Raw genomic sequence first — 144,179 nt, 5'->3', positions numbered from 1 at the left:
AAATGTGGCAACTATTGTAAGGGCAAAAACCTCAAAAAATTATTGGGTGATTGATGTGAATTTGCCAAGGATTATGATTTTCAAAAAATATTCTTTGAGCCTCTTTTACCATTCTAGATGTTCAGGATACAGGAGTGATTAAAATAAAGACCTTGTGCATATTCTATCCAGAAGGTACAGCAGATAAAGTTATAAATAAACATACTAACTGATGTTATAATGAAGGTTCTGTAAAGTAAATAATGAAATAGATGGTGTGAGGCAGGGATAACTTCAGCCACAGGGTTCAGCCTCTCTCAGGAGGTAATTTTGTTTTTCTTTAACTGTTTATTTTGAAAACACATCAAGTCTACAGAAATGTTGCAAAAATAGTATAATTAACTCTGTATTTCCTTCACGTTGCTGAACCAGTTGCTAACACATTGCCATATTTGCTATATATATCTCTTTATGTTGTTCTGACCCAATTAAGAATTGCAGGCACCTTAACCCTCCACTTTTAAATACTTCAGTGTGTCTCTACTAAGAACAATGTCATTATAGAGACCACCATAACAACATCCTATTGAGGATACTTAACACAAAAAAATAGAATCTAAAATAGAGTGCATATTTGCAATTTTCCAACTGGCCCAAAACTATCTTTTATTTCTTTGTTTATTTGAATGTTTATTTATTTATTTTGCGAGAGAGAGTGAGAGAGCGAGCACGCAAGCTGGAAAGGGGCAGAGAGAGATAGAATCCCCAGCAGGCTCCACGCTGTCAGCACAGAGCCCCATGCAGGGCTTGATCCCACAAACCATAAGATCATGACCTAAGCTGAAATCAAGAGTCAGATGCTTAACCAACTGAGCCACCCAGGCACCGCCCCCCCCCCAAACTGTCTTTTCTAATATCAGGAAGTGACATTGACTAATAGCTAAATGATGGGCCAGATACAGCCACACAAAAGGGCTTTCCAGGATTAAAGATGGAAGGAACAGAAAATCCGAAGACACTTATATAATATTTGTGTATAAAATTTCTTTTAAAAATGACATGTATAGTCAATACTCTAGGGATTATAATATTAATACATAAAATCTAGTTTTAAATATGCTAATTGCATGGTTACATTTTATGTCAAATTCTATGTAATAAGCCATCTTTGCAAAATTGATAGTCATATTGTTTCTACTTGGCTTTCTTCTATTTTACCCACGCACTCTTCACCTGATCCTCGATATAGTCAATTGAAGTAATCTGCCATGTAGCTCCATGAGTGAGATTTAGGGAAATCATTGCCTGCAGAATTTCAAATATGGATATGAGGCATTTGGAAGCAATTTCTGATAAGAGAGTACTATAAATTGCCACCCCAAGGTACATCTTGCACATTACCCAACCAAATGTTTTTCTTTAAACAAGATTCAGAGGGAGGAGGGATGTATTAGCCACAAAACTTAATGGACTAAGGTGCCATTACTTACTAAATAGAACCGTTTATATGAAAAATGAACATTTAATGTATACATGTAGATAATGTAATCCATTTCATCTTATCCACATACACAGAAGATTCCGATTATAATGGATCTGGTGGTCCCTTTTTGCTCATTTCATTTGCTTGAGTACTGTGTCTGGATTAATAAAAAGAGTCTATTTCCCCAAATGAACATACAGAAAAGCAAACTGGCCCTCTCCCAAGGACAGCGGTATCCCTCCAGGACGTTCAGAGGGACCGAAGGTCACTTGGCTCTCTCACTGGGACCATGGAAAAGTTTGTAACATCTTTCATGTCCAGCAGGGGAGCAGCCTGGAATGTCTGCTTCTTTCTAACCTTTGAAAATCATAAAATAAATCCAAAGCATCATAGACCATCTGGTACTTACAACGCAATATCTACAGATAAGTCTGAGCAAAGGGCAGACATATTACCCCCAGTGGGAGAGAGTTTCGGTTAAATCTCATCTACTTTACTTGTCTGATCACTGCCACAGACATCATAAAAACCTCTTCCTTCTATACAGTCCCCTTGCTTCACTCTTGGATTAATTGCTAGTCTTAATGTCTAGATTTTATATTTTTGAAAAGTGCCAAAATATAAGCAGGAGGGATGGGAACCCTAAACAAGAAAATGTCACACACACATTTCTACGTCTTATTATTGACATTTATTGCGACCATGTAAAAACCTAAACACGGCCTGAAACACCAGGTAAGGCTAGAATGATGAAACAAATTACCTAATAAATATTAACTATATCAGCCACATTAAAAAGGACTGTAGGCCATACATACCCATGCCAAAGGAGGGCCATGATGTATGGTGGAGGAAAGAACAAGATAAAAGAGAGCTGAGAAAGCTGATTGCAGAATTATACTTAAGGATGGCCCCTTTTTTCAAAGGCAGTCAAGCACTGTGTATGCATATATGTGCCACTAGATGTCTACCTGTGTGTATGTGTGCATGTGCGTGTCTGTGTACCTGTACCTGTGTGTACACATGTATGTGCGTGTGTGTGTGTGTGTGTGATGGGAGAGGTGTGCCTTTTCACATTTATATTAATTTTATTTTTATTTATATTGAGCCTGAATATTGTCACTAAAAAATAATTACAAGAATTTAATCAAAAAGTGGTAGAGATAAGTGTCAGTTTAGCAAATACCCAATTTAGCCCGATATTCTTTTTTTTTTTAATATATGAAGTTTATTGTCAAATTGGTTTCCATACAACACCCAGTGCTCATCCCAAAAGGTGCCCTCCTCAATGCCCCTCACCCACCTGCCCCTCCCTCCCACCCCCCAGCCCGATATTCTTTAAACATATCCCATATTAAACAGGCAGTGAAAATTGAATGCAGCCCAAGTTCCCTAAATCTTGAAGAAGGCAAGTTAGGCAATTATTTGTTTAACTTAAATAAAACCAAACAATACAATGGCATCTACTTTCCTTTTAAACATTTGGACAGTTCAGCACAGAGAATCTTGGATGATTTCAACAGTTAACTTTCATGTCACAGACCATTTAAAACTAGGTGATAATCATTGACATACTAGTTTGGAGTTATTCAGAGCTATGTTTTCATCAATTTCCATTTATGGGTGGTAATTTGAGAAAATTTTCAAAATGTCTCATGAAGTAGGTTTTCATAGAACTAATTTTTTTATGTTTATTTATTTTGGAGAGAGAGAGAGAGAGAGAGAGAGAGAGAGAGAACGAGTAGGGGAGGGGGAGAGAGAGAGGGAGAAAGACAATCCCAAGCAGGCCCTGCATTGTCCGTGGAGAGCCTTACGTGGGGCTCGAACTCACGAACCATGAGATCATGACCTGAGCTGAAGCTGGATGCTTAACCCACTGAGTCACCCAGGTACCCCTTCATGGAACTAATTTTAAGGTGAAAGCTGGAGTGTGCTTTATCGTGGGTGGTTAGAGCATAGAGTAAAGTGATATAAAGACATTGACTGGTTTATAACCATAACATTCAGTTTTTGCCTTTTTTCTATGTAACCATGCAAGGCTAAATACGACTTTTTCTGATGCCCTCCTGCTGTTTTATAAAGCTTAGAACGGGGCAAGTGAAGTCCAATTCTCTGCCCCCATAAGTAAGGGCTTGCCCAGGATTGTGACCTCGGGGGTCCTGCTAGCAATGGCGTCTTGCCCGCCCAGCAGCTCCATTAAATAGACTAAAGGGCCAATCTGGGGGCTATTTGTGGGGAAGAAGTAGTTCTGTGGTGTATGCCATAACTATCTCACAGCGGGGAAATACATAGGTGTTTCTTTCTTGTTTTAAGCCAAGCAAAAGGGTGATTTTTTAAAGAACCATTTAAGAGCTAGACTTGTGTCCTCCTTGAGTTTGGGGAGCATAGGAATCAGCCCCCAGTGCTTGATGGTGGAAAGAGGGGAGGGCTGCATGGAAAACTGACTGTACCTTAACTACGTATAGAGCAAGGATGTGCACTGCTCATGGACTGGACGTGGGTGCAGCTGAAGGGAGCTGTCCTGCAATTGTCTCAAAAGAGAGTCACCCAAGAGGGTCCCATAGATCTTGTGACACCCACAGAGAGGTGGACACCGGGAGGTCCAGTAGCCGAGATAGAAGGCATTGTTCTTTTCAAGGGAACATAGTTGGAGATTCCCAGCAGGACCTCTCTTAGGAACCTGAGAATGTTCCCCATGAGAGAAGGAGCCAAAAATGGGTCCTCCACTCTGCTGGGAAGGTCCAAAGTCAGACAACAACTGTTCCACTGAGGTAAAAGCTTTCTGTTCCCTACTGCTTCCTTTTCCCCCGTGCACTGAACCCTATAGCCATTGTACGTAGCAGCTGGTGAGGAGGAAGGGACGGCAACAAGGAAGACAGAAGAAGCCAATGCATAGGTCAGGGGAGAGAGAAACAAGCAATACAATGGCTGAAAGACGGGTGGTTTTTGTGCAGCATGAATGGATCTTTATAACTATCAGAATGTTCTTCTAAATGGAAGATCATGAAAAACTATGTGCCTCGCTCAAGACTGCACCCTGGGTAAAAAAAAAAAAAAAAAAAAAAAAAAAAAAAAAAAAAAAAAAGAGCTTTGCAGAGAGGTAGTTTGAAAGAGCAGGAGAAAGAATAAAATTATTTTCTGTTCACATCCTGCCAAGTTCAACTGGTTCAATCCATAGGTTATATATTACTGCTTTAAATAAGTTCCTGAATGCTGATTTGAAATTCTTTATTCTACCTCATACATTTATAAAAACCACTCTGAGGAAAATCTTCCGTTCCTTAAAGTATTGTGGAATCTCTCAGAAAGATGTCTTCCGTAGTCCTTTGGGGAACAATGGCTTAGTGTCATTGAGAGAGCCTCTCCTACAAGGGAAAGTCATGTTAGGAAAGGGGCTTTGTCAGCAGAGATTCAGGGCGCTATTAAACCCATAATTCCTGTCACCGTGAAGAGGAATTATGTGTGAACATCAAAAGGAAAATGAGCTCTGCCTTGCATGCCGTCATTTGCTATTAAGAGATTGTGGACTTTAATCAGAACCGTGGCACAGATGCATTCAAACCATTCAGAATGAGGAGTCTTGGTTTGGGCCATTCAAGAAAGAGGTGGAAATGGTACTTGCTTTGTTTGAAAGAAGCCCACAAAAGAGCCCCCGATTAGCAAACATTTCTTCTTGCATGTTAGTACAGGTATTCACGGCTTTGCACATTTCCCTGAGAGTAAGTCATGCAGATGCCCATGCCGGAGTTTGCAAACTCACAGCCCAGGGGCCCCTGTGTATTGCCAGCCAGGTGTTTATTTTTTTTAAACCCGTATTGTTGATTTGTTGATTACTAGGAGCTTTATCGGGAAATAATTGACACTCGATACCAGACATATTTAAAGGGGGTAATTTCATAGAACCCTGTGTACATTTATTTACCCCCGTAAAAACATCATCACAGTCAAGATCGCGGACCTAACCATTATCTCTAAATGCTTTCCTGTGTCCCACATATTAACTCCCTCCTGCCCCTCTATCCTACTGCCACCTCTATACAACCTCACTCTGCTTTCTGTTGCTATGGGTTACAATATAGATTGAACATTTACCTTCACCCAAAATGCTTATGTTGAAACCTAAGCGCCCACGTAATGATATTAGCAGGTGGGGCCTTTGGGAGGTCTCCCCTGATTAGATCATCGGGGTGAAGCCCACATGAATGGAATGAGTGTGCCTTCATAAAAGAGATCCCAGAGAGACCTTCCATTGTGTGAAGACAGAGTGAGAGAAAAAAAACTGTCTGTGAACTAGGAAGCAGACCCTCACCAGACACCAGATCTGGTCTTGACCCTTCCAGCCTCCAGAACTCTGAAGAGTAAATTTCTATTCTTTATAAGCTTCCCAGTCTATGGTATTTCTGATATAGCAGCCCGGATGCACTTAAACAGATTAGTTTGCATTTTCTGGATCTTTATAAAAAATTCGTATGGCATATGTCCTTTTGGTAGGTGGATACATAGGTTTTTTAAGAAATTACCAAACTATGTTTATGAAGTGATTGTAATCTTTTAATTTCCAACCATTAGTTTATTAGCATTCTAATTCTTTCACATATTTTCCATCACTTAGTGTTCTCAGTCTTGTAAATAAATTTAAGACATTTTAATGGGTTGTACTGGTATCGCACTGGAGTGTCAATTTGCATTTCCCTAATGATTACTAACAGGGAGTTTCTTTTGATGTGCTAATTTGCCATCTGTACATCTTCCGTCCAAATCTTGTCTGTTTTGGGTGATTCGTTTTCTTACTATTGAGTTTTCAGAGCTCTTTACATATTCTGGACACACGTACCTCACCAGATACGTGCTTTGCAAATATTTTCTTCCAATATTTTTATTCTTGTAACATTGTCTTTGGATGAGCGGAAGTTTTTAGTTTGGATGAAGTCAAATTTACCAGTTTTTTTCTTTTATAGATTTTCTCCTGTGCTTCCTGTTTCTCGGGGATCATTGTCCTTCATAACGTGCATTCAGCGATTTGAAAAACACGATTTTAAGTATTGTGTCTGTTTTGGTCTTTGTTTTTCGAGGGGGACAGTAACTCCAGTCCCTGTTATTCCATTTTGGCAAGAACCAAGAGCCTGATATGTTTCTTTAAATTTATTTAATGGCCAATATATAACAATCTGGAGACTTCAAATAATCACCTATATATGTGGATTCCCTTGAAATTAGCCTGGCCACACCGTGGTTACATTCCTGCACGGAACAATAGGCGGGAGTCCTGTGGCCTTTGGTTTGTATCTTTCACCACTTACTCAATTCAAAAAATATTGATGACTGTGAGGTTACTGAGCTTCCATACGTACCCCAATATAACCATTTCTCTAGGTTATAAATTGGAAGGGCAGCGAGTTTTAGCCATTCAATGAATAGCCATCCCTTCCTATTAAATATAGAAAATGCACATCTGATTGAAACTATTATTTTTTTTATAATTTTTTTTATGTTTATTTATTCTTTTTTTTTTTTTTTTTTTTTTTTTTTTTTCAATGTTTTTATTTATTTTTGGGACAGAGAGAGACAGAGCATGAACGGGGGAGGGGCAGAGAGAGGGAGACACAGCATCGGAAACAGGCTCCAGGCTCTGAGCCATCAGCCCAGAGCCTGACGCGGGGCTCGAACTCACGGACCGCAAGATCGTGACCTGGCTGAAGTCGGCCGCTTAACCGACTGCGCCACCCAGGCGCCCCAAGTTTATTTATTCTTGAGATAGAGACAGAGCATGAACAGGGGAGGGGCAGAGAGAGAGGGAGACATAGAATCCAAAACAGGCTCCAGGCTCTGAGCTGTCAGCACAGAGCCCGACGCGGGGCTCAAACCCACGAACTGTGAGATCGTGACCTGAGCCGAAGTCGGATGCTCCACCAACTGAGCCACCCAGGCACCCCTGAAACCATTATTTTTATTTGCAAGGGAGAAATGGACATTTTTAGTGCCACTCCATCAGGCATTTTAACATACAACATTCAGTTAAATCAATGAATTCAAGTCCTAAAGCAACGCTATGATTAATTCATTCAAATACATATTTATTAGCACTCAGTGCAGATGAGGCACCGACAACTGAGATTGGGGCAGAGTGTTCAGATATCATGCCTATCTCCTAGGACAGCCTGCTGGCCAGCCTTCTTGCAGGCTCCATTCCTCCAGGTTTGGGGGCTGGCTAATTTATTACAAAAAATATAATTACTCTTATCAATGAGAAGTACCTGAGGGTGACCCAGGTTAGGCATAGCACACCTCATTCTAATTTGGAAGTGTTGCAAGTATTATCTGGGTGCTTCAGAGACGGGTTCACACTCTCTCCTGTGGATATGTGGATAGAAATGCCTTCTCCGTTTCTCTCCCTGGGAGGTGGTTTTGTAACTTCTCCCAGGTACGTCGTTCAGTCTGGTTACTGTGCATGACTGAAGAGAACCCAGGCGGCCCCACAAAGATCAGTCCCACCTGGACGTACAGCCTGGCCCCAGAGGGAGAAAGAGGATTCATGTTCCATGAAACAAACTTGAGAGGGCCTCCGCTTCCAAGATGTGGACTCCTTGTCTCTGATGGCCAATGTTCTCTTCCCTGTCCTACCAGCCTGTTTTAGGGTCAGATTTGAAAAGGATTGCAAAGGTAGTGTCTAAAATTAAAAACAGTAGCAAATGCAGGAGACGATCTGTCATCATAATGTCAATAATCAGGATAGATAACCTTACCGAGTGTTTATGGAATACAAAGCATTGCCCTGAGCACTTCACAATTAGGGGTTCAGTTAGCCCTCACAGTACCTTTGTGATGCTAGCTACTATTATTATCTTATTTTACAGGTGAAAAAACTAGACATGAACTATCTAAGGAACTTGTCCAAAGTCACTGGTCAACTGGAGGGTGACAGAAATGGAATTGTGCCCAGGCAGGAGACTCTGGGTCTGTGTTCTTAATACCAATACCCTGCTTCCCTCAATATGAGCTCTGCATTGTCCAAAATGAATATTAGAAAGCAATTTGTTTAATGGGAAAAAATCAAGTTAGGAGTTAAAGGGCTTTAGAATTCCATCTTAACAAAGTTTTTTTTTTTCCTTTTTTTTCCCTTACAGGAATTTTCATAATAAGAGGTTTTCTTGTTGGAAAACAAAATTGCAGAACAAAAGTATCATATCAGATTTTAATTATCTGCTTAAATTTGTCTCCCAGTATACCATGATCACCTTTAGAAAAAAATGTGGGTTTTTTTTTTGTATGTTTGTTTTTCTCTACTCAAAAACCAAAAGAATTAACAAAAGCTTATAATGGGTCCTCAGCAGGTACTTGATGAATAGATTTAAAAATGCATTTTTAAGTTGGTTTGGTGAAAAAGAAACATTTTGATATGGTATTTCCACTGAAGATAGATATAAGATTATAATCAACATCCATAAATTACCTGGAGGGTTTCTTCTGCCTTTGCTATTTAAATGAGATTATAACTAAAGATTTAAAGCAGAAAAAGTTATATTTTTAAAAGTATACAAGTAAGTCTTTGTAAAACCTACTTCTAGCTGATACGGGTATTTAAGTAATCATAGGCTCCACAGGTTAATTTAAAGGACAGAAAGCACTGTAAAAACTCAAAATCATTTTGGCAACAGCAATGGCATAACCAATTCAAATCATGCTTCACTTGAGGTCATAGGTCCCAAACCTAATTGTCAGGTTTCATATCAATCAACCACTGTAATACTAGTGATGTGAAACATGATCATGAAACACTGTAACTGGATATTAGGAGGAAAACATGGAAAGGAAATATACATCATGGGAGACGTCTCCTGGGTAGGTCCAGACATATGCTTCTCCCACAGTTGAGCTTTATAGGTCACGCTCAGGATTGGTAAGTGGCGGAAATTTGCCCAACTTAATTTTTTTTTCCCATCTAGATAAAGTGTGTCAGTTTTCATCCCGGAAGCATGCTGTTCTGTTTTGATTTTTGTAGCACGAAACTGCACCGCTCACTAACCAAGCAAATGCCTCAGAAGCCAAACTTAGTAAAGCTAAGAGAAAACGCGTCTACAATATTTTGGGATCAATATTTCTCGGGATTCTTGGCAGGAAAAGAAATCCCAATTTCTGGGCTCCTTTATATGCAGAGTTGATGCTACTTAGCATGAAATCTGGCCAAAGCTGTAGTGCAACATCTGGCAGCTGTTCAAGAGCCATGTTGTTAAACCAGAGATAAAAATGAGAAAATCTGAGCAAAGGACGCAAACGTGAAAAAATACGTGAAGTCACAATAAACTAGAATTAGGCTCTGCGGGCTTTTTGGAACTGAATGGGTTCTTTGTACAGGCACAGAATTATACAGATCAATTTAACATTAAAAAGATAGGTCTTCGCATTCATTGTTGGCCTTGTATGTGTTGGCCAACAGCCTGTTCCTCATCTCACCAGTCCATTTCCAATACAGGAGCAGCTCATTCTGGGCCTCAAAAATGCTAAGGACTGTGTTTTATGCTAAAGTAATGTGAAGCCATGGGTGGTGGTGCATGGATGTGACTCCATCAGTCTGGGGTCTTTAAAACATCCCCCTGACTGCATGCGTAAAGAGATTAATCTTGTAGAAAGGGCAGTTAGGAGCCCTAAGTAAGAGAATTCATGTACAAGGCCTGCCATATTTTTTTGTTTGTAACCTTGACCCCAAACTCATCACACTTTTAAATATGTAAGCATTTATGTCTTTGCTTCTTTCACTATTCACTCCTTCACAAGACTGTGGTTCCATGAGAACAAGGAATGTGTCTAACTAAGCTGACACTGAAATCTATGTGCCTCGCTCAGAGAAGGAAATGAGTAAATAGCACCTCAATGAATGAATGGATGGATAAGTGGCTCTATGTGAAGTTCTAGAAAATACTCCTGCTGAGAAGCTCAATGCATTCCCCTTGGGTTGTATATTTCTATCCATGTGAACATTTGATTAACGTCTAGATCCTGCACTTGACCAGAGCTCCATAAAGGCAGCCATTGTTTTCACTTCTCACCATCTAGTAGTCTCTGGTGCACAGCCCTTAAACATAAGCAGTTGTAGAGTCAGTTAACGTAGTGAGTCCCACTGTTAGGGCAGAGGACGTGCATAGAATCTTGTAAATGGCTATTCATTTGTTCCTTTCATCATGTGGGTTTCCTCCTCTGGCATGTAAGCTCCCTGAGGGTGGGATACGTGTGTCTTCACCCACCCCCTCCAGTGCCCAGTGGAATGCCTGTATCATAGCAAGTACTCAGTACTTAGCATTGACTGGATGACATAGTTCCCCGACTGGATGTAAGTAATGTGCCCAATTAATTTCATCCTCAGGAAGTTTTGAAAAGAACTCCAGTTCCATTGTCCATTTAATTTTTGTTGTATTTTATTTGTTTTGAAGAAAAAAAAATCTGAAGAATCTGGAGGCCTCAAAAAATGTTACTTCTTTTAAATCCATGCTTTGGAAAAATCTCAAGAGGCTCTCCCTTCCCCTTGGTATTAAGCAAGGCCAATGATATTACCAAGCTGGAGCTAAACTGGCATGAATTATTCAGAGCAGCAGGAAAAGCAGCTGCTCATCCTCTCCGTCCCTAATTGTGAAGGGTGGAGAATTGGAGGGCAGTGGTGACAACACCAGGGGGGAAAGAAAGATAAATTGGTGCCCTAAACCTCATAAGCTCTAACATCTGCAGCACCGCGTTTCATTTGGTGGCGCTGGCCACAGTGCCTGCCGTAGGGAACAAGGGCAGGAAACAGGAGGAAGCCTCTGATGTCCTGCATGGGCAGAGAGAGATAGGACAGGAGAAGGGAAGGGAAAGGGAAGGAGGAGGTACGCAAGGGAGAGAGATGGGAAGGGGGAGAGAAAGACAGATGATTCCAACACTAGAAGGCAGGGGGCAGATTGTGGTTGAGGAAGAATACAGGGCTGAAAAAAAACTATCTTCCCGTCCAGAAAATAACTCAAGGGAAATATAAAGTGTAGAAATGTGCATTAAAAACTAATTGCTGGGGCGCCTGGGTGGCCTAGTCAGTTGAGCGTCTGACTTTGGCTCAGGTCATGATCTCACAGTTCATGGGTTCAAGCCCCACGTCAGACTCTGTGCTGTCAGCTCAGAGCCTCAAGCCTGCTTCAGATTCTGTCTCTGTCGCTTTCTGCCACTCCCCTGCTCTCAATCCCTATCTCTCTCTCTCTCTCTCTCTCTCTCAAAAATAAATGAATAAACTTAAAAAAAGATGATGGATGTATTGATGGGTGGAAAGCTATCTTCAATCTATAAAGTTTTATTTAAAATCACCCTGAAGACTTTCTGACCAAATCAGCTGCTTGCTAATTTGACAATCAAGAGCTTGAGTCAGATGGGAAGTGAGCCCAACTTGCAATCTGATGCCTTTTTGTGAAAGTCAGGCAGACAGTCAGTGTCCACACTGAGGTTAAGAAACTAAGTGAGGCCATCTAGCCTTTCATAAAAGAAAAAGCAGAATAAAAATAGGGACTGCAGAGCATGGGTCTTATGACATTTTTTGAAGGAGATTTAAAAATCACAACTAAGAACACGGCCTTCTCGACAATCACACATACATGCCCACACACATACATGCACACACACATGCATATGTACCCGTAGAGAATTGTTGGATTCTCCCCCTACTTAGAGCAGTGGTTCTCAGTAAGGAATGATTCTCCCACCCCACAAACCAGAGACATTTGACCAAGTCTGAAGATGCTCTGTTGTCACAACTGAGTGAGGGGAGGTGCTATTGACATCTAATGTGTAGAGGTCAGGGATGCTGTTGAATATCCTACAATGCACAGACAGGCCCCTTAGATAAAATTATCTAGCCCACAATGTCAACAGCGGAGAAGTTGAGAGACAAACCAGGTGGAGGAATAATAGAGAAATTCTCTTCCTAAAAATAGCAAAAGCTGTCATTGTGCCAGGCCTTGTAACTAATTATTTATAACCTTTATTATTAATCCTCAAAATATCCCCAAAAGGTCATTGTTAGTGTTTGCTTAAGAGAAAAGGGAAGCTTGGAGAAATTCAGTACATTATCCAGCGTTACTTGACTTTTAAGGAGGAAAGAGGGGGCAGCAGGTCAGCTTGGTTGAACTTGTACAGCTGGTCCCCAGATTACCCTTAAGAAAAGTACTGTCTTCATAAGGAAAATTACTTTGATAGAACAGATGAATATTAAAAGACCACAGGGAAAGTTATGGGAGAGGGGAGTCAGTAGAAAACATAATGAACTTGGGGCCCTGGGTGGCTCAGTTGGTTAAGCCGCCAACTCGATTTCAGCTCCGGTCATGATTTCACGGTCCGTGGGTTCGAGCCCTGCATCAGGCTCTGCGCTTACAGTGCAGACCTGCTTGGGATTTTCTTTGTCCTTCTCTCTCTGCCCCTCCCCTTCTCACACACTCATGTACTCTCTCTCTCAAGAATACATAAATAAATATAAAAAAAATAAAGAATTTGATTTGCACACAGGAAAATAAGTAATACTTTTCTAGTAAAAATGTATTATAATTGGATTCTTCCTACCTCTAGTTTGGCTGAAGAAATGATACAACATTGAAACTACTTTTGTATTTTCAAGCAATGAAACCAAACTTACTTACAAAGGCAATAGACAGGACCCACTTTTGTGACCTTCAACTGGTCACCACCACCCCCCCCCCCCCCCCCCCCCCCCCCCCAGCCATAAGGAAAGGTCTAGTGGCTGAGAGAGATGAATAGGGAGGAGAAACAGAGTTTGGAGAGAGCCAGAGGAGTGCTGTGAACCTTCGCACTCTAAATGGGGAGGCAATGAAATACTTTTGCTCACCCCAGTCTTAGTTGGGGTGGGAGATGCTTCAGGGTTTTTTTGAGCTTAAGGGACAAACAGTACAGATGTCGTGACTGTATCTGAGAAACCTACAGGTTGATGTCTGTGTACAGCTAGCCGCTTGGCCTGATGGATAGGCCAAGGATGATGACCTTCAGTCCCCAAGGTCATTGCAATAAGAGATGCATGAATGTGTTATGGTCAACATGAGCACCATTCCAGAGAAAGAGAAGGACCTTGAGTTGTTTTCTGTCCCAACCAAAAGAGTGACCTGGATGGAAGAAGCATTCTCAGCAGAAATTTTGGATGCCCGAAGGTTGAGGGATCCTTCCTGATATGGCCACATATATAGGTATGATGTACTTATATCCCCATTAGAGGAAGAGGCAGCCCCCGCACCACCCAGAAGCAGAGAAGAGAGGACAACGCTAGGTCTCCTTGATGAGATCTCAGAGAAGACCTCTCCTGCTTCTTCCTGTGCCCCGTGACCCCCGCTGCAGGATAAGAGGTCAGAGGAAAAGAAGTACAAGGCAGAGACACAAAGAAGCAGTGCAAGGACAGTTCTACCAAAATACTTAACAATGAGTTAAACCCCTCAGCCTGTGCTGTTAAAACCCTGTGCCTGCTCAGATAAGGACTAGCTATAAAGCACTGGTGTGGCTGCCCTGGGGGACTGTGGCTGAGCCCCGCCTTCTCTGCAAACAGTCCCAAACTAACTTCAGTTGTGGGAGTAGATGCCTTAACTCTAAAAGAGTTTGCAGGATTGCTATTATTATTGTCATTATTATTACTTTGTATGGAATGCGTTAATTGCTGAACCCAGGCTGTTGATTCATATGGAAGTGTACTGACTAGTCATTTAAAACAAACCATAAGAGACTCTTAAATACAGAGAACAAACTGAGGGTTGCTGGCCAGGTGTTGGGTGGGGAGAAGGGCTAAATGGGTGGGGAGCATTAAGGAAGGTACTTGTTGGGATGAGCACTGGGTGTTGTATGTAAGTGATGAATCACTAAATTCTATTCCTGAAATCATTATTACGCTATATGTTAACCAACTTGGATTTCAATTAAAAAACCATGTCATTATGAATAATTATTAGGTAATTAAACTTGCTAATTATTAGATCAGTGATTCTCAAACTTTATGTGCATGAGAGTAACCTGGTTAAAACAGATTTTTGGGTCTCATCCCCAGAGTTTCTGATTCATTAGATCTGAGGCAGGGCATAATTTGCATTTCCAGCAATTCCCAGGTGATGTTATGATGCCAATCTAGAGCTCACTTACTCAGAACCACTTACTAGGTGATGATTTTACCTATGTTCTCCTGAAGTCCTATGGTTTCAAGAGATGAATAGCTTCTGCACCATTTCATACGTGTTCTTTTTCTTCTTGCCTTAAAAAAAAAATAGACACCAACCACAATTATTTTTTTAAAAAATACTATTCTTATTTTTGGAAGGAAATGCTTTGTCTGGAACAAGAAGGTAAGGGCTTGTGATTAGTTGCTAGATTGAACACCACTTTTTTTTTTCTTCACAGGAAAGGGTGTATTCACTAGAATTTCTGCCAAAAAAGAAGTTATACCTCAATCTCAGTTTGTGAACTCACACAAAAAAACCGTTAAAATTCTCAGTGCTCTACCTGTTAAGACTGAGGAAGGAAAAAGTTCAGTTTCCCTTGGATGGGGGTTTTTCAGCTAATCTTTCTTAGCTCACTATATAAAATTGTCTTAGAATAGAGTTGTAAAATGTTTTTCTTTAAGGGCCAGGCAGTAAACATTTTAGACCTGCAGTCCACGCTGTTGTAACAAAAAAGCAGACTTAGGCAATATGTAAATGAATGAGCATTGCTGTGTTCCAATAAAACTTTATTCACCAACAAGGAATATGACTGGGTTTAGTCTGTTGACTGTAGTTGTGCATCAGTATCTTGGGGTGAGAGACTCCCATCTGATGAACCTGATACCCAATCCAGGTATCCAAACCTAAGTAGTCATGTGAGGAACTTTGAAAAATGCCCATGCCCAGGACTCATGCCCAGAGATTCTTGTTTAATTTGTCTGAGGGAAGGGTCACCTGGGTGGCTCAGTGGGTTATGCTTCCGACTTGAGCTCAGGTCATGATTTCGCCGTCTGTGGGTTTGAGCCCCTTGTCGGGCTCTGTGCTGACAGCTCAGAGCCTGGAACCTGCTTTGGATTTTGTGTCTCCCTCTCTCTCTGCCCCTCCCCTGCTCATGCTCTGTCTCTGTCTCTCTCAACAAATAAATTAACATTAAATAAATTTTTTTAACTTAAAAAAATAACAGTTTGTCTGAGGGGTGAACTGAGTATTTGCCCATAGGCTTCCAAGAACTGGGAACCTAGATTCTGGTTGTTCTCTCAGGATCAGGGGAGAGGTTCAAAAACTCACTCATTGACCAACCAAAGCCTTATCCATGCAGAGGTGCTCTATTTTAATACAAATTGACTTCCTCTTGATTGCTCAAGAGATTCATTCATTTTTGGTCCTGTCTCTCCCTCTGCAACACACTGCATAGAGATGCCCCTGGAAGAAGCAACTCAACAGAAATGACCAACTTTAACCAGAGTCCCTGCTGTCCTGACTGCCAACTTGGGGCTGATTTTTCAAACCTCTGTTCGGGTGCCCCGGGTATCTTAATGGATACAGCAAATCTCCCCTGATGAGAATCGCATAGGCTGTTAGCGCAGGATTTCTCAAAATTTAATGTGAACACAAATCACCAACAGATCATGCTAACATACAGGTCCTGATTCAGCAATTATGACCCCAGCCCACAATTTTGCATTTCAAACAAGCTTCAAAATGCTGCCGGTGCAGCTGGTTTGCAGGCAATGCTTTGAACACTGAGGTCTTAGTGGACAACTCTCTGATTTGTTCTGGAGGATGACTGCTATAACCTTGGCATGCCCTCCCACCACCATGTACCACCAAATATATTTGGAAATGCCACAACCCTGTATTTAAGTCAGAGTATTATGAATATGGTGAGAGTCCACACAGAGTTGATTTTTTGTATTTTTCTTTCTTTCTGGAGTGGGTAATGAACAAAGAAAGGCAAGATAATTTATTTATGTATACAAAGTGTTTCACAATGATTTGTAAACAGTCAACAATGATTAATGAGGTTATATTGGATAAAATGACTTTTTCCATATCTCATTGTGGTATGCTAGCCTGTATGTGTCTCTGCTTTTACTGAACGTCCATAATCAGTAGACATTTTGGCCAATAGTACAAGATGAGGGGGTCTGTCTTTGCGTTCTATGGAGAAGGCTTGAGTCCTTAACAAGGCGATACATGCTTCTGTTTGGAAGTCTACAGCGGTGTTGTAGAAAGAAAATTGACTTTGTAGCTGTATAAGTTTTTTTTTAATACTGTGAAATAAATTACCACAAAATTAGTGGCTTAAAGTAACAATTATTTATCATCTCCCAGTTGTGGTGCCTAAGTAGTTCAGGTGCAGCTTGGCTGGGCTCTCTGATTCAGGATCTCCCCTCACCGCAATCCAGGTGTCAGCCAGGGCTGCACCTCATCAGAGGCTTGACCAAGGAGTGACCCAGTTCAGAGCTTCCTCAGGTGGTTGGCAGAATGCATTGCACTGTGGCTGTAGGGAAAAGGTCTCCATTTTTTTTTTCCTGGCAGTCTGCCAAGGACCACCCTGAAATCTGCAGTTCCTAGAGTCCATTCACAATTTCTTGCCAGGTTGGCTTCTTCACTTTGACTGCTCACTTAACCAAGCCAGCAAGGAGAATCTTTTGCTCCGTTCTCGTGAGGTGGAGTCTTATATGATATATTCTAATCAAAGAAATAACATCCTGTTATTTTTGCCATGTAATTCAATCTAATCCAAGGAATGATAGTTCATGACCTTGCCATAATGTGTTGGTTAGAAACAAGTCACAGTTTCATCTATATTCAACGGGAGAGAATTACACAAAAATGTGGATTCTAGGCAAAAAGGATTTTTGGAGGACATCCTAGCATCTGTCAGTCAACTTGTTGGAAGACTTGGCTTTTGTATGTCTTGAACAAGCCAGAGATTCAACCACTTTGGGGGCATTTTGTACTTATTATAAATGGGCATAAACACAAAACCTAACTGATAGAGCTCTTAGAAACAAGATGAGGTAATATCTAGCATCATTGTAAAGTTTTACATAAAATTCTGGTTTTTTTTTTTCTGTTATATCCCCTACAAGCTTCAGAGCTAAAGAAGCTCTAAAATGTATAGGCTTATGGAAATAATCAAATGAAGCCATTACACCTTCTTATCGGAGCTGATAGATCAATGGCGGTATTTTAAGAATCATTTTCAGCGATAACATTTGGATTAATCCTTATGGGTATCAACCACATATGATAGAGGAACGATGATTAAGTGGTGTGGGCTGTAGGACCTTCTAATATACCCAAGAATCTCCTTCAAACCCACTCTTTCTCAGACAACAGCTATACATTCTGAGGAAATAGAGAAACAACCGATCAAGGACCCTGGAAAGTTAGCAAAAGCAGGCTGGAATGGGAGGGAAGTCAACATATGGGGAAAAGGAGTAGGGCTGAGTGAGTTCCTCATTTTTAAATGGCTTTTATCCCAGGGGCATGCTCAGTCTATGTTATGCAGTGTAGTTCAATCTATAACATAAAGCCTGTAGTTTTACTGGTGAGAATAGTTAGAGAGTAGGGTATGAGGTAATCTTAGCTGTTGAAAAGTGAAATGGTAGAAGTAACAGAAAAAACAAAGCCAGAAAGACGATGCACCAAATTCTGTCTTATCAACTCTGCCCCAATCACTGATGGACTCTATTACCATTCACGCATGGACCAAAGTCCACAGGGCCACTGCAGCTTAGAAGGACTGAACTGATATAAGCCATCTAAAGCAGGAGAGGCAGAATTTTGTAATTTGAGTTTAACCAAACTAACTACCTGTTTAAAAAAAAAACAAAACCAAACAAACAAAAGCAAACAACAACAACAACAAAACTATACTCTTCAGAGGAGCATAACAGAATCTAAAATTTCTATAGCATATTATTCACAATACAAAGCTGTAACTGCAATTATTTATTATTCCACAATACAGGGGAATATAACTTACTCTCAAGAGAAAAGAAAATCAATGAAGATTAATCCTGAGTTGGCCCAGATAATGGAATTAGCAGACAGATATTTTAAATAGCTCTTATAACTAGGCTGAAAACATAAAGAAAAGTATGCTTGAAATAAATGACAAGATTAGAGCTCTTAGCAGATATGGGGAATTATTTCAAAATAAAACAAATAAGAATTCTAAGATTTTAGATATAATATTGGAAATTTAAAAATTTCACTATATGGGATTAGTCACATAAATGATGTAACAAAGAAAAGAGCCAGTGGAACTTTGATCAATAAAAATTATCCAATCTGAAAAAATTAAGAGGGGGAAAAAGTGAAAAAAAATTTAAGAGTCTCAGAAATCTGTAGGGCAATATCAAGAGATCTGATGTATGTGTAATTGGAATCTCAGAAGAAGAGAGACAATGGAGGAAAGGAAAGGAAAGGAGAGGAGAGGAGAGAGGAAGGGGGGAGGGGAGGAGAGGGGAGGGGAAGGAGAAGGGAATGGAAGGAAAGGGAAGGTCAAATATTTTTCAAATTTGGTGAGAAACATTAATTCATAAATGTAAGAACCTCAGCAAACACAAAGCAAGATTAATACAAAAAAAACCCAACAACAACAACCCACATCTGGGCACATTATGGTTAATGTGATGAAAATCAAAGAGAAAAAGAAAGTCTTGAAAGTAGCCAGAGAAAAGTAATATACTGTATACAGAGTAACAATGACTTATCTATCCACTCATTTCTTATCAGAAACAATGGAGACCAGAAAATAGTACAAAACATCTTTAATATTCTCATCATATGGGTTGCATCAGACAACATGATTTACAGTTTTATCTCCACCACTTAATATCTGTGTAGCCTTGAGTAAACTGTTTGATAGTCCATATCTCAACATGTTTCCCTTTTAACTAGTAATATTAAAAGTTTTCTCTCATTGGGTTATTGAGAAGATTGCATGAGTTACTAATACATGTATAGTACTTAACATTTCATACGTTATACAAGCAAGATCAATGTTTGCTATTATTATCAAGTGTTAATATTTATGCTCAATTTAAATACTTCTACTTAACTTTAAATTTTAATAAGTAATGCCATATGTATAAAGGAAAGAAACACATTTTTTAATCCAAAAAAATAAGAGTAATTAATTCAAATTACCAATAGCAGCAGGAGTTTGCTAAAGAAAGAATGATTTCCAAGGGGACAATTATTCAGACATCCTCTGCGGCAGGAGTTAAACAATTTCACAGCAAGGGAGACTCAGTTCTCTTGAGCAGTTCCTGGTTGACTCTAACAAAATTTCTCACTTTCTCACCTCAGGCTTCTGCCTGTACTTATTCCCCAGTGCAGGTAATTAGCAATCAAATTCTTAATTACTCAATTAGTCCAACCCACGAGGCTATCCAAATAAATCAATTAATACACCTCTCACAGAAGAGCTCATATTTACAATGTAACACAATATTGTCCTGGCAAATCAGGACTGAGCCATACCGACTCAGAGTTTGATCATCATGGCCCCAGTCCATTGTGGAATCTACACGGAGCTTGACAGAAGCAGACGTAGGACTCAAAACCTATAGTTCCCTCCTTATTTTTTCTCATATAAAAGGCATTCAGGGAAGTGGGAATCAAATGGATGAGTGGCCTGATCACCTGATCTTGGATACTGATTTTTAAATTTATCCTTAGTTTATAAAATGTTTAAGGTTATCCCTCATTTTATTTGACACATGTGTATCTTGAGCTTTATGTCATCAGCTTCTCAGGTAGACCCTTTGGGGTGTATATAGAAGCCTCTTACTGAGGGTAGGTCTTCAGGGTTCTCACAAAAAGAAAGAAGAGAGGGAAATTGGTAGCTATGTAAGGCAACAGATATGTTAATTAGCTTTATTGTAGTGATCATCTCATATGAAATCATCACTTTGTATACCTTAGACATATACAATTTTTATCATCAATTATTACTCAATAAGGCTGAGTTAAAAATACACCCCTTACTATGTAACTCTTTAAGCCTCAGTTTCTGCAAAGTGCATCCATGCTTGCTAAACTTCAATATGCAAAGGCACATCCCCGGGATCTTGGGAAAAGGCAGTTTCAAACTCCATAGAGGTGACATGGGCCCACACGTCCTGTAGGTCTCACTAACTTGTAGGTGATGCTGGTGCCATTAATTTAGGGGATGGACTCTGAGCACCAAGAGTGTAGAGTAAACATTATTATCGTGCTCACTTCATGGAATCATTGAAGTTGTTGGCTATGAGATCTTGGTATAGCAATGCAGGTAACAAACTTAGCAAGCACTAATCAAATTGCAGAGTTTATTGTAAGGCACATGCCTATAAGGACCAGAGTCTTATGAGGACAGAGGAGATCAAAGATAAAATAGGACGGAGATCTATAGGAGAGATTAATAATAGACAAGCCTCAGGAGAGTCAGGTTCTAGAACTGGATTTACTACTAATAAATTTTGAAAGCTTGATGACAGAATCACTTAACCCCTTTGGACAGCTCTTCCTTATCCATTAAAACAAATCATTGGTGCTCTGCCTTCAAAACTTTTGTCACAGGTGCTAAATCGCCTTTTATTTTTGATTGACTTTAAATCAAACCAGGTTTGAAATGCAGTCTTATACTCAGCAATGCTTTTTAGAAAGCCTAGGTGAGTGCTAGTAGCTGTGGGTAAGTATTTTTCTAACAGATTAACATAAACGTATAACTAGTATAGTAAGAACAACTACTCCAGAGAGTCCCTAAGATATCATCTCATATTCCACCAACCATAGGCATTCTGTGGGAAATAATGGATTATTTTTGTAAGTTTATTAATTTTGAGAGAGAGAGAGAGAGAGTATGAGTGGGTGAGGGCAGAGAGAGAGGGAGAGAGAGCCCCAAATAGGCTCTGTGCTGATAGAGCACGGAGCCCGGCTCGGGGCTTGAACCCACGAACCATGAGATCGTGACCTGAGCTGAAATCAACACTTGGATACTTAACTGACTGACCCACCCAGGAACCCCAATAACGGATTATTTGACTCCCACAATTCTTTGAGGAATCAAGAATTATAGATTTATGCTCCCAGGTGATCTGGCTACCAGGTAAGGAGAGGGACTTTGCACAAGAGGTACCATGTAAGCTGAACCTTGAAGGATAAGTAGGCTTTAAGCTTAGATAATTGGCAACTAGAATATGGGGGATGTGTTCGGAAGAGAGGGAGTTGCTGTGTAAGGAGAGAAAGAAGAGTGTTCAGGATACAGGCAGCACCCAGGATTAGATCAAAGCATGGAACTACCGATACACTAAATAGGCTTCCGTAGAGAAAAAGGGAGCTCTGGCTTTATGATTGGAGAGACAGCTTGAATGGTAATATCAAGGTTAGAGAAAAACACTTACACTGGAGTCCATAATGGGCTGTGTCATTATCAAACCCTTTTAGGATTCTGTTGAAAATCCTGGACGCTCTCCCAGGAAAAATACCTGCACAGAAAGCATGCGCGCACACACACACACACACACACACACACACACACACACCACACGTACATGTATGTACATATACACTTAAAATATTTTGCCCACGATATCAGGAAGTATTTATCTCAAAGGCCAATAAATGAAAAATCTAGAGATTTGGTAGACCAGATGTCTGACGGTAGCAACTTTTGGAAAAGCACAACTTAAAAGATTTGAAATTCTATCCAGGGACGTCATGTCATGTGACTCCATCCAACTTACATAGCTGCTTTATGATGAGTGACAAAAAACACAACTCAAGCTGGCTTCAGCAAAAGAAAACATGAAACTAACATGTAAGAGTAGATTTAATTTCAGATGAAGCTCCAAATACTGTCACAAGAATTAGTCTTTCTCTAGACCCTGTTAGCCTCAAATTCAGGTTATACTCGGGAGCAAGATGCTACATAGAAGCTCCAAACCTGAATTCTCTCTGCTTCAGGCTATCTTGAGACAATAGTTCTGAATATTCTTGAAGGTCTATCCATCCTCTACTGGGTGCACATTATTTCTGTGAAGATGACTCTGCTCAGTCTCAAATGTGTCATGTTCCTCAGTCTTGGCTAGTCTGAGACCAATTCCTCTGGCCACATAGATTGGCTTAGATGTGATTAGGGGACCTATAAGAGTTTTTGAGATAGCATGAGGATTTGCTGAAACTTCTCAGAGAGTCGACACTTTCTCTCTGGATGGGAACAGATGATGTAAAGGCTAGAGCTGCTACAGCCACCATGCAATCTTGAGGAAAGGTTATCTAACTGAGCTTGGAACATGTAGGAGTGTTGGGGCTCCTGGGTGGCTCAGTCAGTTAAGCAACATGTAGGAGTGTAAATGAGAAGAAGGAGACAAAGAAAGAGAGAGGGAATATGCTCGTGACATAATTTTAACCTCTGATCAAGTTGTGCCTGGAGCTTAATAGCTCTGATGATTCTAATTATATAACCTATTTAATCTCCCTTTTGTTTAAAGCAGTTTGGATAAGACTTGTACATAAAAGATGTGTTACTGGCACCCACTGACTGTCACAGATCTGTCAAAAATATTCTCATGTTTACAAGCGTCCCAAAATAAAGTATTTCAAAAGCCCCCCCCCCCCAGCACCAAATTTTGTTGTAACACACGTGGCGAGATGTCTGTTTTTTTTTAAATTTTTTTTTAACATTTATTTATTTTTGAGATAGAGACAGAGCATGAACGGGGGAGGGGCAGAGAGAGAGGGAGACACAGAATCGGAAGCAGGCTCCAGGCTCCAAGCCATCAGCCCAGAGCCCGACGCGGGGCTCGAACTCACGGACTGCAAGATCATGACCTGAGCCGAAGTCGGACGCTCAACCGACCGAGCCACCCAGGCGCCCCAAGATGTCTGTTTAAAGCTTGGAGGTGTCCTAAGGATCGGTCCCCTGTTTTGTAGTTAATACTGTTGTCCTAAAGCCGACCTTACTGAATGTATCAGAAAGTAAATGAGACCTTTAAGATCTGTATCTGTGATTCACTCAGACACTGTAATTGTGGACTCCCAGCTTTAATTTGGGAGCTAAAAATATCTTAGGGCTTTACTTTTTATAGGATGCTCATTTGAGAGCAATCTCTGATGCTCTTTTTTTTTTTTAATTTAAAAAACTATTTGTTGAGGGGTGCTTGGGTGACTCAGTCAGTTAAACGTCAGACTTCAGACTCAGGTCATGATCTTGCAGTTCATGAGTTTGAGCCCCAAATCGGACTCTGTGCTGACAGCTCAGATCCTGGACCCTGCTTCGGATTCTGAGTCTTCTTTCTCTGCTCCTCCCCCACTCACACTCTGTCTCTCTCTCTCTCTCAAAAATAAACACTAAAAACAAAAACAAATATGATTCTCCTTATAAACAACAACAGCAACATTTGTTGAGGGGTGCTTGGGTGGCTCAGTCGGTTAAGCGTCTGACTTCAACCCAGGTCATGATCTCACAGCTCGTGGGTTTGAGCCCCGCGATGGGCTCTGCGCTGACAGCTCGGAGCTTGGATCCTGCTTTGGATTCTGTGTCTCCCTCTCTCTGCCCCTCCCCCCTCATCAAAAATAAATCAACATTAAAAAATGTTTTAAAAAGTATATTTTTTGAGTACACACAAATAAATTCCCCATGCTTCTATATTGGAATAAGCTGAAAAGCATCCAAATTCATGGACACTGAGACCATAAAATATAATACAAATCAAGGAATGATTTAGACAGTGCATTAGCTCAGGAAGAGTTAGACCAGGTGAGTCATCAGGGTCTAAGAATGAATTTGCGGCCTGGAGTCCACAGGAAGTTCCTTAGGTGGTTAGGTTCTCAGTGGGATTTAGCCTGATTTCTTTGCCGGGTGAGCACTTGGCGGGTGGAGACAGCAAGCTGATGGCACCAGGGTAAAAAACTAGCACCTCTCTGGCACCCCGTCTTCCACTCATTCCCTCAGTCCCTACTGCACAATTGTTTCTTTTCCTCTGAGCCCTGGCACTTAGCAATTTTTCCCATCAATTCTAATCTTTTTCTTTCTGGAGAAAATTAGCTTTTTCCTTTTAGAAGAAGGAAACTTGGTTTTTTCCTTATTTATCTTTGCATGCCCCGACTTCTGTGTCTGAGAATGCATGCCTTGTTTCCTTCAGCTGAGTCTGTTTTCTTGGGCCTGATGTGTTTCAAAAATGACCCATCTTCTGTTTGCTTTGGTCTGGCCTGAGATCGCTGTGATGTTGTCACTGAAATGGAAGGGAGGCACATTGAGACATGAAAAGCAGTCTATGCTGCGATCAGGATGCCTGGGAACCAGTCCCCGACTTTTCTGTGAACTGATGATGTGATTTCTTTCCCTCAGTGCTTCAGCCTTCTCTCACATACATGAGAGACTACCCAGATCAAGCGTCCCTGCCCCACAGAAGTGTTGAATGAAAACTGAACACACTTGAGTGCATACCAGGCCCGTAACACCGGAGGAAGGTATAAACTGCCATTGTTCACACACCTAGAGAAAATATAGGGGCTGCCAAAGGAGAAAAAGATTCCGTTCAGCCACTTTCCTTGGGCCATTTTAATAAAACTCAAGGTGGGACCAAGGCTGCACATCCTTGAAATGTTGGGCCGTTCTTTACATACTTTCCAAAATGGACTTTGTATCTAAGTTCGGAGACCTTTTCCTGCTTACTAAATTCCATGCTTAAGTTCCCATGTGAATTTCATACAAACCCCAGAAGGCTCCAGTCAAACCTAATACCAACCAAAGTGGAAATGACGAGGCCGTGGAAGTGTCTGGAGAGGCACGTTCTCTGTCGGCGTGGCTTCTCTGCCTCCTCTTAATCATGCTGCCTTTCAGGGAGAGATGTCAGGAGAGATTGCTTCTCCCATAATGCATGGTGCCTTTTCTTATCAATACCACTCAATATCGCTCTCTCTGGGAAGTTCCCCGATTCACTCTCCTCGCAGAAGTGAGCATCTCCGTTTAATTTGATCCTGGGGACAGAGGTTGTGGATGGAGGCAATTTACGAGGAAAGGAAAAGGTTGAGGGCCACACGTAGATTTATTGGTGTGAAGAATAAAGCCAAGTCCAGATGTGACTCGTTTTTGAGACGCACCATAAATATGCCTGATTTGTTTCATTTATAACAAAGGAAGATGCAAGCCTACACCAGAGTTCTTTTTCTTAAGTGTGTTACTCAACTTCCCTCTCCTCTTTCAGGGGAGACCTAAAGCTAGAGTTTAGGGGTGATTGATGGGAGTTTGAATATTGTGGTTCCTTCAATGCCCCGTTGGTTTTGTAAATTACTGCCTCTGCACAAGCTAATCATTTCTCACCCTGGCCTCCTACAAAGTTTTACGTGTCGGTAACTATTTCTTGCCTTTGCCATTTTTTAAGGCCAATATTTAACATAGAGGGATTGATGACTTTTGTAAATCCATGTAGTGCTATTGCTTAAAATATTGAAAGCAACACATGAAAAAAAAATCCTGCTTCTGTTAGTTACTGCTGCATTGGAGAGGACTATTATCAACCATCCGGGATGTCCGGGGCCTTCTAAAAAGCATCTTTATGTGTGTGTGAAGCGTGTGTGCGTGAAGTGTGTATGTTGGTACACACACACACAGATATAGCTTAGCTCCTTGACAGTCAGGGTAGGGTCTGTGGCCTCCCCTGGAAACTTGTTACAGAGTCTCAGGCCCTCAGGAGTCTCCAAAATGCAGAATCTTCATTTTAACAAGATTTCCCCGTGATTTGTGTTCACATTAGAGTTGAGGAAGCACTGCCTTTGAAGTGTTATGACAATTATGTTGATAATAAAATGAGAGTCTTCAGGGTGAAGAGCCCACCTTTCCCGTAATAAACTGGACTGTGTATGTTCAGCTCTGGATTTGGTCTCTATTGTGATGATATCACAGCAAAATGTGCCCATTGGGACATAGTGCACATTGTCACTCTTTCATTACTCTGTCATTCTTTTTTTTCTTTTAATTTTTTTTTAACATTTATTTATTTTTGAGAGAGAGAGAGAGAGAGAGAGCATGAGCAGGGGAGGGGCAGAGAGAGAGAGGGAGACACAGAATCCGAAGCAGGTTCCAGGCTCTGCTCTGGCAGCACAGAGCCCGTTGCAGGGCTTGAACCCCGAGCTGTGGGATCACGACCTGAGCTGAAGTCGGATGCTTAACCGACTGAGCCACCCAGGGGCCCCCACTCTGTCATTCTTTTTAAGCCGACCGTGGGAACATATCTTACGAAGCATGACGTAGCTATCTCCAATTAGCTGATGAAGAATGACATCTGTGCCAGTGGGGTCTAGACCATTCGTGACAGCCACGTGCTCTGGCCCCACTCCTTAGGTGTCCTCACCAGCAAAGCCCCGGCTTACACACTAGATGTGAGCACTCTCCCCCGATGAGCGAATACTATTTCCCCAACCACCAACCATCACTCATTGTCCTTTTCTTCTGAGTCAAAGGAAACTGCTTAATTCCAACTCATTCAATTTCCGAAAACCGAGGGAAAAAAATAGATAGAAACGTGAAAACAGAACACTTTTTTACCAAGGCATCATTGTTGATTCAGGTGGGTGTGATGTTTTGGAAGTAAGCCCCTCCAAGGAAAATAAAGGCTGCATCCCTCTAAAGTGGGCAACAGTTTGAAACTCTCCATGTTGTATATTTTTTGAAAGAAACAAAAATGGAAGTTACTATATTTAAGTTGACATCAAATTTACCTGAGTCAACATCATTCCATTAAAATATCTTTGAAAAGATAGAAAAAGGGGGGGGCACCTGGGTGGCTGCTGGTTAAGCGTCCGACTTCCACTCAGGTCATGATCTTGCAGTTTGTGAGTTTGAGTCCTGCGTCGGGCTCTGTGTGGACAGCTGGGAGCCTGGAGCCTGCTTCCAATTCTGTGTCTCCCTCTCTCTCTGCCCCTCCCCCACTCATGCTCTGATAAATAAACTTTAAAAAACAAAACAAAACAAAAGGTAGATAAAGAAGAAAACCTGCATTACAACCACAAACGGTCCTTCTCACCAGATGAACCTATTGCCAGGCCCTGAGAGAAAATTCAGCCGCCATGACATGTATGGGGCATGTAACAAGATCAGGGAACGAGGGGACTAGACAGTCTGCCTTGCATTTAAGTTCTAGGATCTGGCCTTCGTTTCATAAAACACAGAAGATGAGGCAATTTTCTGTCCCTGCTCACCTTCTCTGTCTGCTTAGAGTAGCCCCTCACAGGAGACAACAGAGCAGAAGGTGGGGGTGTGGTGGGGCAGAGGAGCCATTGCCCTAAGAGGAGAATAATCCCCCCAAAGGACTGCATTGATAACAAGAATCTCTGTAGTCACAGCTTGCTAGAGACGATAGATGTTTTGGTTTTGTTTTGTTTTTTTTTTCTTTAGTTTCAAAAATCTCATTCATTTAATTAGATTTAAACACTGTGGGTAGAGGAAGACTTTACATTCAACGGGGATCATTTTCCCCATCGCTATTTGTGAAACCTTCCTGGTTTCCTATTTTTCCCTCCCTTCTTCCCATAGAGTAGAGGCCAATAATTTAGCTGATGCATGGGGGGCTGGGTGGTCTCTGATTTGTGATTGACTGGAGCTAACCTAACAAGATCTCGAGTCAGGGGATGCGATACCCCACTTCTCCACCAGAGAGCTAGAGGTGGAAGGCAGACGAGTGGGTGGACTGCATGGGTTGTATGATTGGCTCTCCTACAGTTAGAATCTTCAGCCTAGATATTTTCAGTAATAAAAGTCACGGTTGGCTCTCCCAACTGCTGACTATTTTGTCTCATCCCATGGTTGGTTCAGAGCTTGAACAGGAAACAGTAGTGATGTGTTTGTGCCCCAAGGAGTACAGCAAGACATAGTAATAAACACTGAAAGTGAATAATTGGGTTAAAATAAATATATTAGGTGAAAATGAATATATTAGGTTAAATATATTTGGTTAATGTTACTGGTACATTCATTCAAGCTGTATATCTGCAAAAGAGACTTGACTGAGGAACTCTCATTGAAGGATGTGAAGAAAGACATTTATATAAAATTCGCAAAGAACCAAATATTTATGCATTTTTCTCAGCACGGTTATACATGCAGTTACTTTCCTGTGTGTGCATATTACAAAGTAGTTATTTGTTAAATCTAAACATTTTTTATAATGTTTTTTACTTATTTTTGAGACAGAGACAGAGAGTGAGTGGGGGAGGGGCGGAAAGAAAGGGAGACAAAATCTGAAGCAGGCTCCAGGTTCTGAGCTGTCAACACAGAGCCTGACCCGAGACTCAAACTTACGAACCGCGAGATCATGACCTGAGCCAAAGCCGGACACTTAACCGACTGAGCCACCCAGGCGCCCCAAATCTAAACATTTTAAATACACCACAACATTTGTATATTTTATAGGGACTTTTTTTTTTTTCAGTTTTAAATATACTGGAAGCCTGCAAAAATAAAGTGGTCTGGTCTCTCTTGATCTGTAAAAGAGCTTGATAGGACCCTTTTGACACAGCTAGAGAGCTAGGGCAAAGACCATCCCCAATTCAGAGAGGCCTCAGCTCACTCAGATAGGAGCAAAGAGGAAAACAGAGTGTTGTCTAGAAAAAAAAATCTACAAAAACTATAAATGGGAAAAATGGCCCTGAAATATCATAAAGACTATACCTCTGGAAATTATTTGTGCAGGAACTAGCAGAAATTTGCATGAATGTGTTTATTGTCCTCAATAAAATGCAAAAAGGACATTCTCTGAAACAGAAGCAGGAAGTCAAGCGGTAAAAAAGGCACGGAGCAGTTCATTTATATCAGAAGAGATAGATGAGATTAGGGAACAGTTGAAGGAAATTTAAAGTGGAGAAGCAGAATTATAATCCACATTGCAGGCACTGAGGAAGAGTCCCCTCTGCAGCAAAACACATCTTTGACACAAAGGATAAACGTGAAAAGTTTTCTAGGAACATAGAAAAAGGAGTAGCTAACATGAAATCGATGTAGAGATACGGAATGAAGATTTAAGATGTCTGTGCTCAGGCTTCCGAAGAAAAGACCAGAACAGAATGAACAGGAAGGGTGGGAAAATATAGCATCTACTTATAATGACAACAGCAATCTCTCAGATAGTAGCAAAATATAAAAACGAAAACTGAAAAAATGCACTGTGTTCTCAGGAACACCAGAGAGAAGGGAACTGTGACCAGGTACACTTGGCTGTAATTTTTAAATTACATGGAGGAAGTAAACTAGCACCCAAGGATCCTAGCGAAGAAACTATAAAGTTCCCTAATAAGGGAGGACAAAGCAGGCTGGCTTCTGAATTATCTACAACACTCTGAGTTGAACAACAGAAGGCCAGCTGCACAGTTTAGAAAGGATATGAGGTCAATCCAAAAATTAATGGCCTACCATATTTGCTCATGGATGAAGGTAATTTTCAGGTAATCCAGGGCTCAGAAAGTATTGCATTCCTGGAGAAAAAAAAAATCATGAAATGTGAATATACACCTCATTTATTGAAGGATAAAGCAAAATTAAGAGCTTGAGAACAGGGAAATCTTTAGTATAAAAGTCTTAGAGGCAAACACTTAAACCATGAGAAGAGTATATATATAATAGCAAAAAACAGATAATAATCTGTGCTTTGAAAAAAGTGTGCAATAGAAAAACTAAGCATGCAGTTACCTCTCGGCTAAAAGGGTTGGTCTAAATTCAGGTTATCACAGCACCGTTGTTACTAATGACAGAAATAAAGGTTGAAGAACACGCACACATGTGTATACTTACACATGTCGCACACATGTGTATACTTACACATGTATGTAAAAGTCTAACATGATGCCATTAATAGAATTTCATAAGTCTATTATACATAGTCAACATCAACAACTCAAACCACTCGAATTGCAGAAAAAAGTGATAGAAAGAAAGGCACAAAACTAATGACATGTTAGCCCAAACATATATGTTATAGTAATAAATGAAACGAAAGCTATAAGGAGAGAATTGATTCACTAAAAAAGTCTGCCACAAGGTATTTACAAGACGTAAAGTAAATGATTTCAAGAGGTTCTAAATAAAAGGATAGGCCAAGAAACACCAGTTCACTGTAGAACTAAAGAGAGCTGAGGTTTCAATATTAATGTAGGATGAAGTAACATTCAAGTGGATAAACCACCATGGTCAACAGGATCGTTTGTTTATTGACGAGGGGTAAGATCCTCAACACAAAAAGAACAAACATGAAACTTTAAGAATTGACAGTAACGTTCATTGTTTTGCAAAGACCAAAAAAAAAAAAAAAATGAGACATGGCTCCCAAACTTAAAAATATATGGTTGAGAGGACAGGAAAATATTGAAGCAAATAATTATAATTTCAAATGCTTAACTCATCCATCCATCCATTCATTCAACAAATATTATTTCAGGTACTTTGTACGTGAGGCAATTTCAGCATTGGGAACACAGAGGTGCATGGGCAGGAGCGGTCCCTGACTTATTCGAGACGCCAGTTGACGTTGTACAAAAGGCAAGGATAATACAGAACAATGGCCGGGCATGGGGAGGAAGTGAGGAAGGTTTTGGTGAGGAAAACGTGAAGCAAAATCACTTATTTCACATCGGGTTAGTGGAAACTGCTTTCAAGAGTGTGTCCTGCTATGTTCAAAGAAGCATATTCGAAAGTGGACACCAAATTTAAAACTAAACACACAAGAAGATGGCTATTTACATTATTATTTAAGAATATGGCACAAGAATGGCTCCCTTCCAGATCCTGGGCCCAGAAATTTGTCCAGGCTTCCCTTGGTTCCCAGGGCAGGTTTGCAGAAAGAGTGAAGCTGTTCTGAGACTGGGCGTTCAAGGCTCTGTCGCTTGTGTCTGCATCTGTGGCCTCAGACGACACACAGGAAAGGATGGCTTAACCATTCTCCGTGCTCATCAAATGCGAACCTCCCTTCCTTTGGTGTCTGTGGTCCCTTCCTTTGGTCCTGGTGTCTGTGGTCCCTTCCTTTGGTCCTGGTGTCTGTGGTCCCTTCCTTTGGGCCTGGCTCCCCAGCCCCACTTCCTGAAAACATTGGAGAGAAGAGAACATTCTTTTCTTGCATTAACTAAAATAAGTGATTTCAGAGTAACAAAGCGTGGACTTGGACTTTAAGCACCTGGACCGTCTGAACAGAATTAGACGTGTAGTGACGCATTTTCTGTTGTGACACCTATCTTGCCGCGTGAGGTGACTACAAACAGCGTCTACGCTGAGACAGAGATCAGCTCTGTGCTTCGTTCGCTGTCCTGCTCTTACTCCTGATTTCCTCTACATAGACTCTTGCAGAATATGAACACGGTGCCTTTGTTGCTTTCTCTTTGGGCCTTCCACAGGCATTTAACCATTTTAAGGTCATGAGGGAGCTTGATTACAGTCACTCATATCCAGGTGAGACTTCGGGAGAAATGGTTCACCGTGTTCCCGTGAAACAGGTGCTAAGGAGGAATGTGCTGTGCGTGCCGCCTGATCTGTGACATCACTGGTGGTCAAGAGATCGTAAATTGCACATCACTCTCTTCTTCCAAGCTGTGAAATGGTCTACTTTCCAAGTCTGGGTTTCATTTTATTTTATTTTAGGGAAGGGAATTTTGAAAAGAGTTCTCTTTGTTCCATTACAGTAATTTTCGGAGCTCTCTTCATCTCTTATTAAGTCGTTCCGTGCCTTCTCTCAGAGCACAGTGTGACTGAAGCATTAATTAGCCTTCAGAGATCCTCAGACATGCTTCTCTCAGCAAAGATCTGACATTTGGGGACTGTCAGTCACTGGGAGTTATACTGAATAAAAAATCCATATTAAACATTGCACTGAGGAGTTTATGCACACTGGGGGAGGGAAGTGGGGATTGGGAGGGTGGAAGGAAGTCAGATTAACTTACTTTATATATTAGACAACACGGGGTAAGTGACATTTGGAATTAATGAAGCATATAATCATAATTACATGGCTAGTTCATCATCCTACCTCCCAAATTGTGCCTGAAATCAGCTAATGGCATAACACATGTATGAAATCAGCTAATGGCATGTAACACACGTACGATCTGGTGCCTACCTCGCTTGGAGTAAGTGTTGGATAGCTTACCCATCATTGTCAATAACAAGTTAGCCGTTGGCAGAAAACAAATCAGTCCCTATCAACGAGGTTACAGCAATGTGATGGAGAAAAATGGCACATTGCCTTCTGTTCCTGACTCCTCAGTTTGAGGAAGGTGGGGTGACATGGAGGAAAGTTGATTTCATAGAAGCACAAAGTCCTCCCCATGGTCTTCCTCTGGCAAAAAGTAACATTCATTAATGCAAATGAAGGAGAAAGGAAGCTAGTATTTATTAAACAGCTACCATGGGCAAGCAACCATGCTAACCCCGAGTGTATCAGTAGAAGCAGAGTATTCCACATAAAATAGATGCCCAAGGGGCACTTGAGTGGTTCAGTCCAACTCTTGATTTCAGGTCAAGCCATGATCCCGGAGTCATGGGATCAAGCCCCATGTCAGGCTCCAAGCTGAGCATGGAGACTCCTTGAGATTCTGTCTTTGCCCCTGCCCTGCTTTCGTGCGCGTTTGCTCTCTCTCTCTCCAAAAAAAAAAAAAAAAAAAAGATGCTCAATAAATATTCAAATAAATGAGTAAATGTATGATGTATGAGTTTAACATATATGTATGTATATATATCTATGTGTGTCCATATGAAGTATAGAGTGGCTGTAAAAAGCATTAAATTTTGCCTTCAGTGGACTTACACTCATGACCAGGCATCACATAATTAAATATACAGAAGTATAACAAATATATAAAAATAAATGAATGAATGGAACTATGATGAACTTTGTCACAACTTTTCCATTTCACTGCGGGTGAAATTCTTCTCACCATCCCATAACTCCTGCTTCACTATAGTAATCCCCAAGGAAGAAGACCTTATCATTTCCCTGAAAAAAAGCCACATCAGGGCAGGAGCTCCCCAGATGCAGATCCATATGGAATCGCCATGCATTGCAATATTTGGTCTAGATCCCTTATGATGATAGTGGTGTATTTTCTCTGCCTATGGAAGGGATGTTTGGCAAGAATGCTCATGGTGTACAAACAGCCAAGATGACCTACAGGATACCATCCAGGGCCTCATTCCTCTAACAGCAAACTCAGTAATGCATGGCTGGCCCATTCTCATGTTATCCGTGAGAATGAACAACAGTTCTCCACCCATATGCATTTACACCCTTGATTTATTACATCATTTTGGGTTCTGAATATCTCAGCATTCCACAGACTAGCTCTATAAACACTATGTATATGGTGTGATGTCACAGAGAGAGCATGAACTAATCCTCTCCCCAGCTCTATATCCAATCCTAAGGATCCAGTTCTGGTATTTCCTCTTTCCCATAAAAAAAAAAAAAGAATACTTGTGTATCACTATTCAGAGTTCTAGCAGGAACTAATGGCACACTCCATAGATTCAAAGCACTGATAGGGGATTGTGAAGCCTGCACGAATTAACAACAGTGAGTGAGAAGACAAAAATGGTGGCGGGGAGAGGGTTTCTAGAACCTAGCATGCATGGACATAATGGAAGAGGCACCAATGGGTAGGATTTGTACCCAGAGAAGAGTGAAATTCCCACCCAAACTGACTAGACAGAGAGGGAGCAGAGGGGAATAAATACCCTAGCTTCTTTGTTCTTTGAACATTTTATTTATTTATTTATCTATTGATTGATTGATTGATTGATTGATAATGTTTATTTATTTTTGAGAGAGACAGAGCATGAGCAGGGGAGGAGCAGAGAGAGACACACACAAGCAGAATCCGAAGCAGGCCCCAGACAGAACCGGAGCTGTCAGCACAGAGCCCGACGCGGGGCTCTGACTTACCAACCATGAGATTATGACCTGAGCCAAAGTCGGACGCTTAACCAACTGAGCCACCCAGGCAGCCCTGAGATTTTTTTTTTATGTTTATTTATTTTGAGAGAGAGAGAAAGAGAGAGAGAGAGAAAGGAGCAGACAGAGAGGGAGAGGATCCCAAGCAGGCTCCGTGCTATGAGCACAGATCTCGTGAACCCTGAGATCCTGACCTGAGCAGAAATCAAGAATCGGACACTTAACCACCTGAGCCACCCCCGTGCCCCAGTTCTCTGAGCCTTTGCTGGGACTCCCCAGTCGGTTGATCACTGCTGGATCCAATGGCACAGAGGCTTGGGCAGAGCGTGGGCAGAGAAGAAAGTAAGCCTGGGAGAAGAGGCCAACAAAACATGAGTGGCACAGTTTTGTCTTCTCCCACCCTGGTTTGCCTCCAGTTCCTTCCCTCCCTCCTCTCATTTTTACAAACTTCTAGAAAGCATGCTACCTTCACTTGCTTGCCTCCAACTGCACGTTAACCCAGTGAATCCAGCATCTGTTTCCACCACTGCTCTGAAGCTCCCGTCAGCACAGTCACAGCCCCCTTCTTGCTGCTGTACCCAGTTACAAGTGTGCAGTTCTCAAGTTAAAAATCTGCCTCCACCTTGTGCACTCTTCTCTTCCTCCTTCGTGGCTTTTTGTACTCATCATAAAAACCATATTAATAACAAAACAAGCCAAACTACAAACACCACCCAAGACCAAAACAGTGGCTCACCATACCATCCTGTATTCTATTTCAGATTTGTATTTGTTCATCTTCTACTTCTTACTGGATTTCCACCTGTTTCTCACTCCTACCAACCCTCTTCCCCTTCCCTTCCCACCTCATCCAACTAAGGCCAACATTAGCAGCCTGGTGTGTGTTTCTCTGGATCTTTCTCCATGACCCATAAAGGCTTTTGCAAAAATATACAATACACTCATCTAGGGTGATTTTAATGTGATGGGTCTTTTTATGCAAAAAATCATCACAAATATAACATGATATGGGGTTCTCTGCAACTGGGTTTTCTCCATTCCCAGTATAGAGAGTGAATTCTTCTTAGTTGATATATATGGTTAGAACTTGTGTTGTATTACATAATTGCATGATATTTTACTTTATGGCTGTCCAGATGATCCTCAGGGTTAATAATGCTGATCTGGCTGCTAGATAGGTGCCCCCCACCCCACTCCTTTAGTTCAATATGAGCTCTTCGTTAGTCAAAAGCAAAGAACCTTTAAAAGATCTACCAAATACCTTCTCTCCTGTGGTTTCTGACGTCTCTCTCCTCCAGTTTTCTTCCTTCCCCCACTTAATGCTAAATCTTCTTTCTCAGTTCCTCTCCTTTCTTTGCATTTATGTACCAATCAACTTTTTCTGCGATAACACCTCATCATGAACAACCCTAGAATTTTAGGGGCTTATGGTCACAGCATTTATCAGAAAAGACTGGTTTTACTTCTCTAATGCATCTCTGGTAGGTAGCTTTGCCTGGAGTCAAGTTTTATTTATATTTTTGTGTGTTACTTTGTGTCATGCAAATTCTTCTTCATGTTTTAATTTGCCTGGAGCTTTTCTTAAAGTCCTTCTATGCAAACAATAACAAAAACTATCTGTACATATGAAGATATGTTGTTGTTGTTCCTGGAAACCAGTGTAAGGTTCTGTGATGAGGAACAAACAGGGAGCAAACTTTATCTTTCTTCAAACCATCATAAGGAGCTCAGAGATGGATGAGCCCCCTCTCTCGTGGTCCTAGAGGGCCCAGTAGACTTTTCCATCTCCACAGTCAATTTTAAGTCTTCAATAAATAGAAGCACTGTGTTTTGTTAACATTGAATTTTATCGTATGAAAACTGACCTATATTATATCTCACTTGAGCCTGCAAAAGAACTAAAACATATGAATTAGAGTGTATTGAGACAATACATAGACACAGGATTCAATTTATGTACTTTTGGTGAGATATATTTAAATCTGCACCATGATGATGAATATGGTGGGCGATGCTCGTTCATGGAAAAGTCAGGTTGCCCAAGTTTTAGGGGCAAAAAGAAGAGTTAGTAGGATTCCAGCTGTGGAGTAGGGGATTCCTATGGTAGAAAATAGCAGGAGCTAGAGTGGTAGAAAAAATACAAGAAAATGGAAGGAAAACCAAGTCCTGGTACCAAGGAGAGTATATAAAATCCCAAGTCAATTGGGAGCCAGAAGAGGGGGTTAAGGCAGAAGTTAGAAAGGCAAGAATTGAGAACTCTGGGTAGAGGAAAGGCAGGTTGATTAGCAAAGGTCAAACCTTCCAGAAATGCCCTCATATGCCAGGGTGTCTCAGAGAACGATAAAGGTCCTGGCCATTTTCATCTTTTGAATATTGCAGTATTTTAAGCATTGTAATAAATTCCCAATCAGAAGTATAAAAATTATGATGTAGTTTGATATTCACTTTTAAGTGACAAGTTTCCAAGTGATGGATTCCACGTTGGAGGATTATTTTTCCTTCCATCTACTGCAGTCAAATTTCTTCCTTCCAACACCCAGTTCCTTAAGTTGTCCTTACAAAATAATAAACGCACCTGTTGAAATAGAAAGTCAGAGCTAAGTCACAGGCATGGCCCTTTCCCAGTCATTACACGTAGAGGTGGCCCAGGACAGTGTCACAAGGAAAAGCCCCCTGAAGGTGTAATCAACCCTATCTTAACAAAAGCTTTCCAATGCAATGTAAGTGTGCCATTCACAAGACAGAAAATTTCTGATTAAGAAAAAAACCAAAACAAAACAGTAATTTCTGGAGCACTGGGTTTGCCCAGTTTGGGGAATCAAGTTTAAAGCTTAATGCTGTATGTTCTTGCAGTTTTGTCCGAGTTACTCTAACTGAGTACATAATCTCATTTTTATGCCCATGTTTGGGCCTCTAAGGTATGTGAAGCCTGGCCCAAGGCTGTATCTCGTCACCTCTGTCCATCCCAGGAAAGATCTTGTAAATCCAAGCTGGTAACCCATCTTTATTAGCATGATGAGTTCGGCTGACCTCAAGGGTTAGGATCACCACTATGAATTTATAGAGCCCTGAAAAAAAACCCAACAGATTTAATATTTCCGGTGCATTTCTGGTTCTATTGCCTTAGAGACATGTTTTATTTATGCTTTTGTTTGTTGGCCTCTTTCACTCTTTTGCATGCAAATTCTTCTTTATGTTTTTAATTTGCCTGAACTTGTTTTCAACGACCACAGCAAGTCTTAAAAGGGAGACTTTGACAAGTGCCTCTTCAAGTTGATGGTTAGAGACAGATAATCTGAATAACTTGTGTTAAGTGTATTAATTATCCGATGAGGCAGCCTAATCCATTTCTCCAGGAGGTGGCCGATGTTATCCCTTGTTTTCTGTTTGAAAGTCACAGCCAGAATCATTTTCAGGAGCTGCAAAGCACAGAACATTAGAGACACACCAATGTTAGCAGAGTGAATGGTAACATATGATTTGCAGAATTTCTCTCTTGAAATTTTATTTAATATTTTGTATGTATTGTTTTGTAAGGACAGCTTAAGTAACTGGGCATTGGAGGGAAGACATTGGATTGCAGTAGACAGGAGGAAAAATAATCCTCCAACATGGAATCCGTCTCTTGGAAACCCCACAATATATAATTTTTAGCATTTTTAAATTACTTTGAACGTATATGTACTTAAAGTGCTGTGTTTAAATTAGTTCCGATAATAACATACATTTCAACAGAGCTTTTGAAGGACACTTTTAAATTCCTACAATAGCTACATGTAATTCAAATCCAGTGGTTCAAGAATGTGTTCCTAATCAACACAAATGATATGAATCCTCACCACGCACACAACCTACCTGTGCCGTTCGGGGTACTTAACCCTTTTATCATGTACTATTCTTATTTATTTGCATCTTGTCTACCAGAATTTAATCTCCATAAGGACATGTATTAAAAAGGACGCTTAAAGCTGTAAGTGACAGAAACCATTTTCTGCTGACTTAATTAAACAAGGACTATATTGACTCATGTAACTGGAAACCCAGGGATATACTATCTGAAAGAACTTGGGGAAATTACTGCATGGGCTTCCCTATTCTCTGATGTAAACTGGGGATAATAACATAGGAATGTTTAAGAGAAAGAGATAAGAAAATGAATGTAAATTACATAGTCCAGATCTTTATATAAAAAAGAAAAAAGATTAGGCATACACTGCCCACTAAAATATTATCCCATCAGCATTAAAATTGTCATGTAAATCTAATTTTTTGAAGTTAATGCGTTGCTATGAAAACCTAATTGATCATTCACAGGATAAAATAATATAATTTAATATTCATTGATTTGGGTTCAAGTCTATAATATAATTTTTAATTCCACATCTGTGTTTTTCACAAAATGAAATTGAAAAGCATTATTCACGATAATTCCATACTTGATCTATTTTTTTATAAAAATATGTAATCCTTTAATGTTAGGAATGGGTTGATAACTCTGTCACTTGGTGTTAAGTTTTTAAAGGAGGGAGAAAAAGAACAATTTCCTCTCTATTTACCTCTGACTCCAGAGAATTTAAAGGTAATATTGTGGTAGCACTATCATTTGTAAATATAATATCAAAAAAGAATAAATATTAAATCACTTCCTTCCCTTTTCTTCTCCTTTATGTCTCTCTATATTTCCCCAGAAGTGTCAACTCTGATATGTTTTGCTATTACACCACCCCCAGGAAGGTAAAAGGGATTGGCATGCTGACCTAAGGAAACTACCTATTGACAATATTTTTGTTGTTATTTCAAGAGATAGAACAAGCCTATAAACAAGTCTAATTCTTCATAGTTGACTTCACAATATATTTCTTCATGCACAGCATTTGTTTTTATACCTTCATAAAAATGAGATTGCAGAATGCCATTCCGCTTATGAGCTGGTGAAAAAAATTAGTCCTAGCCCAGTACTTTGGCATGTTCCTCCATCAAAACTAATTCTGGCAGTTATTAAATAAAGAAAGACTGTTGCAGAAATAGTCTGGACAACCCCAAACTTATCTCTTTGTAGGCTTTGGAAGAACCAAGGATGGAAGGGGGGAAAAAGCCCCAGGGTATTCTGGAAAAAGCTAAAATGTATGCTTCCTGGAAGAAGTAACACCTGCCAAGTGAGATATTCAAACAGGAGGCAATGAGCCAGGGCACTATCATGGCCCTTTTCCTGTCATTAACATAGAGGTGGCCCAGGTCTGTGTCACCAGAAAAAGTTCCCTGAAGGTGTGATCAATGCTATCTTAAGTAATCTTCCCAAACTTTGTCTAGCTTTGTCTATTTCCATACTTTTTTTTTTTCAACGTTTTATTTTGTTTTGGGGACAGAGAGAGACAGAGCATGAACGGGGGAGGGGCAGAGAGAGAGGGAGACACAGAATCGGAAACAGGCTCCAGGCTCCGAGCCATCAGCCCAGAGCCTGACGCAGGGCTCGAACTCACGGACCGCGAGATCGTGACCTGGCTGAAGTCGGACACTTAACCGACTGCGCCACCCAGGTGCCCCTATTTCCATACTTTTAAACATTCCTAAACATGCCTCTAACAATGGAGGCATGTGGAAATTAGCCCCAAATCACGACATACCCTTTAAGCTTTATGTTTTATATTAACAAGTCACTTATATGTACATGTTAAATATATACATTTTTATTTGTCAACTGTACTTCATTAAAGCTGGAAGAATGTAATTTACATATTGGCTTTTGCACAAAAGAAAAAATGTGCTTTTCTTAGTGTAAAAGACAATGTGAAAATATTTACTTGAGTCTATTCCCATTTAACCACTTTTCCACCAAACTTTTAAGTAAAAATTCATGCTGTGGCTAGATTTGTGTGAGTCTCATTTTGATATATAGTTCACAGCACTATTCCATGAGCACCGAGAGAACAGGACCTATGATTCATTTCTTCCTTGCTGGATCCCCTGGGCTGAGGCAGTACCTGACACAGAGTAAATACTTGATCGGTGTTTGTTGAGTGAATGAAAGAATTAAGTCATTGATATGCCATGTTTATCCCTTGGCTTCGCATTTTCTCAGCTCATAACCCCCGAAGGATATGCACTTGCACTTGAAAAGCCCTGCTCAATAGGACGCAAACTGAAGCCAAGATTCAGAATTCACAGACACAAATTAATAGAACAATTTTCTTTTCACTTCTGTGATTTTATGAGCTGAATTATGGGTGCGGCTCATTTCATGGATCAGATGACCGAGTCTTCTAGGTCTGTGGACTCAGTACTCAGCAATTATCCAGTTAATATGATTAATGGAGACAGTAAAAATGAGCATCCGCCTGGTCACGGGGGTCTCGTGTTTCTGAGACTAGGAAGCCACATCAAAAATCTGTGGAAGAAATGTTCTTCTGAAGGAATTAAACTCGGGAGGATACCTTGTTCCTCTCCATTGCCTCCATATGTCTTCTGCCCTCATGTTCCGCCTCCTGCTCTGGGGGTCGATCAATATTTTTGCAGATCTTCATTTTTGGTCATATGGCAGATAATGCTGTCAGTCTGAATTACCTCTAATTTCTTGGCATTAGAAAGACGAGGCTAATGTTACTGGTAAAACCTGATGACAAAGTACTGACTAAACAGGCAGCATGATGACCCGTGATCAGAGCAGAAAGAAAAGAATCGCTGATTTAAAATATCTTTTTGCTTCAGAAATGCTCACTTTTACATGAAAGTTGCCTTAAAGAAATTCCACACCAAAATCAAATCAAATACATACAATACAATGCAATACGATGTATAATATAAAATACAAAATAAAATAAACTAACAGCTAAGGGAGTTTTTGCTTCCTTTCTCTGAGCACATCTTAGGTGCTAAGTGATTGATAACATTAACCTTTTTACCCCTCACACCAACCTGGGGAGGGGAGTCATTTGGTCTCTGTACTGAAGAGGGGACGGAAGGGTTGGAACAGTTAAGCCTCTTGCTCAACATAACAGGTAAACCTGTGCCAGGTAAAGCCTTCGCAGAACCAAGGTCTCAGTGTAGACCTGCCTGGCTCTAAAGCTTGAGTATATTAATCGTATACTCATTGTGGCTCTGTGTAGCAAGTCAAATAAGACGAGATGGTCGAGACCTAGAGCCATCACCTGCACGGGAGACTCTGGCATAAAGAGAAGATGAACATTCTGGTAAATGTGGTCAGGTGGAAATGGCCAATTTGAATCATGTGGGAACCAGATCCAATCATCTGAATAGAACAAAGTGAAGAACTATCTAGACATCTTGGCCGAGTCTTAATATCTCCAAATGCCACAGCTAGTCTCTCACTGTACTAGAAAAACTTGTTATTGAAATAATATGGCATGAAAGTTTCAGCTGCAAGCCCCCATTCTAAATACACACCAACATGACTGGTTTGTCAACTTGGGTGAAATTTCACTAGTAGGTTAAGACTCCTTTTCATTTTTTCAATGTTTATGTATTTATTTTTAGAAAGAGAAAGAGTGAATGGGGGAGGAGCAGAGAGAGAGGGAGACAAAGAATCCCAAGCAGGCTCTGTGCTGTCAGCACAGAGCTCCATGCAGGGCTCGAACTCATGAGCTCTGAGCTTATGACCTGAGCCGAAATCAAGAGTCAAGACATTTAACCAACTGACCCACCCAGGCACCCCTAGACTCCTTTTCAATTTAAATCTCTCTTCATAATGCAAAAATTTCCCATGAACGGTAAGGCATAATTCTTAAAATACTGTGTTCCCATTTTAAACCAAGCCTTTTGGGAGTGATGTCTATGTGCCAAGAATCCTCATTATTTATACAACCTCAAGTAAATTTTTATCATTTCTATTTGCATAAAGGTAAAGAGATTTCCTCAAGGACACACAGATAAGATGTGATAGAACTTGGATGTGAACCCAGGTCCTCAGCTTTTTCCATTATAAATCGTCATGCCATATAAGGGAATTTAGAAGCAAATACTCCCAATACAGCCTTAGAAAATGGGACACTGAATAGTAAACTGTGATAAGATTTATCAGTAAAAGATGGACACCCGACAAGGGTATGTGTTACGGCAAAGTCACAGGGGCAACATGAAGATCTTAAGGGCTAACATCAAATGAGAAGCCAACTCTAGTTGTATCTCAGATTTGCACCCCCCAAATCCAACTATAAGGTTTGGTGACAGTGAGGTGACAATTGCACTACAGTTGACCCTTGAACAACACAGGTTTGAATTGTGCAGTCCACTTATATGTGGATTTTTTTTTTATAAATACAGTACTCTAAATGTATTTTCTCTTCCTTATGATTTGTTTAATATCATTTTCCTTTCTGTAGCTTGCTTTATTGTAGGAGTACAGTTTAGAATACATATAACATGTTAATCCACTGCTTATGTTATCGGTAAGGCTTTCGGTCAACAATAGGCTATTGATAGTTAAGTTTTGGGGGAATCAAAGGTTTTATGTGGACTTCTGATTGGCGGGTGGGGCTCCGTGTCCCTGACCCCTGTGTTGTTCAAAGGCCAACTGTATATTGAACAAAATGTGTTATCGGCAAAGATATCTTCCATTTTGAGCAATTCAATTTCAAAAAGTTAGTGTTCCATTCAAGAGGGGAATGCATGGAAGACGTTGTCTAAGAAGAGTGAGAGAAGAGAGGATTACATAAAATAATTATGTAAAAAATAATATTATGTGCCAGTGTGGTTCAAAGAGCTGTGTGCTTGCGAGGTGGGTGAGGGGAAAGTGTGGTATGATCCACAGTGCAGTGACAGCTACGTACGTGCGGGGGTTGAGAGCTGTGCAGGGGCTGGAAGGACCGTGGCCACCTGAGATACAGACATTGGGACAAATGAGAAGGACTCACAGGAGATAGAGTGAGAATGGCCAGGTACTTCAGGACAAGTTCCAAGATTTCGTTCACTCATCAAAGCACTGGTGTGAAGGTGTCGACAGAGGTCATGAATACATTGAGACTGGCCAGCTGGTCAGACCTTCAGAAGGAGAACTAATCACAGTTCGGGACAATTTTAACAAAAACAATAGAAGAGGAAGTACCTTTCAAGTTATACACTGGAACTCCATTTCAACGACTCTTTCCTTTGAATGTGGAGATGCTCTGACTTCAAGTAAACAATCTGTATTCTTGTTCGTGCAACCTTCCGAAGCCTTCTACAGAGTGTTGAACAATGATGTTTTCCCCAAACATGATTAAGAGGCAATTTCCCTATGCGGTGGATGCCCGCTGAACTTTGTCACCTCCCCTTCTGTTCCCCGCTCCCTTCTCCTGACTTTTTACAAGCACAGACTTGAACATCTTCCGTTCTCTTCACCTCTCCAAAGGCCCTGTTTTGTTTCTCAGCAGCTACTGTTTCTGAGGATATGAAGTTCCCTTTCAAAGCTGAACTTCAGGCTGCACTTTGACCACTATTACTGCCACTCTGCGCTCCTGGTCAGCATTCGAGGCAGCCTAACCAGAGGCCTACTTCCTCAGCCTATACTTTGGGAGGAAAAAGTCGAGTGTAGCAGGAAGGACTTGCCTTGGATCATATGTCACTGCTCACATGAAGCCAGAAGGTACCTTTTCCTTTCATGGACTCCACGTCAACACTTGTCTTCTACTCTTTCCTTCCTTTGCTCTTATAAGGTCAAACCGCAGAGAGAAGCCAAAACATAAATAGTGACAAAAAGAAAGGTTATGATGGTTGGTCTTTATTTTATTCTTTTCCTCCTCTTGGTGATTTTCCCCCCTTTCTTTTGGAAAATTCCTCCTCTAAAATTTGCCCCAAAATTGAACTTGATGGATGGTAGCGTTACTGATTTATTATTCCCTGGCAAAAGAACATTTTTCCTTTCAGATGTGTGTCTTTAGAAGTCCTATTTTAATGTCCATAGGCACCCCACAGATAGATTGAGAAAGAGAATATCTCCAAATGCCCAGTTAGACAATTTTGTGTGATCAAAGGAGTTCAAAGGCAAATCAGGGTCCCCAGGAAAGGAAGAGGGGAAGTGATAAAGACCAAAGCTTGTTCTACTCAACCAAGTGGAGGGCAGAGGCTTTGAGGATAAGGGACAGGGAGGAAGAAACCAAGAAATGAAAAGATCAGCTCATGACTGTGCTAGAAAAACTAACATCTGGAAAGGAGGCGGCAATTTAGAGATTTCTGAATAAGACTGATGAAAACAATTATCCAGATCTCTCCCATCCCTCCACTGAAATGCATAAAGGCACATTAAAATGTGGGGAAGCCACTTTTAGAGCTGGAGACTTTAGAAGGAGACCCCCAGCAGGTAAGGAATTTTGAGTTTTCCCAGTAAAATTATAGAAAGAACTAGAAAGGAGAAGGAAGACACAGCGGGCAAACTCCACCTACATTACTCCACCAACTCTAAGAAATATCTTTAGGATGAAAGCATAGAGGACTATGGCACAAGCCTGTTAATATCGCCTAATTTGGAGAAAGAAGGGCCGGAGCCCAAATGAGGGCGTGTTCTGTGAATTCCCTTGAAATTCCAACTGCAGAAAGTAGACAGGGTGTCTACATCCGGGTTACACCCAGTGCCACAGCTGTAGCAGGGGAAAAGAATGCAATTGATGCATCTTGGGGCTCCAGTTCCTCACCTCTCTCTGTTTTCACCCCCTTTGCCATGTAACATTGCAGCTTCCCTCCCACGCCCACGCCTTCACGGACAGAATAAATCACTCTGCTTCCCGACATGTGGAGCAGAGCCAACTCTCCTCAACTAGACTGCAGCGTCAGTCAGCCAATGCATAGGTTCAAAAGCTAAATAAATACTTTTTGTTGTATGCTATTGATATTTCGTAGTAGTTTGTCACACGGCAATAGGAGACCAATGCAATACACAGGGGTTTCTCTGTAAGCCAGCGAGAATCAGAACCAGAGACCTCAGTGGCCTAAACTTGTGACAGTGCAAAATATGTGACTGAAGAATGTGAGAACAAGTACTCTCAGCAAGCAAATGCATCACAACCAGAGAATTCCGTCCCAGGGAAGATGAAGGGGGTTCAGAATGGATTTCCTTCCCTTTGCTCTGGATGGATGGAAGGCTGATTCACTAATTAATGCATATTAATGTCAACAGTATTTATGTGTTTATTTTCTCTGGACTAATTTCACTGACATTACTCCCACAAATATGTTTTAATACACCTACCAGGCATCAACAGTGGTGAGTGCTTTGGAGAAAACACTGAGTAGCAAACAGAAATGGTCCTGGCCTTCAAAAAGGTTCATGCCCATCAACTCAAAAAGCATGCATTGTGTGTTGGGAGTGTTTTGCCAGTCACCATCAGTAGAGGACAATGGAGTAAGTTTCATACAATTAGGATAGCAAGTAACATCGCACAAGAATTGTCTAGAGAAACAATATATTTTGCATTTGTGAAGGCAGTAAGGAATTTTCAGTACAGCAAAAATCAGAAGGTCATACCACTCGTGTTTTCTTCCCTACCAAAAAAATCCCAAGTTGCTTGAATATCTACTGTAGCCAAACAAGAATAAGGAATGCATGGAAAAATTTAAGATTAGCATTAAGGCCATTCAAGCCTAGAAGATTATCTAAATAATTGGATTGCTAAATATATAAAAATAAACACTGAAATTTTAATTTATTTCCAAAAATATAAAAATAAGAAATAGGAAAACAAGTATAGGATCTGACCCGTTATACGAAATTTTGCTGACCTTTACTGTACATTAATGAATTGGAAGCTCTTAGATGAATGGATGCTATTCTCAGAAAATACAAATTTCTGAAATTTATCCAAGGGAAAAACAAAAGGAAAACAATGGGTGGTAATGCAGTTGCATAAATGAATCCGTCTCTGGAGGGCTTTGTGACTAATTTACTCAAATCCCCAATGCTGTACAATCTGCTCTAGAGCAAAGCAAAAGAACAAAGATATTTCTAATTAATTTTATGAAGCATAAGTTTGAAGTTGAAACTTAACAAAGGTATATATGAGAAGACGCAAGAGATCAATCTCACGTGTTGATATTGACAAAAATATTAGTCAATTCAGCTCCGTCACTATATAAGAAACATACCATCAAGGAAGGTGGATTTCGAGAATTTACAAAGCCTCTATTTTATGTTACTTAAACTAATTGATTGAGTGAGTGAGTGAGTGATTGGTTGAAATGCCTAAAAAGATACATTAAGATGTGGGGAAACCATTTTTATAGCTGGAGACTTCAAAGATGCCATCAATGGGTGAGAAATTATGAAGAATTTCTGTCAGTAAAATTATGGAGAGAACCAGAATTCAAGAAGTAATGCTCACTAACTAGGAAAGACTAGAGCTACTGCTTTTACCACTTCAGCACGTTGTTAGGAAGAAAGTGGGATGGGGGGAGGGATGAAGGGAAAAATCATATAATTAAATCTACCGATAAAGAAAAGGCATTTGGTAAAATTTAACATCATTATCGTTTTTAAATAGGCACGCTTTCTTAACAAGACAAACAATATCAGACTCAATGTGGGCATTATCACTAAAGTTAGAAACAAACCAAGGAATCACTATTATACAAAACAGTTCTGGAAGTTCCAGCCAAGTATCCAATTGGTTACAAAACGGTTCTGGATACTTCAGCCAAGTATCCAAGGCAGTAAGACAGGATACAAAGTGAGACTTCCTGATACATTGTACAGGTATTGCTATTAGTAATGAACTGTTTTCATCTCTGATCCAGGAGTCTCATATCTTCTGGTAGCTAACTGTCTTCCAAAGTGACTGCATCATCTTGCATTCCCACCAGCAATGAATGAGAGGTCCTATTTTTCCACATCCTCATCAGCATTCAGCATTATCCATGTGCTGGATTTGGCCATTCAAATAGTTGTGTTATGGTGTCTCATTGTTTTCATTTGCATATCTCTGGTTGACATATGTTAAGGAGCATCCTGTCATATGCTTATTGACTGTCTCTATATCTTCTTTGGTGATGTGTCTCTCAAAGTCTTTGGCCCATTTTTTAACCAAGTTGCTTTTCTTATTGTCGAGATTTTGTTCTTTCATCATATATGTCTTTTGCAAACATTTTCTGCCAGTCTCTGCCTTGACTTTTTATTTTCTTCACAGTGTCTTTCTCAGGGCAGAAGTTTTTCATTGCAATGAAATCCAGCTTATAATTTCTTTCTTGGATCATGACTTTTGTGTTGTATCGAAAAAGTCATTACCAAACCCCAAATCGTCTATATTTTCTTCTACATTATCTTCTAAGAATTTTATAATTTTGTGTTTTACATTTAGGTCTGTTAGTCACTTTGAGTTAATTTTTGTGATGGGTGTAACGTCTGTGTCTAGATTATTATTTTTTTTTGCATGTGGATGTCTCATTGTTTCCAATCTTACTATTTTTAAATAAAATTTAACAGAAAAATAATACATGGAAAAAAAGTAACATATCCATGTAAATATCATCTAGATTTTATATATGTAAACATGTTACTCTAAGGGCATTCTCTCTCTCTCTCTCTCTCTCTCTCTCTGTCTCTCTCAAGCATTATATATGCACTAATAGATCCATTTCTTCCTAATTTCCTCTTCACCTTCTCTCACTAAAAGCAAGATTGTCTTCCCTTTTGTGCTTACCATTCCCATGCATTTTTTTTTACTTTTACTACATATGTATATATCCACAAACAATATTCAATTTTGCATTGTGTGTTTGCAAAATTTACATAATAGTAACCCTGTAAAGTATCTTTTTTGCAATTTGCCTTCTGTTGCACAACATTATGCTTTTGAGAGTTGATGCATGTAGATCTGGTTCATTCATTTTATCTACAGAAAAGTATTCTATGAACAGACTACAACCTATTTCTCTACTTTCCAATCAAGGGACAGTTAGGTTGTTTCCACAAATACTAGTGTCATTTTCCAAATGGAGAAAATTAGACTCAGATACAGCATAGACATGAAAAGGTAGTAAGAAAATTTCTGCTTTACACTTTGCAGGCAAAGAATGATATGGTCATTTGGATTGATGACAGTGGTTAACTACGTCTTTGAGATTTTTTCACAACAAACTAAATTTACCTCCTAGTTATTATCTCCCTTGGAAGTTAATAGAAGGTCAATTACACTATAACAGTGTCATTGATGAAGGTTGGCAGTATTTAACATTTTTCCCTTTGTTTTTTCGTATGCGAAATTGAGTTGTTTCCTTTGTGAGATTCAAAAATCCCACTGAAGCTAGTTTCTTTCCATTCTCCCCTGTGTCCTTGCACATATAGGAAAAGGAAGACAATTTTTTCCAAACCCAACCTTGAGGGATTTATTAAGTAATGATAGGCAATTGTTGGAGTGTTCTGAGTATTTCACTTACCATGAATATTATCAGTTAATATACAGCAATGGTTCTCAATTGGGGGGGACAATTTCCCCCCATCCCGACCCTCAAGAACATTTGGCAACGTCTGGATGCATTTTTGTCTGTCATTACTGGGGTGGGGAGGATGCTACTGGAATCCAGTGAGTAAAAACCAAGGATGCTACTATATATCGTGCAGTGTGTAAGACAGTTTCCCTAACAGAGAATCATCCTCCCTCAAATGTCAATAATGCTGAGATTGAGAAATTCTGATTTAAAGATTCAGAAACTAAAATTATATGCTTCAGCTGCTGTCTTTATTCCAGAACTGCCGGATTAAGTCCTGACTTGGCACCGAATTTCATGGAGGAAATATATTGTTATAAGGCAAATGGAATGTTCTTTCTGTTACCTTCCTACCCCTGCCTAGTTATTCTTCGCAGACCACTTTAAATCCCCTGTTACCTCCTTGTTACATAACTTCAGCTTCCTTTGAAAGCTCCTTCAGCTCGAAGTCTACGTATCCTTTGGAGATGAAGCCTCCTCAGCTTTTTTCAGATGCACAAGTCAGCACACTTCACCGTTTTGAATTTATTTTTTCCCCTGAGGCTGTTCTCTCCAGCCACTGAACTAACCTCCAGGCAGCAGCTACACCTGGCTGATTTCATAGGAAGTGAACAGGAAAGACTTTGTGCTTTGCAGTGAGGATGCAGGGTGTCCTTTCCAGACCAGTTGACCAGTCTGTTCAAGTCTGACTTACTTGATTAACTCCAACCTTCCGGGAAGGTGGCACTAGAACTAATAGCATTAACTGTAAACCCAAAAACATGTCCAGAGACACCTGGTGATAAGAATTAAAAGCAAAGCATCATGAAAAGGCAAGAAGATTCTTGACCTGTGCTGGATTCTCCTACTAACTAGCTGTGTGACCTTGGACAAGTCACTGCCAATGTAAGATGGATCACAAAGGAGACAATAGGAAGTACCCAAAGGCACTCAAAAAGGGGGGGGGACGAAGAAGCTCACCTTTGATATACTTCACAACCTGGTGTCCTAAAAAAAAGCTGTTTTCGGGGCGCCTGGGTGGCTCAGTCGGTTAAGCGTCCGACTTCGGCTCAGATCATGATCTCACTGTCCATGAGTTCGAGCCCTGCATCAGGCTCTGTGCTGATAGCTCAGAGCCTTGAGCCTGCTTTGGATTCTGTGTCTCCCTCTCTCTCTGACCCTCCCCCGTTCATGCTCTGTCTCTCTCTGTCTCAAAAATAAATAAACATTAAAAAAAAGCTGTTTTGATTTCAGTCTTCATATAAGTTTTACTTTAATTTTTAAATGGCACGATATTTTCAGTGTTTAGGATTTCTAAAGGTCTTAATCTAGCCTTGGCTGTGAAAGATTCCAGATTTCTAGACTCCACAGTTCCGTCTTCAACCATCTCAGCATGCATATAATTCTCAAGACTGGAGAATTTTGACCCATCCCTTCCTTAAAGAAACAATAGTACTAATTTTCAGTATCCGTTAGGTACCAAGGACTGAGCTAGATCCTAGAATTTACAGAAATTACTAATACAACAAAGCACACACCTATCATCCAAAAATATTATCATACATCTCTTGAACCCCATTCTGGGTCAGACGATACATGTATCAGTCAACCGAGAAGAATTTTTGCCTTCGAAGATGTCACAGTCTAGCAGTAGGGACAGATGGGTGAATATCCAGGAATAACACAATCTTAGAAAGAGGCATAGGGTATTGTAGAACTACAGAGCAGGAACAAATATAACCCCTTCAGTAAAAGAGCCTTCTGGAGGAGACGGCATCTGATTTCTGGAAAAAATAAACTATATCAAAGTTTAATGGAATTCCATACTTGCTTGTTTGCTTTGATCCTTTCACTGAATATTTATGGGGTGCCTGCTGTGTCATAGGCACTATGAAAAGTTTCAGGGATTCAGAGGACAGATAGACATAGTCTCTACCTTCACAAAACTTATCACATGCAAGGTCCTATTGGTTTTTACAATTCAAGGCTCTCTCTTAGATTTTTATGCATTTTCTATTCTGCATGTAGAAAGAGTCCACATAAGTCTTTTCAGTGGCAATTGCCAGAATGGGAAGCCACACCTCCTGGTTTACCATTGAGCAATTTTCTACCACATCATGTTGAATTCCAGACTGGCTTGGATGCTCCAAAAGAGTTCTGTTTTGAGGACTCCAACCATTCCTTGAGGATGGCTGGCATTCTGGCTTTCACCAAGTCTATCCTGCTGCCCTTTTAGGTGACCATAAACTCCCAGAAAAGTGTTTCTTTCGGGTTCTACAAGGGTGTATTCTCCTGTGAGCTACTCGTACAATGCGTGTGCTTTCTCAGTCACTGAGGGGATTTGTCAGGTGACATGGTTCTAATGACCTTTGGTCTTTAGTCTTCAGTAATTTAGAAATTATCAGACCATTCACTGCAGCAATTGTTTTCAACATTATATTTTCCTTAGTGATATTCTCTGATATTCTCCTTTGGTTTCATATCACTTTTTTTGTTTTCAGTTGGGTACTTTAGATCATTTGTTCGTAGGCCCCTCAACACCCTCAACAACTGACAGTTGCTATTATTAAAATCGCTTCTCCTTTAATGCATGTGTCTATGTAAATGTTAGGAAGAAGTAACTAATTCCAAATAGAGTATCGGGGCAAAAATCAAAGACTTCTCAACCATAAGTACTTATTCATGACTTACCATGTGAAGTGCCAGGCACAGCATTGGGTGCTGAGATTACAGACGTGCTGGGGACACAGGGTGAAGAAGCCAAGGTTCTCACGCTCATAAGCTCACATTCTTTCTGGGAGCAAAGACTCTAACCAGGCAAACCACTGGATACATTAGATTATTTCAATGAAAAAATTGCCAAGTACAACTAATTAGTAGTATAATATGACAGATAGTGACTGAGGGACACATAGCACTGCCTTAGAGAAGGAGGGTAGGTCTCTGAAGAGATCATCTTAAGACAGAACCTGAACGGTGGTAATGCCCTCCTCTTGGAGAAGATTATTCCAGACAGAAGGAATGGCCACAGCCAGAGCACTGAGGTGGCAGCAAGTCCCCAAACATTAGGGAAACAGAAAGAATAAGTCTGAAAGCAAGGATAGATTGAATGCAGAGATGGTTAGGAGTTGAGTTTTGAGGGGCAAGCAGGGGCATGGGTCTGACCCTATTAGATCAGGGCACAGGTTTTAGGGGCTGTTTCTTTTCTTTCCTTCCTTCTTTTGACTTTGTCTTCTTTTTCAGGCTAGATAATCCTTTTTTTTTTTTAACAACTCTTTTCCAAATGACCTATTTTCTATCCCTTTAACCATTTTTATTATTCTCCTTTATTCATCATTTGGAGGACAAAATAGAGTACTTTAGAGCCTGACAATTGTGAAATATATTGAAAGAATCTGTCCCCAGCCCGTACGCGTCAGAATTCCATTACAATAGCCTAAAATTAATTAGCTTTTTTTTCCCAGCCTTGTCGAGGTATAACAGTCATACAGCACTATATAGTTTTAGGGTATACAGTCCAATCATTCAACTTACCTATATGGATCTTCTTCAATTTAATGATAGGGTTACATCCCAATAAACCCATCATAAGCTGAAAATATCATAAGTTAAAAATGCATTTAATACATCTAACTTACCAAACGTCATAGCTTAGTTTAGTCTACCTTCAATGTGCTCAGAACAATCCATTAGCCTACGGTTGGACAAAATCATCCAACACAAACCTATTTTAAAACCAAGTGTTGACTATCTGATGTAATTTATTGAATACTACACGGAAAGATGGAATGGCTGTATGGGGACAGAAAGGTGGTGAGTGTACCGGCTGTTTACCATGGTGATCCTGTGGCTGACTGGGAGCTGCCATTGGCCAGCGTCATGGGAGAGGACTAGACTCCACATCACTAGCCAGGAGATCCAAACTCAAAACTTGAAGTCTAATTTCTACTGAATGCATATGGCTTTCACATCATTATAAAGTCAAAAAATTAAGTTGAACCATCGCCTCTAACTTGAGACCATCTGTGTTGTGAAATGATCACTACAGTAATTTAGCTAACATCCATTATCCCATATAAAACAAGAAGGAGGAGGAGGAGGAGGAAGAAGAAGAAAATGGAAATAATCTTTTTCTTTGAGAACTCTTTGGTTCTACTCTAACAACTTTCCAGCTTGCAACGTCAGTGTTAACTACAGTCTCATCATCTTTGTGCAGTACATCCCTGGTACTTTTTTACCTTGCAACTAAGTCTGTACTTTTTGGCCACCATCATCTACCTCCTCCTCCCCACTCGCCTGCCTCTGGTGACCATAAATCTGATCTCTTATTTTTTCCTATGACTTTTGTTTTTCCTTTTGAGCAGGGGAATGATGTGATCTGACTTCGATTTATTTTTGTGTTTTGTTTGTTTATGATCCTGATTGCTGGGTGCTGAAGAAACAACGGACCGTTGAAAGGCAGGGCTGGAAACATATAGGCCACTAGTCATCACTGGGGATGACAGGGTTGCCTCAACAAAGGAGTTGGAAATAAAAATGCAGAGAAGCGGGCAGATACAGGCCATATTTTGGAAGAAGAGATGATAGTGCTGAAGAGAAGAGACCTAAGGAAAGGAGCAGAATCAGGGATGAGTCTAAGGTTTCTTACTTGACTAAGTCATCATTAACTGACAAGTGGATGCTAAAAAGAAAACAGGTTTGGTCTGATCTTGAACATGCTAAGCTTGGTGCCTCATAAGTATCTTCATGCGTGTGCCATCAAAGGCAGTTAAACATAAAAGTCTGGGCTCTGGAGAGGACTCAGGACTTGAGACAGAATTTTTTTTTAATTTTTTAACATTTATTTATTTTTGAGAAACAGTGAAAGACTAAGCATGAGCAGGGGAGGGGCAGAGAGAGAGGGAGACACAGAAACTGAAGCAGGCTTCAGGCTCTGAGCTGTGAACACAGAGCCCGATGCAGGGCTCGAACCCACGAACCACAGGATCGTGTCCTGAGCCGAAGTCGGACACTGAACCGACTGAACCACCCAGGCGCCCTTGAATAGAATTTCTAAACCAAGAAAAAATTAGGAAATGCATTTAAAAATGTAAATTTGGGGTGCCCGGGTGGCTCAGGTCATGATCTCACGGCTCATGAGTTCAAGCCCTGCGTCTAGCTCTGTGCTGACCGCTCAGAGCCCGGAGCCTGCTTCGGATTCTGTGTCTCCCTCTCTCTCTGCCCCTCCCCTACTCGCACTCTTGTCTCTCTCTCTCTCTCAAAAATACACATTAAAAAACTAAAAAAACATAAAAATGTAAACTCACGAGGCCCTTCCCAATAGCAACAACTGCCAGGCAGTGGGGCTGTCTGTTGTCAAGAGAGAAAAAAAAATCCTTTCCACCTGAGTCCGTTCCGTGCCACAAAAGCCAAAACTGGGGTCTGTTCTGTGCCGAGAGATTCTGACAATACAGAATTCCAACAATGCCTGCGCTTTCAGCAAGACTGCATGTGTTTAACATTTGTTGTGAATGGAGCCCTAAAATTTTACCACCTTCCATAAACATTTATTGTTTTCCTGGGTTTCCGACTCCAAGCCGAAAGTACGAGTGCTCTATCATCTGTTCCTTGAAGTATGTCAATGCCAAAGACATAGACCTTATTAAGCATGTGAGCCAAGGTATGTAGGTCCCGAGAGAAAAGAGGAAGGAAAGAAAAAAAAAGAGAAAGAGGAAGGAGCCATTGTTCCCTCCGACTATTTTTATCCCTCAGCTAGTGGAGTTTTCACCGTCCTTATCACATTTTTCTATTCAGCTTCAACAAGCTTTGCAGACCACGTAGTTAATACAAATTCTAGCAACATATTTTGCTTCCCCTTTTATCGTACAACTCAAACCTTATTTCTTGTTCATTGTACTGCCGTCGGGATTTAGATTTTTATAACCATTTTCTCAAATGTTGGGCACTTTATAAATTTATGACTTTCATTGCGAATCAATAAATTTTATTCACCTATTATTCAGCAGGGGACATACCTTGCTGAATAAACTAGGCTATTACCGTTAACTTTTCAATCCAGGGAAAAGTTTAAATTAAAAAATTCCTAGTATATGTCAGGAATGAAGGGAAAGAGAATGGGGAGGTGGGATTCAGGAATAAAGCAGAAAGAGTCATGCGTACAACAAGATTTCGCTTCTTCAGTAATGTATCAAATTGTGTGAATCAGCCGGGCTCTCTATTTCTTTCAAAAGTTATTGGAATGGTTTGGTTATTAGAATGGTGTTTTTCTTTTTCTTTTTTTGAAAAAAAATTTTTTTAACGTTTATTTATTTTTGAGACAGAGAGAGACAGAGCATGAACAGGGGAGGGGCAGAGAGAGAGGGAGACACAGAATCAGAAGCAGGCTCCAGGCTCCTAGCTGTCCGCACAGAGCCCGACGCGGGGCTCGAACTCACGGACCGTGAGATCGTGACCTGAGCTGAAGTCGGACGCTTAACCGACTGAGCGACCCAGGCGCCCCGGAATGGTGTTTTTCAACCGGGATGATTTTTCCTTCCTTGCCAGGAGATTCTTGGCAATGTCTGGAGACACTTTTGATTGTCACAACTGAGGAGGAGGAAGTTTTACTGGCATCTAGAAGGACGAGGCCAGGGGTGAGGCCAAACCTCCTGCAAGGCACAGGACAGCCCCCACCGCAGAGAATGATCCAGCCCAAATGTCAGTAGCACCAAGGTGGAGAAACCCGGGTTCAAAACGTGGGACTTAATGATTTTGCCCCTGTTCCCCTTAGGTTGTATCCCTAAAAAGAGTCTAAACTTTTTTGTATATTTACGCTTTTTTTTCTCAAATTTTAAATAAATTATTAAAGATGTTTCGATATAGTTGCAAAATGGTTAATAATATTATCTAACTCTTGGGGAGCACGAATAACCTAGTAAGACTGATTCATCAAAATGCCAATGAATGGTCAAAGTTGACTTCACTAGACATAGCTTATAAACTGATTAGGGGACTCAACTTTAACCCTTCAAAATAGTCTTACGTGAGGCACATGAGGATGAATTTGTTGATGCAGTATGTATTTAACCTTGGTTTCTTCATAAACAAATGACTGGCTGATTGACCAGCAAAGAGTTTTGTTAGATTAGCAAATGGGATTGCAAATCGTTAATTTATTTATTGCTTTCACATCGCAGATCTCTCCCATTTTTATTTAATTTGGCCAACCCCTTGCACATCACTTTAGGGCAATCGCCTACTACTTGTGCTTTAAATTATACATCACATTTTGTGTTTCATTTATTTTATCAATGCCTAGCTCTGATGCTAAGTTTAGAAAGTGAATGAATAGTTTGCCTGGAACAGATATTCGAGGATGAGGCTCTTCAAACTCTCTTAAATAACAGGAAGAATGTAAGTGACTGGAGGTATCAATGGACTAGATCAGTGTCACCGACATACGGGCTAAGCAGTCCTGAGGTCTGCAGAGTATTTGCAAGAGGTCTTTGATACATGTACATCATACACAACCATTTAAGAGTAATGACAAATGGATTATCACTAACACCTATTGAGCAACAGTTATGTCCTAAGATTTTTAAAGGCATCAAACGATTTAACCTGCAAAGCATCCCTAGTAGGCTGACACTCTTCTCCTCCCATCGTGAAGACGAGGAGCATGGGCATCACTCAGCGAGGTGAATACCTTACACTTGGTCGCATAGCTGGTATGAAGCAGACCTATATCTTACTCAGCCTGAGTCCTTCACCAATCTGCTGCACATAGATGCTTTTGCGATTATTAAATGTACAAATTTGAAAAGCATCGCTAACCATAGACTACTCTTTCTGTCACTATGACCTCTCTCAACGTATTGAAAAATAAGACTCTATGCAAAGTTTTAACTTTATAAAGACTGAGGCCCATGATAATAAATCTTCTCTGCTCACATTTATTTGTGCTTATCAATTATTAATGCGGCATGTGGTGTTATAAATGGTTGATGAGATCCTCAACTCATACAAGCACATTCAGTAACTTAATCATTGATCATCAAACAGCACACAGACTATTCTACCTTTGTCTTTAGCTTCAAGTTTCTACTTCAATTAATGCTGTTTCCAGACACATTACTGTACCTATTGAAAAATAAGTAATTGTTTTTTGCAGGGCTGTGTGATTCAATTGAACTAGGTTATGTGTCTTCCTTGCAGACTAATTAGGTTCTCAACTCCTCTTCTGTGTGAGGAGAATATTAGGGCTCCAAATAGAAAAAAAATCACCCACACGGTTAGTTGAGAAGTCTGGGGAAGGAACAAGATGCACTGGTAGTTCTGGGAGGTGGAGCGTGGTGATAGAAAGGAATGTAATGGACATATTTTCCACTGTTGGAATTTCCCATAATACTTGTGCCATGTGGTCACTCAGCATATGTTTAAAAAGAACCAGTGTAATTCACTTCATTTCCTACCTAGCCTTCTATCTATCCTGAGACTGCATTTAGCTTTTAATTATTCTCACATTGAGCAGAAACCTGACTCTTGAGACTGTTTACTCTTTGACTAAAAGCTGGGTGGAAGCCACTTGATTAGACTGGAATTAAATAATTTATTAAGTTCTTCCCTAGCCTTTGAGCTGACCCTGCTGGCCCCAAAGAACACAAAGACAGGTGTCCACTTCTAAGGCCTGCCCAATGGCAGAGGCTTGAGCAAAGACAGTTGTCTCTGGTTCAAGCCACTAAGTTTTGGGGATGGTTTGTTATACAGCAAGAGTTAACTAAAACAATTAAACTAACTTTTTAAAAATCAACCATTTAGGGGCATCCCAGCTGGCTCAGTCAGTGGAGCGTGTGACTCTTGATCTCGGGGTCGTGAGTTCAAGCCCCACGTTGAGTGTAGAGATCCCTTAAAATCACCCATTTATTCATCCATTTAGCAGTTATTTATCGTGTCCCTAGTAAGTGTCAGGGCTGTTCTAGTTGCCGGGTATTTAGCTGCGAGGAAGACAAATCTTCCCCATGGAGATTATTATATTATAGCGGGCATAGATAAAAAATATACAGAGAGACAGAGACAGCATAAAACATAAATATCAACCATTAATGCTGGAAAGAAAAATAAAAAGCAGAGGGGTAGGCAGTTATTGCCAGAGGTGAGGGAGGGGTACTATTTTTGCATAGGCTTGTTTGGGGCAGAGACTTTGGTGAAATCAAGGAGCAATTCAAGTTGATATCTGGGGCAAGAGTGTTTCAGGCAGAAGGGAAGCAAGTGTGCACATCCTGAGGCAGGCACGGGTCTGGGATATCCCAGGGAAGACAAGGAGGCTGGGGTGACTAAAGTGCAGTGGGCACAAGGGAGAAATAGTAAGGGACTGGGTCAGAATGAATGTTGGAGGCCAAGTTACAAAAGTCTTGAAGAGTGCATTGTCTTGCACATGAGATGGGAAGCCATGGAGGTTTTGAACAGAGTAGTGACTTGGTAGGACTTACAGTTAGAAAGATTACTAATGAGGACCAAGGGTAGAGTCAGGACTTATGTTTAGAAGGATGCCTAATGGTCCTACATTTAGAAAGACCAAAGGTAGAGTCAGGAAGACGTTTTAGGAAGTCACTGCCAAGAGTAGATAGGAGAGTGTCTATAGACAGTTCCCAATCTAGGGAACTAAGGGAACTGGTTTGACCTAGGATCGTTGTCCTTTACCATGGTGTAAAAGCCCTAGGCATTAAGTAGAAACCATATCTTGAATTTTGAATATGTGGTCTGATCCTCTCGCGGGATCCTGGGGAGTGGCAGCTCCCAGTCAGACACGTGATCATGAGGGTCAACAACTGGTACAAGGATCACCATCTTGCACCCATTCTGTCTCTCACTTTCAGTGCAGTACTTGATAAATTACATGAGACAGTCAACACCTGATTATAAAATCGGCTTATAGTCAAAGATTTTGTCCAACTGTAGGCTGATGTAAGTGTTCCAAACGTGTCTGAGGGAGGCAAGGCCAAGCTATGATGTTCAGTAGGTTAGGTGGATTGAATGTATTTTCAATTTACTGTAGTTTCAACGTACGGGTTTATGGGAATATAACCCCATCAAGTCGAGGAAGATCTGTATATATATACATATATCTTTTTGTCTCTCCCCACTCAATAAATAAGGTTAAGTTTCAAACATAGACTTCCCAACTTTATGTCTATTATATTTTAGTAGATAAATAGATAATATTGCTTTCTCGATTTATAATTCATGCTTATTGCATTATCAGTATTCAAAAAACTGCACAACAATTATAACGAAACAACTCACAATCCTGTTACTCTGAGATATCATAGTTGGCATTTTGATGTGTTCTTATGCTATAGTTTTACTTCCTTTACAGGGGGGGGGAGAGAAAGAGAGAGCATGAATCCCAAGCAGCCTCCATGCCCAGTGTAGAGCCTGACTCGGGGCTCAATCTCATGACTCTGAGATTATGACCTGAGCCAAAATCAAGAGTTGGATGCCCAACCAACTGAGCCACCCAGGCACCCCAAAAAGCAACATTTTAACTTAACACTGTTCCATGATAAATTTTCCATGAGTTTAGAATTATTCTGATTAATCTGATTATGAGTGGCTGCCTGGGCTCAAGATACTACTATTCATTTAATCCTGTATTTTTAGACATTTGACATTTTTAAAAATACTTACTACCGTAAATAATCTAAGATGAACACTTACATGTAAAAAGTTTGCTAATATAGGCAATTTTATCTTTGAAGATAAATTCCTAGAAATGAAGATTCTAGATCAAATTACAGTGAGTTTTATTTTAGAAACACATTAATAGATAATTCTCTGTAATCCTGACTATAGTATTTAATTCCTACCGTCAAGAGTCTGAAGGTGTCTCATTCCCTGTAATCATATCAACACTGAGTATTGTATTCCTCTCTGTATTTCCTCTCTGTATTCTCTGGAAAAGGGGAACATAACATTACCTAAAATAGCAAAACTCAAACAAGCAGAACACTAAATGTTTGACTTTAGGAAGTTGATGATATTAATTGTGAAAGACTCAAGCCGACATTATGTTATCCTGGCACAACTGAAATAGATATTCCCTTAAGAATGATTCTGTTTTACAGCCACGTCTATTAAGACTTCAACAAGTATTTCTCAGAATGCAAGGTAAATACAGCGCTGGTGACCCTGACGTGGTGTGAGGTGGTACACAGATACAGTATTATTTAAAATTAAATCAAATAATGAGAAACTTGGTCGCTTTTAATTTTCCTTTCAATTTCTGTAATGCTAATTTTAACTCTTTTTCTAATGCCAAATAATCTCCCTTTTGATTAAAAAGAGAAGGCTTATTATTAGTAATTATTTAATTGTGAATAGTAACAACATAGTTAAAACTTACATGGTGCGCTATGTGCCAGCCATTGTTCCCAGAGCTTGACGCTTATTAAGAGATTTAATCTTCACAAATCTGTCAGATAACCTGTACCAATGCCATGCTATTATTTCATTCCACTGTAAATTTTTGTGCGGTCCCATTATACATATAGCAAATAATACTTCTGTTTCGTTTTTAATCAATGTATTTAGGTGTAAAATATCAGTTGATTACAAGAACATCAACTTAATAATAGCACCTGATTGTACAAGGTCATGAAAGCGATAGGCATCCGATGGAAGTTTGGTGGCCATTGGTACTCGAGTGACAATTCCCCAAATTTACTATGCGTTCACCTAAAAAACTTGTTAACATGCAGATTCTGATGCAGCTGGTCTGTCAGGAGCGGACACTCTGCATTTTTAACTAGCACTCGGGCGATGCCCTGCTGCTAGTCTGTGGACTCAACTTCGGAAGTCGGATTCTGTGGACCCAGCATCGACGAGCCTGTCGGCTGCTTACCCAAATGCACTCAACAGGTGAAGATAATCAGGGGAGACTAGCGTTGATCCCCAGCTACTTGCACACCGATGTAACATCACTGCACAGGATGCTAACTCATTTGATAAGGCAAAATAGTCATCGATGATGTATGAGAAGAAACTTCTGGGAGTCGCCATATTTTTCCACTGGTGTCGAATCAGGAAAATTTCTAAATCACTTTCAAAAACACAAATCCTCCAGACAATAAGATTTACATCAGCTCCAAGCGATTATTTCCCTTTTATTGAAGGAGAGAGATTTCCTCCACTCAGACTCTGTGACATAAAATTTGAGCCAATGCAGTGAAATCTGATTCGCTTCCCTTTTAAAGGATTAGGTAAGTACAGCCCTTTCTTAATTGCTTTTTAATCAAATCTTTTCATTCCTAACTCACTTTACGGGAACCTTACTGGATCAAATGCCTTCAGATTGTAATAAAAACTCTTATTTCTCCGTTAGACAATCAGACCAGTCACTTCATCAGCACTGAACTTGTCAGCTAAAACAAGGTGGCAGAGCCTGACATTACACTGTTCGCTACAGTAAAAGTCAAGCAGCTATTCATGTTCTGTAGCTGCCACGTCTCCTTTATAAAATATTCATTCACGCTATGTCATTCTTTATTCGGCTGCCAAAAATGAAACAGTTGAGGAACCTTCGGGTCATCAAAATGCAATCGTTGCCCATCCGGGCATATGTCAACGCATCTACAATTAATGTGGAGTGCAGACAGAACAAGGGCCCTTGTGCTTTTGTCAACAGTTTTAAAAAATGATTCGGAAAAAGTGGCCCGGCGGTAACTTCCTACCGGGCTTTAATCCACCCCTGGTTGTGAGAATGGCATCATATACATTGGAAAGAACCCTTTTTTGTTTTAAGTGCGGTAAGATAATAATGCCCGTGCTGGTATGAGCACGGGCATACAAATATCTCTCCCAGACCTTAACTTTCAAATCCATACTGTTTTCCACAGCAATCGCATGGTGCGTCATTCCAACCAGTGATGCACACGTGATCCAGTTTTCCCCACATCCTCACCGACATTTGTTATTTTCTAGAGTTTTGTGTTGTGTTGTTACAGCAGCCATACTGATGATGTGAGGTGGTGTCTCAATGTAGGGAAAGGAATATCTTCAAAAAGAAACAGAACCTGGGGTACCTGGGTGGCTCAACCCGGTTAAGCGTCTGACTTCGGCTCAGGTCATGATCTCACGGTTTGTGAGTTCGAGTCCTGCATCCGGCTCCTCACTGACGTTGTGGAGCCTGCTTAGGATTTTCTCTCCCACCCTCTCTCTCTGCCCCTCCCCTACTCACATGCTTGCTTGCTCTCTCTCTCTCTCTCTCTCTCTCAAAAATAAATAAACTTAAAAAAACAAAGAAACAGAACCTAATGGAGACATCAAGGAGGGGACGGATTCTGGCCAAAGCCAATGCTGGCTGCACATTATGAAAAGATGACACAGTCCTGCCCTTGGAGCTCTCATAATCCATTATGAGGGATTTTACAAACAACAACAACAACAACAAACTGAAGCTCTATCTGGCCAGGAGCTTGTTGGTTAATCACAGCCCCTCACTTTGTCCCAGGCTTCACTCCCACAGATAGTGAACAATTCCCAGAGAGGGATCTGAGCTTCATCCCAACCCATTTCTAAAGCAATGAAAATACCTCAAATCACTCTAGTATGAGGGAAGACAATCATGGTTTTCCTACAGTATGTCATTGTTACTGGTTTTCAGAGTTTGGGATGTTATTTTATTGCCTTGACAAAAGAAAATTATCCCTAATTCCTCCCCTAAGCTCCACTGAGTGTAAATATATCTCTCCCTTGACCCCAAGTGGAAACGTGAATGAAAGGAATAATGACTTAAAGCTGTATCAGTTATCACCAAAATAATGCTACACACACACACACACACACACACACTCACAATGAAACTCATCATCTTAGAACAAAAATCATCCCTTCTCATAGGTAAGACTTAAGTCACCTGGGGCATGGTTAGTCTAGGCTGGACTTGGCTAGGCAGCTCAGCTGTGAACCGCTACCACTGGAGGGGACCAGGGTATACCCGGGTCTGGGTGACTCTTCTCCACATTCTTTCATTCTTCTTGGACCAGTGGTCCAGCCAGACATGCACCTCTTGTGGCTTGAGCAGAGGTATAAGAGGAAAAGCAGAAATGCCTTGCTGACATTCCCCAAGAGACACTGGCCCAAGAAAGTAGCACTCAAAGTCAAAATATGAGGATTGGACAGTGGCAAAGGGGTAGGTGCATGAAGGAGAGAAGAATGGGGGCCATTCCTCTGGTCAACCTTCTCAGCTACCATTTCCTGTGCATTCTCTCTGTGCATCCACTTTCTAAAGAAACTAGAAAGAAAGCTCCATCCTCCATGATTCTAGGCCAAGGAGCATTAAGTTGGGACATCTCCTCGTCCTTTTGTGGGTACTCTCCCCTCTGCCATTTAGCGCCTCCTTTTTCTGGCCCTATTGTCACGAAACCTGAAGTTGCTCTCAGAGTGGAAATAATTATTGACTCCCACAGAATATAGAAAATAGTCAACTGTGTGTAGAGTGGTAAAGACACTCCTTCTTTCCCTAAGACCTTTTCCTGGGAAGCAGATATTGTGAGCTCGCTTAGGTCCAAGCCTCTCTCTCGGTAGCTCTGAGCATCACCAGTAACAGCATCCAGTCGCCAGCGACCGCAGAGGGATCTTCTAAATGGCAAACTCGTCCGCTAAGATGTATGGAAGAGTCCACCCACGTACGACTCATTTTCCGCACCAAATGTGCGTCCTTAGAACAATACAAATAAATTCTCTCAATTGCCCCCGGGCTTGGGACATATGTAGAGAATGTGCTGGTTTTGCAGAAGAATTTAAATTAATAGGTGTGACCTTCCAGCGACTCCTCCCGCATTCCCATAAATTTGCTCTGTTTGCTAACAATGCTCCAGCGAGAAACCCTCTGAAAGTTTCTAGTGTGAAACCCCACACATTTGGCATGATTTTATAATTCGAGGAGTCTATTAAAAATAAAATAAAGCAGGGACTGTAACTTCCTAGGGTGCCTTCATGTTTTGGTGGTATTTGGAAATTATTCATAAAATCCATTTGGGAGTTAAAATCCCCCTTTCTTCCAAAAGCAAATTCTTTGGTGGTGTTATTAAACACCAAGTAATGCCCTGACAAATTGCTGATGAATACTTCCTGCAGACCCAGCTGTGTGAACAGCATTGCTGGTGGGGAAACGAGAATGTTTTCTGATGCCTTATGGAGCCCAAGCTGCAAAACTAATATTTCTGTGTTCATTTCTTTCTATTTTCTTCTGTTGTGCATGATATCGGAAGCATAGCAGTTGGAATTTGACAAGAAGGGAATATTTAAAACACAGACAAAATGGCTCTCTTCTCTCTAGCATGTCAGTTCGTTTGTGAGAGTCTGCCAGCCACTGGCATCAGCCCCCCTCTTTGGGTTCACAGCTTTGTTCACCCCTCCTAAAATAAAGCTAATATACTCAGTACACAGCATATTAAATTCTGCAAATGGCACCGAGGTGAACTATAATATCCAATGAAACTTCCCTCCTAGAATGCAAGCTACCTGCCCTCAGGGACCCTGTCCATTTTCTTCATTGTTACATCCAGTACTTTTGCACATTGTAGGTACTCAAAAAAATTCATCGAATGAATAAATAAATGGTGGCTCTGTCATCGCTTCTCTTCTGAAAGTATCTCAGCCTGTCTAGAAACCTCCTTAGCCAAACGATGAATCACTGACTATGGAGAAAATGTTTAACTCTTGCTGACATTCAAGGCTTTCCACACTCCAGCTGACCATTTTTATAGCTTCCACAAGCTAGACGTTACTCTGAGGAAACAGTACATTGTAGCATTTGAAGGCTAGTGTTGGCAACCTAGCAGGACCCATTTCAAATCACAGCTCTATTGACATTGGTTGTGCTCGTTTGAGAAAGTTCTCCAGCATCTCCTGTTCTCAGTTTCTGCATCTGTTAGAGAAAAGAATGGCAAACACTTCATCTGGTCCATGTGAGGCTTAAATGTGTTAACATATGTGCAACTAATAGGTTGAACAGCTGGGAAGGTGGTCAGAATCCAAATTCACTTGTTCGTTCGTTTTTTCCTGTTGTCCTTTTAAAATGTACTCATGGAGAGTAATCTCCCCTTGCCCCTTATAAAAGAGGAAAAGTCAGTTCCTGTCTTCAGGACAATCAAGGTTTGTTCAGGAAAAGAGAGAAAAGGCCGGTGATAGAAGTACAGTGCAGACCCAACTACTCTGTCTGCCAAACGCAGGGAATCCATTCCAGAGTTCTCTCAGGGGCGGGGGCCCCCATCATCATTCTCTTCACAGCACAGAGCTGCCTCTCTAGTCGCCTTAATTTCTAAGTGGGAGACAGGGTTCAAGAGCTATGGAGCACGTTCCAGACCCTTTCCTTTCAAAACTGCCATCTGCAGCTCATCCCCATCGTGGGGTCTGATAGCCACTGTGTGGGCAACTCAGGTAAAACTTAAGATGAGCCCCATTATCCTACCTTGTTACAGCCCCACAGCCCTTTCCATAATCACTCTCATGTAAGTGCTTCAAAAGACTGTCATTGCTGTCAGTGTCCTCAGTAACTCCGTAGGGAGACCCAGAAGCGCCCTTCCCACATCTTTTCAGCTCAACATGTGATTTGATTACGGCCCTGGGACAAACATGACAAAGGAGGGTAGAGGACATCCAACCTAAGACCTAGCAGGGTGGGCTGAGAGGAGGGTTGAAAAATAGGGAATTCTTGTTGGAGTAACATTTGAGTTGAAGCTATAAGGTTCAACAGCATGCAGATAGTTAAAACAGAGAGAAAAAAGGGTTCCAGGAGAAGAGGCTACATTGGCAATTAATCTCATATTAACTTACAGTATCTCAGACTATCATTGACATTTTTATTCTCCTGTTTTCTTTCACATGAGAATAGTTATATTTTCTTTGTTACATCCATTATAAGCATCTACCCACAATAAATGCTCTTCAGAGACACATTCTTTATGTTTCTAGAAAAGATAATGTTATTGGCCCCAAATAGTAAGGATTTCTATAAGCAGATCCCTAAATTGTTTGATTCATATAATTAGCGAGCTGTGATTAAAAGCAGAATCATCGACTCTTTTGTTCTGGCATCCTTCTGGGTCAGGTCAGGGTCTGTTTAGCTCTCCCTTATTTATCCCCGGAATCCAGCCCCATGTTTGTTCCTCAGGGAAATACTACGTGACAAAGTGAATGAACAGGAAGGAATTTGGCCCCTGGATGAATACACTTGCTGGTCAGGAAATCCTGAAGGTCACCAATCCCTGTGTGTCTTCCTCTTGAGCACTTAGCAAAACCAGAGCATAGAACAAAATTGTATTTCCCAGCCCCGTTACAGTGAAGCTGTCGTTACACGGCTGAGTCACGGCCAAGAGAATGTGGGGAAAATGGCGGGCAACACTGCCAGGACGGAACCATGCACGCCTTCCATGCTCAACCTTCTCTGCTTCCTGCGAAGGTCCATAGAGGCCTCCTATTGAAGATGGTTGTGGATGGAAGGAACCTGAATCTCTAAATAACTACATGGAGCAGGTGTCCGCCTATCCCTGCCTGTCATCCCAGAAATCATTGGAGAAAACCAGAGAATATACTTATACTCAGGAAGATGAGGCACAAGGATGAATTTTAATTGTATTTTTAAAGACGCATTTCTATTTTTATGCACAATAACAAGTACCTTCCATTTATGGCAACTTTATTTATAGAAGTGATATAAAATTTCTTTATGAAGTATATATATTCACCTAACAAGAGTTGGCTTAAAAATATTAAGTAAATAACATGTGGATGAGCGTATGACAAAATAAAATGTAAGGATAGAATTCCAGGCAATATTGCCTTAGAAAAGTGTAATTTTGAACATCACTGGTTTTATCACTGTGATTTTTTTTTGACATCACCATTCTGTGAGTGGGCAGGGAATGGCTCTTCCATGGGGAAAATATACCTTCTGGGGTACAGTGAGGACAACAGAAACTATACAAAGGTGTTCCAAAGAGGGAATTTAATGTAAGGAATTAGTTTAAAGGGTGTTGGAAAATTGGAAATCTAAAGGAGGACAGTGATGTTGCACCGAGATAGTAAACACACCTACAAGATGCTGTAGGGGAACAGAGAAAGTATTTGGAATGATAAGAATATAGAAGAAGAAGAAGCCTTGACAAATAGCCCCCATGGGGTTCTTACTCAATCCCGAAGAGTGGGGCTGGGTGAATTTAGTGCCAGATAAGCTTGGCAGAGGAATGATCATTACCTGAATGGGCCTGGTATCCCCAAGGAGCCATACAGGACTACGTTTGGGTCCCTGTGCCCATTGATTTTCTCATAGAACACAAAGGAAGTGAGGGGTCTTTGGGCACTCCTCTTAACCTCAGGATCAAACTGCAACTCATTTTAGGGAAAAGACATCATCATACAATTTTTCCATTGTAAAACCTTCCTTTTCACTATGGAAGGTCTATTTCTGCCTTAGCATTTTTCCCCCTAGCTGACAGTCAGATGGGTCAACAGGTACCTGACACGTGACCTAAGGCAGAAAGATACCTGTAACAACAGAGCCAACCTCCTGGCTGGAACAAAACTGGCCATGGTTAGAGACAGACTTTTGATGCCTCATGGACAATGCATGGTGTGAGAAAGCTCTCTGGTGATATTTCAGTGCCTGATTTCCTCTCTTTTGTTGTTTTGTATTGAATAGGATAGGCAAAGCAAACGTATAACAGTAAAGTTAACTATATAAACCTACATAGCAAAAATATATGTTTAGAAATCCAATTACTTTTTTTATAAGATGATTTTGCAACAATATACTGGCAAAAATTTAAGGTCCAAAGTGGTATTTTCAACCTACGAGGCTGGGCCAGGATCAGGTTTGGGAAATAGCTGTCACTGAAATTTTATTTAAGAAACTGTAGAATGTAGGTCTTCAGAACTTGAGCTCCAAAGATGGGTTGGGTGCGCTTGAATCATAACCCTGCAGCCCATTCAGTGGGAAAAGCTACTTAACTTCACCATGCCTTGCTTTTCTCTTCTGTAAATGAGGTTAATAATAGGAGGACTTTTGGGGCATCTGGGTGGTTCAGTCGGTTAAGCGTCCAACTTCAGCTCAGGTCATGATCTCCCAGTTCATGGGTTCAAGCCCCACGTCGGGCTCTGTGCTGACAGCCTGGAGCCTGGAGCCTACTTTAGACTCTGTGTCTCCTTCTCTCTCTGCCCCTCCTTTGCTCGCACTCTGTCTCTCTCTCTCTGTCTCTCCCTCTGAAGAATAAATATTTTTAAAACTTTTAAAAAAATAATATGAAGACTTTTATGAAGATTGTGTTGTGTTCTTTTGTTCTCCCTCACGCACACATTCTGAATCAAAAATAAGATCTTGATAATAATAAACTAATAATCACAACCCACATAAACTGCGTTTAACATGCCATTCCCTATGCTAAGTGCTTTTTACACAGTTTCAGGACAAGTCTATGAGGTAGAAATCATTAGCCCAGGGTCTGATTTTTCTACAGCAGAGGAAGCTATGATTCCTTTACAGCAAAAGTCAGAATCCATTCAAGGTACCAAAATACAAGCAATGGATCTGAGATTGGAAGACTGGTTTCTCGGATTCCAAAGCCTTTGTTTTTAAGTCACTGCGCTCCATTGCCTAAATCTTCAATTATAGAAAAAAAAGTTAAAGTAAATTATAGTATATCCATAAAAAGGAACATTGTACAGTCACAAAAAGTATTGTAGAAGTATGATATTTGCATTAAAAGAGAGATGAGCTATCATCTTTGAAAAAGAAACAGGTCGCAACATAGATGTATACTTTGATCACGTTTCTCTTAAAAAAGTACAAATGTGTGTGTATGTGGAGGGAAAAATGAAGGTGTTTACAGACAAGTGAATAATGATTATCTCTGAATTGAGGTATTCATTATCTTTTGGAGAGCCATGTTTATTTTTATAAAAGTGAACATATATTGTGCTGGAAACCCATTTATACTTTTTTTTCTTTAAATCACTTACTTTTGTAGATTGCTATGGTGGAAATGCATGTAGCCATTTAGAAGAATACCTTGAATAAATATTTCATTAAAGTGGAAAATATGCACGATACAATGGACATACTATAAGCATGCTCTTCACTATGAACTCAGTTTTATTCTTAAAAATTAATATAGGGGCAGCTGGGTGGCCGACTCTTGATTTTGGCTCAGGTCATAATCTCATGGTTTGTGGGTTGAGTTGGACTCTGTGCTGACAGCACGGGATCCTCTCTCTCCCTCTCTCTGCCCCGCCCCCGCCCCCAACCAATGTGTATACGCGCTTTCCCTCTGTCTTTCTCTCAAAAGAAATAAACATTTTTAATAATATAAATATAATTTTAAATATTACTAAATGCAAAATAATGTGTGTTGGAAATCTGTGGATACAGAGCTCCAACTGATTTTTTCTTATGCTTTTTTTTTTATCATTTTCTAACTTTCTAGAATTAGAAAAAATGTGGTCAGATATCCATTCCATTTTATAACCTTCTGCCTAGTAGCACACCCAGACGAGGAATATGTTGCCTCCAAAATCCAGATAGACCCACTAGGCATGGTGCCTCTTACTGGTCTTTGGAACAACCAGATGAAGCTTGGAAGGGATATCTTACCATGCCCCGCATCACTGGACCCTTAGAAATTTCACAGAGGTAGAAGGCCCCTGAATATTAGTCCGATTTATTCCTCATCCTCGGACACACAAACGACTCACCAAAAACTCTAGAGTCGTTGCTATTTCTTGCTCACTGGGTCCAATCACCTTGATGCCATTAATGTAATAATAGACCAATGTGATTTTGCGTGGAAGGGACAGGCGGTCAAGATTCCCACTCAAAATTTCAGACGGTTGATATACCTCTGAGGTGGGACAGTGAGGGTACATTGCTGGCCTTGGCAGCTGCAGACAAACTGCTTCTAGTGGTCTCTCTGGACAGGTCTGGAGAAAAACGTGTTTGCCAGATCAATAGCTGCACACCGGGTACTAGAGGATGTGTTAATTTGCTCAAGCAATGAAATCACATCTGGCACAGCAGCTGTAATTCACCACCTGGTTAAGCTTGCAATAACCCATTGTCATCCTCCAAGAATCACCTGTCTTCTACACAACCCAAGTAGGAGACTTGAATGGGGAGGTAGTAGGAATCGGCAGTCTTGCGTCTTTCAAGACCTCCATTATGGCGCTAATCCTGCAATACCTTCAGGGATGCAGTGTTACTTTTGATTTATGATTTCCCTGGGTAGAGGCAGTTCCAGTGGCTTCCACATGGCCTTTCTCACCATAATGTCCCTCACTGCGTGGGCAGGGAACCAACGTGGGAATCTGCCAGCTGCCAAGTATGTCTATTCCAGTTATGTATTCTAGAGCTGGGGAAATAATCACAGGGCAACTTAGTGGACCCGCTGGGCCCACTGTGAGATGAACCTGGGCTAAACTTCCATTGATCGCCTGACCGCCCTAAGCTCCAACTCTGACTGGAGGGCCACAGTGACACTTGGGGTCTTCTGGAATCAGTGTCAGTTTGAAGTCAGTGTCCAGGAGTCCCCAGAATGTCTGATTATTTCCCTTTCCCCCGTGCACACTTACCCTGGTGAAAGGCACACGTCCCTTCAGGGAAGGCTGAGAGAAAGGTTAACAATATCTATACTTGACTGGGCTAAGGGATGTCCAGATGGCTAGTAAAACATCCTTCTGGTCTGTGAAGGTGTTCTGGAAGCGATTAGCATTTGAATTAGATTGAGTAAAGAGGACCACCCTCACCAGGGCAGGTGGGTGTCACCCAATCCATTAGGAGCGTAAATAGAATGAAGAGGCAGAGAGAAAGGGCAAATTTACTCTCTTGGCTTGAACTGAGACATCTATCTTTTCCTGCCCCTGGACATCAGCTCTCCTGGTTCTTGGGCTTTCAGACCCAGTCAGGATTTATACCATTGTTCTCTGGTTCTCAGGCCTTTGGACTTGGGATCAATTATTCCACCAGCTTTCCTCCTTGTCCAGCTTGCAGAGGACAGATCGTGGGACTCCCCTGCCTCCATAACTGAATGAACCAATTCCTGTGATAAATGTCCTCAAGTGTGTATACAAGTGTATCCTATCTGTTCTGTTTCTCTGGACAATCCTGACCAATACACAGAGCCTGGGACAGCTAAGAAAAAGGCACCAGCAGATTGGGTATCTGGTGAGAACCCATTCCCTGGCTTGTAGATTGTAGTCTTTTCATTGTCTCCTCACCTGGCAGAGAGCAGAGAGTAAAAGCAAGGACTCTAAGAACACAAATTATATAGAACCGTTTTCTTATAAGAATACCTGTCAGTGGCCCCACCTCCAAACACCATAGCACCAGGGATTAGAGTTTCTGAGAGGGTGCAAACATACAATGCATAGCAGAGCTCAAGTAAGGGGAGTTAGGCTCTAGGCAGAATTCTGATGAAATAAAGCAACGTGAGAGGTTGTATATCTGTATCTGTGCAATTAGTACACCCCCAATGTAATTTATTTTTTTAACTTCTTAAAAATATTTATGTATTTATTTTGAGAAAGAGAGAGAGCATGCACAAATAAGGGAGGGACAGAGAGAGAGGCAGAGAGAATCCCAAGCAGGCTCTGCACAAGTGTAGAGCCAAGTGTAGAGCCCAATGCAGGTCTCAAACTCATGAACCGTGCAATCATGACCTAAGCCAAAATCAAGAGTCAGATGCTTAACTGATTGAGCCACCCAGGAACTCCACCCCCAATCAAAGGCACTTTAGATGGCAAATCTGCTTTGCGAAATCAGTGGACACAGGTTGAATATATAAATCTACTTTGAAATATACCAGTTAACAACGACATATTCATATCTGAGTAGCCATTTTATTCGGACTTGCATTCCTTAATCTATATATATTTTTTGAGTGGGTGCTAAAATTTTAGGCAAACTCTGACAAGCATTAACTACAGGGTTTCTCCAGTTAGAAAGCTGAAGAGTTGTCTGTCAAAGAAATGCACTCCGTCCTCCCTATAAAGGAGAACAATTTAACAAGTGGTAGTTGAATTTTTTTTTCTTGCATGTGAAAACTATTTAACTTAGCTTGCCACACCTTGATTTCAACCCAAATTGCGTGTTATTTTTACATCGTTTCGAAACCCCACAAGTGCCATGTCTCCAAATGAGTTGGAACGTAATCAATTACTCATCAATGACTAAGAAGAAAACTTTTCTTATTCTTCCTTCCTCCACACAGAGGCTGATGTTCACTTTAGTAGAGCACAATCTTGGAGCTTGGTGTTTAAGCTTCCTAAATGCATCTGCAGATAAATGTGACGTTTCCTTTAATTGAATAATGGAAACAGGAAAGGTTAGTTTATGTCAGAATAAGATAAATTTCATCATTATTTTTATATTTCTCTAGAACATGTAGGGCCAATTTACAGCAGCCAAAGTGACCAGCAGTATGCCAGTACTTAAGTGAAAGAAAATGCTTGGATTGAGACGCATTTGCTCATCTTATAGTCCTAACTGGTCTTGATTGTAGATGAGAATCCTTCCACTTGTAAAGGTCTTTGCTATTCTCAAGTCCTTTCTTATAATCATTTGGTCCCCGCATCACTTTCAACATCGGAGAAATGGACTTTTATGTCCGTGTGTGTGTGTGTGTGTGTGTGTGTTTAATTAAGGCAGTATTAAGCAGTGATTAAATTGCAATATGAGAATTTATAATTGACCAATCAATTAATAAATCTGTTCTTTCCAATGAAATGTCTTTCACTGATGCTGTTTTACTATATCCTTCTGTCTAGCAGCCTTCTGGAATAGGAAGCAGACTGATTTAAGTTCAAATCATGGCTCTGTCACTTTCCTAAACTTGGATGAGTTAACAGACTTATCTGGGCCATCATCCCTTTTCTTCATTTGCAAAATGGACATAAAAAAGAATATTCACCTCACTGGGTTGTTAGGAGGAGTAGAGAGTATGCATAGAAACCGGCACATGTAAGTACTCAATAAATGCTCAACGTGGTTATTGCTGATGGTGTATAATTATTGTTACCAATATCTATAACTGATTGGCAGTTTCTGATATTTAATAAGTGATCAATGGATGCTTCCCTTAGCTTCCTCCTCCTTACCTAGCATTCTCTTGAGACCCAACCAAGGATAGATTCGAACATTCTCTTTTACACTGAATTCAGGTCAATAACACAAAGTGAAGCCTTTACAGGGTCGTGTGTGTGAAACCCACACATCTGGCTGTCAGACCATAGTTCTAATTGCTTACTATAATGCGTTTAGAAAATCATTGTTAACAAACAAATAATTGCAAAACAAACTTTGCATTTGGCAAAAAAGAGGAATCAGTCTTGTTTTCCGGATGGCCGAGCTCTCCCCTGTATACAGAACAAAGCTCAGAATGGACACCAAGCTATAAACAACAGCAAGAGAAAATGCAGAAGCCTAGATGTGAAGCACGCAAATTCAGCACCTCTGGGAAATTAGAAACATAGCCTCCTTTTAATTTAATCTCTCTTTGACTCCAAAGATCAGCTTCATCTGCTTTGTTCTTAAGAAAAATGTTCGTTATAGTCAGAATTAAGTTTCCTGATACTCGTGTGAATGTGACCCTTGTCCCGGCTGTTACCAGCAACTGGAATTTTGGTCATAAATACTTGCATACAAATGTTAAACAATGCCCTGGGGGAAAGAAGAGGCAAGGGAAGTTGACTCCAGCTGCCTAAGTAAGTCATATCCATGACCAGCTTGGGATCATGTCATTGACCTTTGAAAATCCCCATTGCCTGCAGTATCAGGCACCTCCAATTAAGCCCGGTTTTGTGTAGCTATAGTTGAATGTCAAGTGGATAAACAGACCCAAAGCGGGAATTGATACTAGATACGTCCATACTAAGGTGACAATATCACAATTATTTTGGTATTCCTCTCTATTAATACTCTGTATGTAAACAGAAATTCATGAAACATTTAAATTCTAGCCTGGCATCCACTCTTTAAAATAAGCCAGGAAAGGTGTTCATTGCATTTATTTGCTTGGAGATGGAAATAGTAGTTCAGGGAGACTGAAGTTTGTGAGTCTGTATGACTTGACCTGCCAGGCAAAAGCAAATATGGAGTTAGTTCAGTAGGGTCGTTCACAGAGAAGGTTTGAAAGCTGGACTCCCCCTGTGTGGTCTGGAGAATGTCACTTGCCATTCTAGGCCTCAGTTTCCGTTGTCCAAAAGTGGTTATAGTGAGATCTGCCAAGGATTAAATGGATTAATTTGTGTAGGCATTGTTTACAGTGCTTAGGTCGAAGTAATGGTAATTGCAAAACAATTGCAATAAATGATACCAAAAGTATCTTTTATTATTTTCATTTTCACTCTGGAATGTGTTATACAATGTATCCTTTTCTTTTTCTGTCCTCAGCAACAGATGCATGAAGTCCCTGGCATGAGCATTTTTTATAGAGAAATCAAAACAATCTTTTCTATTTCCCCAGGAAGAAACATAGTCTCTTAAATTAGTTCACGATAATACACAAAACGACGGAAAAAAATTGCAGCCCTCGTATAACTATTGCATCTGAGTCCAGGCTTTCTGGAATTATATGAGTGGATATTTGTTTAATGTCCACTGAAAACCATTTTCTTTTAGGAGGAGCATGCTCAAAATAGCCAAAAAAAAAAAAAAAAAGTGTGTGTGTGTGGAGTCTCTTAGATTATTGATTAAAAAAAAAAATTTAAATGTCAAATATCCTCCTGAAAGCTTTCTGACAGCTGGACAAGTTAGATTTTTCACAAAACAGTTTGGCCTCTAAAACAATCAGTTGCAAAATGCCAAAAGTAATCAGGAGGGATGATTCATGACTTCTACACCTGTTTTGAGGTAAAGAGAGAGAACAGTGGGTGGCAATTACACCAAGAAGCCATTTGGACTCTCCCTTTTTGTTGGCCAATTAACTAAAAAAGATCCTTTGAGTTGGTGAGAAAAATGACTTGGGCCTAAGTCTGGAAAATTCACAGGTGGGCATTCATGGGTGCATATTGAAATGTTCCCATTGCTAGCCAAAAAGGGGGAGAGAGAGAAAGAGAGAGAGAGAGAGAGAGAGAGAGAGAGATACTATAAATAACTTCGCTAGAATAAAGCCGGCCATTTTTCAAGAGTCAACCTAATACATGTTTTCTCAAAGCATGGCACACAGCTGACCTTTATGGAAATCACCCAAAGTACTTCACATAAATTCGGATTCCAGGGTCTTGCCTTAGATCTACTAAATCAGAATCTTGGAGAACCGGGCCTTGAAATCTTCATTTCTAAAAGAAACCCAAAATGATACCTGTGCACATTTATTTATTTATACTCACTGGCTTTGAAGCACAAAGTAGAACAGACATCAGCAGCTGAATGGATTGAGTAAATTTGTGAGCATGTATGCAGATCTTTTCTGATTATTCAATTAAAAAAAATCAGTGTTTGGGTTTCAATTCAGAGTCACTCAGATCCTTTTCTAAATATTTCTTTTTTTCCTTGTGTGCACAGTCCCAGGGTCCATCATAGCACTAGCTCTAGCAGAAAGTCTAGGGACCATCACAGGAAATCCCTAGGCAAGTAAGGTCAAATCCTTTTACGTTTCTCAGTTTAGAAATGCAATGACTCGGGGCACCTGGGTGGCGCAGTCGGTTAAGCGTCCGACTTCAGCCAGGTCACGATCTCTCGGTCCGTGAGTTCGAGCCCCGCGTCGGGCTCTGGGCTGATGGCTCGGAGCCTGGAGCCTGTTTCCGATTCTGTGTCTCCCTCTCTCTCTGCCCCTCCCCCGTTCATGCTCTGTCTCTCTCTGTCCCAAAAATAAATAAACGTTGAAAAAAAAAATTTTAAAAAAAAGAAATGCAATGACTCTCAGGTACATCGGAAATATGTGCATTCATGAGACTGTATGCACACACAGCTTTGAATTGTCCAGTTATAAAATTCAAAAATGTGTATTAATGTATATGTATTATTAACTATGTATTATATAACTACAGATTTTACTCAACTTATAATGGGGATGCCTCACAATAAATAAGTGCATCATAAGTTGAAAATAACATGGGCCCAAAATGCATTTAACCTGCCAAACATCATGGCTCAGCCTAGCCTGTCTTACAGTATGCTCAGAACACTTCTGTTAGCCAACAGGTGAGCAAAGTCACCTGACACAAAGCCTTTTTGGTAATAAAGAGTTGACTGTCTCATGTAATGTATTGAATGCTGTCCTGAAAATGAGAGACGGAGTGGTTGCATGTGTACAAGATCGTGGTCGGCATACTGGTTGCTGACCCTAATGATCGCCTGGCTGACTGGGAGCTGCCCCTTCCCAGCATCACGAGAGAGGGTTGTACTGCTTACAACTAGCCTGGAAAAAGATCCAATTCAAAATGAAAAGTGTGGTTTCTACTGAATGTGTATGACTTTCATATCATCATAGTCAGAAAATCCTAAGTGGAACCATAGTAAGTCAGGGACCATCTGTATATATTGTAATTGTAGTTTATTATATACTTATATAAAATTATACAATTACATGTTATATGCTATAATTATATATATATATATATAATACAATTTTCCTCTTGTTTATATTTTAAAATCCCTTCATATTCTATCCAGCTCTTCTACAGGATACCCCAATGGTTAAAACAAAATAATCCTTTTAATAGTATCAATGGGTAGGATGGGTTTTTGTTGTTGTTCATTCTTGCTCATTAGAAGCAATAATCTTTGCTCCATCCTGACAAGGAATGTAAAATGCCCTTTGCTCTCAAAAACAAAATTTTTTTCCCAATCGCTAAATTAACATAAGAAGAGAAATTAATTTATACCTGTGCTGTGCAATTTTTAAAAAATCTTCACATCACTTCTCCAAAGTTAGTGAAAGGTTAAATGGGAAGCCAGGACTGTCCTCCCATCTATAAAAAAGCTCCGTAGAGTTCTGAAGACATCCTCCAAAGGTCATGGGGACCCTCTGAAGCTCCATAGGGATTGGCACTGCCTGAAGCTTTTCTAAAATCATAATACCCTCGTCCTGTATTCCAAGACCTAACGGATGCCTTACATGGGATAGAGGGAACTAAGATTTATTGAATTCATTGGATGTGCCTATTACATCATAGACATATGTGTTCTTTCATTTAATCCTACCAGGCAGTTATGATTATCTCCGTGATATGATGAAAATCAAGGGAAGTTGAATTGCTTTCCAGGTCAGAAAGCTGGTGAGTGGCAGGGGACATTTCATCCCAGGTTGACCTGACCAGGACTTACCTTGCCCATTCCACCAGGGGGGCTCTACATCCAAGATGCTGATTGCATTCAATGGTCATCTCCTTCCTCCATTTCCTCATGTTAAGCTACAGTGCCTTTTACTCGTCACATTACCACCTAACTCTTGCCATCCAAGAATCGGCAAACTAAGGCCAAACTCAGCTTACCACCTGTTCTTATAAATAAAGTTTTATTGGCACACAGCCATCTCATTGATTTACTTATTATCTATGGCTTCCTTTTGCTTTACAACTACAGAGCTGAGTAGTGGAGCCAGTCAGTGCTACTGCAGAGCCCATAAAGATTAGATCATGTATTATCTGGCTCTTCACAAGGTTTTCCAGTCCTTGCTCTAGTCATACTGGCCTCCTCTCGGACCCAAGATCCGGCCAGTTCTTTTCTTTTGCCTAATCCTCCCCATGTGCCATTCCCCTTACCTGCAATCACCTTCCCTGTCTCTTCCAATGGGGAACTCTGGATCTTTCAAGCTTTCATTCAGATGTCATTTGCCTGAGAGGATTCTACTGATCACCCAAGCTAGGTGGTCCTAACTTCAGTCCTCTATCTCGTTGTGGTACATGTTTATGTGCTCTTTGTTGCCAGCCCTAGAATGGAGCTCTGCGTTGGTAGGGATCATATCTACCCATTCATCCTGGCACACCCAGGGCCTAGTGTACCATCTGTTGGGAAGCAGGTGCTCATCCAATGAATGAATATCCTAGAGGAAATTTGGCAGAAGATAAACTGTAGCAGAGATCTTCTCTCTGACTTATTCCTCCAGAAAAGCACTTAACTGTTTGAAATGAGAAATACTCTTTTCGGAACCACCATTACAAATAGATACAAAACTAGATAGAGTTAAAAATATATTTATAGATGTAGGAACACACATGTGAATGAACCATTATTCGAAGGAATTAAGTTACTTGCCCAATTCTTATAAGTACCACCCAGGTTCAGGTTAAGTTTTATTTTAAGAGTTGGCTTCTTAGAATTCCAGACTGTGTTCTTCCATAGCTTCAATGTCATGCCTAGTGGTTAAATTCCAAACCAACTCTCAAAGTCTGTTTAATTGAAAAGAAACCTACAGCCTCAGTACTGACAGGGAAAGGCAGACATTAGAGGCAAAAGAGAAGTTTCTGATGTCTCCTTTCTTAGGTGAAAAGCAGACACCAAGGCATTTTTTAAACCTGGGTCAAAAACGTATCTTGTCTTGGTCAGTTCTTCCACCGGGCTTTATGTACCTCTTCCTGCTTCTTAATCAGTCCCTTCCAGGCCCCCATTAATATATGATTTCATCTAGCAGATAAAACTCAAGAATTTTACAGCCTAATGGAGCAAAATAAGCACACATATAATTGTGGGAGTCAGTGCCCCCAAGAAAGGTGATTGAAAAAGTGAAGCAGTGACCAAAAAAATCACTGTGCTGCAAAATGGTTTAAAGCAAAGGATTAGATTCATATCCGTGTGTGTGTGTGTGTGTGTGTGTGTATGTGAGAGAGAGAGAGAGAGATACATTTGGTTAGTATTTTAGCATAAATGTTACATGCTGAATGTAAATTCTGCCCCAGTGTTTTCACTTGACGATATATGTTATTTTGCACACTTAGTTATCTTCCTCATTCCTCTTAACTGATATATAATATCCCATGATAAATTGATGGACACCCCAGTGCTCTCTAAATACTTTAGGCTTCTGTTATAGTGACCCTCGTGGTTATGGGAACTGAGATCATTAGAGCAGAGGACATCAGAGACCCTGTTTACAAACTCAGTGGTTTTTAAGTTAGGGACTGCATGCATTTGAATGTATTTAGAATGTAAAAAAGCAATTAATACATAAAATGTGAATATATAGTTGAACGCAGGGAAGAGCATTATTACCAGATAGAGCTGAAATATGATTTAGTGAAAAGAGTTTAGATCATTTTCATGTGTGGGACCCAGAGATAAATCTGAAATGCTTAGCAGCAATAGAGGTTGGCAGAGAAATACTTTTCTGGCAAAATTGCAATATATTGTTAAATTCTGTTTTCCCCCATGTTCAAAGTCCCAGTGCCCACTATCCTTGGTAAATACCTATATTGTTGCATTGTACCCCCTTTGTTTGGTCACATGTCTGCTTCCTTTCATCAATTTTGAGACTTTGAATGGTTACTTATTTGTGTATCACCTGCATCGTACAGAGTACCTGTCACAAAGTGGGTATTCATAAAGGATCCTGGAGTGACTGAATTAACTAATCCATAAGGTTGGAGAGAATATTTGATCCACCTGACAAATAATTTTAGGGAGGTTATTTGCCTTGAGATCAAGCAAAACTGGGTTTAAAACTGTTCTGACGTTTACGTTCATGTGGCTTTGGGGAAAAGAACCTCTCTTGGCCCCAATTTTCCACCTGAAAAATGGGAGTAGTAATAGCACAGTACTTTCTAGGAACATGGCAAGGATCACACAAAATAATGCATCTGTATTGGTTAGCTTTTGATGTATGATGAACCACCCCAAAATTGGCACCTTAAAACAATAAACATTTATTATATCTCATGAGCCTAAGCCAGTTGGTCAACGGTGGCCTCACTCACGTGTCTGACAGCTGGCAGGTTGTCAGCCCGAGTGCCTGGGTTCTCCTCCACATGGCGTTTTCAGCAGGTGATCTCCAGCTTTTTCTTCTGGTGGCCTTGGTGTCCACGTGAAGCAGGATAGCACAACCCCAGATGGGCAAGCACTTGTCAAGCATCCGCTTACATCACCTTTTTTGTTATCTCATTTGCCAAAGTGAGTCACATGAATAATCCTGTAATTAATGTAGGGGGCAGGAGCTATCCAAGGTGTGGCTAGAGGTTGGACAATTATTGTCGCCATTTTGCAAGCAACATACCCCAGCATCGTAAGTGTTCAGCACAATGTCTGACACGTAAAAAACAAAAAACATTTAATTAATATTAGCAACAATAGGTGCGCCTGGGTGGCTCAGTCAGTTAAGCGTCTGATTTCGACTCAGGTCACAATGAGTTCAAGCTCCGCATCAAGCCCCGCATTGGGCCCTGTGCTGACAGCTCAGAGCTTGGAGCCTGCTTCGTATTCTTTGTCTTCCTCCCTCTCTTGCCCCTCCCCTGCTTGTGCTCTGCCCGTCTCTCTCTCAAAAATAAATAAGCATTAAAAAAATATATTAGCAAAAAAAAATGAGCAACAATAAAAAAAGGTTAGCAATAGCAATCATAACATGAATATTGTTGTCATGTGGAGAAACATGTCCTGTAAAGCAACTTGTCATGGGTATCACCATTATTAAATAGAGCTCCTATGGGACTTTCTTGGAATCCTTCTTGGCTTCTAACTGGTTTGCCTCCATGCCTGCTATCTAATCAGGACTCTATCACTTTTTTCACATCTGATTGTCAGTTCCTGTCAGCTGATGATGATATTTATATCTTGAGATGGAATCCAAGTTTGGGTTCGCCCCCAAATCAGAATCTGGGCAACGACTTGGAGGTGAGTGATTTATTTGGAAGGTGAAGCAGGGGGGCAGGAGTCAAAGCAGAGTGAAATGGGGAAGGAGGAAAAACCAACATCTCATTGTTGTGGGAATAGCAGAGTACGTCTTCGGGACCTCTGAAAAGCAGAAATCATGCTTCCCAATGGTATCCAGCCAGTGGATAGGAGGTTGGAGCATGAATCCTCTGACTCTTGTCTTCCATGGGCTGGAGGTTGTTGGTGGGTGTTAGGTCTCCCACTTTCTCCTTCCCCGCATTTGCTGGCTATGCTAGGCCACAGGCAGAGGGGAATCTCAGGTCAGCCCTACAACATAATCTACAAAGACTAGCAGGGTGCACTATAGGTAGGACACTCTCAGTGGGAGGGAAGTTGGAAATGGTGTCCACGATTGCAGCTGCAACCAAATGTGAGCCAAAGAGATGTGACAGGGACACCAGCAACATCTCCCCCAGAAGGCACAAGGTCAGAGGATTTGCAGATGGGAGCCTGACATCATGACCCCTCCCCATGATGAGCCCCCCACTGCCCTCAAAGCTCTCACTGCCAGTGCGTTTCCATCAACATCAGTTAGTGAGTTCAAGCCCTGCGTCAGTCTCTGCACTGATGTGTGGAGCCTGCTTGGGATTCTCTCTCTCCCTCTCTCTCTGCCCCCCCCCCCCACTTGTGCTCTCTCTCTCTCTCTCTCTCTCAAAATAAATAAAGAAACTTAAAAAATATATTAAAAAAGAAAGAAAGGCATCCAGGAAGTCAATACCAATACTGGACCCGTCAAGGAGGAAGCACAATCTGGTCAGTGAGCTTCAATTGATTTCACAATTTATCCAAACAGTATTTGTTTTAAGCAAGTCTTTCTTCAAATATCTTCTGAGACACTTCACATTTTTAATGTTACAAGTCCTAGTCCTATATTTTCTTCTCCTTGAACAGGTGTCTTTAAGCAACTTCTCACACAAAGAATCTGGGCCATCAGATTTTTCACACAAGCATGAAGAAAATGTAGAAAAAGAGCTCAGAGATGTATTTAGTCTAATAATTGGTGCTTAAGGATTCAGCATGATTTTCTTTTTTGTCTATCAGCAACTGCAGCAACAAAAAACCAATTATGTTCTGGTGCATCCTTCATCAGGAGAACCAATTAAAAATACTGTATATTTATGTTTCCTTATGTTGGACTAAGATGATTTTGAGTGCAGGCATCACTGACATAGAAATGATATCTTGTCCAACCATCTTATATGCACAAAGAGCATCATAGTTTGAAGGTTCCATTCAGACTACACATTAGGTTTTAAAATGAAGACAGAAAAAGAAAAGTCAGCTTGGTTACATTGGCAATACTGAACACATATCTTGCCATCAGAACACAAAGTCCGGGCAAAGATGCCAGGACATCCCAGGCTCTTACAACCTCTTCCTAGCTTGCATGGGATGGAGCACGTGTTCTTTCCTAATTAATCACAGCTTAGTCATGTAGCATTTAAGTGCCTATGACTTGCTTGGAAGCCAATAGGAACCAAGCTGGGGTGGAAGGCTATAACATCAAGCCTTTTGTGATTGTTCTTGGGAATTAGCTGATAAATAATGTAGGCAACATCCCACTGATTCCAGGAGCCCCGGGTTTGATCTTAGAAATTCACTCACAGAATTTTTGTAAACAGGTCTGAAATGATTTCTGATGTATTCTATGCTTTTCCATGAGTTTTATTTCACAAATATGCACACGTGGATAGTCTGATAAAGGCATATGAGTTTGTGTTATCTTTTTCTTTTCAATTTGGCCAACTATTTTTACTTCAAAGCAGTTTTAGCCAAAGATACATGAAAAATGTGCTTCTTGGTTGCTCTTGTGATTTGATCTGAAATAGAAATAATGATGTTGCCTTGTCCTATGTAAATATGATTTTTTAACAACGTGAAATATACTTAGATTTGAAAATCTGGCATTATGATTTCAACGGTTACATTATACACATGAAATCTCTGGTGATGTTGATGGAAAAGAAAAGTACTGTAGAAAAAAGGTTTAAGAACACTGTATATGAAATTCTAAAATGATGCATGATATCATAGACAAGAACTCAATATGCCAGGGTGGAATAGGGAATAGTTAGTTCTGATTAACATGTTGATGAGATGTCATAGGTATATATTCCCAAGGCTGCAACCGACAGGTCGTTTCCTGGGGTTATATTGGAATTGTTCAAATGAAGAATCAGAGTCAACTAAGGCATTTTAATACATTTCATGTAAGCGATGTCCTCCAGAAAGCATTACTAAAAGAACATAGCATCAAGAGGGCTTTGCTCACAGGTCCTTCATGAAAGAATAAGGCTGGTTATATAAATATAACCTCAGATGTATGAATTTCTGTGTGTGTGTGGAAGCGGGAATTACAACTTTTGTTCATAGCCACCTGTTTAAAAATATTTGAAATTCAAAAAATTATATAAATGAGCGAGAAAGGGTATATGTCATGACATCGTTCAAGTTTCAAGATGCAAGTCTGAGCTCCTAAGACAATTTCACTCTCACTGAAGGCTTAGAGATTATGGAAAAGTTATTTTTCAAAAAGTGCCAACAGAACCTTTGAAAACAACGTGTTTCCGTATTGGTTATGTTATTCACTGTATTTTTCTGTGTGCTTAAGGTATCATATTAAAATTACAGAGGGAAGGGGTTAAAATGAAGATTTGGCTTGTTTTGGCAAGCAAAGGATGAACTATTCTCATTTTCAGGCTTCAGTGGGGATTCATAGTGATCTTTTTACTGTAAGTCTCTCTGACCATCATGCCATGTCTCACGAACTAAGAAACATACCTGTGCTCCCACGTATCTCCTTCCTGCATTCTGACCCGATGTTCTCCTTATCCCCAGCAGGTTGTTCAACTTGTAGTGTTCTGTGTCCTATGACCCGGCTGTCCCATAGTGAAATCCTCATAGTGCCTAATGTTCCATCTCCAGTTATGAAAACATCCTCCAGTGCAAACCTTTCTAGGCAAACTAAAATCAGAAGTACAAGGTTGCTACCTGCACAGAAATCTGCAGATCATGACAATTGAAAAACACTGCCTGGTAGTTAATTTGTTTTGTGAATGACTGTGTTCGAAACGCATTTTAACCATAATTAGTATAACTCTAGAAAGCACTATATGTCATTGGGGTTGAGCTTTCCCCAAATGGCTATTAGAGTTTCCCAACCTCCACATGGAGAGCACTTTGGTTTAGACAATTCTCTGTGGTGGGGACTGTCTTGTGCACTATGAGGTGTTTAACAGCATCCTTGGCTTCTACCCAGTAGATTCCAGTAGCATTCTGCCAGTTATGAAAAACAAAAACATCTACAGATGTCGCCAAATATCCCCTGGGAAGAAACAGGGGTGGGGGGAATTTCCCTCAGTTCAGAACGATGGGTTTCAGCACATAAAGGATTTCATATATGAAATCATGTACCTAGAAAATTTTACAAGGTATGTAAAACTGAGCTTGAGGGAAGGTTCTGAGACTGTCTTGGGACATGGCAGGAACTGGCTTACCAAGCAAATGCTACCTGTATCACACTCAGGAGTGGGGGATTAGGAAGACACTGACCTACCTCTTTAATGATTTGGGGCTAAGTCAATGCCATAACTACTGCATCCAAGACCACCCTGTCTCCATCGCACCCTTTGTCAACCCAGTAGATAACCCTCCCTTGCCTTTACCACCTGCAAATCTAGGGACTGAACATGGTGTGTCTTTATTTATGGTACAATCACAGTCCAGCACACATAGCTGCAGGCTGATACAACAGTTTACCCTGTGGTGGATCTACAAGCCAAGGGCACATCCCGTGGAGCATAATGTGCCCCCCACTCCACAGAACTGAGTCACTATAAAGGAAAGATGGCACAAACAGATAATCGATATAAAAACTTTACTAATGACACATTTTTCATTCTGTTATTCAAACTAAATGCTCAACAGTTGTGTGTTTTATACTCAGAGCACCTTGTAATTCAGACTAACCACATTTTAAATGCCCAGTAGACACAGGAGGCTCATATCTAGCATGGCAGACAGCACAGATATAAATAAGTCTTAGTTATGATTCCTTCAGCAAAAGTTTCATCTGTTCAAAATACTAATATAGGGGTACCTGGGTGGCTCAGTCGGTTACGCGTCTGATCTCAGCCTAGGTCTTGATCTCAGGGTCGTGATAATCGAGCCCTACACTGGACTCTGCTGGGTGTGGAGCCTACTTGGGATACTTTCTCTCTCTCTCTCTCTCTCTCTCTCTCTCTCTCTCTCTCTGTCTTTCTCCCCCACTTACGCTCACTGTCTCTCAAAATAAATAAATAAACATTAAAAATTAAAAATAAAGAAATAGTTACGTATTAAGGGTAGTAGTAATAACAAGAGCTAACACTGATATGGTGCTTATTATCTGTTCTGTTCTAAGCATTTCACAGGCATGAATTCATTTACTCTCCACAAGCATGTCATGAAGATAGCAACATTACTACCAGATGAAGAGTGTAAGGCAAGGGAGAGTTTGGCACTTGTTCACGGCCACCGTGAGACTGAGATCTCAGAACATACTTACAAAACCAGGAGGACGGAAGAGCAAGGGAAGCTAAATGCACTAATTGCCTCATTTTCTCACAAAAAGAATCCATGAATATTATTTTATTCTGAGTTGTGGAGACATGTAGGATTAAAATATGCTAATTAAAGAAATAAAAGCAACATTAAGACACTTCCAAAATGCTAGAGGGGATACATGTGGGGAAGTATTGATATTAGAGGCTAATATAGAGAGAAAAGGGAACAGCAAGGAGACGTACAGAGTTTAAACTAATGACGGAAATAAAAACAATGAATGGCTCGACCATAATAAGTTGAACTACATATTAATTAAGAAGAGTTAGTCAAACAATCACAATATACCATACTACAAGATACATCCTAAAGCAAAGTGACTCAAATTGTTGTAAAATAAAAGTATGGGTGAAAATATGCCAGAAAACGTAAAAGCAGAAACAAAAACACAATCATGGCATCTTGTGTTACCGTCTGCAGTTTAAATACGGAAAGCACTAGACCAGGGGAATCATCCATTTATAGTGGTGATTTCAAATAGAAACAAACCATATATACTATATTAGGGAGCACTGAAACATATAAAACCATGCTCTCCAAATTTCAATAATTCATACTCTAGTTTCGTAAGTTTTTGCTGTGTCTTCATAAAATACAAAATTTGCTTCATGTGATTTTTAATTGAATTCTTTAAAACTAAATAAAAACGGTTTTGACAGAAAGTCTATATCACTATCAAAAATACAGAACCAGGGAGACCAGGGTGGCTCAGTCAGTTAAGCATCTGATTCGATTTCAGCTCAGGTCATCATCTCACGGTTCATGGGATTGAGCCCCTGCATGGGGCTCTGCACTGACAGCATGGAGCCTGCTTGGGATTCTCTCTCTCTCTCTCTCTCTCTCTCTCTGTCTGTCTTTCTCTCTCTCTCTGCCCTTGTCCCACTTTCTTTCTCTCCCTCTCTCTGATAAATATTTAAAAAATACAGAACCAGTTCTTACTCCTGTAAATAAAAGGTTACTACTAAAGAAGTCAGCAAGTAATAGCAACAGCTGGGAGCAGTTACCAGCCCTCGTGTGGAAGGAGCAAAGGAATGGAGTGACACTGAGACATAGATCAGGCAACTGTAAGGGAAGGACCAAGAGATGGGACTTGTTGCATTTGAGGAAGGAATGTAGTCGACTCAAAACAACCCAAAAGAGAGGGAGCCAGATAAGTAAAGACCCCTACCTCACAGGCCCCCAGTGTCCTGCCATTGCCCTGTTGGGGGGATCCAACAGAAAACCAAAGGACCAGGAAGTCTTGCTGTTTAGAATGGTCACCTCCTGGGGCAGAGATCAGAGGGAGGAAGGGTGGAGAATGTTTGTAGGAAGGCAAAAGCAAGATTCTCAGAACAACTCCGTGTTCTGCCAAGGAGTCTTACCTGAGTTGCTTTTCTCTATTACCACAAGGAGTAAGCAGAGTTACCAAGTAATACAGATACAGTAGCACCACTGAGTTGAGATTTTCTTCTATCGTAATGCAAATTTGAAGATAACTGGAAAAAGAAATAACTTTCTTACCATGTTATCCAATGTTATTCATTCTATGCCCATGTACCATTTAAACCATCTTATCACCTTTCTAAGGATCCTACATTCCAGAATATGTAACAAAACCTTCCAGATATAGCAAAACCTCCCAAATTATATAAACATAGTAGTTGTTGGAAGCATCATCATAATATCCTGTCCTTGACAAATCACAAAGATATAAAGCAAAAGTTAAACATAGAGTAATCTGGGAGCACCTGGATGGCTCAGTCATTTAAGAGTCTGTCTCCTGATTTCAGCACAGGTCATGATCTCACAGTTGGTGAGAGGGAGCCCTGTGTCAGCTGTGTGCTGACAGTGCGGAGCCTGCTTGGGATTCTCTCTCTCCCTCTCTCTGTAACCTCTCCTGCTCTCAAAAGTAAATAAACATATTTTTAAAATAGATTAATCTGAATGACATAGTTTGTGAGTATAGAATATAAATATTCATAAAGAGAGATACAGAATGTAGCTTCTTTGTAAGCACACATAGGCAATTTACAAAGATTGGCCATAAGTTAGACTCAAAATAAATTCAAAATCCCAAAGAACAGAAATAATACACGTATACATACATAGTTACCCATAGTTCTCAGAAACATAACAGGCAAAGAAACCAAATCTCTCAACCAAGTGGTAATACAAAAAAAACACAAAACTTTCTTTTAACTATTGAAAGACTCTTAGGCCACCGAAATAATCAAAAGTAGAAACACTGAATATTAGATCACAATGATACCGAAAGCTTTCTCTGTAAAGTGTGGTATGAGGCCAAAAGATTTGCTAAGAAAAAAAGAGAGAGAGAGAACTATAAACATCTTTTTTACCCTAAAATGGAAAGAATAAAAACAGATAGTGTGTTCCACATGAAAATACGAGGAAGAGAACTCAAAGAGAAGGCCAAGAAAAGGAGAACAATAAATTAATAAAGATAAAAATATAAATTTATTTACAGGAAAGGAGAAAAAGTAGAAATGATAAGCGGATGAAATAATTGAAAAGAAAAAAAATGGAGTTAACACATATAAAAACATGCATCCTTGTCCTGGAAAATAGAAAAAGTAGAATTGATAAATACGTAAAATAATTAGTTCTTGGAATAAAATATAAAGAAAGCACTTTATAAATAAAAAAGGAGACTACATTAATGTATGAACCTAAGGATGTGAAAAGTGGAACTGATTAAAAGGATTCTAAAAGAATATTTGCTCAAAAATATGCTAACAAATTTGAGAATGTGAATAGACCATTTTCTATAAATATAAAAGTGCTGTACTTCAAATTGACTCAACAAAAGATAGAATACTTGAATAGACCCAAAACCAAGGAAGAAATTGAGAAAGTTGTCAAAGATCTACTTCTCAATAAAGTTCCAGACAATTTCATGCATGAATTCATTCAGACCTTCAAGAAACAGATAATTCATGAGCTTTTAAAATTGTCCTAAGGCATAAAGTTAGAATTAATGCTTCCTAATTCTTTTCACAAAACCACTATGGCATAAAATACCTAAGCTTGACAGGGATAGCACTGAAAACAGAAACCTATAAACCAAACCCATGAATATTGATTTGAAAAGCACAAAGTATCAGGAAATAGAATCACATTACATTTCAAAAATAATACATTGAACTAAGTGGATTTTAGTTAAGATATTCAAGAATAATCCAATATTAGAAAAATATCACTTTAATTCAGCAAAGAAATAGGCAGAAAAGAAAGTAATAAAATAATATGATTATACAATATGTGCCAAAACTTATCTGATAGGATTCAGCAGCCAATTCTATATTTATGAATATAAAAATATATGATAAAGTAGGTATAGCTGCTGAAGTTTTAGCCTAATACAAATAAATAAAATTCTCAATCAATTAGTAAATGAATGAATCATGATGATTTGTTTCCATACCAACAGCCTTCAATTTTGTCAGAAGAGAGTCACTCCTGGAAGGAAAATTGGAAGCCTAAATAGGAAAGTGTGGACTTCAGAATTGGACAAACACAGGTGCAGCCAGATATTAACCAGGTGATCATGACCCATTATATAATCTGCCCAAGTCGCCGCGTTTTTTAAAAGTCACGTGAGGACAAGAAATCACATCTTACAAGGTCATTTTGAGGACTGTAAATAATATATGCAGAATACTCAGTACACAGTAGGTATCCAATAACTGCTCCCTTCAGGGTCCTTGTTGCTACCTATAGTATTAATAATTTGCACGATTTATACTTGAATCTGAGCTTACCCAGGAAATACTTTCTTCAAACACCTCCACCTGCTCCACTACCTCTACTTTGGGAGAAAACATACCAGGTTATAGTATTTTCCCATTATACAATAATTCTTACTTATTTGGAAACATTGGAGAAAAGTGAAAATGCGTAGATCGGAATTAAACTTTCTCATCGTTCTCCTTCACAGGCATCATTACATTTTGACACATAACACTTCTTTCCCTGAGGTCATATACTTGGAATTGTACCCATAGCATAAACTTTTAAAACAGAACTTTCGAGTCTTCAAAGGAAAAGTACTTAATTTGAAAACGCCATTTCACACGTAGTTTTTTACAGTTACCCGTCCATTTTCCGACATCAAAATTGTCAGTATCTTTGACCAAAAGCCAAACACTACATACTCTAATCTGTCAGTATTTATAAACCCGTGTCATTGGTCAGTTGTGGAAATAGTTTGAGCCATTTTGGCTGTATCAGTGAAATCTCTTCCCAGCATGTTTCACAAATAGATCCGTTGGAAGTGGATGCCTCTTCCTGGGAGCTCAGTCATAACCATTTCAAGTGGGAAGGACATGGGTGTAATGGCTAGAACAGAATCCTGTCAGATGCCATGGGGGAAAGCTTCCTTATTTATCGATCTAACAAAAAGTGAAGGGAAAGCTGGACAAAGTTGGATTAATTTCATCAATGTAGACAACTCAGCTGGGTATTTGAGTTCCTCGGTGGCAAATAACATAAATGAATCACTGTGTCTCCTTGAACCTTGAATCGTCTAGTGGAACTGCCCACACTAATGAGATTAACCATGTAACTGCCAGCATTCCAATTTCCACTGGGCTGTGCAAAATCTCAGTACACCAATAATACCTAAACGCTTTTGCCTGTTCAAACTTTCCATGTTGCCTACGGTTAAAGTTGGCTGCAATTAAACACAAGATTATTGTCTAAAAAGCCCATTATTGTCCTTGTTTAGCTGCCTAATTTCCTTCCATTATTATGTTCTTAGAGCTGTTGCAAGCCACTTTTTCCAAGCTAATTTGGGAAACACATTTTACAAAGAGCAGGTAATTTTAAAAGCATCATTCCAATGTTGGTCTTTCATTATTTCTCTAATAAACAACATAATTGGTAGGGGCTGAGGCCACCTACAGATCAATTGGTAGACAAACCTTGTATATTCAAGTTATAAAACTTCTTCCTGAGCCAAATCACATTATCTTATGGGAAAATGTTGAGAAAGACTAACGCTGTTAAGACTTTTTTCTCTGCTCCCCCGCACCCTTACTCCTGTAAAACATCATTTATCAGCCCATGTCCTGGAGAATCAGACATAATTGCAAGAGCGCTAAGAAACCAAGGGAAGAATCTGTCACATCCTATTTTCGTCAGCCTTGTTTTGAAAGCTTTCGATGTGTAACTTCTTTTATTAAATGATTTTATGCATATGTTCTCTACAAAAGAAGAATAAGATGCGTGTATGCTGTCCGCTGTTTCTAGGGGTGTCATTTGGAGAATCAACCTCAATTAAATCTAATTACACTCCCCTTCAACTAGAAAAGCATGAAAAGGGTCCATAAACTTTATTTTAATTGTAAGTCAATTACATTGTCAAAGCGCAGGGAAAAAAAATATTAAATGGGTATGACAGAGACATCCTACATGTGCCATGGACTCTCATACAGAAAGTTACTAGTAGTGGATTGATTTTCAAATCCACATTCAAACCATTACCCAAAATATTGTCTCACTACTAAACTAATCCCATTGTTTCCAATGGAGACACAATCTAATGTTGAAAGATACCCTTGTTGGGTAGAATGTGGGGTGAAGTGTTCGTGCAAACCAGTCATCCAAGGGAACAGATATGGAGTCGCTTTTTTTTTTTTTTTTGGAGAAAAACAGGACTTTTATCTCTGTGTTGTGTACCATGCTCACACAAGTTTTACAAGACCATGTAAAATCCATTTTGCTTATATCCTCATTATCAAGGGTATGAAAAAATAGTTCGTTGATAGTTAATTCCACCATGCTCACAAAAAGCTGTTTCATAGAGGCATCATTTACACACACTTTTGATTTGACCTTCTATGTTTTAAAAATAAGTGAAAATGATAACTCTGATAAGGAGTTAATATCCAAAATATATGAACAACTTAACACAACTTAATACCAAAACCATAAATAATCCAATTTAAAACTGGGCAGAAGACCTGAGTAGACGTTTTTCCAAAGATGCTCAATATCACTAATCATCAAGGAAATGCAAATTAAAACCACAATGAGATATCACTTGGCACCTCTCAGGATAGCTAAAATACAAATCATAAGAAATGACAAGTGTTGGCGAGGATGTGGAGAAAAAGAAACCATTGTGCACTGTTGGTGGAAATTTAAACTGGTGCGGCCACTGTGGAAAACACCATGGAGATTCCTCAAAACAATAAAAAATAGAATTACCATAGATCTAGGAATTCCACTACTGGGTATTTACCCAAAGAAAATGAAAACACTAATTTGGAGAGACAGATGCCCCTGTGTTTGTTGTGCATTATTTACAATCACCAAGATATGGAAGCAACTCAAGTGTTTATCTATAAGTGAATGGATAAAGAAGATTGCTATATATGTAATGGAATATTACTCAGCCGTAAAAATGAATGAGAGCTTGCCATTTGCAACAACATAGATGGACCTAGAAGAGTATAATGCTAAGTGAAATAAGTCAGAGAAAGACAAATACCATGTGATTTCATTCATATGTAGAATTTAAGAAACAAAACAAACAAAAAAGAGACAAAAAGCCAGACTCTTAAATACAGAGAACAAACTGGTGCCTGCCAGGGGCAGGGTATGTGGGAAGATGGGCAAAATAAAGAGAATGAAGACTACATTTATTCTTCACGAGCACTGAGAAATGTACAGAATTGTTGGACAAAAATAAACGAAAATTTCTCCATTAACAGAATGAAATGACACTCCAGACATGGATTCTCTTAAACTCAGACAACCAGCCTGATCTACAATGGTGGCCAAATATAAGTCGTGATTTTTTTATATATTCTTTGGTTTTTCATAAGTTTCTGGGAAATAGCCCCATTAAATAATCCAAGGGGCCTGGGATAGCGTGATTGTCCAGGCCCGAGCCACATAGACCCTCCTGCAACTAGGGGCAGAGTCACCTCCCCCGGAAGCTCCTGGGCCAAGAGTCATGGAAGGGTGTCCCCAAGGAATATGGCACATTGTTAACAGAAGAAGGGTGAGTAGATACTGGGCAGCATACACAACAGACTTTTGCTACCACACATACTTTTAAATTGTTCCCTCAGTTAAGAATATTAATGGAGATTTTAGTTCCTAGACTGTATAACTTCTCTCTCCAAGGCACTTTAGCAGAACAGGCCCAGTTTATAAAAAATTGAATCAAACAGCCTTTTAGAAATAGTCCTCGTGTGTTTTGTGAAACTATTGTTGAGGGCATTTGGGGGGGTGCATTTCCCACACTTCCCTTTGTTTTTAGAATCCAGAACTTTCTCTCTGTTCTTAGCATCAAAAATGGTTATGATTCAGCTGAGAAATATGCTCAATTATATCTTCTAGAAACAGTGACGTGTGTAACTAATTATGTCTCCCTAACGTTTCCTTATTTTCAATTCTGAGAGAATATTAGGGCCGACCCTTAGCAAACAGGAGAAAACAGGAGCCAAGCAAGTGATGCAAGTGGGTGAAGCTTCCCATGCGGCAACTAGAGAAAGAGCATATGAGCCTCTTGTAAAGGAAGAGCCATTCTTCAGGTCCAGCCTCTTACTTCCTTGTGGAAAAGTGACACCAACACGGCCAGATCTTTCACGAAAAGCCAGAAATCCATCCTAAACCCACATTCTTCAAAGAAACGTAACATTGGTGGATAATACAGAAATAATCTTTGTGGGGTGCCTAGGTGGCTTAATCATTCAAGCCTCTGACTTTGGCTCTGGTCATAATCTCATGGTTCATGAGTTCCAGCCCCGCATCATTGGGCTCTCAGCTGTCAGTACAGTGCCTGCTTCAGATCCTCTGTCTCCCTCTCTCTCTGCCTCTCCCCGGCTTGCACGCTCTCTCTCTCTCTCTCTCAAAAATAAATAAAAATTTATATATGTATGTGTATATATATACATATATATATGAAATAAATAATCTTTGTTAAGTGAAGCCTATTCATACTAGTTTATTTTTGTGTCTATTAAAAGCATAACAGATTAGAAATGTTTGGTGTATTAAAGCAGAAAAGTAATTGGTGGAAAGGTTATTAGTCTGCTCATGGAGTCAATGGGGAGTCTGCCGGACTGGAAAAAAGGACAGGAGCCGAGGGTTAGAGATTGAGCACAAGCCTGATTACAGGATGATTCTGCCACCAATGGACACTCACCAACATGCTTCTGGGCCCCACTACCACCATCACCCTGCATGCTGAATACTGGAGACTGTCTCTACCTTAGAAATGAATCCCAAATGTACCCTGCCCCTTTCACAAGCATTCAGTAGGCTGAGTTTGGCCATAGGCTCAAGACAAGCTGCCAGGAATTGATGAGAAAGAACATGTATCTGAGCTTTCATCATCCATTGTTGGAGGATTTTCTGAACACAGGGCCGGGCTACACATGCTTGGCATATACAAGCAAAAGGCAAATAGTGACCGTATGCCCCAGGAGCAATATCCAATTAACAATTTCAAATGGAAAAAAAAAAAAAACGAAAAACAAACCCCATTTTACTTTAAGCAATATTTCTCTTTTAAACCATCCAGTTTATCATGCTTTCAGTAAAGAGGAAATAAGATCAGTTTTATCTTTGGGATGACTAGTTATTATCCATTAGCGTTAAGGTTCTACATTTGAAAGTTATTCAAGGTTGTAAAATAGTAAGATGTTCCTTGTTTGGGCAATTAGACAAAAATTAATGATCTCTTGGTGGGAGATAAAAAAAAAAAAACCTACATGACTCAGCAAAAGCCTTACAGCCACATTTCGAAAGAACCAACCCTGAACCCTTAGTGACAGCCTCCAGTTAGTAGCGAAAACCAGTGACTCCACCTTATTCTATTAGAACCACCTGGGAAGATTAAAAGGGTTTCAAAGGACTGATGCCCAGTCTATCACCAGAGACTTGAAATTAAAGTATCTGGAATGAGGCCCAGCACGGGATAGCTGTCACGTGTTCCCCAGGTGTTTCCAGGACTGAGAACCACTGTTCTGAGCCCAAGCGGAAGGAATTGGTATCATAAATAAAGACAAAGAGGGAAAAGAGGTTTCTTTTTAGGGGGCGACAAGATAGCATTTTTTCAAAAACATCCATCCCCTGGAATGAAATTAGAGACCTTGATTTGAGTGAAGAATGAAATGGTCAGTTTTTCTCAATTCCAGAAGATCCTTAGGGACTGCCGGGTGCTGATGTGAGAATAATAATTATAATCGTTAGGGCAAGAAGCAGAACATACAGTGACTGCTACCAAGGCCTGCCATGCGAACAGGAAAAGTGGTTTTGAACAGGTAGACCATTTCTTTGCCATCCTGAAAGCATTCTTCACAAATGGGCCTGCTTTACCCCATACGCAGGATCTCTGATGAACATTTGACTTAGCAGAGATTCAGGCTCTGCGAGAACAAGGCAAGAGACGGGTCCATTTCTTAAGCGAGAGCCAAGTCAGAGGAGAACTCAAGCAGTGTTTCTCTAAGTGTGGCCTATAGACTCCCGAAGGCCTTCCTTTTAGGAAGTCCATGCCATCGATACTGTGTTCACAATAATATCAACATACTATTGCGTTAACATTTTCAGTGATGGTGCAAAAGCGGTGAATCAATGCACTGGCATTATATCGGAGCTCTGGAATCAAACTGTGGTCACTGTGCCTTTCCCCTCCATGAACTCATGGAGTGTATATATGTAAAAATGTTGTTTATAGCATATTTACACACATATTGTATATGTATATATATGTGTGTATATATATATATATCCAGTTTCAGTCAAGAATTCCTGATGCATTAAGTAGTTAATATTATTCATTTTATTAAATCTGGACTCCGTAAGTATGTTATCTTTGAACATTCTGCGTGACAGAATGGGACGCGCCCATGAAGCACCACTGTGGCACATCAAAGTATATGGCAGTTATCAGTGGAACCAGCTGCTTTTACCTGGAAGGCCATTTTTAACTATATGATAGATGAGCCATGGTTATTCCTACTTGGGTGGCCTGCAGATGTATTTGTGAAAATTAATGGCACTGTCTCCTTAAGGAAAACAAATAACAGTCTTAGTGGCTAATGATAAAATTTGAGCTTTCAAGTGAGAATTACAATTTTGAAACGTGTATCTGCTACCATGAACTTGCTAGCTTCCCAACACGGAAGACATTTCTGAGGAGATTTGTGGTAATGTTAATGAATGTGGTTTTTCTGATATTATAGAATGGATTGGGTCAATATTTGGAAGATCTGCAGAGCCCAGTGAGCCAATCGTTTCCAGATTACCAATGCAAGAGGCTATGCATGGGAAAAAGAGCCAGTCAGAGTGAAAGACCAATGGATTTTACAATCACGAAGTACCAAAAACAAAACACACACACACACACAATTGATACAGTTTCAGATTCCACACTGCCACAAACCTTAAAAAACCACCTCTTGTCAAGTTTTGGTGTAGTATCAAAGAAAAATGTGGACAATTACCTAAAAAGACTCTCAAAATTCTCCTCTTTTCTATCACATATCTGTGTGAGACCACATTTTGTTTTTATACTTCAACCAAAACATTATTCTTCCTCTGATTAAATTTGGAAACAGATGGGAATCCAACTGGATTACATTAAGCCAGATATTAAAGAAATTTGTAAGCATGAATCCTTTTTCTCGCTATTTTTTGTTTTAGACAATATTGTTATTTTATAAAAATATTTATGGTCACATATAATGGATTTAATACTGTTAGTTTATTTTTTTTTAATATTTTTATTAGAGAGAAAGAGTGAGAGCATGAGCGGGAGAGAGGGGCAGAGGGAGAGAGAGAATGTTAGGCAGACTCCATGCTCAGCACGGAGCCAGTTGCAGGGCTTGATCCCATGACCCTGGGATCATGACCTGAGCTGATATCAAGAGCTGGATGCTCAGCCAAATGAGCCACCCAGACGCCCCTAATATTGTTACTTTAAGTAAAAGGTAAGCCTTTCAAAACATCTGAGTTTTAATTTCTAGAACAATAAATATTGATAGGTGTAATCATCTAAATACAACCACTTCAGTGTCCCTAAGAATTTTTAATGGTGTAAAGGTATCCTGAGACCAAAACATTTGCCACTTAGAATGCCAGAAGCTGCTTACAATGGCAGATCCCAGTGAGATGTCACAGCTTTTGCAAAGATCATCAAGAAGCAATAGAAGGAAGATGAAGAGAAAAATAGAGGATACTGAAGACATATTGATGTGCTTCCTCATTTTAGCAAGAGAAGAGCCCTATTATAGCGGGGATCTGTGTGTGTGTGTGAGAGTGTGTGTGTGTGTGTGTGCACTCATGTTTATCTTTACCTATCATCCATCTATCATCTATCTATCTATATCTCTATATCTATCTCTTTCCATCTATCTCTGGGAGTGAGTGGCCCCTTAAATCTTATACCCTAGGCACCTTCCTTGCCTTACTCTTTGATCACTTTGTATTCTTCAGAGCACTTAATCACTATCTAAAATTATCTTGGTTATTTACTTATTTTCTCTACCTCCAATTGTCAGGTTTCAGTTATCATTTATGAGAGACTGCTTGCAAAACTGACCCTAGTTTCTCCCTTTCCTCTGCCTGTGTCCCTTGCAACGTGGCTTTGTACCTCCTCCCAAAAAGGGAACAGTCTATTCCCTGGCCTTTGATTTGCTTTAGGCAATAGAATGCAGAAGAATGATAGTGGGCTCGTTCTGCACATAGGCTCAAGGACTTTCTACTCTCTCTGTTGGAACTCTGGCTTTACCAGGGGAACAAGTGCTGGCTAAGTGGAGGATGAAATGTCAAAGAGAGTCCCCATCATCTGAGGCGAGGCCATCCTAGATCAGCCGACAGCCAGCCAACCCCCAAACACACGAGGGAGCCCAGGCAAGATTAGCTGAGGTGCCCACCCTATTTCTGGCCAGCTGAGGGTGTGTGAGGAAGCACAGATGAAAGCAGCAAACAACCCAGATGCCCTGTAGGCTCATGAGCAATGATAAATGCTGATTATTTTAGACAGCTTTTTGTTATTGTTGATGATGATTCACAGCATTATTGTGGCGATAAATAATAGATCTACCACTCTATTCCAAGAACCTAGAGTGGTACTTGATGCATAGAAACATATTCTGATAAATCAAAAAAGTTGGTAGATGTTTGAAAGAATGAAGAAATGGACCAAAAAACACCTTCTTTCTACTCTAGCCCAATTACATTTTCCCGACTTGGCCCAGAACTAACCTAAACAATATAATAAGTTTGCTCATGCAATTAATTCAGTTCTTCTGGGCATCCACACCAATTACTGGAAAAGACAAAAACCAACATTAGAATAGACATTGCTACTAAATAAAAGGTATTCAAATATTTATATCTACTCTCTCTCTCTCTGCAGAGTCTATAAATACAACAGCCCAGACAAGCTTTATTGGTGTTAGCTGAAGCAGATTGCAGCTAAGAGACGGCCGCTGTTTTCTTCCCTTTGAGCCACTGCTCACTCATACAGAATGAAGATTCCCTGTTTTGTTTCTGCCTAATCATTTATTGTAATGCCGAAGGGAAGAAAATAAATCTTGGAAACTTTGACCAAAATCAGTTTAGTTTTTCCATTATCACAGCAGGAGAGGAAAACATGGGGTTTTCATTTCTAAGGATAATCTTTCTTAAAGTGTATACAATAACTAGCTAAGCCTAAATAATATTGGGAACATTTGAGATTTTTTTCAGTGGATTCAGGGCTGCACTGGCTTCTGCCTTTAGATCATAAAGTCCGTTTGTCGCCAGCTTTCATTTTCTCTCAGCAGTTGTAAAGGCACTGAGCACTCTACAAATTGTAGATGCTGTTGACTAATTTACAGAATCCCTGGCTTAGAACTTTTACAAATGAAATTACTGCTTAAAGATTCCTTGCATTAAAAAATAATAAACAAAGTTAATATCAGCTTTGGGTGCAATTATTGTTTTAATTAATTTCCATTCATAACATACTATCAATTAATTTGATTCAAATATTGGGCTTTTAAACATAATTAAATATTATATACTGAAATGGGTTTCTTTTTTAGTGTGTGTGCCAACACTCTTCACCCGTCTGTCTGTAGGTCAGAAATTGATTTTATTTTATTTTGAGCTCTTTATTTTTTTTTTTATTTTGAAAGAAAAAGAGCATGAGCTGGGGAGAGGCAGAGAGAGAGAGGGAAAGAGAGAGAATCCCAAGCAAGGTCTGTACTGTCAGTGGGGAGCCCAATACGGGGCTCAAACTCACGAACCAAACTGTGAGATGACCTAAGTTGAAATCAGGAGTTGGACGCTTAACCCACTGAGCCACCCAGGTGCCCCAGGTAAGAAATTGTTTTATTTCTTCTTCCCTCTCATCGTCTCCCTTCCCATCCCCCATTATTTCTCTTTCCTGCCCACCTCTCTGTTCTCCCTCTTTCCATGTACTTCCTTCTTTCTTTCCTCCCTCCCCCATTCCCCTTCCTTCCTTGTCTCTCTTGCTTTTTTATTTCCTTCTCTCCTCTCCTCTCTTCTCTTCCTCCCCCTCTTCCTTTCCTCCTCTCTCCCCCCCACCCCCATGTCCTTCAGTCACCACTTGGTAAGAACAGAGATGAGAAAGATACTGTTTTCTCAAGTGCCCTCACTCGGGTGATACGCAGCATGAGCCCCGTTGGTCCAATGTATTCTTTTTCTTGAGCTCACTATAATAGATCACAAACAGAAAATTTGGTGTGGCCAAGAATATCCAACTTTTTCACTTTCTACATGTAAATTGAATCCTTCCCCTACATCTTAGATGTTAGAAAAAAAATGTTACATCTTGGGCCACTCTTCCTTTTCCAATCTTGCACATTTTAAGTATCTAACTTAACAATTTCAAACTAATTAACAATAGTGATGTGCGTATGTATATTTGGTATTATAATTCTGAGACACATTGCAAGTTATCTTATTTAGTTTTATGAAATTCCAGCTAAATGCTAAATACTTGCAATACATACATTTCACTTGTTTCCATTCACATCAATCAAGACAAGTAGTTCAACTGAATTGATATACTAGTTCATTAGGACTTTGGTTTCAATTTTATCTGTGGATTACCTTATTTAATCGATGCTTTCATTTTGCTATATAACCTCAGGATTTAAAACCAGTTTGTCATTAAGAATCCAAAATTAATCTACATTTCTAGTAAGAGAATGAGAAATAGCACAATAAAGAGGCTCGGTAAAGTAGATTTTAAGTCAAAAATATCAAATTCAAAACAATTATAGTCATACCTTGGAGATACTGTGGGTTCAGCTCCAGGCCACCACAACAAAGCAAATACCACAATAAATTGAGTCAAATTTTTATTTTGGTTTCCCAGTGCAGATAAAAGTTATGTTTACACTATAAGTGTGCAATAGCATTATGTCTAAAAGATGTGCATACCTTAATTACAAAATACTTTATTGCTAAAAAATTGCTAACCATCATCTGAGCATTCAGCAGGTCCTAATCTTTTCGTTGGTGGAGGATCTTGCCTCAACGTTGATGACTGCTGACTGATCAGGGTGGTAGTTGTCACCTGGATGTGGGTCATGACACCCCCAAACGATTATAATAGTAATATTAAGGATCATAGATCACAGATCACCATAACAAATATAATAATAATGAAAAAGTTTGAAAAATTGCAAAAATTACCAAAATCTGACACAGAGACACAAAGTGAGCAAATGTTATTGGAAAAATGGTACCAATATACTTGCTCAACATAAGGTTGCCACAACCTGCAGTTCGTAAAACAAAAACAGAAACCACAGCATCTGCAGAGCAGAATAAAACAAGGTATGACTGTATAACCTGGCTAACTGGGTTTAAAAATTACTATGGGGGCACCTGGGTGGCTCACTCATTTAAGTGACCAACTCTTGATTTCGGCTTCAGTCATGATCTCACAGTTGGCAGGTTTGAGCCCCATGTCAAGCTCTGCTCTGGCAGCATGGTTTCTCTGCCTGGGTTGGATTCTCTCTCGTTACCTCTCTCTCTGCCCCTTCCCACTTGTGTTCTCTCTCTCTCTCTCAAAATAAATGACTAAACTTCAAAAAAAGTACTATGAACTTGGGGTGCCTGGGTGGCTCAGCTGGTTGAGCATCTGACTTCAGCTCAGGTCCTGATTTTGCAATTCGTGAGTTCAACCCCCACATCGGGCTCACTGCTGTCAGTGCAGAGCCCACTTCGGGTCCTCTGTCCCTTCTCTCCCTGCCCTCCCTCACTTGCACTCTTCCTCAAAAATAAACATACATAAAAAAATTACTATGAACTCTAACCCGATACTGATGTGAATGTTGTCAAATATCTACACTTAAGCATACCTGTCAAGGGAGTTCATTTGCAAAAGTCTTTTTTAAGGTAATTTGAGAATACATTTTATAAAAATTATAGAACTATTCATCAACTTGATGATTTACTATAAGGAAATAAGGAACACCCCACCTAAAAATATGAGAAAAATATCTGAGCACAAGACATCCATCATGGTGTTATTTACAATGGTAAATCTATTATAACCAACATAAACACAATAATAAGCTAATGACCAAATAAATTACAGTAACATGAAATTGTTGGAATTTCGTACATCCGTGGAAGATAAAAATTATGAAGGCTATGGAAGAACGTGGAACCTTCCTATAAGAAAATATTAAGCGTTGTCTGTGTTATCATTCAATGTATATGAGAATCATGGATCTGTAACTATTTGTGTAATGTGTACTTGGTGAGCATACATCAGACCCTTTTCTGAGAGCAGCAACCATCAGCTTCATGAAAAGCTAAACCACACATGATCCCTGCCTTTGGAACCTGATCCTCTAGGAGGAGTGTCCCTATCTCCCCATTTGGGAACTGTGTGCACCTTCCCAAGATACTTACCCTCTTTCCCTGTGTTTCCTTCTCACCTGCAAATGGGGATGAGATGAATACCGACCTCACCCAGGGAGCATTCAATAAATTATTATGTGTAATTTGTTTAATACAGTGTTGGGTGTATTCGTTTGCTGGGACAACTGTAGCGAAGTACGGAAATTTATTGTTTCACAGTTCTGGAAGCTGTAAGTCCATAATCAAGGCTTTGGCAGGGTTGCTTGCTTCTGAGGGCTGTGACAGAATCTGTTCTATGCCTTTCCTCAAGCTTCTAGTGGTTGGCTGTCAATCATTGGCATCCCTTGTCTGCCAGAAGCATCGCTCTGATCTCTGACTTCATCTTATATGATGTTCTTCCTGTGTGTATCTTTGTCTCCAAATGTCTGATTTTTTTTGACTTAAGGGTACCAGTCACTTTGGATTAGGCCCACCCTAATGACCTCATACTAATTTGATTACCTCTGTAAAGACCCCATCTCCAAGTAAGGCCACCATCCGAGGTACAGGGGGTTGAGGGGACTCAATTAAACCCATAACACTGGGGACATTGTCAGCTTTCAATAAATGTTAGCAACTGTCTCTGTTATTATTACCAATATTGTTAACAGTAGTAGTCATTTTACACCGATAGTGGATGTGCCAAGACCACACACCCTAATCAAACAGGATGAAAGCAGTTGATTTGTTAGGATGATAGGATTCTAAGTGATGAGGTGGCTTTTTTATTTCCTTGTAGTTGTTTTCTCATTTCTTAAAAAAAATAAATAAATAAAAGCATAATGTCCATCTCCTGATTGAGTTTGCGTTATTTAAGAGAGGAAAACGTTGTAACATCTCTTAAATATAAGTAGTGGCATTCTGCCATAATGCAGTTTCACACACTTCCTACTGATTCCCATCTTTATAAGATTGTCTGTCCACCCTCAAATAGAAGCATCCATGAAGAAGCCTGGGTCGCTGCTGGAGAATGGCAGGCTCTGTTTTTCCCTTCATTCTGTACTGTCCAAAGCCTCTAATTGTTCTGTAAGACAGCATCCTTCTCGCTTCCCTTTATGTCAGTTCCTGGTATTTTATTTCCACATTTCTGCTTTTCCTAGCCAGAAAAGAAGGTATTATTTTCAACTTTCTCTCATCTCCCCTGGCCGCTGAGTAGTGATTTATGGCATATGTATTATCGCCATAGATTCTTTACAGGAGAAAGGTCCTCAGGCCAAGTGACAGAATCTTTGACTTTCCTAGACTTGTTCTTTGCTCTCACCATCTTTTTAAATATTTACTTTCCTCCAGGTATTTTGACTCTTGGGTTTCTGTCTTCCTAGTGTATCACAACCCTTGAATTAAAGACCCAGTATTTTGTTTTCAGACTTAAAGCACATTGAATTGTGTAGTTTTCAGATTAGGGAGAAATAAATGATAAAAGTAACTAAGTGCCAACCTGGAATACTTGATGAGCCAGTGTTTGAAAAATATTATTCCATAGGTTATCCAACTAAAATGAAAATGCTACATAAATTCACATTAATAACTATATCTATGAGGAATATTTAATTTCAAGTCATGGAAAGTCCAAGTAAAAACAGATTCTTCCTCCCAAATGTCCATTAACTGATGAATGGATAAAGAAGATGTGGTTTATATATACAATGGAATATTACTCAGCGATCAAAAAGAATGAAATCTTGCCATTTGCCACAACATGGATGGAACTAAAGTGTATTATGCTAAGTGAAATGAGTCAATCAGAGAAAGACAAATATATGATTTCACTCATATGTGGAATTTAAGAAACAAAATGTATGAACATAGGGGAAGAGAAGGAAAAATAAAATAAGATAAAAACAGAGAGGGAGGAAACCATAAGAGACTTTTAAATATAGAGACCAAACTGAGGGTTACTGGAGGGGCATCAGGTGGGGGGATGGGCTAGATGGGTGATGGGCATTAAGGAGGACCCATGTTAGGATGAGAGCTGGGTATCATAAGTAAGAGATGAATCACTGAATTCTATTCCTGAAACTAATACTATGCTATATGTAACTAATTTGAACTTAAATAAAAAAAATAATAATAAATAAAAACAATTGTAACTTAGTAAAAAAGAAATAGGTTTTTCCTTACAAGGGCCCTTGTGATAATCCAGGATAGTTTCCCCATCTCAAGATCCTTAATTAATCACATTTGCAAACTCTTTTTGCCATCAGATTTCCATAATTAAAACATGGGTGTGTTTAGGGAAACATTATTCTTGCTGCATTGGGAAAACAATATCGTAAAGATATGACATCTCCCAAATTTATTTGTAAATTTAACTTCATTCCAATCAATTTCCCATTGAACTGTTTCTGAAATTACTGAAATACTATGTATGAAGTAGTTAGTTCTGAAAAAGAATAACACAGTGGACTGGCACCACCAAATACAAAAACAGAAAAATGATTGACTACCTTACCTATTAAGGACTTTGTCCCACTACTAGTAAACAGAAGCATATGTCAAGGGAAATATGAGCAAGTGAAATACATGGGCAATTCACAAAATTAAAATATAAAAACTATATCAGTCAGGGTCCAACCAGAGAAATGGAACCAGTAGGAGATACATAATCAGGGATTTATTACAAGGAGCTGGCGTAGATCGTGGGACTGGCTAAGCAGGTCCAAATTCCATGGGGCAGACTGTTGGGAAAGCCTGGAGCTCTCCAGCCTGGGTGGAGGCTGTTGTCCACAAGCAGAATTTCTTCTTCATCAGAGACCCCCAGTCCTGCTCTTACGGTCCGTTAACTGATTGGATTGGGCCCACCCAAGTTCCCTGGGACAATATTTCTTACATCAAATCAACTTATTATAGACTTTTAGCACAGCTACAAAGTACCTTCACCACAACAATTAGATGAGTGCTTGATGGAATAAGTGGGGACTGTAGCCTAGCCATACTGACACATCAAAGACACCATCACAATTTTTTTTACATTTATTTATTTTTGAGAGACAGAGAGAGACAGAGCATGAGCAGGGGAGGGGGAGAGAGAGGGAGACCTAGAATCAGAAGCAGGCTCCAGGCTCTGAGCTGTCAGCACAGAGCCCGACGTGGGGCTCAAACTCATGGACCGTGAGATCATGACGTGGGCTGAAGTCAGACGCTTAACTGACTGAGCCACCCAGGTGCCCCGAGACCATCATAATGTTTAAACAATCACACCAATAATCTAGGAGAGAAACATGTTAACTAAAAATATATTGTTTTCACGGAATAAGTTCCAAAAGGTGTTAAAATATTAAAACTCCATGTTAATATGAAGATAAGGTGGAAGACACCATCCCTGGGGACCTTAAGTTATGAACCCTTCTTTCTGGAAAAGCATCCTGATATCTCAAGGGCCCTGGCATTTTAGAAAGAAACCTCATGTGCAAGAAAACAGATTATCAGTTAAGTAAATCATTATTCATCCCCATGATGGAATACCAGATCGTCATTAAACACTGAGTTGAGGACAATATTTTTTGGAAAGTGTTCACAATGTATCAAGTAAAAGAACAAGTTAATCAATACCATACACACTTAATTTGGGGGCAGCAATAACTAAAAGGACAGAAGCAGATGCATAAAATTTTAACAGTAGGTATTTCTGAGTGAAAGCACACCGGGTAAATTTTTATTGACGATTTTAGAAATTTATAATTTCCTACAATAAACGTGCACTGGTTTTGAAGTTAGGCATGTAACTGAATCCAAGCTCCTGTTGACAGGCCAGTAAGTCAAGACGCAGGATGTTGGGGGGTGCTTGGGTGGCTCAGTTGGTGAAGTGTCTATCTTGGGCTCAGGTCATGATCTCACAGTTCGTGAGTTCAAGCTCTGTGTCAGGCTCTGTGCTGATAGCTCAGAGCCTGGAGCCTGCTTCGGATTCTGTGTCTCCCTCTCTCTCTGCCCCATCCCCTGCTCTCTTTCTCTTCTGAAAAATAAGTAACATTAAAAACTGAAAAAAAAAAAAAAAGAAGCAGGATGTTGGGTTTATTCAAGCAAGTTTATTCAGAAAGCCAGCAAACTGAGAAGATAGCAGACCATTGTCCCAAACAACCATCTCCCGTGGGCAACTTAGTGAGCTGCTTTTATGTTAACAAAAGGAAGAAGAGTGAAGAAGTTGGAATCAAAAGGTGACTGTTGTCTGTACCCATCCAAAGAAGGTCATAGGACTTCTTTGTCCTCCGTCAGTTGATCTTTGCACACGGGAATCTGGTCATGATGTTCCTGTAAATCTTAAACATGGCAGAGTCATTTCTGTACATCCTTCCTTCTTTACCGAGCTAGGGCTTGGGTAAAAAAAAAAAAAAAAAGCAGTTTTTGCAAATCTCAGTTGTAAGCAAAATTCCTTTGAAGATTAACAAGCCTACGTGCACGGGGCTAAGCAGGAATTTCTAAGCTATAGGTCACAGCAGCAAGGGAAATAGAAGCAACGTGGAATCAGACATGCTATGTTTCTATCACAGGCAGACTGAAGTTGTGGTCTGTTAAAATAGCGAGGAGTTAAGTAATACCAGGATATAGAGAATCTTGAAATTACAATGCGTTTGAGGATCAGTCTCCGTTCATGAGTTTAACCCAACCACTAATTCATTCAACAAATACATACTATCCTTTTGCTCTAAGTTAATCACTGTGGAGGGCAATGGAAATACTACAGTGAATAAAACAAACTTAGTCCCTGCCTTTATGGAGCTTAGCGGAGATAAGGGAAAATAATTAAAAAATCACACAAATACACATATCATTTACAATCCATGATAAGTGCACCAAAGGGAAGAAACAGTGTGCTATGAGTGTGCACGGCAGGAATCCAATATTTATGTTAAAAACTTTCATTATTATCTTATCAAAATATAGATTGCTTGTGTGTGTGTCTCTGTGTGTGGGTTGTGTATGTGTGTTGTGTGTGTGTACATGTGTGTTTGTGTGACGCCAACATCAACATCTTGAATCACTACTCCAAAGTTAGGAGAATGAAATTATAGTAAAAAATAGCTAAAAATGCCTGAAAGTATGAAAACTCTTCAAAAGAAATATTGAAAAACAAAATGAAACTGTGGCATAATGAATCCTAGATAACTGGCTGGAGCTCTGATGGGTGCACCCACATAGATTTACAGTTTTCCACTGTGTCCATATCCTTCACACATTTTCCCCCAGAATCTGAAAGATAGATCTGACAAGCTGTGGCTAAACGTTGTCTAAGACTCTGTAGTTTCCGGGGATGGAAAGGTGACGTGACTTATTCCCTGTTATCATCGGTCTCCCATTAGGCAACCTCAGCAAGGAGTCTGGATAGATCAACGTGTCAGGATGGGGACTTGGTGATCACTCAGGCTGGGGATCGGTTGAAAGCAGTGCTTAAACAATGGGGAGAATACTGCCATGCATAGATCCCTTTAAACATGTAGGAAGAGTGGGGAGAGAAATAGGCTTTGAACTCTGACATATGAATCAGACCACCCAAATGGAGACTTGCCTATTAAATTAGGCCAATTTTATTTTTTCCCTCTAGGTGAGACCAAACGGTGCTCCTTTTGGATGTGTTAGAAATTGGATGGCAAAAAAGGGTTCGTGCACGACAGGAAAAACAGATCTTACGCCAAGATATTTCAGCATGCATGGCCACAGTGTTTGCTCCCTCATTTCCTCCTAGGTGTGATTTGCCTGCGTTATTCCTGCCCAGGTAGAGACGGCACATCTTCCTAGGACAGGAGAGAAACTAGGTTTACAGACCGACTACAACTTTTTGCCAGTGCAGACTTATCTGTGCACTATTACTTTAATAACTAAGCAAATGAATTTTCCACTTCCATCTGCATTAGAAAGAATCCTAAAATGGCCCCCAAGATTCCCATGCTTTGCTGTACATATCCAGCACAATTCCTCTCCTTAAGTGTTGGTGGGCCTGACACAAGCAGGCGGGCCCTCTTAGAAGAGCATCTGAAGTCAGAGATAGAAGTCTGATCGATCTGTTGGCCTTAAATAAAAACCTGCCACGCGGTAGAGTCGACCCCAGTGCTCCATCCGAACGAAGTGAACACTCCCAAACACTAGTGAACCTCAGATGAGACCCTAGCCCTGGCTGACGCCTTGCTTGTAACGCTATGAGACCCTGAGTGGAGGAATCCACTCAAACATACAGACCCCAACCTCCGGAAACTGATAGATAATAACTACGTGTTGTTTTAAACTACTAAGTGACAATGTGTTGCCCAGCGATAGAAAACAGTACACCATCCAGGCTCACTTTCTTAATTCAACTTGGTGGATGATTTCTTCTTTCGTTGTCGCAGATGTGATCATGGTGAGTCCCAAGACTGCTGATTTCGGTATAAACAAATGCAAATGTCATCCCCAGTGATGTATCTGATTTAACAAACTAAGGCTAATATTTAAACTGGGATCATTTCTTTGGGTTGAATCTCATACCTAAAGACTAGACGTTAGGAATGTTATGGAAGTTAGATTCTAGAACTTGGTTATCCAAGTAATATAAAGATAACAACAATACTGATTTCTTGTTGTTTGCCATTCATTGTGCTTTAGCTCCTCACTGCATTTTCTCATTGAACCACCCCCAACGACCCTGGAAGCTGGGAGATAGGGTGTGATCCTAACTTACAGGCGACAACACTGAAAGTCAGAAAAAGTTGAGTAACTGGCCGAAGGCCACACAGCTAGCCAGTGGTCAAGACTCAAAATAAACCCTCCACACGCCTACTACTCCAGCACGGCTTCTAAGAGGTAGGGTGTGCCTTTTACTTTCCAAAACCAAACACCTTTTCCCTGGAAAGTAAGTGCATTTTCACAGCAACTGCCTCTTGCCTGACTATAAGTAGATGTGGACAATTCTTTATCCCCAACCCCCCCATGTCTTCTTTAGTAGGATCCAGATCACTGGTTTCTTGAAATGATTCTCTTTTTGTTATCATTTTGTAACATAGTTACCTAGTTGCATAAAAAAAAAAAAGGACAGAAGGGAACAACTCCAACCCCAGCTGGTGTGGGAATTTTCAACTGGAGAGGCTCTGGGTGGCCTGTCTGTTTCACATGCCTGAGTTCTACCGGTTCCCCTGCTCCATTCAGACACATTTTCTTGACTTCCCAGTGTCCATAGGAAGCAGAGTCAGGCACTGTATCACTTTCCAACATCGATAAAGCGAGTCTAATTTTCCTAAGTTGATGAGGGCCTGATAGATCTGATGACCTTTTGTAGGAGTGTCATTTACAAGTATGATTAAATTATTCTCCGTGGCTGAATTGATACCTGCAGCAGATATATCTTGCTCCAGAGGCAGCAGAAAACTCTATCACTTTACCCTCTCGTGCATTACAGCGAACTTTTGTAGGCAGATTACAGGTTTTCAGTGTGGGGTTTGAAAAGGTGACCCAGGAGACAATGACTTTCTTTTTTTAATCTGTTTTAGCTGATACTATTTTTCTCCAATCTGATTAACTATATCTGCGTGACTATACCTTAAAAAAGCAATTCGTTTATTTAATCTGTTGGGGGAAATGGAAAATATAAAAAGAATGCCAGTCAAACTTCTTGGACTACATCTTCCCCAGAAGTAAGAAACGCCATTGACATTTTTGAGCTTTTTCTATTTGCTACATTTAAAGTTGTGCTTGTCTTATTTTATGTAATCTTGGCAATAACATATGAGGCATAGCCTTTGCATTTAGTTTATATTTTAAGGGACTACTGCATGTTGAATGCCGTTCAGGTATCTGGGGAAAGCACAAATCCTGCCTTCATCGAATCTACTGTTACTTGAAGAAACTGAGACAAAGACAGTTTAAGTGTCCACATTTTGTGCCTGGGACATAGTATGTGCTCGATAAATGTCAAATGTATACAATAGTGTCAGGGTTGAACCAGGTCTGCTTGTTCGTTCTCTACCTCCTGAAAAACAAAGGGATCAAGACAGGTCAGAAACTCATTAGGTACGAGGTTCCTCAAAACACTACAAATAGAATAGCCTAAGTATCCATCAACAGATGACTAGATAGAGAAAATGTGATGTGTAGAGACAATGGAATGCTCTTCAACTACCAAACAGAAGGAAGTCCTGCCATTTGCAAGAACATACAGGGACCTTGAGGGCATTATGCTAAGTGAAATAAGTCAGAGAGAGAAAGACACATACTGCGGGATCTCACTTAGGTGTGGAATCTAAAAAAAAAAAAAAAAAAAAAAAAAAAGCCAAACTCAGAAAAAGAGATCAAATCCGCGGTTGCCAGAGGTGAGGGGTGGTGTGTGGAGTTGGGTGAAGGTGTGCAAATGGTACGAACTTTATGGATTCTGATTCCTTCTCACCAAAGTGCTGCACGCTGCTTACTAGTTCTCCTGGAGGTCCATCTTGAGCAAGTCAACTTTCTTAACTTGAGTGTATTTGAAAATTCCTTTTTGCCCATGTACCTTTTTCTTAAAAATAAACTATTTTATTGATGTATAAAACCATAGAGAATTAGCACAAATCACAATTATGTAGCTCAATGCCTCTTTTTGCAAATAATAGTATTAAAAAGAACCACAGTAACCAGTGCTCATACCAAGTAGTGGAAACTTACCAGCCTCCCAAAAGCCTCCATCGTGTATCTCTCTCCTTGCCCCCAATCATATAACCTTTACCCTGACTTCTTGCCCTACACATTAGTTTGCATCCGTTTGAACCTCCAATAAATAGAATAACATCATTTTTAACATGTATTTTTTTAGATCCTTCTGAATTGTTTTAGTATCTTATGTTTTATGGGGGTGCAAAATCTCCCCTTCGTTATCTGTTGACTGTTCCTCACGGTGGGTCAAATCCTCACGCAGTTTTTTATTGCGAACTTCCTTTCGGTACAGGCATATATTCTTTTTCCTCTTATATCCCCAGGTGTCCTGGCTTGGGAAGAGTCCATAAAGAAGAGTTCTGCAGGTGCTTTGGCTTGCGTTGACCACAAGAAATGTCTTGGGTTCTATTAGCTGCTCTGGTTTTCGATTCCTAGCCTGAAGTCAGTAAAATGTCAGATTCCACACCCCTGTCCATCTTGCTTGAGATAAAAACGTACAGACTTCTGGTAGATCCCCAGTACCTTCTGTAATTTGCCCCACATAAAACGTTTTCAAGTTGAAGCAAATCTCTTTTTTTTATAAATTCAAACCAGACTCTGTATGACGACGCAGATGTGAAATATAGTCAAAGTTTACCTGACAAATAACTTAGACTCTCACATGACACAGGTTTTATTAAGGACTTATTCTCAGTTAGTACATGAACATATTTTTGGCTCATGGAATACACTAAACGGAACCCAAATCCCTGAAATAATGGTATATATTCTGCAAACATAAATAAATACAAATAATAATCTTCTGGGTTTCCCTTATGCCTTTGGGCAGGCATACCGAAGCCAATTTCCTCTCCTTGGTTTCTTGACCCTTTCTGTCCTTTATCCTACCTACTTCCTTCTGATTCCAAATCCACACCATTTCCTTAGGCTATGATCATTACAATCCTTTTCCGTTTGGCACATTCCAGTCCTTTGCCGTCCCTAATGATAGGCCCACCTCCATAAAACTCTCTCATCTTTGTCTTCAACCCTACTTTCCATAATATTCCTCAAACTTCTTTTCTGAGGAACTAGATTTTTTTTCTCTTTCTCTTTGTCTATGCTAAGACATCAATGCCTCATAAAATGTGGTTTAATTATTAATTAGAGCTATACCAGCAGCGTCTGCTTTGCACTCTCCGAGCTCAAGGTAGACCACTATGTTTCTTAACCTGCTAAGCAAAGATTTGGGGTCGCCTCTGCAGTATTATGTTGCACGCGCAGTGGTCCTCTTTGACCACATACTTATCTTTGTAGAGGTACTGTTATGAAGCGCCTTTTATACAACGGCCATTGCTTCTGAGTCAACCATTGGGATGCTTGAGGCAAGTGGAGTTGTCTCCACTCAGAGGAAGAACAGGATGCTGGGCTGAAAGGAATAGGCTCCAAGAACTTAAATAGCATCCTTCACAGTAGTTTTTGGTTTGGTTTCGGCTTGGGATTTGGTTTTGGTTCACTTGCCTGGCACCTGCTAGGTAGTGACCTTTGAACTGGGTAGACTCTCATCCTATGACACTCTGGGTTAATGCCCCTAGTTTTCCAGAACTTTCTGCCTCATACCTATTTATCCATCACACCATCATTTACTCAGGGAGCCCATCATTAGTTCATGAGTATATGACTTCAAACCCCTGGAAAATGTCAATCCCTTCTTCAGGATAAGGAAATTTGGCATGATCTCTACTCCCCGAAAAGGAAGGGATCGTTTCACTTTCAGAGAAGGACACTTTCATCTTTACACCTCCTTCTGTGTAGGAGATAAAAAAAAATCAGTTGATTATTCATGTGCTGATATGGTCACAGGATATTAATAAAGGCAAATATTGTCATTTCTCAAGAGCATTTATTAAAGGCTTACGTGTACTGGTAGGTTGTTCTACAGAATATTGACAATACAGGTGATATGTCTCCCATTTCCTTATAAGCTCCCTAAAGGTAATCACCATCTCATAGACACATTTCAAAATCAGGATAGACCCACCCAACGTTTGGTTCAGGTGTGGAGGTTGATGATGACACACACATATACCAAGAGGGTAGGAAAAGATTTATTACTTGTATAACTGAGATCTCTGGGAGAGCAGGGTAGGCATCCCAACTGGGTTAGAAATTTGAAAAAAAAAAAAGAAAGGAGACTGGCCTGGGTTTTTATTATGGTTAAGGGTGAGGCCAGGGTGAGAGTTTCCTCACAGAGAGAGGCTTGAATGGTTTGAATGTCCCGCTGATGCCAAAGGAGAGATGATCGGGCTTTCTTACGAGCCTGTACAGATGTGGGTGCAAAGGAAGGAGGGGCAGGTGAGGCTTAAAATCTATCTGCAGTCGGACTTCAAAAAAATGGAAAAGAGTCCTCAGAACTGACCATATATTTTTTTATATTTCTTCATACCACCATTCTGCTTATCAGCACGCTAAACTCTTTGTAGTTGACTCAATAAATGCTCCCAGATTGACTCCCTGAATTAGGAATCTTATATTTTTTTTTCTTTTTTTTTTCAACTTTTTTTTTTTATTTATTTTTTGGGACAGAGAGAGACAGGGCATGAACGGGGGAGGGGCAGAGAGAGAGGGAGACACAGAATCGGAAACAGGCTCCAGGCTCCGAGCCATCAGCCCAGAGCCCGACGCGGGGCTCGAACTCGCGGACCGCGAGATCGTGACCTGGCTGAAGTCGGACGCTCAACCGACTGCGCCACCCAGGCGCCCCTTATATTTTTTTTTCTAAAGGCTGAAGGAAACTCTGAAAGACTAAGTTCTTTGTGAGATCATTAAGCTCAGTCACTCCATCCAAGGTACAATGCTCTGGGACAACCAAGCTGACACTTGTTGAGTCCTTCTAGCTTTACAGCTGCCAGTCCTTGGCCTTGGCGGTCTGAAATACACCTCCTTCAGTAATTAGTCTTGTGTCTCCGCTCCAGAGGGACATTCAGGGCTGTCTCTTCATTGCCTTGTAACTCTTACTTCTTTTGGCAGTCTCTAAGATTAGGTCAGCGGTGTGTTTTCCATTGCGCTCTGTGCTCTTGTCCCCCAGGACTTCAGATGAATTGTGAGTTCAGCAATCACTCTCTTTCCCGTTACTTCCCCATCAGCATCCCTGGGTGCATCTGTGCCGTTACTGATTACGCCTTAGGTTATGAAGGAGAAGGAGAAAATATATCAAATCTGTGTCCTCCCCAATACAAAAATGGAAAATGTACATTTTAAACTTCTTCGATCTTGCCTTCGTATTCACATACCGTAGGCTGTATCAGCTATCGACTAGATCCTTCGAAACCTGGCTAATTGTAATAACATACACTAACACTAATTTTACCACCATACAGAGTAGAAATGGATTTTAGCATGTCAATTAAGTATTCATCATCATTATGCATTCATATAAATATCTAGCTTCATAAAAATAGGGCATTTATTTATGTGCATGTATGTGCACACACTGCTATGATCTGAATGTTTGTGTCTCCTCAAAATTCACATGTGGAGACCTAACCCCTAAGGTGATAGTATTAGGAGGTGGGGACTTTAGGATGAAAGCCCTTATAAAAGTAGCCCAAGAAGGCTCCCTAGCCCCTCCCACCATGTGAGGTTATAGCAAAGACATGGTTGTCTAGGAGGAAGTGGGCTTTCACTAGACTCTGAATCTGCCAGCTCCTTGATCTTGGACTCTGTAGCCTCCAGAGCCATAGGAAGTAAATTTCTGTTGTTTATGAACTACTCAGTCTGTGGTGTTTGTTATAGCAGCTGGAGACAAACATACAGGCAGCAACTTAGAGCAACTAAGACAAACATTAATACTCGCTACATGTTGCTTTTATGTAAACACACACAAAGCAATTAATTACACCTAGGGTAGAGACGGGACCCAAACTCTTCAACAAAACCCGTATTCAAGAAAATAAATTCTCCTGGGGCTCCTGGGTGGCTCTGTCGGGTGAGCGTCCGACTTCAGCTCAAGTCATGATCTCATGGTTCATGAGTCTGAGCTCTGAGCTGTCAGCATAAAGCCTGGAGCCTGCTTTGGAGTCTGTGTCTCCCTCTCTCTCTCTCTCTCCCTCTGTCCCTCCCCTGCTCACACTCTGTCTCTCTAAAATAAATGAACATTAAAAATTAAAAAAAAAAAAAAGAAATGCTCCCTGACTTAATTTCATTTAGTCATGAAAAAATAACATAAGGGATAATCTAAAAATTCTGGCCAAATAAACATTGGGATAATTACATTATTAACTCTGATGATACTCTCAGACATTTCTTTGGCAGGCATAGCCTCTCTGAAAGGATTGGGTAAACTTTTGAAAACCTGGTACTTTACCATTGAAAGAAATGAGCTGTGTATATATCTCAAGGTACACCTAAGGTTTAGATAATTTCAGCTGTTGGGGCACCTGGGTGGCTCAGTCGGTTAAGTGTCCAACTTGGGCTCAGGTCATGATCTTGTGCAGTTGGTGGGTTTGAACCCAGCATTGGGCTCTGCGCTGTTAGCATGTAGCATGCTTGGGATTCTCTCTCTCTGTCTCTCTCTCTCTCTCTCTCTCCCTGCCCCGCCCATTTCATTCTCTCTCAAAATAAATAAATAAACTTAAAAAAAAAGAACTTAGATAACTTCAGCAGATAGTTTTTCAGAGGAAAAAATAATGATAAAGTATTTTTTTTCTGGCTCCTCACACCAAAAGATCTTTGGGTATTTTAATTACTCTGTTTTGGTTTAGAGCTCTCTAATTGTAATTAATCACAAAATAAACCTCTAGAACATAATTTTAATTTCCAAAGTCATGCACTAAACATCTTTGATTTTTTTTTTAATTTTTTTTTCAACGTTTATTTATTTTTGGGACAGAGAGAGACAGAGCATGAACGGGGGAGGGGCAGAGAGAGAGGGAGACACAGAATCGGAAGCAGGCTCCAGGCTCTGAGCCATCCACCCAGAGCCTGACGCAGGGCTCGAACTCACGGACCGCGAGATCGTGACCTGGCTGAAGTCGGACGCTTAGCCGACTGCGCCACCCAGGCGCCCCTAAACATCTTTGATTTTTCATGAGTTTGCCAATTGAAGTTCATTCTTCAACAAAGAACCCACTTGTATAGGAACAATTCCTCTTAACCCTGGTGGCCTGCTGATCACAGCAAGCCATTTGGCTCTGAAGTTTCAAAACTCTTTTTTATATGGAAAAAGAAAATACACGTGCTACTCCTAATTGAGATTGTCAGCTGTCAACCAGCCAATGACGGACATGTTTCATTTTCTCCAATTCAAGAAGGCTATTTCCTAATGTCTAAAAATTGATGCTGAACAATACATATGGTGATATCGATTCTTTTATTCAAAGGTGTCTATAGCTCTATCTAGAGATGTGACTTTGTCCATATCTAAGTACGTACTTGTATCTGTAGATCTCCGTATGGATACAATTACAGGAATGGCTGATAGTGCTAGGGACAGGATTACTAGAAACTTGTTTCACATTTTATATGTATATTGTGTGAGGCATTCACAGTTATGTTTATGTTATACGAATCTCAGTCTACAAACGCAAGTATACAAAAAAAAAATCTTTCTCCAAGCATGTCTTATCTCTACAAGGGGACACATCTCATATTGAAGCAGCAGCTCAAGAACAAGACAGGGGTCTAGTTCTGTACTTTCTTCCCTTTGCCTTGGTGTTCACCACACCCTTGTTCCCATCTGGCTTTTATATGCTGGGCCACGGAGCTCTGCTTCATTCTCCTCCTCCTGACTGTGAGGCCTCTTCACACCCTCTGGATGTCCTTACATCCACTTGTTTTCTGCTCTCAGGCCTGTGCAACACATCCTCCATGGCCTGCCCTGCTGGGACTGGCAGAAAACCCTACGAGGCCTAACAACTCAAACATATTATGAAGATACACAGTAAACAAGACAAGGTCTGATAGTAAGACCACCCAGGAAAAGCATGGAACACAGCTATTTTTTTTACAATATCCATCTGACTGGGGTGAGGCAGCTACTCCAGAGGGGACAGTCAAGGATGGCTTTTTGGAACTGGTAGCAGTTGAGCTGAAGTGGCCCTTGCTGTCTCCATCATAGGATTGTAAATTTAAGGTAGGACATGATCGAATTCATTAAAGAACTGGGGGACCCGGCCTGAAAGGGGTGGGAAATGGTACAATAACTGGTGTCCAAGTAAAACATATTCATCGGTCATCACATCTGGGCAAGGACTACTGGGCAGATGAGTTCCATTATTTGTTTTCTCCATCCTTGTTAGGTTTCATTCAAGACTCCATATCTGTGGAGAAAGAGGCCAAGAGCCCAAGCTAGGGTCATGGAAGTCTAAAGAAGATCAGGATATCTTTATTGCCAATTACACCAATAGTTCTCCAAAAGGAAGTTGCACCATAAGTGATTCCATCCAAATGTGGGAGGCAGGAGTAGTGTGTGAAAGTACATACTGAGCAGCCAGGAAACCACAAATGCCTCTAAATGTTCTTAGGGCACATGAAAAGCATTCTACTATTTTACTTGCTAAACAATCATGCGATTTCTTACCATCTTATTAATAACTACAACTAGGATCTCACTATAGTTCCACTTGGTATATTTCATTTTGAGAAGTAAATCTGCATTTTAATGTATTACTGGCTCAACACACACAGTGATGTTTCTTCCCTAAAAACTAGACTAATATCAAATCATTTCCTGCCCTCCCCCAAATCTCGTTTAAGAAGGTTGGTAGATAGGGGAGCCTGGGTGGCTCAGCTGGTTGAACGTCTGACTCTTGATTTCAGCTCAGGTCATGATCTCATGATTCATGAGTTCAAGTCCCGCATCTGGCTCTGCACTGACAGTGAGGAGCCTGCTTGAGATTCTGTCTCTCCCCCTCTCTCTCTGCCCGCCCTGCCCCGACTTGTACATCTTGACCTATCCCAAGGAGATTTATCTATGCCTTTATCCAGAGCTCTTCTAGGATTGTAGCAGACACTCAGTGGTCTTAGGGGTGAGACAAAAGAGTACAGAGTTGGAAGGAAACACCTAGCTTTGACTTTTGTCTTTATTCATCACTAATCATAGGGCTTGGGCTACTTATCAATACTATTAAAGCCCCTTTGCTTATCTCTTAAGCAGGAAAATGATACTACAGCATTGGTCTATGTGAGAACAAATAATGTTAAAGTCTGCTAGAAGGAAGTGTTTAATTAACCACATATCATCTGGTGTTCGTCACTAACACCAGTGTTCTGAAGCCAATCCTTCCCACCAATTTAGCATTTATACCAGAGAAAATTGACCATGGTGGGGTTTAGAAGTAGACACTCTAAACTCTGGCTTTTCCTTCAAATAAGTTGCCTTTCCTTACCTTACATTGTTGTTTTTCTTTCCATAAGTCTAAATTTTATTTGTTTGTATTGTCATAAAACTGCATTTTGCCAGTTGTATTCTGCTTAGATTTTCATTTAAAATTAGGTGGCTTGAAGGTGGACGGTGGGACCACATGCAGAATAAGCTGGGTTTTACAACCGTTCCAAACAACCCTTTGTACTGCCAATAACAGTGTAGGACATTTATAATCTCTGAATGGCATTGTCCACTTGATTAAGGAATTTAGGCTTTCTAAAATTTCCCAATTTGCATTCCCACCATCTTTACGTTGCTACAATCTCCTGTTCCAAAAGTCGCCATTCAGTTTATGTATTTTCCAGAATAAACACATAATTTAAAGATTATAAAGCTCTTTAGGATTGGCAGTAAGTCTTATCATTGGAAAAGCTTTCTATGTAATTATATTGTTGGTTTGAAACATGGGTACCTCTCCCATTTCAATGGTGTCTCATCTCAAGGATGGCTTGGAGTCCAGGAGAACATAATTAGAGAGGAACTAAAGTCAGAGAGGATTTACCCACATCATCATCTTTGCTCTGTGATTTACATTAATATTAAATGTTACCATGCATGTTGCATACCCTGAGGCTCTTTACTCCATTGGGGGTAGAAATTGCATTACAATGCAGGTCTGACTCTAGACATAGTAAGGATTTGGGTTTTTTTTTTTTTTTTTAAGAACAGTCTAAAGTCAAATCTTGTTTGAGAAGTTGGTTAGGGGCTGACTAGGTTGTCTGATAAAAGTCCAGAGATAAAAGCAATAGGCAATCAAAACTTAGGAAAGAGGCAGTTGTCAACATCTGCAATTATTGTATATTAATATTTTCCGGTATGAGAATTGAATCTTAATCAATGCTTAGCATTTCTTCTCCTTACTCTAAAATAAGTAAGTTCACAGAACGATTTATAACAAGTTCTCTGACAACAAAATCCATTCCATAACAAATACATTGAATAGACGTCAATGAAAGAGAAAGATGTCAGGCACTTCCATGACGTCTTCCCGGTCTGGGAGCCAGGGGACCACCCACATCCAGCATGGCATTCCAATTTCTCCTGGAAGCCAAACTGTCACCACACCAGACCCTCTGATGATCAGGTTTTGTTTATCTGTGAAATGTTTGTTGCTTGTGTTTCTGTTGTAACTGTAAGTCTAAAAGGATTTAGAAGATTCAAGCTTCAAAAGTCAAGCAGGTACTTGACCCGAGTTAGAGTGTTTTGGGGTTTTTTTTGTTTTTGTTTTTTAATAAAGTAACTAGAGTCAGGAAAATTGAATATTTTCCCTGTGGGTAACTCTTGCTAAAAGAGCCAGTTGCCAGGACAAAGGACGCTGTTTCTACACTGGTGGAGAAAACTATAAAAAATTGTCTTGACTATTGTATCCCAACCACAAGGAAGGTAATCAAAATTCATTTCTTCTTTCTTCTTCTTCTTTACTGCTTATATTCTTTTAAGAATGTATTTTATTTTGCCCAGTTCTATAAGGGGTTGTTCATAGGTCTGACTCCCCTTAAATCCTAACTACAAAGCAGACAACATATTTGAGACATTTCATATCCCTAGGAATTAAAACATTGTCCAACATAGGTGACGAAAGAAGTAAATGGATGTCTGATGAGGGACTGAAGGAATCTGGGGGTAACGGAAAGGAAGGAATATATTCTGTAAAACTGAAACTAGCATTTCTAAATTACAGCAGGTATTTAGCCATGATGATTTAGAAATGGAGAATATGGAGGAATTATTTCCTTCAAAAATGTTAAAAATAAACTTGGGAGAGCTACAGTCTAAGACCATCAAGGCTTAACTCATAAAAGATAGCAGTTTATGGGGCTTCTGGGTGGCTCAGTCGGTTGGGCATCCGACTTCAGCTCAGGTCATGATCTCCTGGCTCATGAGTTTGAGCCCTGCATCAGACCCTGTGCTGACAGCTCAGAGCCGGGAGCCTGCTTCAGATTCTGTGTCTTCCTCTCTATTCCCTCCCCACCAGCTCACACTCTGCCTCTCTCTCTCCTCCAAAAATAAACATTAAAAAAAAATTTTAAGTAGTTTATGCCACCCCAAAATACACACACACACACACACACACACACACATATATATATATCACAATATACTTCTTTTCATTTTTAATCTCATATGTTTATTTTTATATAATTTTCTTAGTGATAAACTAGTCACCCCAGAGGCTGACCAACAATTAACATTACTCATGCATTTGTAATTGATTTTTATTGAAGTTTTAAAAAAATGGGGGAAATTTTTTTTAAATGTCCTCCCCAAACTTGGAGGTCAAGATTAGACAAGACTCTAATTGTGGAATAGAAGTAAACAAGGTATTCCTTTGAGTTTTCAGGATACACTCCACCCTTTACCTGTACAGATGTGGATAATCAAAATGAAATAGTGGAGAAGTGCAAAACCCCCCTTGAAGTTTAGAATAACTAGATTCCATCATGATGAGCGTCTACAAAGTGCAAGCAGGAACCAAGCTGAAGTTCAAGGCAATGTGAACCTACAGCTGCAAGGAAAAATGTATCTGTTGAGGTGTTTTTCTCTCCTTCTTCCGGAGGTTTTCTGAGGTGACAGCCACAGAGAAAATGGCACTTTGATGCAGTTAAGCAGTGACAGAGCTAATATTTATTGTTTCGAAGCAGCATCCATGTCACTTTGATTGGGCTGTTTGTTTTGAAGGCCACTGTCATTTGGATTTGGACTGACTACTGAATCACCCCTTTATTATTGACTTGTGTATTGTTATGGAGCTGATAAAAATGTTTGGGTTGGTTACAAGTTCCAAGGAGCTTCACACAGCCCTACGGCACGATTCTATGTGCTCTGTGGAATCATTCATTTTCTGAGCGTCAGGGTGTGAAAGACTTCTTTGTACAAAATTGAAAATCGGTTGTGCCTAAGGACCTGGGAAGTTTTTTCTATTACACACTGCCATTTAAAACACTCAGTAATTTTTTTTAACATTTATTCGTTATTAAGAGACAGAGTGCAGGTGGGGGAGGGGCAGAGAGAAGGAGACACAGAATCCAAAGCAGGATCCTGGCTCTGAGCTGTCAGCAGAGAGCCCGATGCGGGGCTTGAACCCACCGACCATGAGGTCATGACCTGAACTGAAGTCGGACACTCAACCGACTGAACCACCCAGGCGCCCCTAAAACACTCAGTGATTTTTAATGTTATTTTTTATAAGAAAAAAGTGCATTCATCACTTCAAGAAAAAAAATTGGTAAGAAAAACATTTTGACATGTCTGGAAAACATCATGAATGATGATGGAGTTTTGATTAACGATCTTCCAACTTGTTTCTTTTCCACATTAAGGTACAGAAGAAGACATTTCACTTACATGGCTGGTATAATCCTCACCTTTTCTTTAATGCTTTTCAGGCAATGAAATTCAACCAATACTTACCAAGCCTCCTTTCATTAAGCACTATCTACCTAGACAGCTTAAACCAAAATTTAAATTAATCTTTACCCATCCTGTGAGAGCTCCTTCACTCACGTACATTAAGACAGGTCTGTTGCTAGACAGAAGGGAAATTGCTAAAATGAATTAATGTGTGATAGTCTAGGCTTGAATTATGTGCCCTAGAAAATATCCTAGGGAATGTATCATGGGTCATCAGAAGAGGCCTGTATGTTATTCGTTACTTACCATATTCAAACTCTGACAAAAGTTTCCTATACCATTCCCAGTGGCAAAGAGTTTGCATTTCTCCATAGAGATATGGACACAGATAAAGTAATACCTACAGTCCTGGTTATAGTCATGGCCAGAGACCTATTTGTAGTTGTACATGTCTCTCTGTTAAGAACCAGAAAGACCGCTAGCTCTTACCATATGTCAGACTCTTTACTGGATTGCCACCAAAGATCATTTCCCTTTTATAGGAAAGTAACCTAACTGTGAAAGAGACCCTCTAAAGTCTGGATCGTTTCTTTCCTAGCATATGTTTTCAATACAATGACCTCCCTCCAGAGCAAGCTAGGAAGGTAGAATCTCATCTGCAGATCACTTCATCCTCCCTGAAATACATCCTTCACTTGAGTTCCAGAGTTCATTGTTCCTGTTTTCCTTCCTTCTTTCCCAGCCACTAGTCCTCATTGTCCTTGTGGATGACGCATTATCTCCCTTCCGTCTAATATTAGTGGACTCCAGCACTCAGTCTGCAAACCCATTCCCTATAGCCATTCCCAATGGGACATCATCAAATCTCAGAGCCTTAAATGTAATCTTCGCATTACCTAAATTACATTTCTGGCCTAGACTTTTTTCCCCTGGAACAGATACTTATATCCAGCTGTCTACTCAAAATGTCCACTTGCTTATTTAGTAGGGATTTCAAATTTAACATGTAAAAATCGAGCTCCTGTTCTTTCCCCCCCAAATCTGTGCCTCCTGTTGTCATCCCATATCAGTAAGTGATAACTCCCAGCTACTTTAGTGCAGGCACACACACATACACACACACACACACACACACACACACAGGCACACAAGATTTTTCTTATGTCCTATATTAAATCCTGCTAGTTCAAATTACATCCATACTCCATCCACTCCACCACCTGATTGCATTCTGGCCAAACCATCAGAATCTCTCCCTTGGGTGACTGAAAAGGCCTACCAACTGGTACTGCCTTTGTTCCCTCCCACACACAGAAGGAAACAGAGGATCCTTTTAAAATATAAATCCAATGAAGTCACTACTTCACCCAATGGAAAGGACTTTATGACAATGGACTGGGTATCCAACGTAGATGGTATCTGAATGTGTATATTAGAGACACAAACAAATATATTCTCCCTCTGTCTCTGTCTCTGTGTCTCGCTGTCTCTCCCCCTGTCTTCCCCTCTCCTTCATAAAAGAGAAAAACTCAAGATGCTTCTGAAATTTGGAGAGGGTCAGATGTCAGATACTTGAATCTACACATAAATACTCCAGATGAATTTCCCTTTGAGTATGGGATACCCTTAGGTCAGAGCTTGCTACCATAGAATGGAAACAAGCATTTCCAGTTTTATTTAGAAACAATAGAGCATAGCAGTTAAGATCCAAATTAATTGTGGCTCTGCCACTTACTAGCTGTGACTTACCAATCAGCACATGGGATAATTATGGACTTACCTCATGAGTTTGTTGGTAGCTTAATGAACTGATTCATGTAAAGAACTTGAAGATGTATTTAACATATAGTAAGCATGGAATAAATATTATCCTTTTGGAATCAGAGCTGTTAACCCTGATTCTTCTGTAAGAAAGTCCTCATAGTCATTTCAGATGTGACTTTTAGCTATTCATTTAATAAAATGCCTGTGGAATGTTAAATACTGAAGATGCAAAGATAAATACTATGGTCTCTTCCCTCAGGAAGGAAGGAGTACAACACATAAATAATCATAAAGATAAATGGCAATTATTACTGCAACATTGAAGTCTGATGCGTTTGAATTCGTTTTGAAACATGATTTGACCTATTTGTAGTGGAAGAGTTCATACTGACTCCATTTTATTTTTTTCACATAAATAAGAAACTTAGCAAAGAATAAAATAATTAAACTGGGGGAGATAACACATATGATTGAGGTGATTTGGAAGCAGAAACAGTAGGTAACTCAGGAAAGATACATTGGAGTCTGAACTAGAAAGGAAATGTCAAAGTTAAGAATGAAATGTGACATTGATATATTAATTTTTAGATGACTAAGAAAATCAATAGATGGAACTAAATTGTTTTTTGAGAAAAGAGATCATAGTCATATTTTCTTGCTCCATGGTCATATTTATTTCTAAACTGCATACCCATTAAAGGATACTAGGTTGCAGATCTATAACTGAGATCAGAGAATGGAAAGGAGAAATGTGGGTATTGAAAAAACTGATCTGAGTGATTCATACTGAGGTTAAAATCTTTACTCAGCTTCTGCACCTCAGGGAGCAATGAAGACCCATGACTCTCCATCAAAGCAAGGCCAGGCTATGATAGGATAGGGAAGGTTGTGTATATGCTCTTGAAGCATTAAGCATAGGCAGCAATTGGTGTCATGAGTGGGAACTTGCAGTTGGGAGATAGTGCCTATTTTTCTGTTTTCATGATGGGTATCCCTGGCATGACCCCAAAAACCCATGCTTGCAAACTTTGTAATATGTTAACCAAAGCTTCCAGGCTGAAGAATATGTGGCAGGGAAGGGAGAAGAAATTAGGCTAAAATAGAGTTAAATTGTGGCACCTGGGTGGCTCAGTCAGTTAAGTGTCTGACTCTTGGTTTCAGCTCAGGTCATGACCTCAAGGTTTCATGGGTTTAAGCCCCGCATCAGGCTCCACTCTGACAGCATGGAGCCTTCTTGGGATTCTCTATTTCCCTCTGTCACTGCCTCTTCCCTACTCCTGCTGTCTCTGTCTCTCTCAAAATAAATAAATAAAATTTAAAATAAATAAATAAACAGAGTTCAATTAGATTAGATTAGATTAGATTAGATAAAATAACACAAAATAAAATTTAAAAATGAACAGTAAAAGAAAGGGAGGGCAAGCAAGGGAAGAAGTCAGTAGGAAGTTTGGGATACTTGGGATACTAGGGCATGTCTGGTTTATAGTCCTTCTCCATTGACTCCAGTGGATGTCCTTGAATAAGCAGCATCAGTATCTATTGTCCTTAGACAACAAAATGTCATCTCCCCCAAGAATGTTGCAGACCATCTCCAACCGGGGTTATTCACATGTACAAATTTCCTCTAATACAATGTGAACATTGGAGAACTGATTATCTCAATTTCCAAATGGAACAGTTTCCCTTAAGGCACCAGATCTTGATTGTTTTCTAAAAAGATTCTCATTTCTTGTGTTATTATTGTTGTTTATGCTGTTGCTTTGTCTTTTGTATTTTTTAATGCTTATTTATTTTTTGAGAGAGAGATAGAGCATGAGAGGGGGAGGAGCAGAGAGAGAGGGAGACACAAAATCCAAAGCAGGCTCCAGGCTCTGAGCTGTCAGCACAGAGCCTGACGCAGGACTCGAACCCATGAGCCATGAGATCGTGACCTAATCCAAAGTCTGATGCTCAACCAACTGAGCCACACAGGCACCTGCTGGTGCTGTTTTGTCTTTTGATCTGAATGTTGAGGAAGCTCAAGATGATTTAATCAGTAAACTTGGCCAATGATCTGGGTATAATATATACTCTGCTAAGCAAAAAACTAAGAAGTCACTCTTTCAAGAAAATAGTATTTCCATTCCAGGGCAGGCCTCTTTCAGTTTTGTTAATGTCTTACTCAGGTAAAAACAACATTTATTAGTATAAAACTGTAATATTATTTTTTACTAGGGCTGCTTAACACAGTAGAGTAGTCTAGGTACAAATTATCATTTTGCAAATAAAACACTCCCATCTTGATTTGAAATTTGCCAGGAAAGTCATTTTTATAAAATGATCTATGGAACCATTCTATAAGATTATAAAAAAATTGTAAAATATTTAGAGTGCAATAAAAATGCAATGTTTTCTTTGCCTTCCTCACACTAATTTCTACATTACTTTTATATTGAGGGAAATTTAATAGTTTTGAAATATGAAATTCTTCATGGGGGCGCTGAAGATAGAAAATCATGAAGAAGGTTGTAGAATGGTTCTGCCATTTTGGTAGCTGTCCCCCCTGCCCCACTGAAATATACAAGGAGCTTGACATGTGCCTAGGTTTGAACTCAAAGACCACTAGCAAGAACAGAGATTCACAATTAGTTTTTAGACCCGTGTTCCCCTTTGATAAATGGAAAACATTGTGTACTCTTCTTTTAAAGCTTTTTGAATTTTCAGGATAATCAGTTATTAGTAGTAAATATGAATCAAAGCAAATGGGGGGGGGAACACTGTTTATGTTCAAACTCATTTTATCTCCAAAAAATGTGATCCCTCCAGGGGGCAGAGGACACGACCTGCCTTCCATACTCCTACACCCTCATAAACCACTGCTCAAGATCCCACAGATTTATGCATATTCACTAGCTCTTTATGTTCTAATGTCCTCAGCAATTTGGGGGAATATCAAAACAGGTAAAAATTATTGAGGCCTGACAGCTGCAAAAGGTCACCAAATTAAATTCATGAGGGCTATCTCCAGTGCATCATAATAGACAGAGGCAGACATTAACTGACCCTCACACTTTGTAAGGAACATCCTCCAATCCTTTTTACCATCTGGTTTCATAAAAAAAGCCAGACTCCTTTGACTATTTTATTTCATTTTTTTTTTATCCTTTGACTATCTTAGACTCCACACAAATCAGAACATAGATTAACCAGTTTGTAGAACATGCATTTTTAAAAAACCCTTGATGGTCAGAATAAAATCCAAAAAGGTTGTGAGAAAAGGGGGGTGGGAGGTTAAGAAGAGAAAGAGACAAGGCAATAGGGAAAGATACAGATACTTAAGAATTGAATTCATTAATTGGAGGCGGAAAGCTCTATTCCTGCCCAAAACATTTCTGGGATTGATTTCCCAACACCCTAAAGAACAGGAGCTCAGAGCTGGGTTTCATTTAATATAAGAAAATGTGTGTATGTGTTTTTTTCCTTGTACATGAGGCTTCTTCAACAATGGAGAGCATTAATTTTTTTTAAAGACCGTCAATGATTGAATCTAGTGGAGACACAAAGGGGGATATTTGGAAACAGGGAAGGCTACATGGGAAAAGGACCCATGACCCAAGGGAAACCAAGAGGGTCAATGCCAATATAGATCTTCAGAGCTGAGACACTGGAAACAGACAGGAGGGGACTCTCAGATTCCTGAAGGAAAGGGTCACTTTGGAGCTATGGTGCAGAGTTTCATATCAGATGGGTTAGCAGAAAAATTAGGACCTAACACAAGTGCAGAGGCAGATTCTGAAGTCACTTCCAATGTTCCTACTATCTGGATTCATGTTCTGGGTAACTCTCTCCTACAGAGCACAGGCTGGACCTAGAGACATGCTGCTAATGATGAAAATGTAGCACAACCTGGAATCAGGTTATAGAAGCAGATTTCTGTCTTGCTCATGTTCTCTCAAGTCTTTTACTTGATCACTTTGACAAAGACAGAAGTGACCAGGTGCCCATCGACAGGCCTGTGTGGCAAGGAAGGAGACTGCCAGCCAGCAGCTGGTAGGAACTAAGACCTCCCTTCAACCACAAGGAATTGAATCCCATCCACAAGCATGAGTGAACTTGGAAGAAGATCCCATCCCAGTTGACCTTAAGATGACTGTGGCCCCAGCTGACACCTTGGTTGCAGCCTTGAGATAGAACCCAACAAAGCTGCTACCAGATTCCTGACCCACAGAAACAGTGAGATAGTAAGTATGCTTTAGCCACTAAGGTTTGGGGTGATTTGCTACAAAGGAAGAGTGAACTAAAACGGGGTTTCCCAAATGTCTTTCATTTTAGTCACATATCACCTTGACAACTTTTTCTTTATATGTTGTTATGTTCTGAATAATGCCCTTGCCCACAAAGATGTCCACAATCCCAAGAATTTGTGAATATGTTACCTTACATGGCAAAAGGGAATTTGCAGATGCAATAATTAAGGATTTCAGTTTGTAATAAGACAGAGGCAAGAGGATGGAAGTCAGAAAAACGAGAAGTGATGTCAGAAGCAGAGGTTGGGTGGCTCAGTCGGTTGAGCGGCCTACTTCGGCTCAGGTCATGATCTCGCGGTCCGTGAGTTCGAGCCCCGCGTCGGGCTCTGTGCTGACAGCTCAGAGCCGGGAGCCTGCTTCGGATTCTGTGTCCCCCTCTCTCTCTGTCCCTTCCCCACTCATGCTCTCTTTCTCTCTCTCTCTCAAAAATAAATACACATTGAAAAAATAAAAGAAGTAGAGGGAGAGCAATGCAGTTGAAGATGGAGAAAAGGACCACAACACAAGAAACGGCGCCTCCAGAAGCTGGAAAAGGCGGGGAAATGGATTCTCCTTGAGCCTCCAGAAGGAACACGGCTCTGCCAATACCTCGATTTTATCCCACAGGATCCAGTTTGAACTTCCGAGTTCCAGAATCCCAAGGTGGTAAATTTGTGTTGTTTTCAGTCACTAGGTTGTGATAATTTGTTAGAGGAGCCATAGGAAAGTACACATATGCATATACTCTGCCCTAATACTTTCCTTAAGTCAGATCATCTTTTGTACTGACATATATACCTGCATATATTTATTTTAAATAAATATTTGTATTTATTAAATATTAATATTTATTATTAAATATATTGTATTTATTATATTGATTAATATTTAATTATATTATTAGTTATTAATTAATTAGATATAATATATAATGATATGTGATATATTTAATATATAATATATAATTATTAATATCATATTGATTAATATTTATTATTAATATATAAAATATATTATATATAAAATATAAACTATATGATAATATATAATTAATTATTAATATTATATTAGCTAATATTTATTATTTTAATATAATATATTATTTTTAAATATAATATTAAATATTTATTTTGTACTTACATACATACCTGCATATATTTATTTTAAAGAAAATCTATAAATTTGGTGTGGTGGTTGTGTCCCCCCCCCCATTAAGTATGATATATTATTAAGACAAACACATAGCTCATGAAATTTTACAGTGTCCATTGTACTGCCTAAGACCATCTTGTGTACTAAAGCCTGTGAGGATCACACTTTGGGACATATAGGCACAAGAGAAGAGATGTCACAGCAGGCCTTTCAGAAATCTGTCCTATGGGCAGGATGTGACTTTGTTTGCTCAAGCTCTTTCTGGCCGTGAGTACAGCAGAGTTGGAAACGGTCTCTAACAACTACAAATGCTCCAGCTGAATCTGCTGGTTTAATTAGGCTTTTCAAAATTGGAGAAAGGCTTCACTGGGTCCCAATCTGCTGAGCACGAGTAGGACTTCCCCAAAGAAAGCACAATTTTTTGCCTTCTTCGTGAAACTGACTGAGGCTAGAATGTGCTTTGCTTTGAATGGGCTCACTTCAAAAGGGGATGGTGGTCCACTTAAAAATATGACCCAAAGACAAGTGAAATAGGCCCAACTGGCTGGTAGCTTTACACTAGACCAGCGGTTCACCACTTGGGATGACTTTGTCCTACAGGTAATATTTGGCAGTATCTGGAGATATTTTTGGTTTCACCACTCAGAACTATTTTTGGTATCTAACAGGATGCTGCAAAACATCCTGTCATGCATGGGACACCATCCCCCAACCTACCCCCCCCCCCACACACACACAATAAATAATTACTCAACTCAACATATCATTAATGCTGAAGATCAGAAACTCTACAGTGGACAATAATTTAAATCTATTAAATTATTAAAAACTCAAGGAAGGGTAGGATCAGGCACACTGGTTCTCTGGTATTTCTGTAGACTATCCTTTGAAAGCATAAAGGATTATATACAAACAGCCTAGGCAATGGCATGAGGAACAGGAGAATAGAGTGAAGGAAAAGAGTAACAGGAATTGTCAGAAGTGATGACTTCTCTGCAGTGTTGGATGCTAATTTATGTCCTACTGGCCCCAAAACTGTTACCTTCACATCAAAAGCAGGACAAGAGGGAGGTGCAGGGTTTCAGGGAGTGTTCTGCTCCCGGTCTTTCCCCTCCACCATCACAGCACAAAGTCAGAGAAAGAAAGCAAAAAGAGCTGCTCCGAGCACAGAGAGGACCCTGTGGAAAAAGCAACTGGTGAAGGCTAACATTTAAAAATATATAAGGATGGGGCACCTGGCTGGCTCCATTGGTAGAGCATGAGACTCTTGATCTTGGGGTTGTAGAAGCCCCATGTTGGATGTAGAGATTACTTAAAAATAAAATCTTTAAAAATATATAAATAAAAATAAATACGGGTAAAGGTATGTCTAGTTTTGTAAGAAACATACAAACTGTCTTGCAAAGTAGCTGCACCATTTTTGCATTCCCACCAGCAGTGAGAGTTCCTGTTCCTCCACATCCTCACCAACATTTAATGTTGTCAGGGTTCTGGATTTTGGCTGTTCTAATAGGTGTGTGGTGGTGTCTCACTGTTGATTTAATTTTCATTTTCCGATGACATATGATGTGGAGCATCATTTCATGTGCTTATCGCTGTCTGCATATCTTCTATGGTGAGAGATCTGTTAAGGTCTTTGGTCTATTTTCTTTTACTTACTAAGTCTACAAATTCTTTGTATATTCTGGATAACAATCCTTTATCAGATGTGTCTTTGCAAATATTTTCCCCAACCATGGCTTGTCTTCTCTTTCCCTTGACAGTGTCTTTCACAGAGAAGTTTTTTAAAAGTTCAGTCTATCAAGTATTTCTTTCATGGATCAGATGCCTTTGGCTTTGTCTCTAGAAAAGTATCACCATACCCACAGTAATGTAGATCTTCTTGTATGTTATCTTCAAGGGGTTTATAGTTTTGCTTCTTACATTTAGGTCTATTATCCATTTTGAGTTAATTTTTGTGAAGGGTGTAAGGTCTGATGATGATGATGATGATGATAATGGTGATGATGATTTGCATGTGAATATCTAATTGTTCCATCACCATTGGTTGAAACACTATTGCCTTTGCTCCTTTGTCAAGGATCAGTTGACTACATTTATGTAGGTCTATTTCTGGGGCTCTCTATTCTGTTCCAGTGATCTGTCTATTCTTTTGCCAAACTGTTTCTTGGTTACTGTAGCTCTTTTTTTTAAGCATTTTTTAAAATGTTTATTTATTTTTGAGAGAGAGAGAGAGAGAGCATGAATGGGGCAGGGGCAGAGAGAGAGGGAGACACAGAATCTGAAGCAGACTCCAGGCTCTGAGCTGTCAGCACAGAGCCTGACATGGAGCTCAAACCCATGAACTGCAAGATCATGACCTGAGACAAAGACACTTAACCGACTGAGCCATCCAAGTGCCCCTTGGTCACTGTAGCTTTATAATAAGTCTTCAAGTCAGGTAACATCAGTCCCTCACCTTTGTTCTTCTCTTTCAATATTGTGTTGACCATCCTGGATCTCTTGCCTCTCCACATAAACTCTAGAATTAACAAAATAACTTGCTTGGTATTTGTATGGGATTGCATAGACCAATATGTCAAGTTGGGAATAGCTTATTTCTTCACCTAGCAATCATGCTCCTTTGTATTTATCCAAAGGAATTGTAAACACATGTCCACACAAAACCTCTACATGGATGTTTACAGCAGCTTTACAACTGCCAACATTTGAAAGAAACCAAGATGTTTTTCAATAGGCAAATGGTAAAACTGTGGTACATCCACACAAAGGAATATCATTTGGCCCTTATTTTTAAAAAGCTACCAAGTCATGAGAAGACATGGAGGAAACTTCGATGCATATTTCCAAGTAGGAGAAGCCAATCTGAAAAGGCAGGTTGATCATATACGATCAACTCTCTGAAATCTAGGAAAGGCAAAGCTGTGGAGATGGTAAAATGATCAGTAGTTGCTAGTGGTTGGGTGGGAGCTAACTAGGTGGAGCATGGAGGAGTTTTAAGTCAGTGAAGAAGCTTTGTATGATACTATCATGATGGATACTTGCCATTATACATTTGTCCACATCCATAGAACGTAGAACACCAAGAGTGAACCCTAAGGTAAACTGTGAACTTTGAGTCATTACGATGCATCAGTGTAGGTTCATTGTAACAAATCTCTCACTCTGGTAGAGGACATTGGTAATGGAGGACACTGTGCATGTGTGGAGACAGACCCTAATGGTATATAAGAAACATCTGCACTTTTCTTTAAATCTTGATGTGCACCTAAAACAAGCCTTTTAAATCAAGCTTTTGAAAATGTGAAGCAAGGGGCATCTGGGTGGCTCAGTCAGTTGAGCATCTGACTTTTGATTTGGGCTCAGGTCATGATCTCATGCTTTGTGCTGACAGTGCAGAGCCTGCTTAGGATTCTCTCTTTCCCTCTCTCTTTGCCCCTACACCACTCATGTTCATGTTCTCTCTCTCTCTCCCTCTCTCTGTCAATAAATAAACTTAAATAAATAAAAATGTGAAGCATTTAGGGACAAGGAAGCCAAGACTGCTCTTCAGCAGAGTTCAAAGAACCACAACAGCAATTTAAACACTGATAAGGTAGCAGAGGACATGGAATACCCTGGGACATTTCCAAGAATTAAGAAATCATGAATGATCAGGATGATGGTAAGTAAATGTCTCCCACCAAACCAAAAGAAGAGTAACTCCTTTATTCAATAACAGATATATATTTCATTGCTTCCCTCATGAAGGGAGATTGCTAATTAATGAAAGAGCCACATTCTAAAAAGAATATTCTGTGGCAGAGATTGGCTCAGTGCTCACCAACTACATTTCTTCTTCCTGCACACACAGAAAACCCAAATTTCCCATTCTCCTCTGCAGGTTGGAGTCCAGTGACTGGTTTCCAACCAGTGAGGTTTAGAAATATTCCCCTAGGAAGCAACGTCACCATTATAGGCCTGGCCTTAAATGCCCCAGCATGATGGAACACTCTGCTGTTTCTTCTCTGCAGTATGTAGGAATGCTGGAGATGATGGATAGCCTCACACTTGAGATTCACTCTTCAAGAGGAGCCCTCCAGAAGAATCTACTGACCTTATTTGGCCATGACATGAGTGAGAAACTATATGGCATGAAGCCACTAAGATTCAGGGTTTATCTCCGGTAGATGTCATATAGCCCAAGATAAGACCTTTGATACTTAAAGACCTTAACATATCAGTTTCAACTGTTTAAGAGCATATTCATTTTCTATCGTTGTTGTAACAGATTACAGCAATTTTAGCAGCTTAAAACAACACCTATCTATTGTGGGTAGTTCCAGGGGTCAGAAGTCTGGACACAAAAGGGCTCAGGCAGGTCTTCTACTGAGGTTTCACAAGACTAAAACGAGGGTGTCAGCCAGGGTGGATTCTTATCTGGAAGTCCTGGGGAGGATTCACTTTCAGGCTCTTTCAGGTTATTGGCTGAATGTAGTTGTTTGTGGCTGTTGGGCTGAGGTCCCCACTTCCTGCTGCCTGTTGGGTGGGGACTGCTATTTGCTCCTAGAGGCTGTCACATTGCTTCTCATGCTTCCCACGTGGCCCCGTCCAGCAGTGGCAGGGCTGAGTCCCTCTTGCTCCAAATTTCTCTGACATCCCATCTGTACCTCTCTTCCTTGAACCAGAAAAGATCCCCACTTTTAAGGGCTCATGTGATTAGATTGAGCCCACCTGGGTAATCCCAGATAATCTTCCACTTTTAAAATCTGCAAAGTCCTTTTTGCTACGTAACATGCATATTCATCGGTTCCCAGGGATTAGGGTGTGGGTATCTTGGACATCATTCTGCCTACCACAGACAGTGGCATTGACAGTTCATAGTTGAAACGCATTGTGCATTTTCGGAGGCCTGCATTTACATCATGACCACTGACTGGCAAGACCAAGTCCCCTGGCTGGGTGCATGGCCCCCGTCACCAACTCAGCATCCTCACACCAGCGCTACTTGGTATCGTCTCACGGCTGTTGTGCACGTAGGAACTCTCATGAACCACTCCTGTGGGATTTTCACAGCGGATTTGCAGAGATCTGAGATTTATCCATTGCCGATGTCAAGAATCAGCTTTTGTTATTTTCCATGTGGTCTGTATTTATCATATTTATTGTCATTTGCCTAATAAATTATATTTAGTTCTCTTTCGATACAGAGGGTTCAGGCATTCTCAATCAGTCTTTGTGCTTTTCTTTATAAAGTTTCGGGTAAAAGAATCCCTTCAAGTACTAATGCAAAACATCTGTGCAAATATATGGCATATACGTTACCTGTCCTCTATTCCTGTGCTCAAGGCAGACATTGCTAATCAATCATGGCACCCTTTCCCAGGGACCTAGCAGTCAGCCTCAGACTTGCTCCTAAATCAGACTTCCAGGAAGCCCCTATCAATCAAGTGAAAGTCGCAGGCTTATAATATTGGCAACTCACAGTAAGTTGCTCAGGTAAACAGGACCATGTGCTCTCCCCTTTTTCTGCTTGGTTTTGTTTGTTTGTTTTGTTTGTTTTATGTTAAACTTCACAGATTGCATACTGGGTGTTCCGATGATACTTATTTTTCTACTTCTTACTTATTTAAAAACCAAACAAACAAATCCCTTCTTGGAAACAAGCAAGGTAAAAGAATAAAGCCAAATTCTTTTGTATATTCCAATCTCTCACTCAGACATCCTCGTAAAGTTCACAGAGGCCTCAGTTCAACCACAGGTCCTGAAGCTAGGTCAACCTCTGAGCTCTGCAGAGCACAAATGATCTCTTCGCTATGGGTAGGATACTTTTGCAAGGCTTTTCAGGAACATGTGGAATGGTGCAAAGCTTTATATAATGAAGCTATATTATGAAATATCTGGCTGTATTACGATGCAGGTTCTTCTTCCAGTTAAATCATATTCTCTACACTCCATTATGGTGAAATGCTGGGTAATGGCTCTCTAATTTCTCACGGAGAGTTGCAGACATGATCGCTATATCGGCAACTGTGTATTATACATCCCTTGTGACACTGCATTTACATCAATGTCTGTAGCTTTTTAAATCTCAAGCTCTAGACCATATATGGAAAGGGACAGCAATATTCTTACAGAGATGCCTAAACGATACCATTTCACTATGTACAGATTATCTAGCATGGTGCAGAAGATTCAACAGAGCAGGATTCATTAATCTACAGCTCACAGCCGATCATGACCACAGTGAGGGGAGTTTGTCAATTACCTCGACCCGTTGAACTTTGCACTATCCAACAAATCAGCTGATAAACCATGCTAACTCTGACTTCTATGAACAAAAAAAGATTCCTTACTCTAATGTATTAACATCAACGACTCCGGGCTGTCCTCTCTCCTGTCGCTATTTATTTCATAGGGTAACGTCAGAGTCTACTGTCAATGGGTCATTAAGCCACACTCATGTAAGCCAGTGTGAGTTTGAGGACCATTGAGCATAGTATATTTGCCCTTCTGCACCAGAATTAAATAAACATCGACACTAAATAACACTGCAGTGATCTTCCAAGATCTCTGGTGGAGTAGTTAATAGCCCTTGGAATGTCTCATTTCCTTCTTGACATGGTATGTTCTGAACAGCTACCCATTCGGAGAGCTGTGTAAAACAGAATTCAAGCTGGTTTAACACTTAACAGTACGTGCTGGTCTTTGATCCTTCCGTTTATCAGTGTCAATGTTTTTAATAATTACTATTTTCTACAAAAGGGGTCACAGATGGGCTCCATTAACAAATGGGGCATAAATGACTCCTCTATCAGAGGCTAAACAAGGGCAGTTTTTAAAACATTGTTTTCTTTGTTTCACTGGTTGTGTTTGAATGTTGTGAATCAGTTGCCAACACTGATAAATACAGAGATATTATAGAAAAATACAGGGTCTTTTAAAAAGGCAGAAGTTTGGCAACATTTTACTTGAATTTTGTAAGGAGGCCAAAAGGAAGGCATGTGGTCCCTCCGGTTCTTTGCAGACCTGAAGCTTCTTGCGAGCAATGTATTCCAAGTCCAATGAATGGCTCTTACACCTTCCTGCCCAGCCTAAGCCCTGGCTACTCACAGTGTGGTCCGTGGAAGGACAGCGTCAACACCACCTGGTGGCTTATGTGACGTTGGCACATGTGATCCCTGTGCCTTTTAGAGAAGCGCTTGCAGAGACGTTGACTCAGGTGTAAGCAAATACTCAGTTTCTTTAGGGTTGTCTTGGCTTCTGTCTTTGGCTCATAGTCTCAACTCCACCTTCTGCCTTTACTTACGTTTGTTTCTCCAGTTTAACACTTGCATTCACGTCTTCTAGTCTTCTCCAGTCTCCCCTTGTCCTCTACAGACGTTCACAAAGAGCCAATACCAAAAGAGCAAAACCATCCTCGTTTCTACATTAAGAGTGCAGTTTTCAAGAAGAAATCTCACCATTTGCAAAACATGGATATACCTAGAGGGCATTGTGCTAAGTGAAAAAAGTCAAAAAGAGAAAGAAAGACAAACGCGGTATGACTTCGTGTATACGTAGAAGCTAAAAAACAAAATAAGTGGACAAACCAAACAGACTCAGATTCAAAAAACAAACTGTCCCTAGCAGGGGGGTGGGGGTGGAGCAGGCAAAATAGGTAAAGGGGATTTAGAGGATTAACAGACTTCCAGTTATGAATATAAAATCATAAGGATATAATGTACAACATAGGGAATATGGTCAAGAATACTGTAACAACTCTGTACAGTTATAGGTGGGAACAGACATAATCATTTCATAGTGTATAAAAATATCTAATCACTATGATGTAACCTGAAACTAACAGAATACTGTATGTCAATTGTACTTAAATTTTTAAAAAATGAACAATTTTCCTATTTAGAATTGTAGGATATCTGGCTTGAATGAGACATGGCAAAGATCATGTAGTCATGGGGTTCCTATGGTAGGCTGAATGGTGGCCCCTCCAAAAGTTACGTCCATGTTCTAACCTCCCAGGACCTGATAATGCAAACTTAAATGGGAAAAGGGTCTTTGCTGATATAATCAGAAAAGATAGATAGATGATAGATGGTAGATAGATAGATGATAGATAGATAGATAGATAGATAGATTTATAACCTATTGGTTCTGTTTCTCCAAAAATCCTATAGATAGATAGATGATAGATAGATGATAGATAGATAATAGATGATAGATAGATTTATAACCTATTGGTTCTGTTTCTCCAAAAACCCTATAGATAGATAGATGATAGATTAGATAGATAGATAGATAGATGATAGATAGATGATGATAGATAGATAATAGATGATAGATAGATTTATAACCTATTGGTTCTGTTTCTCCAAAAATCCTATAGATAGATAGATGATAGATAGATGATAGATAGATAGATAGATAGATGATAGATAGATGATAGATAATAGATGATAGATAGATTTATAACCTATTGGTTCTGTTTCTCCAAAAACCCTATAGATAGATAGATGATAGATTAGATAGATAGATAGATAGATAGATGATAGATAGATGATGATAGATAGATAATAGATGATAGATAGATTTATAACCTATTGGTTCTGTTTCTCCAAAAATCCTATAGATAGATAGATGATAGATAAGTAGATAGATAGATGATAGATAGATGATGATAGATAGATAATAGATGATAGATAGATTTATAACCTATTGGTTTTGTTTCTCCAAAAACCCTATAGATAGATAGATGATAGATTAGATAGATAGATAGATAGATAGATAGATGATAGATAGAGATTATATCCTACTGGTTCTGTTTCTCTAAAGAACCCTCATACTGCCCCAAATCCAATGATCAGTATCCCTAAAAGAGACATGTAGAGGGTAGGCATACAGACGAAGAGAAGGCCATGTGAAGACAGACACAGAGTAGAGAGAGCAGTCACAAGCCAGGGAATGCTCACAACCATGAGAAGCGTGAAGAGGCAAGGATGGAATCTCTCTTTGACCTTCTGGAGAGAGCACAGACCTGCTGAGACCTTCTGACCTCCAGAACTTTTAGAGGACACATTTCTGTTGTGACAAGTCACCTAGTCCATGGTTATCTGTTATGGAAATTCTAGGACACTAACCCAGTTCCGAAACCTGGACATCTGTCAGCATCACCTGGTGGCATAATGATGGTGAGAATCACGACAGGTGGAAAGGAAAGCGAGGGGGGCATCTTTACAGCTGCAGCGGCGAGAGGCAGAGATCAGCAGCCCTGACACCACCAGGGAACATCTTAACATGTATCAGACATGGAGAGTCTGAGGCCCCAGCCCCACTGAGTCAGAAACTGAATTTTAACAAAATCTCTAAGTGATTCATGTACGGATTAAAGTTTGAGAAATGCTTCCCTAGGCAATTTCAATTAGCAACCTTTACCGAGTTTCTCCTTGATCCCATGTGTGTGTTTACCAAGAGGTAAAAAGTGTTCCTTCCCTCCTGTCTCTGAGATAATGTTAGTAAGAACACAAATTCCAGGAGAATTCAGAACAAAAACACACGCACGTTCTAACTGAGAGGGTGAGCCCTTCCAACTCCTTAATATGACGCTCTGAGAACAAGGCCAAATCATGCACCAAATGAGGTGTTTGAGCCCCGGGAACAGAGGCAAGGATTGCTAATGCATTCATTCCAAGTTAGCAGCACTGCCCAGGCGAAAAGAGTTTGTTTATTAAATGTTTACCTTAAAAGGGGTTTCATCTGACAATTGAAACCAACAAAAGCCCATAAAATTGCTTCTGGAAATTTGAACGTAAGAAATTCTCACCTAGGACTCAAAATAATAGCCTATTAAAATTACATTGGGAGAGTGGAGACTCATACAAAATAGATGATTAAAGAAAATGCAGAGCCATTGGGGTGGAGGGTGGAGGTTGAGGAAGTAAGGGATGCATCTGCTAATCCTTAATTCAGAAATGCCAACCCTACAGAGCAGTGTCTGAAACAAAAGCCTTTATTATTTCCAGCTAGCCACCACGCTGGCCCTGCCCAGTTTCTCGGGACGGCCGTGCATCTAACAGAATAGGAGAACGAAAGAGCTCTGTGCCATCTGTGGATTTGCATGCAGTGCAGAAAAGAGGTAACCAGGGAGGGGTTGGAAAAATTAGAGAAATTTGAATTGCCTTCCCCTTAAGGGAAAATCTGGGGGGCACTTTTGAATGGGCACATCCATCCATGATGTACGGATGCCGGCCTTCTGACTTTAGTCTATGTGGAGGCATTAAAGGCAAAATCTGAGCAAAAACTGGAATCAATTCAGTAATTCAAGTTAAAACAATTAAAAAGGAGACCGAGCCAGTTAAGTAATTCATAGCATGAAGAGGACGTTAGAACCAAAAAGCAACAACAATACAAAGGTGGAAGTGTAAAAATATAGACAAAAATAAAAACAGATTTAATACCTACGATACGATGAACATACTTCATATTTTCTCACTCTTACAAAACCAGTCAAAATAGATAAATATCTGTTTTAGAGATGAGGAAATTGAGTCCCAGAGAGGTTTCAGCCAGGTCATACGAAGAGCATGTTGTGGAAGAAAATACAAACAAATAACACGTTTCAAGAGTCCAATGTATGAGACACCGTGGATCAGAGCCATTATTAATTTATCACTGAGCTCACACCAACAGCAGAATTCAAGTGCATTTGTGTTATTCAAGACATTTACAGTGGCCTATATATTTTATGTAAGAAGCAGTATTGGCTTAAATGAACAATTGCATTATTACAGAAGGCTTTTAGTTCCTAAGGAGCCTGGGAATTAGCGTCAGTCTAGAAACATGTAAATGAAGGGAGCTGCTAAAATTGGAAGAGGAAAACACTCTGTTCCACATAATTGAATCCCATTCGTGTAGTCAACAACTTAAATTGAATGACTATTTTTGGTCGGCAGTTTTGGGCAGTGGGATGCAAAGGTAAATAAGACAAAGTCTTCGTTCTCAAGGGGTTCTTTCTAGTTGGGAAGGCGGACATTACAATTCAATGTGGAAAGTGCTACACTGGAGATAAGCACAAAGCACGCTCGCGTGCAGAACACAAACAGAATCAATCACGGCATCATGTTCGAACACCTGGGGAATTCAGGCACCCAGAACAATGGAAGTTTATTCTACCCGCTAATAAGTCCGAAGACCGAAAGACATAAATGAAAGAACAAGCTAGAGAAAGGGACCAAGATTCCCTACGGAAATAATCATGCCCATACCCTATACTCTTCCACGTCCAGTCTGAATAACAAGTTCTTATCATTATTTGGCTAGCTGCTTCCTTTGGGCATATAATAATCCTGGCTGTTAGATATCGGCCTCTTTCTAATTGGTCTCCCACATCCATTCTGGTCCAATTCTGATCCACTCCTCACTCTGCAGCCCAAGGCTCTTTTCAAAATGTAAATCAGATCAACTCACTCACCTCTCTGGTTGGTTTTAAAACTTCAATATCTTCACATTGCTCTTAGAATAATGTGAAGTTCTTAGTACAGGCTGCAAAGCCTGCAAACCTTACCTGGTCTTCAGCCCCATCTCCCACTGGCCCCCACTCCTTCTGTTCTCCAGCTGTCCCTCTTGTTCCAATTCTTGGATCTGTAGTAAGCTCCTTCCAGCTAGATGCGCTTTGCATGTGCTGTTTCACAGCCATAAAAGTCTCTAAGAACTCAATCAGCTACTTGACTTCTCTTCCAGCGTTTCCTAATTAAGGATCATGAGTTACCCTTTAAAACATCTATTTCTTTTTTTTTAATTTTTAGTGTTTCTTTATTTTTGAGAAAACAGAGAGAGACAGAGCACAAGTGGGGTAGGGACGGAGAGAGAGAGACAGAATCTGAGAAGCAGGCTCCAGGCTCTGAGCTCTTGGCACAGAGCCCGACACGGGGCTCGAACCTACAAACCATGAGTTCATGACCTGAGCTCAAGTCAGACGTTTAACCGACTGAGCCACCAGGAGCCCCATAAAAAAAAATCTATTTCTTTATAATAACAAAGTAGCCAAACACAGTGGCCAAAGGCTCGATGTTTCTTGATCCGGAAGACCCAAGATCAAACCTTAGCTTTACCAATGATTAGCTGTGTGACTATACTCTTAATCTATTCGTTGGTAAAAACAGGTGGCAATATCAGCACTTGCTCCTAGAATAGTTATAAAGATCAGATCAGATAACACACTTTTCCATTCTATTTCTAATTCAACATTTATTCCCTCTCATTTGTTTTTTTTCTTTACCACTCTTTCTTTTAATGTTTTCCCTGCCTCTGTTAATGTTTGCAGTGTTTTCAACTGTGCCTGTAAATCTAATTTTATATATCTGTTTGTTCTCAGAGTGAAATACTGTTTTAAGGACTCATGTCTTACATCAGTTCTAGAAAGAAAGAAGTCCATTATTCTTCTTAAATATTGCTTCCTTACCACCCTTTTCTTTTAGCACTCTATCATTCATGCTGAGACAGCGTGCTTCAGTGGAAAACTGCACTGTTCAGAACAGAGACTGGTTCACTTTCTGTAAAGGCCCAGATGGTATTTTTTAACCTTTGTGGGTCATATCGCCTCTTTGCAACATCTCACTTTCACCACCACAGCCTGCAAGCCACGGGAATCAGTGTGTGGAAACAGGTGGGCGTGGCTGTGCGGAAACAGGTGGGCGTGGCTGAGTTCCAATCAAGAGAGAGTTTGCCAACCCCTGGCTTTGAGCTTTCTCTTCTGAGTTGTCTGATTCTAACCCTTCATTTCCTTAGAGCTGTTTTCACTTTACAAGCTGTAAACAATGGGCAGCAACGTAAAAGAATTCTTGTGCACAGATAGGAAAATTCTGAACCATGGAGGTTCAATTCACCTGTGCCTCAACTCTGCATGGAAAAAGCCTGTTTTGCCTGGTCTGTTTGTAAATTAATTTCAACATTCCTTTACTCAATATAAATGTGTCCTTCTTTGACTTCTTCTTCAAGCCAGTTGTAACATTTTACAGATTCCCTCATTAATCATGAATTAAATCTTGAACATGTGTTCATTTTACGTGTGTATAAAAGTAACGACTTCAGCCTTTTAAAAAAATTATCCTTTAACACACACATTTGGAACCTCTCCATCTTTGTGACGTCTAATTGGCCATTCATAGTTTTAAACCCTTTTGCTCTGTATCAGGGTAAATCTCAGTATGACCTTGGCCAAACAAATCCTCTTTGACAACATCCATTCTAGAAGTTCACCATTTACTGAATGCCTTATTTGAGTCATGATCTTTCTCATTGCTAGATTTCTATTTGATTTCCATATTTCTTTTTTTTTTCAATTTTTTTTACGTTTATTTATTTTTAAGAGACAGAGTGAGACAGACCACAAGCGGGGGAGGGGCAGAGAGAGGAGGAGACACAGAATCCAAAGCAGTCTCCAGGCTCCAAGCAAGCCTTCAGCACAGAGTCCGATGAGGGTCTCGAAGCCATGAACTGTGAGATCATGACCTGAGCCGAAGTCGGTCACTTAACCGACTGAGCCCCCCAGGCACCCCGATTTCCATATTTATTATTTCATTGCTGCTTGTTTTTGTTTTGAAGTTTCTTATTCTTCCTGTAGATGCAGTTTCATTTGACTTAAACATGTCATCATGTGGTAGGGTCCCTCACTAAGGGAAGAAAAACAAAAACAAAAACCTCAAGGCAACCTGGCTATACACGTACGTGACAATATCCCTCACGACCTTGCAACATGAGACCACTTAATCAGACTGCATGTTTGTGTGTTACCATATATGGGAACAAGGAAGTAGAAAATGTATAAGAAACTACACCGCGTGGCGTTCGGGGCTCAGCTCTTTGAGTAAGAACCCAACTTAGCGCATCTGCACTTACTGGACGTGCACGCACAATCTTTGAGCAGAGCCCATTATTTTATTTTAATTTTTTTCACTCTCTGTGATCGCACACGTACGCACACCTTTTGTGTGTGTCCTTACCTAATCATCGGAGCGTCCAATCTAGTATCGGTCTTTTAATGGCAATTTGAGATTGCATGTCTTGTAGACGAAGATGATACCCCATACCCAGCCGTTGAGTCAGGGGTAATTTGGTCAATTCCTGATTTCAAGGCTGAGACCGTGATCTCATATTTTCCTGGGTCTTTCGCTCTCTGAAGGTCATAGCTCCTGGTATCCATGTCTGAAGTTCCCTTTTGAGTTCTTTTCCAACACTTGCCTCCATGCAACAAACGTGGCTCTCTGGCTTCCCACCTCACTTGCCGTGTTTGACTCAAGTTATCTGCACCAATGTCCTACCAGCCAGGGGTGCTCGTTTCTGGACCAGGAGGCCAACTTGAGATGTACAGCCTGTTCCCAAGAGTAGCCATGTCTGTTTTGGTATTTCCTGTTTATTTCATATACTGTTGCTATGCTGTTACAGCCTGAGAGACTGAGTCAAAGTATGAAAACACCATACCATCTTGACTGAAATCGTATCCATTATTCACGTTGCATAAAATGTTCATTTGAACATTAAAAAACAAAAGAAAATTCTGCATCTATATCTGTTGAACTTGATGGAAGAGTCAATTAGATCCTTGGAAAGATGTGAACACATGGGGATCATTTAAACTATATTTAAACTATTTGATGAATGTGAGCTTTTTGAAACCTCTAGAAAAGGCTAATGAATGCTATGCTAATATTCACAAACTGATAAGGGCTTTGCTGCCACTTCCAAAATGCAATAGCAAAACATTGAAAAGTTGAAAATCACTCCCAAAATAGTTTTAACCCTTGCATACCACCCCACCCCCACCCCCGCCCCAGGACCTTCCAGTTCTGAAGAAAATCCACTAGTCTGGTGTACACGCCTTAGCTGTGCTACTCACCACCTATTAAAAAGATAGTATCTGGGGCGCCTGGGGGGGCTCAGTCGGTTAAGCTTCGACTTCGGCTCAGGTCACGATCTCGCGGTCCGTGGGTTCGAGCCCCGCGTCGGGCTCTGGGCTGACAGCTCGGAGCCTGGAGCCTGTTTCCGATTCTGTGTCTCCCTCTCTCTCTGCCCCTCCCCTGTTCATGCTCTGTCTCTCTGTGTCTCAAAAATAAATACACGTTAAAAAAAATTAAAATAAAATAAAATAAAAAGATAGTATCTTAATGTAAAGGAGGTTCATTCAGAGAGACAGGAAATTGAGTGCTTAATGAGTTTGCACTGATTCCTTTCAAGTAAATTTAGCACATCTGCACACACAGGGCATACATACAAAGAGTGAAGTTTGAATTTGTTCCTCGAAGCCTAAATACACACACAACAAGCAGACCATTTTGCGCTGTGATGCCCGAAGATGCCTGGGTACATTCTTTGCTTCCTCCTCATCAGAATTGAGGATCATGTAGGCTGGAGATTTTAAAGATGGCCAAGATCAGTAACCCTGGTGGTAATGGAGGCGATTTTGATTCCCAAGGTACATTTGACAATATCCGGGAAATACTGCTGCCGATCGTAATAGGAGACGAATATGCTACTGGCATCTAGTGGGTAGAGGCCAGGGATTTGCTAAACACCCGGCAGTGAGCAGAATAATAGTCCGCGACAAAATTTTATCTGGCTCAAAATGTCAAGAGGGCAGAGGCTGAGAAACCCAGGGGTAGACGTTACGGTTCCCAGCAGAAATGTGTTGAATTAATTGTATGTATATTTATATGTATAACATATACGATTTTATAATTATATATACATACGTGCATATTTTTTAGTTTATGTAGATTACATCACTGTGCGTGTATGTGTGGGAATGCTTTATCTTGTAGGAAAACATGATAGACTGTTAATACATTTGGGGAATTTCCCACCATCGGTCCTGGTTCAAGATACCATCCTGAGCACTTTCTTTCTTTTTTTTTTTAAAGCTTTGTTTAATTTTGAGAGAGAGAGACAGAGTGCAAGTGGGGGTGGGGCAGAGAGAGATGGAGACACAGGATCGGAAGCAGTCTCCTGGTTCCAAGCTTTCAGCACAGAGCCCGATGTGGGGCTTCAACCCACGAACTGTGAGATCATGACCTGAGCTGAAGTCAGAGGCTTAACCAACTGAGCCACCCAGGCACTCCCCATCCTGAGCACTTTCTATTTAACTCAGTGAACCTCATTAACAACGCTTCCAGGTGGGTAATATTATTATTCCCATGGTATGAATAAGAGAACGAAGGCCCAGAGAAGTTAAGTCGTCTGCCTGATGTCACAGAGCTAACAAGCAGGGGATTCTGGATCTTCGCCCAGACAGTCTGAGTGATCTTAGCCCCTCTGCAGTATGATCTGTTGATCCACAAAGATCTTTAGAGCCCAAACTTTCCACTGGAAACTCCACTAGCCGGTCCACCTGTCTGCAAATGGTAAGCTTCTACACTGATTTGCATATACGCAGCAGTGGAGTCTGAATCATTAAGAAGACTTCAGCAGGGGGAGAAGGCACACATCAAAGCCACAGAGGTGAATGCTAATGAGAAGAGTAAACATATAAAACTGCTTTTTTTTCCCCCCCCAAAAACGATTTGCAAGTCCCTTCCAGGTGGTGCTGCAGATAAAGCGGGGTCGCAGAAATAGTTCTCTGC

Source organism: Prionailurus bengalensis, chromosome A3 (assembly GCF_016509475.1).
Source record: "Prionailurus bengalensis isolate Pbe53 chromosome A3, Fcat_Pben_1.1_paternal_pri, whole genome shotgun sequence".
In the NCBI taxonomy this organism is placed as follows: Eukaryota; Metazoa; Chordata; class Mammalia; order Carnivora; family Felidae; genus Prionailurus; species Prionailurus bengalensis.
Note: the sequence above shows the minus strand (reverse complement) of the source record.